This window comes from Vanessa atalanta, chromosome 12, assembly GCF_905147765.1.
Source record: "Vanessa atalanta chromosome 12, ilVanAtal1.2, whole genome shotgun sequence".
Taxonomy (NCBI): Eukaryota; Metazoa; Arthropoda; class Insecta; order Lepidoptera; family Nymphalidae; genus Vanessa; species Vanessa atalanta.
Window position 1 is genome coordinate 1,891,817 of NC_061882.1, and position 142,226 is coordinate 2,034,042.

The following is a 142,226-nucleotide window of genomic DNA, read 5'->3' on the forward strand; positions in this document are numbered from 1 at the left end:
CCATTCTATAAGGAGAAGATGCATTGGCTAAATGTCATTCAGGCTCCTGGTTGGCACTTCTTAGTAAAATGGCTAGGCTGTTTATTAAAAGGCTAATTAAATTAACTGACTGCGGCATACATAACGAAAAAATAAAAACATCTACTTTATTAATTTATAATATTGTTTTTTTGGAAAGATACCTTGCAATGATGAATGTGTAATGAGTACATCACAGAAGCCGCTTCAATGTAGTAATACACTTTTATTTCGGCGGCGTGACTAATCAATTGCGTGTCACTTTCGAACCGGTCACTGCAGAAAACCCCATTTTGCAGAACTTGATGTCCTTGGCACGGGCCCTCTCAAACGAGACTCATTATAAGGTTAAAAATTAATATGTATTATTATTTTAACCGACTTCAAAATTAAGAAGTTTTTTATATTTGTAACCTCAGATCTTCGTCATTTATGAACCGAATACAATTAAGTGTAATTCAATGTAATTCAATGAATACTAAGCCTACTTTATCCTACTACACTTTATCATCCATATCTGTCCATAGTTTCGTTGGTATTGTGTTACACAATAATCAATGGACACTATGTCAATAGAAACTCTTGTGATGGTAGCTTAACAGCAAATAACTATGTAAACAGAGAGCAATTCGCTTTTATATCTATTACTTGTAATTGTATTATTATTTTTAAACGATTAGCTAATGCTAAAAATGTTGTAAATTTTTAGCAAAAAACGATTAACAAGAAAAATGTTTTTACATAAGGCTTAAACATAAATAACGAATATGGATCAACGAATAACTTCATGTTTCAAACAAAATAAAATGCAAATTATAAACAAATGAGTGAACAAAATATGACGTTCCGTATTCTATCCTTGCAGAGGTCGTTATCCTTGCCCGATTCGGATTCATAGCAGAGGTGCGTATAACGAAAACAATCATACACGTTCGACTTCCGTACTGTAATAGTAAGTTTATTTAAATTGATTTTGATGAGTGGTAAATAATAAATGAAGTCTTATTGGTTAAAAAAAAGATAATAAAGATATATTTCTTGGTCTAGGCCTTCAGGATTAAGGATCGTATTCAGCCAACAATTTTAAAAGTAGGGTACATGGTCTTGTTTGTATTTCTGCTTTCAAATCAAAGAATTGTGAACCTCTTCATTTTTATTAGGGTTATAGGGTTAAAAATTAATAATATATAGACGATTATATAACAGGTCGTTGATAATATTGTAACCAACGTTAGTTAATTATAAACGAGATATTGAGCTGTTGATCAATCACTATCAAAACGTTCAAGTAGGCTTTTACAAGCACTTTTGAATCGTTATTTTACAAAACTATACTAAGTGAAGTTATCACCGGTTGGGAATGTAGATTCTACTGAGAAGCACTGGCAAGAAACTCAGTTAACTGAAAATGATCTTTGACATTTGAACCCAGTCAAATTATAAACAGCACAAATTTTTCTCCTTGCCATCAAAGGCTTATTTCAAATTATAAACATACCAATCAAACATATAGTAAGCTATATTATGAACTGAAAATCATGATTCTTAAATGCGGCTTGCATGTCGCAGATTTGACAGTATTTTATCTGACTCATAGTTTTCATCACGATGTTTTCCTTCTTCGCCGAGATTTGTTATCAATTTTATTTTAAATCTCATAATTTTGCTAGATGTATTATAATGTAACCGTATTTACAATTATCCTGTAAGTAATACGAATGACAAAAAAACACGTATCTACTTGTTAACATCAGTCGGTCATATTAAATTGTGTCAAGTTTTATAGAATACTAAACATAAAAGTTGAGAGTATATTTATTTTTAAATGTAGGAAAATAAAGAAAATTTAACTCACGGCTCCGGCGAATCGAAAACATGCCTTTACTGATGGAATTGCATTTTACTGACTAACTTTTTGTATAAATTAATATTTAAATAATGATACCACTATTTCAATATTCATAGGGATTAATATTTTTACACCAATAATGTACAACGAATGCCTCGCCAAAGAGTATCAAATATCGTCTAATTAGACACTTCCCTTCATAGATACGTTTCCTCAATTACCGGCCTCATTATTTACGTCATATTAGATTTTTCTTTAAAAAATACTCTGAGGCTGCGACATTTATGTCATACAAGCTTCTGTCCGCGACTTTAGCCACGTATTAGGCAGGAGGAGTTAGGATAGGGACCTTTTATCCTTGTCCTATCGGGTACTAATCTTCTATAATAGTTGTATAGCTGGATTTCACCCGAGCTATGACGTACCGTGTCTTTCTTACTAAATGGTCTATGTAACGCAATTTTTTTTTCAAATCTGACTTTTGATCCTGAGATTAAATCAATAAAACAAAATCTTCAGCTTACTCGTCAATGGAAAGGAAGAAGAGCTGAAGCGCCAAAATGGTGCTTTTGAGAAAAGGGATTTAATGTTATTATTTTAAAATCCATTTCCCTTGTGCGGTACTCTCCACTGACAACTGGTTATGACAATTACCGATTATTCTATCCTCAAAATTCAATACATTGTCTTGCTTTGATACAACAATACGCACAGTGACTTAACATCATAGATCCCATGATTGCCAACACCCTATTTGAAAATTCGTTTAGTGTATATATATATATATATATTTACTATATATAAAATGCAGATTATGACTACTATCATGTTTCTTGTCTGCCTTCATGCTTCATGTTATAAATAAAGAAAATGATTACGACAATTTTAAAGACTCCCTAATAGACGTTCCGAATACCTCATCAAACAAATTTACATATTTTAGCATTAACAAAAAGCAAGCAATCCATACCCGCAGTGAAATCATTAATTATTTAGTTCGTTATATTAAAACGCAACGAGAAATGTTTTATTGCAACATTTTGTTAAACTATTCCAACTAACTATTATAACTAAATTGTATATTCATACAATCGTACATTAAAATATTAATATTCCATTTCATAGAAACAAACAGACAAACAAACCCTTAGTTTTTTTTTATTTATTTAGCAATGTAATTATGCGTCGAGGTAGATACGTAAAAACCACACGGTCTTGAACAATATACACAAGCCTTATAAATGCGAACTTCTGATGACAAAACTTTAATATCATTCGTGCACTGATACGACGCGTACGGTATTGCCAAAACAAAAAAATAAAAATGTTCATTACGGTGAGTTTATGAATTATTCTGTATATTGTGAAGTGTTGTGAGTGGTTTCCATTTCAATTGTTTCTTTAGTTTAATAGGAACGAACTAGTTGCATTCATTCTTTTTAGGTTTTTTTTTTTATGATATTTAAGATATTGTTTTTAAACCACTTAAGGTCGTTGTTTAATTTTGTAGTTTAACGATCAAAGGTCAAATATAATTTTGGTAAGCCGCAATTTGTAGGTAATAATGATAATTTAAGGTAAAAGTTTTTTTTTTCATTTAAATGATAAAGATCAATTTTAATTGTTGTTGTTGTTGGGTTTGGGGTTTTCCTTTTGAAGGAGGAGGTTTGGAGTTTGTTTCACTACGCTGTGATACGATTTGGTGGATAAAAGCGACCCATTTTCGTTAGCCACAACAGGTTTCCTCTGAATGTTATGCTTTACCGCCGATCACGAAACGAATTATAAGCAAATTGAGTACATAAAAATTCACTGGACCTTGTCCAAGTTTGAACTTGGAATCATCAGTTAAGATTCTCGTCTTCTAACTACTGAACATTACGGCTCAAATAATAGTAATTATTCGAAATCTTAAAATACCCTTAAATATTCATGACCTTGTATTGAAAAAGTATTTAAAATCAAAGTGCATACGTACCATTCCATTGCTTTGTTTTTGAATAACGATAAATATTCGCTCTATTTATATCTGCGGCAAAAACGTGAGAAAAATATAGCCTTCGAAGACATTCTGAGATATATTCACCCATTACTTCGAACGCTTCGCAAATGTTCACACAATGCATTCCAGCGGAAGCTTGCGGACTATTAAAGCTTACTGCATTTACAAATCTTGCATTTGTATATTAGGGTAATAAATTTATATTATGACATTATAAAATATTATGACTTCAATTTTTGTAAATTTGTGTGTGAAAATTTCTTTAAATGTTGGTGTGTTTTTGATTATATAATACATAATTATTTACATTAGCAGGTAAAGACTTCATTAATAAGTATAAAAATATCAACTACACATGTTATGACCGTGTGTAAGAGTTGCAAGTAATTCACGTTGTCTGGGTAGGTACCGCCTACTCATCAGATATCCTATCGCCAAATAGTAACACTTATACTCTATTCCAACCATAACAGGAAAAAAGACAAATTAACAACATTTGACAGCAAATTGACACGATATCATTGGTCGAGAGCTTGATTAATCTATGATATTCACTATGGATTTGCGACAAATGGCGTTTTGAACGTCGACGAAACTGTTATCGGAATTTCGGAAGTAAAATTAAAGTGGAAATGAGTAGTTAAGTGTAATAGTATTGTATTATAATGTAAAGATATGTTAATCATAAACTCTTAGTAGCACAATATAGTCGAGTTATTAGCAAATCGCTTGAAATACGTATATCTAAGGTTTGTTTATCTTTTTTCCTGCTTAAATTGGACTAGGCTCTAGTACTGTTGTATTCCGCTTTGAAGGGTCTAACTATAAGCACAAGAGACATTTCATCTCAGTTCCCAAAATGGGTGGCACATCGGCGAAGTACGAAATGACGTTTCTACGGCGTCAATGTCTATTGCCAGGCTGCCAAACTGTTTTTATATTTAAAAGTATATATATTCTAATAATATTTTTTTTATAGAATATTACATTGTTGTTATGCTCTTTGGGCATAGCGACAAGTCAGCGCCTGCTGGAGTCGAGCGACTCTGGGTACTCAAGACGAGGCACGGGCGGTTACGGATTGTTAAGACCTGGTTATGATGGATATAATAGCGGATACGGCGGTAGTTATGGCAGTGGATATGGAAGTGGGTATGGCAGCGGATATGGCAGCGGATATGGCAGCGGTTACGGCAGCGGCTATGGCAGCGGATATGGTGGTGGCAGCTACCCTGGCCAGTTACCGGGCTATGGAGGTATTTTAAATCATTAATTATTTTATTTACCACCTATCCATAAGCTAGTGTATATATTATAATTAAATATATACATTTAAAAAACATGTTCAATACATAAATAATAATTGTTACAATTCATTAAATGAATATTTACTTGCTTTAAGCAAGTCTATCTGGGTAGCTACCACCCACACATCAGATATTCTACCGCCAAACAGCAGTACTCAGTATTGTTGTATTCCGGTTTGAAGGATGAGTGAGCCAGTGTAACTACAGGCACAAGGGACATAACATCTTAGTTCCCAAGGTTGGTGGCGCATTGGTGATGTAAGGAATGGCTAATATTTTTAACAGCGCCATTATCTATGGTCGGTGGTGACCACTTACCATGAGGTGGCCCATTTGTTAGTCCACCTATCTATATCATAAAAATATATCAGAGCCCGTTGCTATAAATTTTAATGATTCATAGACATTATTATACTTTAAAATAAAAATAAGCCAAATATACTTTAATTGAGTGGATTAAAACAAATAAATATACATGTTTGGTTAAAAGCATACGGCTAGATTTTGACGGCCGCTATCAGAAGTTTGTAATATGCCATTTTTTATCCCAGGCGGTTATAACGGGTATCCCGGGGGATATGGCGGTTATGGATCGGGGTACCAGGGTTATGGAGGTAGGTTTTAATTTCCATGGTTTAACATTTCATTTCCATGGGTACTATAGAGTACTAAACGTAAAAAGGGACGTGACGCACATTTTAAAGTAAAAAAACATTTTTACACACCTCAATAATTAAAGCATTGATTTTGCTACAATAACTTTACTTTCAGTCTTCCCAAAAATACTTTATGACAGGGTTTAATGCAAGCACGTCTGAGTAGGTACTACCCACTCAACAAATATTCTACCACCTAGCAATACTGAGTATTATTCTGTTCCGGTTTGAAGGGTGAATGAGCCAGTATTCACACAAGGGACATAACATTCCCAAGTTCGGTGGAGCCTTGGTAATTCATTCTCATTTTACCAATGTTACCAACTGTACTTCTTACAGTACTAATGTTCATAGACAGTGATGACCACTGAGCATGAGGTGACTTATTTGCGAGTCTTCATTAAACACGTTTAAAAAAACAGTCGAGTTCATTGAAGCTTTTAGAAATATGTACATAACATTTGACATTATTAACTCAATATTGTGATTTATATTTAAGTACTTAATATATTTTTTAATTACTAGTTCTGAATATACGTCTAATAAATTCTCTTGTTTGCTAAAGAACGACATTAACAAATCAATTGAAACCAAATCGAAAATCCAAACGATTTATTAAATTCATATAAAATGTTTTAGACATTAAAACTAAAATTTATAGTCATTCTAGCATGTATATATTTTTTTAATTTTAAATGTTTACTGTAAAATTATCTGAGCATTTCCATAAAAGTAACGCAAATGAATGCCTTACACTTACGATAATTTCCTTCAATTGCTTTTGAACTTATAACAAACCTTCTAGAAACTTTAAACAAAGCTTTAATTAAAAACGGTGGATATTCAGATAAAAATAACCAAATATTTTTACTGAATAAAAACTTATGAAATCTACACATTAAAAGCATTAAAGCAAAAATTATGTTTTCAGGATATCGTCCCGGCTACAGACCCGGTTCTGGCCATGACTACCGTCCCAGCTACAATTACCCCGGTGGCAGCACCGGTTACCCTGGCGGCAGCTCTGGTTACCCCGGCTACCGACCTAGCTACCAGTACCGACCAAGTTATGACCGTCCTTACTCCGGATACAACAGTAATTACCTCGGCGGTTATGAAGGTTACGACAATTTCAGAGTCTTAACACGAAGAGCGGGTGAAGTGAAAAAGGGTGATACTGTTTAAGAATATTAAGATATTTAGATATTATTTATGTATAAATTGACAATTAAATTGATTAAAAATTACTGTTATATTTTATTTCAATTTATCCCTAGATTTAACTAAAAATGTATCGACATATGTGTAATGTCTGTTTAAGATTTGCCTATGGTTTGCACCCTTTACGGTTAGAAAAAAGAATTCAATCCAGAATTGTATTTTTTTATCTGTATCGTATTAGTTATAACGACTCATTTTAAGATCTAAAGGTTGATGCAAAGTTCAATGTTACAAATTAGTTTTTAAAAACACGAATACAAAATATTCCAATATGCATGTTAAAAATTATATATTAAATTTATTCATATATTTTATCCTGTCCGTACTACCTCAGAAAATTAAAAAAAAAAAATTATTACCACGTGTTTTACACTTGGGCATGAAGGACATTTCTAGAAATACAATAAAATTCTGGGATTCATGAAACACGGATTCACCGTCCGAAAGTTATGAAATCACGGTTACTTTATAATCGTACAATTGGCAAATATGTTAGTACTTAATCTAGGGTATTTTACCAGCTTGTCTGTTCCATGGTAGTCATTACACATACGAAACAAATTTATAAGTGCAAGTAAAATTACATGGAATATAATTTGTTGTATCATCTCATATGTGAGAGATTTTTCTGTCACACTGTGACATATTTCAAGAAACACAATAAATTTCTGCTATCCATAAAACTAAATCCAACCATTTCGTATGGAAATAAGTAAAAATAAAATGTGATTATTAAAATTTTTATTTAAATATTTATTTACAAATAATATAACATTTTAAAATACAATTAAAGTTATTATTATTAAATATAATTTCATTTATAATAAAAATTTAGCCGCTGAACCAGTCAGAGGTCATGGAGTTGAAGAACGATGCAGCTCCCGATCTCGCGTTCGCGAAGTTTATTGGCAACGAACTGGACATCAGATCAGATATATCTGATCTGGATTTGTTTGGACTCGCTGAAACGGGTTTCTTCTTAACCTGCAAAGGGTAACAAAGTTATTACCTTTTTGAAATTTTCAAGGTCACATTTGAGTTTCTGTATGTCAAATTTGTCTGATACTCGTCAATCAAACACACATTGTATGCGTTCAACGGTATTTAATGTTATCGAGCAATGCCAAAATTCGACAGCGACATCATCAAACACAATTATTTACTAAAATTAACTGTTTTATATTAAAACATTTTTTATAATTATATAGATTATATTAGGCAGTGTCAATCAAAAAACAAAACAAAAACATACAAGTTTTTGTTAACCAAAGTAAAAAAATCGGGCAAGTTTGATATTTTTAGAGTTTGAGTTTGAAACGGGCGTCTTATATGGATGCAATAACGACCGAATTCTTAGAAGATCGCACAGAAGTTAGCCCATTGCTGAGCTAAGGCCTCCTCTCACTTTGAGGAGAAGGTTTGGAGCACCACCCAGCTCCAATGCGGGTTGATAGACGCTTGTGGCGGAATCTCATTCAAATTTGACACATCGTCGAAAATATTGAATTTTTTTTTCTTCTTATATCGATAGTATTTTTCTATATTTATCTAAATATTTACTTTACTTTACAGCCGAACACGAGATGAATTATAGCACAAATTAAAGACATGAAAATTCAGAAAAGGGTTTGACTCCAATCGTCGATTAACACGCACGTCTAACCACTGGGCCATCTGGGCTTGTCAAATGAGTAAAATCAAATTACATATACTTAATTCAACTAGGCTAAAGAATAGCACTTACGAATCGTCATCTAACAGTATCAAATGTAAATTTCATTATTGTCATTGTCATACTAATGTACATTACATTAGTAAACTTTTCGAATTCGAACAGAGTACTCGAATGTCGCAAAAGACTCATATATTAAGAACAATATCTGACTTTTAATATATACAGTAACGAAAATGAATCCCTCTCAAGGAAAAAGTCGACAATTATTCTACCATGACGTTTAACGGCGTAGTGGGCAAACATATCATGTTATATATATAAATATATAAAATACTAGTTGTCGGCTGCAGATTCGCTCGCGTTTTAGGGGTTGATCGTCAAATGTTAGGTATAAAAAGCCTATTTTTTTCCTTATGGTACAAGCTTGCTTAATAGCAAATTTCATCAAAACCGGTTCAGTGATTTGTAGAATAACAGATAGATAGAGTTACTTTCGCATTTATAATATTAGTATAGATATAAATCAGTCAACACATGCAGGTTTCCTCACGATGGTATCCAATAATAAAAAAATCAAAGTATTTACTAGAAATAGAGTAAGAAAACAAGTCGTTAAACAATGATATTGTTGTTTTGTTACATAATGTAAGTAAGGAAACTCATGCCATTAGATTATTTATTAACTTAAATTCAGCCAAAACTTCTAAAGATATTTTATGAAAAGCTGAGGCTTTACAAACAATTCTAAAACGTGTTCTACATACGTTCGTTAAATAATGTTATATACATATATATAAATATAATTACATAAATTACATACGTATTTATAACTAATTGTATACGGTTAGTACAATAATAACACGCTTTGCCAACAGCTGGACTTAAGGCTCATATTCTGTTAATGAAAAATGTCTGGAGCTAATTTTTTGATTGATTTTATTCTATAGGAATATTTTTAGTGAAAATCTAAATCTTTACACTGTCAGCAGGTCAAACCTATACTCACATTTACCATATATTCAGTGAATGTTGATACCAAACGAAGTATCGTTCTAAAACAGAGTTCAAGTATTAAAAATAATATTTTAATTGTAATATATTTATGTGAATTGTGATTATTTATATATTTATAATAATGTTATGTTCTGCTGATGAACTTCCACGACTCGACTATAATGTGATAAAATAAATAAATAATTTCGGTTTTGTTGCTAACGGTACTTGCAACAACGAATTGTAACAATATTTAGATAGAAAAATAATCAATCGAAGCGAATCACACTAAGTATTGAGCTTTCCTTGTATATAGTTCTAATTTGAAATCATCCTCCTGCCCTTATCCCAATTTTACTTGGGACTGCGCAGCATGTTCTCTTCTTCCATACTTCTCTGTCGGACGTCATCTCACAAGTAACATTCTTTCTAACCATATCGTCTTTCACACAATCCATCAATCTTTTCTTTGGTCGTCCCCTACCTCTATATCCATCCACAACCATACTCAAAACCTTTCTCACAACATGGTCCTCCCTCCTCCGCATAACATGCCCAGTTCTAATTTGAAAATGTAAACATATATATATATTATATATCAGTACTATACAGCTGATATGATGTAAATGACTGTGAATGCCACTAGAAAAATCCCTTGGGTTGAACTCAATCAGTTAATTTGACTACTCTCAAACCACTTAATAATGAAAATAATGAACTTGAGTTTTAAAACTTTTCTAACCACAAAAATATCTACATAGACCATTCAGACTGACCTAATTAATGATTCGGCTTTTGATAATACGTATATAAATTCTACGGTAATTAATTAATTACTAAAAAATCACGGCTAATTAGTGACGCAAAGGCTAATGATCCATATTACTATATAATGCCAGTCGACTCAATTGATAAAAAAGATAAGATTACTAAAATTACTTACGGTTTTCTCTTGTTTTTTATGCACGTTAGCGGGTGTCGCTACGGGTAGTATGGAGAACCAGTGCGTGTCCGCCGAGGCCAGCAGAGTGGCCGCCTTGTCTCCCGTACCCCCGGATAGAATCGGTTTAGTCCCGATTATACCGGTCAGTTGGCCATGATGGAGGATCAAACTGCCCAGAAGGGTCTGAAATTAAAACATAAGCTCATTTTACGTGATGTACTATGTGTTGTGTTCTAAAATAAATAAATAATAATATCTCAAAGAAGTTTAAATTTTTAATAATAAATATTAAAAAAGATCTGATGAACACTCGAGGTAGTTAATATTATACCGCAGACGCTTGCAAGCGTGCCTGTAATAGGCATTACAGCGACAGGAGTAAAAAAGACAAAGTTTTTATCAGTACCTAACGTCTATTTAAGTGTAATAATGTTTTATACATAAAGATTATTCAAGAACTTTTTGTAGTGTATAATATTGAAGCTACTAGCAAATAGCATGTACGCCTAAAGTTTAACTGAACTCTCTTTTATATTATAAATAAATAAATAAATAAATATTAGACAACATCACATACATAACTCTGATCCCAATGTAAGTAGCTAAAGCACTTGTGTTATGGAAAATCAGAAGTAACGACGGCACCACATACACCCAGACCCAAGACAACATAGAAAACTAATGAACTTTTCTATATCAACCCGGCCGGTAATCGAATCCGGTACCTCGGAGCGGCGTACCCATGTAAGCCGGTGTACACGCTACTCGACCACGGAGGTCATCACTCGACCACCGAGGTCGTGGATATTGGAATACTAATTTAACTAATTTACTAACCTGAACTCTCTGAACCGATCTCTTCAAATTAGTCTGTATATACGGATAAAATACATCATAATCGAACGGATCTATCTTCTGTCGCAAAAACTCACAAATATCATGCGACAGCTCCATTGCATTCTTATTCTCCCTCGGGACCATCAACAAAGTCAAATGCCTCACATCCATCAACAACTGAAGCGCACATCTCTGATTTATATCCGTCTCTTTCTCTCTTATGACTTTATTGTAATGCGCGAGAGTGATGGAAATAATGTTTTCTATGTACGCTGTGTGTATTTCCGATGGTAAAGTATGTGGGACAACTTCGTCCAGTATCCGACTGACCGCGTATAGATATTCTTGGAGTTTTAGCGAAGGACAAGCTGGCACTTTGATTGTGGATTCTATAGCATTCCCGTCTTCGTCCTTTTCCTCGATTTTAATTATATCCCATTGCTTAAACCAACCATTGCTGCTATTAAACTATTACATAACCTTATTATTCAAAATTAAATTTAAACCAAAACGCCTAAATATGACCAAAAAGAAAATTTAGGTATAATCTTTTAAGAATTTGATGTTTATTCTAAAGTAAAAGCCGAAATGCTCCGGTAGTTAAAACAAGCGATTCTTAACTGACATTTGTGGCTTTAAACCCAAGCAAGCAACACAGAATTTTCATGTGCATTTTTAGAATTCATTTTCGGAGTTGAAGGAAAACATTTTCGTTGAAAATCTACCACACGTTGACGGAATAAACTCCAAACCGTAATTTACAGGTTTTACTTAACTTTGTTACGTTACAAAATTTTTACGTTAAATTTTTCATGGTATTTCCAAAAATACAAAAAATCTACTTTTAGCATTAGCAGCCTGTAAATTTCCCACTGCTGGGCTAAAGGCCTCCTCTCCCTTTGAGGAGAAGGTTTGGAGCATATTCCACCACGCTGCTCCAATGCGAGTTGGTGGAATACACATGTGGCAGAATTTCGTTAAAATTAGACACATGCAGGTTTCCTCACGATGTTTTCCTTCACCGCCGAGCACGAGATGAATTATAAACACAAATTACGCACATGAAAATTCAGTGGTGCCTGCCTGGGTTTGAACCCGAAATCATCGGTTAAGATGCACGCGTTCTAACCACTGGGCCATCTCGGCTACTAAAAATCAACTTACCATCATTAAATAGTCAATATTAGCTTCCAAGGTAAATTCTTGGGGCAGGTCTTGAGTTAATTCTCTGACTTTTTCATCAACTATACGCAGCCATTTCCCCCAACAAAATAGACAATTCTGCTTCAGTACTCCACAAATATCATTCCAACTCTTAACTGCAGCTTCGTTCGCACTGAGACCAATTCCCTGCTCCTCGTTAATATAGCACTTGCGTAAGTTGTGCATAAGAGCGGTTATCGCTTGGACAAATCTCGCTGTATATATGGCGGTTGTTTTCCTTTGTAATTCAGTTGATTGAAGAGTTTGCTCTTCGAAACACGCCTTTATGTATTGCAACATGCTGTAAATAGTATATGATTGGATTTTGTTTATATTACATTGGTACAAATACAAGCTTCATTCAGAAATGCATTTTCTTGAATCTTTAGTAACATAACATCATTTTATTCTCCAGTATAACTATGCTAGGTGCCGATTGTGAGTCCCTCAATAATAATAGCACGATTATTAATATTCCCTCTGACTCATTTAAAAGGCTCCGAAGCAAATTATGCAAACCGTGATTTTTTTTAACTCATCACGAAGAATTTAGTAAAGAAGTTAGTCTTCTTGTTTCAACTTTTGTTTATTATTTTGACAATTATTTCACTTTAATATGTTTTAATATTGAATGCATGAGATGTTTACTTATAATTGACAATTTTGTATTCCTTATAATTGGTGTAAGTGGTTAGTGGACCGAATAAATAAATAAAATAAATAAATCCTCTTATTTGATTAGACAATATACACTTATAATAACTTTACTTAGTGGTAGGGCTTTGAGCAAGTCCATATCGGTAGAATATATAATAAGTGGGTGGTACCTACCCAGACAGGCTTGCACAAAGCCCTACTAAAGCAAAACGTAAATATTTAATTATATATAGTTCCCAAGTTCGCGACATTGGCGTTGTAAGAAATGGTCAATATTTCTAACATCAGAAAGAGCTATGGGCGATGGTGAGCACTTACGATCAGGTGGGCCTTTTGCTCGTCAGACTAACTATTTTATAAAAAAAATCTTTCTCAATTGATAAACATTTCTTGTCGGAATAACTCGAAGGCTTCATTAGATCACACAATATTTTAGAGCAAGGCGGTTAATACGATTAGTAAAATTTTTACTACCTTTTAATGTATTTATCTGATGTTTGTCTTAAATATTCTTCGATTTCCTCACTGTCTATATAGACTTGATCGATATCTTCTTCCTCGTCGTACACGTACAGCTTATCTTTCGTACCCTTTCTGTCTTTGTACAGATATTCTTTAAGATCTTCTAGAAGCTTCTGCAGTTCATCGTCTAAGCTTTGGCAGAGTTTCTCCAAGTTAGGCGTTAAGCCGCGATCTTGACGGGACATACCTTTGAACAATGTGTTTTAATTAACAAATTGAGATTTGATGTCGAAAATGGACAATTCGTTTGATTTTTTTTAAGAAATTCGGCACTGATGCACTGGGGATGGATCATCCATTTGGCACTGTAGGCAATAGCCTAAAAACCTCGTAATGGCTAAAGGACTCTAAGCACTCTTAAAATTGGGAAATAAAGCAATAAAATTCATTGTTAATGATATATTTAAAGCGAAATACTTCTCCTATTTGATTATTGCAATAGCATACATTCTTAGTATAGTTGAAAAATACATCCAAAATCACGAATAAAATTGCATTATGGTAAAATAAATATATCTAGGGGATAAAGCGAGTTTTAAATGGAGTGTTATTACTTATTACTAACCTTTCATCAAGCCATTCATAACTTTAACGACCTCATTTCTCGACTCGATAACCGTCTCTCCGATTAAGTCCTTCCAGACGAACCAATTTATATCCGCCTCCTTCTCCACCTCACTGTCTGAAGATACCTTAGTCAGATCGACCAACAGCTGAGTCTTGAATGTATCGTAGACTTTCTGCCATCGATTGTCTATGATCGCCTTAACACGGGATGTCAGGAGTGGTTGGAAGTAGTGACGCCACACGTGTACTTCCGGTATGTCTAATGACTGACATATTGAGCTCCAATTTGGTGGCGATTCTAGAACACAATTATGTTATAATTTATATAATTAAACATAATTATATGGCTTGGGATTATCCTAATCATAACTAACATAATAAAAACAGAACGTTGCCAAGAGAACAAGAAGATCAAAGGACTTATAAGGGACAAGGTTAATATTTCTTACAGCGCAATTGTCTATGGGCGATGGCGAACACTTACCATGAGGTGGTCCGGTTCCTTGTTCGCTTACCTATACTATAAAAAAAGTCTGTCTTATCTGTTTTAAATTAAGTAAAATGTCATAAATATTACATTTTTTAAGTCAAAATAACGGAACCAAGATGGCCCCGTGGTTAGAGCGCATGCATCTTAACCGATGATTTCTTGTGCTTAATTTGTGTTTATAATTCATCTCGTGCTCGGCGATGAACGAAAACATCGTGATGAAACCTGCATGTGTCTAATTTCAACAAAAAACTGCCACATGTGTATTCCACCAACCCGCATTGAAGCAGCGTGGTGGAATATGCTCCAAACCTTCTCCTCAAACGGGGAGGCCTTAGCCCAGCAGTGGGAAATTTACAGACTGTTAATGTTGTTAAGTGAAAAATATTCAATTTTTAAATTTAATTAGCTATGATTGTGCGTAGTGACGCCTAATGGTAATAGCTATGGCTACCCAAAATATTTCCCCATTTTTGAAGCAAGAAAAATAGTTTTCTACTTTTTGAACTCTACATTATATTTTAAGTATTTGTAAGAGCCCGAGCAATATAAGACTCATGATAGATTTTAATTAGAACAGAGAAATAAATTTACCAATTTTAAATGTCTCCTGTCTTATTTCCTGTAGTACTTTCACTCTCGTGATGTTCTGAAGCAATGCCTGAACATTTTCATTTATAAACGACTTCACCCAGACGCTCCATTTTTGTACGCAGCCGGTTATTTCATCCTTGGCTAATGGGTGTAATTCTTTATTTGAAGATAACCTAAAACAGTATAAAATAATTACATTTTTATTTAAGGGACAATAACGTGTGATAAAATGTCTCCGATTTTAATAGAAGCTCGGCGACAACGACAGCACAATTTAAAAGATTCAAAAAACTGAGTTAGTCGTGGTTCGATTTTCTGACGTTAATGAACTACGAAGCCACTTCGAATTAAAGGTGAGAAATATGAACAAGAGACAATAGTTTAAATCAAAGAAAAACTTTTTAAAATTGTTTGACATATAATCCGAATCAATTGCACCACACCATTTATAGTAGAGCTTTCTTCTGCAACAAAGGTTCGCCCCCCCTCTTCTTAGACGAATGAAATTGTAATAATCAAATTCATATCTATTTAAAATTGTATGCAAAACTTTAAACAATAAATATTACACAGTACCTGTAACTAGTTACAGCAGTCGGCAATAGTTTTAAAGCCGATGGGTCACTATACTGCACTAGCTCCAGCAAAGGTTGTGAGTTTGTTTGATAAAGTTCATTGAGTTTTTCTAATACCGCACCTCCTTCATTTTCTGTAACAATAAATATAAATAATGATGATGTCATAGCTATATAGCTACACTTTCTATAACCTCAATGTCTCTCTCACAATCTGATAAAACATTCCGACAGGTCCAAGAGTCCAAAGGTAAAACCATCATACCACTATGACCCGCTGTTGGAGATATATCATTTCTCAATAAAAACCTATAGGGTTTGGCCAGGGCTGTCGCTTTCACTAACCAGTAGACTGATGAGCCAGTCAACATAAATAATGAAAATAAAGAAACATCAATCTTCTTTACTTTAACTCACCGACAAAACAAGCATAGACAAGTTCCACTGTCTTCAAAACAATCTTGACACCATTGACAATTTTCTTTTTAATTTGTGCTTTGACATCTCCTTCAAGTATCTTTGCGAGGTCGAATTGTAATGTTGTTTTAAGACTATTGTTGCTATGGACTCCTATGAGCGTGTTCAGAAGTTGCACCATGGTTTGAGAGTCTAGCAAATAGAGACCCACAAGGCAGGAACAGGCAACCTGGAATAGTATTTCATATCTTTACCATCAATTAAATCAATAATCATTTTTGTGTGAGCATCTTAACAACTTTTCTGCTGTTATTATATGTATAATTATCAATATTGAGATCTATGTCTTATTTGGTTACTATTTATACTATATGCTAATTATTACTACAGAACCCTCAGCATAAACCCTACTCCAACATAGCCTTCTGGCCTACTGTTAAATAATAATCAGAGACAATGGGATTTAGACATAGACAATTTTACATCAAATCACAGTCATTACTGTATCGGATTCCTGCACTGTTGGACATGTTAGTTGAGCAATGAGTTTTTCCTAAATTCAGATGTAGCAGCAGCTTAACACTGATGATACATGAAGTATTTACTAACCATAGATTCTTGGTCTGGATTAAATTGATCTGAATTCGTATCCACTTTTAGTTAGCTGAACTAACTCTCATTAGTTATTCTAACACCAAACACAAATACCTAATTATCTGTGTTCATCTATAGACTGCAAGTAGTTAAAGACTATCTACAGAGTCAATATACCACAGACCATGTGCTTACTCAGGCTAACTCACTCATCAAACAGTACACACACAATATTCATGTTTAACAATTGAATGTTACACAGTACATAGTAATATATATTGTATAAGATATATCAGATGATCTTTATATGGTTTTTGAGTAACCAGAATGTATAGTATACATAACTTCTTTACAACCATTAAGGAGAACTTTAATCCAGGATCTTGGGATCTGCATATTAAATATAATTATATAAGATGGCCAGCAAGGCAGTTATGAATAAGTGTGTAAAAATATAAATAACTATCCAAGGTTAAACAAATAATAATACAATAGACATAAAAATATTATGTTCATAAAATTGTCTTCATACCGAAACACTAATATCAACATCTTGCAATGTTTGCCCGCACATATCAACTATAGTCCGACTCAGATTAGACACTGAATACCACTGTTGTTGAACTACCCGTTGTAGCGACTGCATTCCTGGCTTCACATTTTTACTACCAAAGTGAAGTTGTAACCCTGAAACACAATAGAAAATTAATATGCCAAATATATAAATAAAATAAGATAAATATGAATTAAAATTGTATTTTCATCAATTATTGCATAAAAATTATGAACATTATTTGTTAAAGAATGAGAATAATACCTGTATTAATATGTCTAGCCATAATGAAGAGTTGAGCAGCTTTAACAAAATCATTGACGTTGATACATTTCCAAATTCTTTCTGGTATTTCCATTAATAATTTTATTTGTACTGACAAAGTATGTACAGGGTCTACGGTTGCCTGATGACTGAAATATTAATTAACTGTGTAGACTGATTTTCATTCAATTCAATTAAAATTTATATAGCAAGAATGTTTAAGATGGAGAAATAATTATTATAGCATACAAATTCACAAATTCTATTGATATTTAATATTAAAGCTTACACATAGTGTGACATATTTCAACTTGGCAATGTTTGCATTAACAGCCAAACACAAGGAAAGTTATAAACACAAATTAATATAAGAGTGAATTCATTAATGTCTGTTTTGGTTTGAATTGAATTGGATTTTTAAATAATGATTAATTATTTTAAATAAAAATACCTTGGACTCTGAATTAAATTTTTGTCTATCTTAAAACCTACTAAATGTGTATCGTGCAGGCTCTTGCAAGCCACCATCATATCATTTATGTGATTCAAAGTACTACTAGATGTATCTTTCATTTCTTCTATTGTGTCAGCTGCATGAATTAGGTCTCTATATCTTTCTCTGTAATAAAAAAATAAGCAACTATTTATAACATAGCTTACCCTCTTACCACAATTATTCATACAATAAAAAAAAAAAAAATTACAAAATGTCTTTTTTACCATAATAATTATGATTATATTAAAAAACTTGCATTATACAAAAATAATAAGAATCAATTAACACTTTCGGTAGCGTTATGATTGAATTAAAATATAATTTTGCATTCAAAAAATTTGACCATCTTACACCTAACCTTATATCCTGATATACATTACATCAATAATTATTTTCTGTGTAATAAAAAGTATGTTTAATTAATTATTATACATATTTCTCACCCAACCATAGCCCGCAGCTCCTCTCTTTTCCTTTCAATTTCATATTGTAGTTTTTTTTGTACCTGATCTATATCATTAATGTAATACGTTTGGAATAGTTGATCTGGAACAATGTCCAACAAGTTGGGTTGGTCCATATTTATTACTCTATATGTCCATATAATATAAATAAAACTTTAACTTTAAAATCGTCTAACTATTTGCAACAAATAGTCCAATATAATCAACATTCAAGTATATCGTCAACAAATTAATGTCATGTGTCACTGTCCAGAGTGACAAATATGTCCAATGTTAGTTTTGAAATGTGTTGACTTGAAATTCAGTAATACCTGTCCTAGCACAGAAAACATTTGATATTAATTTTAAATCAAATATAAAAATAGTATATTATCTCTAAAATTAGATATAACTTTATTAAATTTTCGATATACCTTCTCAAAATCTAAAAACACTAAATTAAAAAAAAATCGTGTGTGCTTATAGTTTTAACAACAATCGCTTGGAAAGCAATTTTCTCTTCGAGCGCATCGACTTTGCTAACTACATCTCAAATAAATATTTCAACATAATTATTAACATCCTTTCTAAGATTTTGAACTAAAATGATAAAAAAATATTGAACAACATATTATTAAGACTTGTGTACATTCGTTTTTATAAAATTGGTAGTGTACATAATTAGGCAACTCTTTGCTAATCTAATTACGGTTGGAAGAGCGTTGTGGAATCAGCCCTACCTTCTCTTCGAAATGAGAGAATGCCTTACCCAGGCAGTGTGACATTTAGAAGGACTGTTACAATAGTTTTGAAATAAGGACTGATAATGAAACAAACATCAAACTCATATAAGTACTATCCGCTTAACGATAAATTTTGTAGAAATAACACGAAGCTGTTAAGCTTCACTTAACATTGTGCATAAAACATCGTTTTCCTTCCTTTTTTTTAAAAAAAAAAAACCATTTTAATTAATGCATTCTAGAGAAGGTAATCTAAACTTAACTAAACTTTCGTACGGTATTTTTTGTTTAACTGATGAATATTTGTCGGCTTAACTGGCATAAGTTAGCGGTCTTAATAAATATGTATTCCTGGTGAGTTTCTATGGATTTTGATTTATTGGGATATTTAGCATAACAGTATTGCTAGAAAATATTTTGTACTATAAATATATTCTTAAAGACCAGAAGTGAAAATTATTTTTTAAAAAGAATAGACAAATAACTATCTGACTTAAATTACTTTAAACGAATAATAATTCACAACAAAAACGAACTCCAAACCGAAAAATTTAATATAACTCAGAAATTGTGTATTCGAAACAAGAATTCCACTCCCAAGAGTATAGCTAGCCTTTGTGACAGACAATCACATGCCCTTTTTGTAAATTATTAATTTTACGTTACAAACTATCGATGCATTAGGTACTGCTGTGTTAGCTGTGTTAGTTCATATATGTTATGATTATTAATGAATAATGCAAAACCTTGCAATAAAAATGCTTTAATTGTGTTTTGACCTTTTATTTTGTTTCATTTAACGGACCCATTTAGCTTGAAGTTCCACTGGACCACAAGATACCCTTTGTTATTGCCTATTGAGATTATCACTTCTGTCTACTTCACTGCACTTCACTGTCTTAGTACATCACTTCGTACACTGTAGCCTTCTTGTCCCCAGATCCTGTCACTATAAATTTATCATCCGCTGATATATCACAACTGAGCACCGATGATGATTCTTTAGACTGTAAATAAAAATAATACTTTATATACTTATAACTACTAAAACTACAAAAAAATAGCATGTAACAATATTTCTTTACTTTTACTAAATAACATTGATTCAATGTCAGTTAAAAAATTGCAACATGGTTAAAATGAGTATGTATATTAATCAATAAAACAAAATCTTGCTTAGTAAATATATACAATACACATTAAAGAAAAAAAAAACTCAATTGACTGGTAAACGAAAAAAATTGTTTATTTTAGTTAATTCAATAATCTGACCTGAAATATACTAGCACCGTACGGCGTACGCCATGCGTTCAGCAGGTTATCCTTCCCTGTTGACACGAACCATTTGCCGCAAGCCGCGAAACGTAGCGACAGCACGCATGATTCGTGTAACACAAGCTGATAACGATCCGGCTTACCAGCGTGTAACACTTCCACGTGAGAGTTCTCCATACCCACAGCAAGCCATGAACCTGTTAAGAAAAAGGTTTTAAATTTAACTGTTTCCATATATTATGCTATTTTTGTATGGCAACATTAACAGTGATTTTTTTTTAATATATCAATAATGGTATATTTTTCCTAATACTTATAGCTATAATAATGTATAATAGTATCTTTAGAATATGTTTGTATAATAGTGTCACATGTAGCTCATTTGATTGAGTTGAAAACTTACACATCAGTTTTTATAATTTGTTTCTAAATTTCTGGAATAATACCATAAATAAACATTAGATAAAGACCATTAAATCTCATGCTATAAACACAACATGAAACTAAATGTTTCAAATAATATAGTACACTTTCAGTATGCAATTACTACAAAAAAATACTATAATTTAATTTTAAACATAATAAAACACTATTTACCTGTGGGACAGTACCCAAGAGAAAAGATCTGACTTGAAAAATCATGTTGATGCAACTGTCTTCCCTCTCTTAGATCCCAGGAACGAACTGTGTTATCAAGACCGCCCGTCCATAGCCTCGTGCCGTCTGGACTTATGTCTATACACGAAGCACCATCTGTATGACCTTTGGACAAAGTTGAATTGTTAAGACCTAGCCCATTGTCCTAGAAGTTTATCCTATTGGATTGAACATGCTTTCATCATTGGATTAATCTAAGCTTGATTACGTGTATTTGGCTATACTATACAGTATTAAATTTCTTTGTATGAGGTATTTTATATTTATTTTTAACAGCAAAACATTTTTATTAGCGGAGAATGGAGATGCTAATCCAAATATTTACCAATCTGATTATAATATTTATTTTTATAGACAGTCCATTTATTAAAGTGAGTTATTAGCTATCTATTTTTATTTTTTTTATTTAAATAGAGGAACTGTGACAATGAACGTCAACAAATATGGTAATTTAAGTTATACTGGTATTTAATGAGATGCACTCGACACATGAACCAATTAGCGGTATTATTAAATTAAACACAAATCTTACCTTGGAATTGCCTAACTAACGTTTGATTGTGTAGATCCCATACAGCTATATTTCCATCAGAGCAGCAACTAAAACACACCTGCAAGCACCAAAATTATGTAAAATTACATGCACCGATTTCTACTAACGGGCCGATCTCACTAATATTATGAACTGGCCACTAGAGTCGGCTTCGCATACTCTCAAATAAAGGATTAGCGTTTGGTTTCAATGAGTCACTACGTCGGGTGGTGTACCTTGGAGTCGGGGCTGATGGCGAGCGCGTAGCACGCGGGCGCGGACGACGTGAGCTCGGCGCGCATGCGCGGCGTGGGCGACGACAGGTCCCAGATGGACAGGTTGGACGCCTCGCCGCCCACCAACAGCGTGCGCCCGTCCGGCAGCAGCTTCACCGAGCGGATGTAGTTGTCTCTTTGCTGAGAGGAGGGCTTTATTATTTTTTTATGGCATCAGCTTCCGTCACGGCAAGAGATGATGTCGAAATATGTCACGAAGTGATCTCAAACGAGGGTCACGGGAGGGATATCTTCGATCGTTTGCAATTATCGAATTTAAATATCAGCCGTTATGAAAAAATTGTTCTAGTTTGACAAGTACTACATATTATAAATTTCGTTAAATTCCTCGGCCCACGCGACAGAGTAGTGATAACGATTAAAGCCGTATCAACTCTAGCACTACAGACGAAAATATCCTCCAACCGGGTCCCACGGCCGACGCCGCAACGAATAGAGAAAGTCACCAAGCAGTCCAGCTGCGAGAGCGGCTCGAGCGCGGCGGGCGAGCCGGGGTCGGTGATGTCCCACAGCTTGACGCAGCCCTTGCCGCCCGTGTAGGCGTGGCGCGCGGCGCCCAGCGACAGCGCCACGGCGCACACCACCTCGCCGTGCGGCAGCGCCGCCACCGCGCGCGCGCCGCGGGCCACGCCCGCGCCCAGCAGCGCGTCGGCCGGGAACGGCACGGCCTGCAGCGGCCCGCCGCACGAGTGGTACGCGTACGCGCTGCGGGCACACGTACACACACGCGCTACTGATGGCCCGACCCGAAATTGAATCCGTCGGCTCGAAGTCTGTGGCTCTCGAAGGAGACCGTAGAGGGGATTCTTACGCGTACATAGCATCAACGACTCACGAGAGTCCCCCTCCACGTTAAATTGTCATATTAATATTAGTATAATCTTTATTCGTATGTTAGTCGTCTCACGCGCTCTGACACGAGCGAGCACGAACGTCACGCGTACTGATACACGCTCGTGACGTAACGTGGAGGTGCGTGCCTTCATGAGTGAATTAGTCGATCAAACTTTCGCAGCGTTCAAAGATTGAAGTGTGGTAAATTAGTAAATTTCTACGAATGTAACCTCCATGGATACAGTGACGATGTAATAGTGAATTTAATTTTTGCAGTGTCAGTGTTTGTGGCCGAGAGGCGAGAGGCCAGAGGCCCGCGTTAAGTTTCCCGCATATACTCACGGCTTGGCGGGCGGCATGCCGTTGGTGCGCGTGTGTCCGTCGTAGGGCAGCGGCGGGCGGTAGGCGGCGTAGGCGGGGAAGGCGTAGCGCCCCGTGGGGGTGGGAGCGCGGTTCTTGGAACCGGGAGTTCCAGGCTTATCCTGGAACGGTATATATGTCTAGCTGTCTAACTCATACAAATCAGAAACAAAAAAAGAAAACAAAATATTATAATTCCATAATTTCAAATCAAACAAACAAACAAACTTAAAACAAATTTTGAGATAATCTAAAGAACAATTAAGCACATTGTCCACATTCCAAGTAGCCATAATTTGTTAACTAATTGTATAGATAATTTTACTATATATACAAATATTTAGTTAAGTTCACAGTCTAAATAAATTATCTGGCACGTTAAGCAAAAATTGCTACCTTTTAGGTGAAACACGCTATTAAACATGTTTTTATAACGGATATGTGTAATCAGTCATTATATAAAATTCCTAAATAGCGATCGCAAAAGTATCGAGCAAAGTTTTTCAAAATTTCCGATTCACGCATCGCGCTGTTGAAAGAACGATTTTATTGTGCTTTGGCCATCAATAAGGATTGGTAACTAGGAGAGCTAAAACATCACATGTGCTTAGAAATAAGTCGTTTTTGATTGTTTCTTATTTATTTTTATAGGAACATATATAATTCACATTTAATAATTATCTTTCACTTACGTCTTTTGAACTCTTGGGTGTCGATCTGCTGGAAGAAGATCCTGACCTTGAAGGAGGTCGTGGACCATTTTCTGTTCTCTCACCGCCCTCTGTGCGTACATTGGGAGATCCTCTTTCCTCCTTTAATCGAGATAAAATTTTCGTTTTAGATAAAAATATCTCTGTGCAGCTAATCTGATACGCAATTCCTATAGTTACTTTATATTTTTATACTACTTTTCCTTAAGTAATAAAATATTACAATTTTTTTTGTTAAAAATAAAAAGCAAAAACTATATCGTAAAGTAAACAGGCTAAGAATATACTTTTGTTTTTCATAAAAACTTTATAATACGGCAACATTAAACGTATTTTATTTCGTAGTAAGATTATTTCTCATGTAACGTGTACAATATAAATGATAAATAAATAATATACGTATCAATAATCAAACATTTTCTACTAAATAATTTATTTCAAAGAAAGTTCCAACCATTTAGTTAATTTATAATTCCACAGACATATTGACTTAAGCATCGAATATTTTGAAACTCGAATACAATTTATTATTGTAAGTAATTTCATTATCATTGTTATTATCAGTCATAAAGTCAATAGACAAAAAACAACAGTAATATCGGGACGTAATCTCACCTCGTTTGCCACATCAACAACAAGATCTTGATCACTTTTTTCAGCGTCGCTATCCTAGAATATGACGTTTCGTTTAAATATTTTAAAAAAAAATAAAGTTCCAACGTACAACTAGCAATTCAGTGAACAGCTATATAAATCGGAGCAACAATTTGAATTCGGAAAAAGCGTTTAAAAGCTGGAAATTAGATGACCGGCTGCTGTATTTAAAAGAATATATTTATTTAATCTTGCAACACTGAAATGTGAACGTCAACGATCAAACACACCAGCCGAGCCACCCGAACCAAAGAAACAAAAAGCTAGTATATACCAAGCGACACATACACTACATAGACTCACATGTCCGAGTACCTTCTCCTCCTTCCTGCGCTTGACGTCCAGCGCCTCGGGCTCCGCGGGCGAGCGCGGCCGGTACTTGTGCTCGCGCTCGTGGGGCGACACCGAGCGCCTTTGCTGTGTAGTAATATCGATAGTGTGGTTATTGCTTATATCGAAGAGACCGTACCCGTAAACCAGGAGATTTAGGGGTCAGTGACTTCCCAGTCAGTGCTAACATTTGTTAGACTTATTAATAAGTTTAAGCTTATGTATGTAAATAAATTAAGAGAAAAAAAATAAAAAATACGCTGAGTTAATGTGATAAGGAATTTTTTGTATATAATATAACAGGTATGCATGCATTTGTGTGTGTGTGTGTAATTTTATAGATATATTTATTATTATGTATGGATAAACTTCTAAATATATCCTAAATGTATACGTCAAATGTATACATAAAACCTATGATAGGCTTTTAAAAGTAATGACAACGAAAGGACTTATCCTTTAGTTGTCATTATTTTTAATAAATACCGTTCGCAAAATGCCGTATGCAACTTTATATAAATGTTATGTTATTGAGAGTGGGTTTATAGAGTGTATCTTTGTATGGAAGACAAGCCGAACCAACCAAAGTCGAGTGATTTGGACGCTTTAAATAGTTTGTCTTTATATCGAGTGACGTTATACGGAGTTTACACTGTATTTCATCCTGTTTAACTTTATTAAAGAGTGTTTCCTCACTCGGGTATATTATGTTTAGAACTAAAAGTTCTTAACACACTATGTACATGTATTAATAGATACTTATTACTATTTAATAGAATAATCTTTTAAATATTTAAACACAGAATAAAGTTATTATATACTTATTACTTCACAATATGTTTGCTTATAATTGCTTTTGTTTTTGCGATAATATGTGGAGAGTTAATGAGTTTTTGTCTTTCCCAGTAACAAATAATAAATGAACATACCTGTTGGCTATGACCTCGTGATGATATCCTATCGTCATCACGGGGCGGAGGTTGTCCGGACATGAGGGGTGGTGGGGCCGGCCCACCCGTTAAGGCTGGAGGTTTAATATCTGAGGGGGGCGGTAGTTCTACCTGGAAGATAGATTGTAAATTTCATAAGTTTACTTTTGTTATAATAAAATATAATTATTTTAAGTGTAACGAGAAACAAAGACACGGAACCCAAGAGTATTAATGATATGTAGGAGAACGAAGATAAGAATCGACTCAGTTCTCAGTTGTCATACTAAAGAGGCAATGGACAGAGATAAACATTCGAAAAATATAAAGACAGTGGGGAAGAAAATTCTAAGAATAGATATCACGAAAAAAAAAACAACCAAATGGAACGAAGTTGCTTTCGCTATACATTATGTATTAAATAACATTTACATAGCATTACATTAACAGCCAGTAAATTTCTCACTGCTGCGCTAAGGCCTCCTCTCCCTTTGAGGAGAAGGTGTGGAGCATTTCCACGCTGCTCCAATATGGGTTGGTGGAATACACATGTGGCAGAATTTCATTGAAATTAGACACATGCTGATTTCATCACGTTGTTTTCCTTCATCGCCGAGCACGAGATGAATTATAAACACAAATTAAGCACATGAAAATTCAGTGGTGCTTGCCTGGGTGTGAACCCGAAATCATCGGTAAAGATGCACGCGTTCTAACCACTGGGCCACCTCGGCTCTTTTAATATATTAATTAACGGACACAATGAAATAAATAACTAAGTTACAGCATAATTAAAATCCCGTGTGAATTAAAACAATAACAAAAAATAACTTTAAATAATATGAAATAAAAGCGAATATAATAAAAAGAGACTGAAAGGAGAGTCAGAGGTCGCCTGGAAAGGGCGTGACGCTTTTTCCTTTATTTTCTGCCAGTTCACACTACTGGAAGCCGCGTATGAGAAATCTCTACTATGGATGCTCCGGGACTGCAACCCCGGAAGGCCTGCCCTTAACCCGGCCTACATGTGAATTTTCTTCCGCACGATAAGCAAACATTGGACTGATCTTTTAAATAGCAATAAAACTTGGTCGGTTTTTTTAAATATTCAAAGGTTAGGCTTCGTTTGTTGAACTTAAAATAGAATATAATACATTCAAATATCAAAGACCTTGTGTGCGGGCGGCGGCAGATGTGGAGTTGGTGGAGGCCCCGCGCCGGGGAACAGAAGGCCTCCCGCCCCTAACAACGCCCCCGCTCCCCCCACACCATGCGGTAAGCCCGCTGAGGCGTGAATCTGTTGCTGCAAACAAATAGGCCATTATGGATAAAAAATATATATACATTAATTTAATGTAATGGTAATGTACTTCCTAATTGCTTGGAACCTTATTGTTTTGTGTTATAAGTAATCAAGAGCATAAATCTTAGTTAATAAAAGACATTTTTTTTATGGCAACAAATATGGAAGATATTTATTTTTATTTTTACATGGCAACTTCTTGCTACAATATCTCTAATCTTCAGATATTTACTCGTAGTCTTATGGTATGGTATATTAGTCTAAAATATTATAATTTTTTTTGCTTTCAAATATAACAGTAATATAAAAAATATATCATCCAAAGGTTTATATATATTTTTAGCATCAAAATGATTTATATGGTAGTCGATAGCGATCATAACACATATTAAGATTTCAAATAACATGACATAGCATTCCGTAACATCTAAGTAAATTTGACATTGTCAACATACAAAATCACCGTGCGGAAAAGCAACATTAACTACAAGTCAGCGGTGCTCAATTTAATTGAAATGTAAAGTTAAATACATTAAAAACTTTCATTAGTTCTTATCAAATAATGATGAAATAAAATGTTGATAGCTGATTTTATGAATGAATAAATTAAATTCGTTAATTTTATGAAATTCGTTGATAGTATGAGCAATTCAACTAAATTCCTTATATGTTATAATTAGTCTATAAAATTACTTCAAATATTTTTGTTATGAATTTAGTTATGAATTATACTGTTTAAGTCTGAAATTGTCAAAATTATGTGGCAAATACTTTTTAATAATAATTCTGAATAGGCTAAAATCTTCCTTAATAAAATGGATTAAAATCATCATCAAACACAGTATTACATTCAACTTGTAATACTCTTGATATTTGTGTGTAAATGTTGATTGTTATTATCTAATCTTAATAAGTCATAAGATTTGTCAACAGCTTAATAAAACGAATAAACTAAAAAGTACTTGTAACAATCTGCAAAATAAATCTGATAACAATTAATAAATGGTGTTAATCACAAACAACAAAAGAAACCAAGCACAACAATTGTTGTAACTTACAAGAAGTTGCTGGAGGCCTTGTTGTTGTTGTTGCTGCGGACAACATTAAATAAAAAATTGCTCAATTAAATTATTTTTTTGTAATTGTGTACTCGTATTTCTCTTTCATACATTTAATAGCTCTATAAATTTATAATCCAATTATTGATTTAAATAATACATTCCCCCCAAATTTTATTGTAAAAATCAAATTTCAAAACATGAACATTACAATTTATAATATTAAATATACAATTTTTAGTATATTTTCATAAAAGCAACATATTGCTTCTTTCAAATAACTAGTTAGATTTAGATAAAAGTCCATATTACAAATTGTAAGCCACATTGAGCTATAAACTTGACATTTATCTTAATCTTACCCCAATAATAGCATTAAGTTCGGACATAGTGACCTGCTTGGCTCTCTCAACGGCAGATGCAACTTGCTGCTGGTGTTCTTGCGCTAGAAATGGCAACACTTGTCCGATAATTGCACTAAGCCGTTTCGCTATTTCTGTCTAAAAAAATAAATTAATGTTATTTTTTAAGTCTTACAAATATTAAGTGATGACTGGTAATATTATTGTATACAAAACATAAGTTAATTTTTTTGGACAGTTTTTTAACTATACTTTGATACAAAAAAATATATATATATTTCGAAATTTAAGTCTAGATGTTTGAATAATTAAAATAAACAGAATATGCACTACATTCAACTGTATCTACAATACACAATAAAGAATAATTACTTCACGTTTAAAAAAGCAAATTGAAAATAAAACAAACATTAAAACACACCTGTTTATGCATTTCAACATTTAGGCCGTAAGACATTTCATAATACTGAAAGAAAAAAAAAAGAATATTATTACTTTTTATTTATCTGCAAATAAGTTACAATTACTTTAAGAATTAAAAAAAAAATTAAATACCATGACATAATGTCTCTGCATTTCAGTTTTCTCGCTTGCTAACTTTTCACATTCCAATTTCAACCTGAAGATTTTAAAATAATTTTGTATAAAAGTTATTAAATTTAATGAATAGAATATATTTACAAATAATAACATTAAATTAAATGAAATTGACCCATTATAGTTGGTTTATGTAATTTTATTGCTTTAATATTAAAATACTTACGTGTGGTACTGAGCTTGTAAAAAGTTAAATTCCTCTTTAATACGTTCTAAAGTATCTGCTACTGTAAATTTTATAGGTCCTGCCGTTGGCTGCGGCCCCTAAAAACAATTGTAAGCAATAATATCATCCATATATCTTTATTTATTAAGTCGAATAGTAAAGTTAAAATTTGGTGACGAAACGTCGTAAGAAAACACAATACAAACCCTTACAGCCCCCGCCGGGTGCCGCGTCGGCGTCGGATACATCCTGTCACTAAACTAAACAAAGTTTTTGTTTTTCTCACGAACAAATATAGTTTTCTTTTGATCCTATATAAACTAAAACTAACGGAACCATTTCCCCAATCTTCTCAGCCTTTGCTATAATGCATACAAAACGGGAAATCCGCGGCTAATCACTAAAGACAATGATATGCACAAACTTTGTCTTAAAACTTTTAAAATATCAGTCATTATCATGACATACACTACTTTAAACTTGATTACGAACTTTAGTATAATTTCTTGTAAATAGTTAAAGATAACATATACACCACTAAACAATCAACAGTTAGAATTCTCCAATTTTTAACCATAAATCCACGCCGCAATTTTTGTTGCTTGTCAAGTCACATCCATCCATCATTCGTTCACTCAACAAGACAGGTAAAATTATGTTTTATGATTTGTAATCCTAAAAAGTAATAAAATATATACTCAATATGTAATAATCATAACTAGTTATTTACGAAAAACCTGTGTGTAATTAAGTAACATTTGTTACAGTATTTAAAAAATATTTTATAAAATAGTAAACGAAAATAAAATAAGTAAAAATATAATAATGTAACGCAGAAAAATACTTTTTTTAAATAATAAAAAAAATATGTCATTTCTATTCTTTGTTTGTTAAAATAAATTTAACATACAATTCTATTTAAAAATACATATATGTAATTATCTTTGCTCTTTTCAATTCATTCTAATAACAATACAATGGTAACAATTTACTAATGTCACTTTGACATAATAAGGAATCTTTGACTATGATTCAAGGAAATCAAGAAATTTGCTTATGGTCGTTTTATTACGGCAGATTGTGATTGTCCTGCGTTTGCATCTGTTCGATAGCAAGCGAGAGTGCGGTGACGGAGTGTTTTGAAATAATATTTTGGTTGCTTTGTTAAATACGTGTGCATTTTCAATGATTATTCTTAGAAGAAAGTGCTGTTCTTAAAGTGATTTACGATAATTGTGAATTTCTACGTCGCAAGGAAAACCATTATGGATTTCAAAACAGCCGCTCATCACATTTTTACCGCTGCACGAAACGGAAATCTTACTCGATTAAAAGTAAGTAGAGCTTATTTTCTTTTAATCTATATTGAAGAAAGTTGCGACAAATTAGGTACTTAAATTTAAAATAACTTCTTAAAATTTGGCGTTTTTGCCGTTACGTAGAACTTCCGAGAACAGTTAATCCACGTTTGATAATTCATTAAACTCATAATAATTTTAGCCAGAGTCTACGTACCCCAATAAACCAATATTTAAATTTATTTCTAAATAACAATAATAATTATTTTATTAGCGATTAGAGAGCCAATGCGTAAAAACCCTTTTAAAAAATTGATTAATAACGATTTTCATCTAAACTTTAATATTAAAACAATTATTTACTTACTTCGATACTTGTAACAAAACATTTATAAAAAATTAAACATCGAAAGTTTAAAAAAAATAAGCGACTTTTGTAGGTTAAAAACTTGTTTGTTATCGTTTTAAAAAACGAACCTATGATTGTTAAATAACTAACAATTTTCGCAATGTGATTTCGAATTCGAAAGTGATATTAAGATGAGAAAATCATTATTGTTTTACAGAACATTAAATCGTAAATATATATATCCTTGGTGACGAATTTAAGACTTATAACCCAAAATCAATCTTAGCTAATGTGATGTTTAGGTAAGATAGAAAAAAGAGGTCTTATAAAAGTACTGCAATTTTATTAAAAAAAGTATTTCAAGGAGGTTGTACTAAATTATATTTCAATAAATCAAATAAATCATTTTATGAATGATAATGTAATCTAATTAATTACTAAATGACTATGAAGGTCAATAGTCTTATGTAAGTAGTATAGTATCAGTTAATTGTATTATTACTGACTTTGTATTCTAAAAATAGCACAATAGAATAAGCTAGTGTCTTAATAAATGCTTGCAAATTCTTTAATATATAGTTTTGAAATAAAAGCAACAGTTTTGTAAACAGCACACATATATTAATTACAATGTTTAATTTTTTTATCTATGATATATATTTGTATCATAGATAACAAAATATTAAAAATAGAAATGAAGATAATAATTTGAAGTATATATTTTTTTAATGCTTAGGATTGCATGTACACAGCCAACCTAAACCTAAGATTATCAAATATTTAATATGTAATGTAAGTGTTTTAAAAATATAAATGATATGTAAGTTGTGATTTAAATTGAAATTAGGAAGTTACAATTTTTTGTTGGTAATAAATAAGAATATAAATTATATATAAATTTCCATATAGAGCTTCCTATTGGAAAGCATTGGTTGGGGTAAAAAAAAAATAGATAATTTAAGTCACTACAACAATAAATTTGTTTAGTTTAATACAAAAAACAAAAAATTAAGACATAGGAAAGTTTAATATTTATATGACTATAATAGATAAAACTCTATGGTTAAATATTTCCCTGAAACAATAAATTGAATGTATGAAATATTCATTTTAATTTTATTAGTGTGCTCTATAGTTATAACAGACACAACTTTTTAAGTAGATATTATGCATTGCATGCATGCATTATTTTTATTTACTTCAATTGGCTGTTTTATTTTTATTATTAGACTTGCTTTACAAGTTTTAATCAACATTATTCAAAGTATTATGTTATAGTCTTACCTTTCTCACTCAATGAACAGGCTCTACCTCAAAATAATATTTCAAATTGGTCTGGTATATACAGAGATTGTCATATTTAAATAAATGTTAGGTTTATAATGTTGGTATTAGTATATTTATATACTGCCTGATTAGTCTAGCGGCTACCTGTTAGGCTGCAGTTCTGAAGTTTCTGGGTTCAAACCACCTCAACAACCCAGTTTGACCAATAACGAGTTATTGGATATTTCTGTCTAAATATTTTCAATATTAGCCCAGGGTCTGGAAATTGGAAGTGTGTACAATCCTGTGCCTCGGAAAGCATGTAAAAACCTACTCATAATACTTCGCCTAATCATGGTAGACTGAGTGTAAGGGAATAGACAGTACACCTGTTCGCACACAAAATGGTATTTATTATTATAATATAGTGGAAATATAATACTTAAAGCACATTCATGTCATTTTCCATCCAACAATATTCTTTGCTCATAGTAAATCTAGACTGTGTGATTAATAATTGCACTTGATTAATACTTCTATGATGTAATTGACTCATGTCTATCATATTTTACTTTAATAATATGTACACAGATTTTCCATACTGTGCATTGGATGAAAAGCGAATATTGTCTTATAGTTATTTATATAATGTTTTTGATTATTTTAAATTAAAATTATCTATAATATTGTTGGTCATTTATTATTATATTAGTATTATTTTTTTACTAACCTAAATGTACATTCAATTAATAGTATGTATTCAAACAATAATTTTAAATGTCATGAATATTTTTGTTCTTTTCATTCCAAACTAATCCAACCTGCATTGCTCCAAACCTTCTTTAAGGAACTTTGCATTGCTTTGCCATTAGTCTTATATTTATTTATTAATTGGTTAAATTGCAGTGCTGTGGAAATTTTAATTCTTTATTTTATGACTTTTTAAAATATTTATTTTGTAGTTATTTGTTGAAATTTTAACTGCTACATTATCTATAAAAGAAATGGTTTAGATAGTCGTGGTTTTTATTTCCGTTTCCTATCAATTTCGTTTATGAATATATGGATATTTGTTGGTATTTGGTATTTATGTTTTGCTAAGAAAAAATTGAGCAAATTAACATACTGACGGTAGTTACTTCCTTCCTTCGATAGAAGTGTAAATCGTTCTATAATTACAAGGAGAAAAGACCACTTACACCGTTAATACGCTAAGGTATATTTGATTATATTTTGTAAATACATATAATAATTTATTTTAACTCTATATAGTATATGTGCACTATACATATATATATAATAATAATTTGAGCAAACCATCTAATACATGTTTATATTTCTAAACATTGTTCTCATTTCTGAGATTTATTTGCGAAAATTAATGGCCTAATCATGAAAATGCTCAAAGCTGATTCATATAAGAATATTTAAGTTAACATTAAAAATATTAGGTATTTTCTCTTCTAAATATATTAAATAAATAGTTTTACAAAACACATAATAATAATGGTGAATTGAACTTGCATATCTAATTAAACAAGTTTCCGTTGACATGATAAACAAAACTAAATTACTCCTGGGGGGAAAGTAGGTGGGAGTGCATTGACCCCATTTGATTTGTTGTGTTCAAATGTATGCCTTAGCGTGGGCGGAATTCGTGGACGAGAGAAATCAGACCTACATACACTTATGAATCAACTTGAAAGTCAAAATAATGTTTGTGTTTAGGCAAATACTGCGAGTAATGCTTGTAAATGAATCACGGGATTAAGAGAAATATATATATTCATTATAAGGATTAAATTCTATTTGTTATGTTCAAATTCATGCTTAAAAAAATAACTTTTGAAATACTCCTAAAGGTAAATTAAATTAAAAACAAAATAACATTTAAAATCCGATCATAATTTTTTTTTTCTCGATTTAATGATCTTCACATTTAAGACAAAATATATTTTACGAAGCTATATGTTTTTCGACCTTGATTTCGAATCAATTTTGCTGAAAAAAAAAAAACAAAGATATAGGTAAGGATCGTGTTTTCGTGCAAAGTTGTAAGTTTAATGAATGACAATTTTCTGCTAAAATATGTATCGAATGCGTTAGAACAGCATTCCGTCTGTTCTCTTTAATCTTAAAATAATTTTCAATGCGTTTGCGCTGCGCCCTCATCCTCCAATATTATCGCAGATGTGCGGTAGCATTCACATTTAGCTTACTCGCAAAACGACGTGTTGAAATTAAATTACATCGAATGGTACAATTGCATTAGATATAGCGGACGTAATCCAATTCGTCTACTTTAAACCTTCTATAGTCAAACATTGTTTTTTTACTTACCCGTTGCAAGTTCCATATGAGTCTTACATTATTGAAAATACAAATATTTTAGTGGTAGGGTTTGTGCAAGCTCATTTGAGTAGGCACTCACTCATCAGATGTTCTACCGCAATACTATTTTTGGCCTATTTATTCCTTAAACGCCGGAAACGCAGGTGCGCAGGTGTCCATGGGCAGTGGTAGTCACTTTCCATCAGGTGAACTTCATGTTTGTTTGCCACTTATTCCATAAAAACTTAGTATTGTTGTGTTCTGGCTTGAAGGGTGAAACAGTGTAACTCCAAGCAGAAGAGATATAACGTCTCAGTTCTCACGGTTGGTAGCGTATTGGCGATGTAAGGAATGTTTAATATTTCTTATAGCGCCAATGTCTATGGGCGGTGTTGAGCACTTAGAAGCAGGTCGCCTATTTGTCCGTCCATCTAGAACATTTTACACATTAAAAAAAAAACGGTTTTTGACACTTTTTAATTTAACTTACACGTTTATAATTACATTGGTTCTAATTCATTAAGATAAATATAATCAATATTATCATGCAGAGTGGAAATTGCATAAAGGTTTAGCTCCGATGAAATTTATATTGTAGGAACATCTGATTCTGCACTCAGGATTGGCTTGAGAAAGGAACTCTTTAATTATTTAAACTCAATCGTCGACACGATATCTTGGTACATAAGTGTTTGTGTCCTAATTAACAGTTTATTTATTCTTAAATTAAATTTCAAAATTAAGATATACGAATAATGTATCCTTTTTAAATAACTACGAATAACCTCCACAATTTTTTATCGGCTTTATTTATTCTTGGATAGTATTTTAAGTCTTGTCTATTAATGTAGTTTTTATATTTACTAAAAGGCAAAGTTAAAAATAGCTTCACTAAAGTATATGCTTTTTCAAGCAAAAAATTTGAATATTTTAAGAATAGAAATATTTATTAAAATTTTTAATTAAAAACTGCAATGCATGTGCATTTCAAAGTTGTTTAAGATTCAAGTAATTTTCCTTAAGACAAACCTGAATATTTAAACATTGCTTGTTTGCTGTATCAGTTTAAAGTAAACCAAAGTCGTGAACAAGCATTTACTAATTTAACTTTGTATATTACGTTGGAACACGTTTACATGCATTTATTAATATCAAGACTTTATATAATATTATCAATATCACGACAATTAGAACAAATATACTTCAATGTTTATTTTCGATGAATTGTATGTAATCGTTTGTATAAAATTATTCGAATAGTTCTTTGTTTCGATGAACATTGCTTTTTTTTTATAATCACTTAGTTAATGAAATTAATATCATAATTATATCATTGCAGTGATTACGATTAATCGTATCGTCACGTAAAACACGAAGCACGGAAACAATATTGTTTTTATATTTTTTATTCTCTCGTTAATATTTAAGTTAAAAATTATAATTAGAAATTGTTGGTTATTTTTTTAAAGATTAATGATTTGTTTTGAAAAAAATTATAGTTAATAACTAGTGAATCGCTCCGGCTTCGGGTGCAATGCGGGTTCTAAGTATGCTACAGAATATCTTTACTCCTTACATGCAATGTTCACAGCTTTTTTGTCATTAGACAATACGAAACCCGCGGTTTGATAAAAAATGGTTAGTGTGGGTTATCCCTAAGAGATAGACATTTACCATCGCGGATTTATTGTAGACCTTTTTAAGGTGTATAATACTGTAATACATTATTTTGATCTATCTCGTAGGGTTCAGCCAGCGTTTGCAATGTAAGCGCAAAAATAATATGTTTATTTACGACATCACATTAGAAACCCCTAAAATTATCAGTGTTTCTACTATATTATGCATGTATTTATATACATAATCCTCTTGAATTACTCTTTGTTTTAAAATAAAACCGCATCAAAATACGTTGCGTAGTTTTAAAGATCTAAGCATACATAGGGACAGACATACAGGGGGAAGTGATTTTGTGTTATACTAAAGAAAATTTTAAAATATCTGTCTTATATGTAACATATCACGCACAACCTAAGCCGGTGGTTCTAATATAATAAAATTTTGCAAATAAATTCCTTTTATAAATATATACCTACCTGTATATCTTGCAACGTACGAAAGTATTAAATAGTGACTACATAACATCAGTCATCATAACATACATTGACATAATATTAGATATTTATATCTCACATAATATATAAAGTTTCCACAATGAACATGTATTATATCCTCTTTGTTTACGTTTTACTTATCTTATCTCTATATCTTAATGGAGCCGTATTCATGTAAAAAAAATGTTATTGCAAATAAAATAATGGCACATTTAGGGCGCAATGAATTGTTAGATATTTCTTACATAGCACTGTCCTTCTTAATATGTTACCATTATATGGTAAGAAGAAAAGGCTTATATCTTTTGGATACAATAAAATTTTATTAATAAATAAAACCTTTCCGAAATATGACATAGATTAGACTGATAATTATGTCACTGTCAAATATAATAATTTGTAGACTCAAGTCATGTACTGATTGCAATCGCGGAAGTTAAACTTGCTCGAGTATCGAAATTAGACCGTTCTTTTACACGCCGAGTCATCGTTTCGCTTCTATTTTTTTGTTTTGCCCCCAGTCGCTTTGTCCGACTGTGACTCAGTTTCTCTTGCTTGCGAGATGGAACAAGGAAGGATGGTTTTTGCCCGATATATTTCCTACTAAGGTCTTTGTTTGGAATCAAAACAAGAGCAAACGTTCTCATCTGTTCGCATCCTTGGATTTATGCCAAATCGCGTAAACTTTTGCGGACAATGGCAGACATTGAGACCCGTTTTTAAAATTTGTTTATCGGGTTACAATTTCCGTGTACAGTTTGAAGCGGTACTCATAACGTCATTGATGAACGTTGTCATTTTTTTCAGTTCGTATTTTATGTTGTATTAAAGTTAATAGTTTGTCGATCTCATTGGATGAAATACTACCATAATTATTGTTTAAACTGAAAAGAAAAAATATATATATAAATTTGTATGTTCTTAATATTTTGTTTGATAACACTTGAGTTCATTAATGGCTACCAAATTAAATAAAAAAAAAAAATGTCTATCAGGAGAAACGTATACTGGTTCTTTGCATATTTATTTAGATCGCCGTAAAATGAGAATTTATTTTTTTTCATACAGAAACGATTACGACAATTCCGTAAAATCTATGACACATAACGTGACGCATTGTGTCGAACGTTTACAATCTTAGGGCTGTCAGAAATGATATAGTTTTGTAGTTGCACCATCCTGATCTGTCCTGACTTATTGCTTTGTTAGACAGAATATGTATGTCATATATAAAATGACTAATATTTTTAAAACGAACGTCCATGTAAGCGTCGTTTTGTATCTTCGTGTAAATCAGCACTTCGAGTATCACATCATTCAACATTTATCTTTGAATAATCATTGTAATTGAAGCTGCTATATGCTTCATATATAACTTCGTCTTACTTATTCAGTTGTTTTGTTTTTCCAAATGATAAATAATGAATTTTATATATTCTGCAAGGAAATCAATGAAACCCAACTCAACGATTTTTATCACACATGTAATCAATTACCTACTTGACCTACCTGCCGATAGAAGCTACATCGCCTGATCCAGTACCGACGTTCATTACCATGTAACAAAAGCCAGTCACTGTCATGAGCATTATTACGGATCCGTTACAAAACGGAATATCGCTGCATGTTGAAATGTCTTATGTACATGTTGCTTAAATGCCATTCGTAGATTGAGTGCAAGATTGTTGAGCAAAGTCGGTTTTACATCACACGAACTAAAGCTCGTGAAAGTAGAGTTTTAGTAAATATTAGACTGCTCGACATTACCGACTATTCTGACGTCCGTCTACATTTTGACTGCGCATTAGTTAGCCGAGATGGCCCAGTGGTTAGAACGCGTGCATCTTAACCAATGATTTCGGGTTCAAACTCAGGCAAGCACCATTGAATTATTATGTGCTTAATTTGTGTTTATAATTCATCTCGTGCTGTGAAGGAAAACATCGTGAGGAAACCTGCATGTGTCTAATTTCAACGAAATTCAGCCACATGTGTATTCCACCAACCCTCATTGGAGCAGCGTTGTGGAATATGCTCCAAACCTTCTCCTCAAAGGGAGAGCAGGCCTTAGCCCAGCAGTGTAAAATTTACAGGCTGCTAATGTAATATGTAATTAGTTAGCCGTGGTCAAACACGATTGTTTTGTAGGTAAAATCAACAGCAGAGAACAAACACTGTTACTGTAATTATACATTTAACCATCTATGAATGCCATATATACATCTCTTGATTTTATACAAGTCAAATAAATATTTTTTTTTTTTTCGTTTTCTTTTAGAAAAAATATGTATCTTAAAAATGTCTAATTACTCCATATTTTGGCCGTGAAGGTTGCGTTAGGAATTTGTAGCTTTTAGTGTCAGGATCGAACCTGTGATTTCACATCAATATGTATTCTATTGAGTTATCGAGGCTTCAAATTGTATACTGCACGATGTTGATATAAAAACAATCACGATATAATACTCTTCTTGAATAACTTTGATAAATAAATATTGTGACGTATACAAAGACATCTCATTCCGATTGACCTTTGCGCGAGCAGAGATTTGCTCTGATATGTGAGAGTAGGTATTCTTTAATTTTTATAAAGACTTATAAAAACTGGTTTTATTTTAGTGACGCTGAACGTTGTGTATTTTTCTTCCGTAAAATTTTCAAGGAAAAGATGTCAAGTGAAATAATTATATATAGGGATAAATTATATTATTATTGGCATGTGAACGTCTTTTTATGAAAAGTAGATCGTTTAAATGGGTCGATCCGTTTTGTTATTTAGGTCGTAAGACGTAGCGTGTTGTTATTGTTTTCATTCATTGAATGTAAAGTTCTATATTTGGATACTTTAGTTGAATTTAAATATTTGTGAAAAATGTTGTAAAGTTTGTAGTTGATATACGGTTTCGCTCGTGCGTGTTTTCAGGAAAAGAGTATCTAGTCACTCGCCGGCCCGTAAACCACCTTTAAAGGAAAAACTTATTCAATTTTTTGTTATGAATGTTCTGTATATCCATGACGTGATTTTATCACTTATTTTATAAAGTGATAAAACCGCTTCAACTTTTGTTTTTTTTTAAAGAATATAATTAATACATACATACATACATAAATATGAATGAAAGTCACTTACCATGGCAATTAATCTGTTATCTATTTGTCCTACCATTGTCAGCAATTACACTGGCTTACCTTCAAAGTTTTACCAAAACTATTTTTAGCTTTGCCAATTATAAAATTTATATCTTATGTTAAAACATGAATATAATATTATGTCACTAGCGACCCGCCCCGTATGTGCATTGGTGAAATGGATTTAAAATATATAGGACATAGGTATTTATTTATGATGTAAATGTAAATACTCTTACATCTTTTTATAAAATGAAATTACGTTATTAACTATAATATATTATAATCGCAATAAACAGTTCTCTGACGGTTTTTCATTTGAATTAAATCAGAATATGCAACGTACAACATCATTTCAATGAATGGAATATTTAAAAAAAAATAGTTTTTTTTTTTTTAATTTATTTATTTGATGAATTTATCTTTGAATATGATAATTCGTCGAAGGTTTTCAAGTTTAAATGTCAATTAGAATAATATCGATTTAAATAACCTCTAAATAGGTGCCCTTGATGAGAGATGCAAATATTATCGTTGCGATGCGATCTTTTTTTTTCTTGAATAAATATTGTGATGCTTTGCGAATTTGTTCGTGGTCTTGATTATTTTTAATTTGCTTAGTTTTTACTACCATACGAGAGTTTCTTTATTAGGGTTCTTCTTTCTTTTACGTATCCCTACCCGTGTCCCAGTCTCTATGGGGTTGACGCAGCATTTGTATTCCTTCCATTCTCCTCTATGATTCTTCATCTAATTGTTTACATCCATCTTGCTCATGGATGTGTGAGTAACTCTCACAGTCTACATCCGAATAAGGTCTTCCGCTCCATTCCTCTGCGCTCATGCTCATCACTCAATTAAATATGAGTTCAATTAAGTTACTGATTTAATTTATTACTTTCTGTTACTAATTTTAAATAATCAATGCTCAGACAGATACGTCTCGATCGTTTTATCAATACGCGCCGTAAGACGTACAGCTTGAAGAAATAAAAGGATCCGCCGATAACGAACGTGATACATTCGCAAGTAAAATTAATCTATATACAAATAAAAAAATGATGTTTTTTCTTATTACTAAAATGAATATAAAAATTATATGATTTGTTTATAGTAAGTAGTAAATCTGAAGATATCTTAGGCATGTAAAGTCTGTACGTAGTTTTTTTTCCAATAAAAAAGGACAAAAGTCAAATACACGACATTTGACATCGAATTGACGCAACATCATTGGTAAAGAAAGTAGAGTAGAGCTTGGATAATATTTACCATTCATTAGGGATTTGCGAAAGTACAGCCTTTTGAAAGTCGAAGAAACTTATCGTAATTTTAGAAGTTAAATTATAGTTGATATAAATATGTAGTCAAATGGAATAGTCTTTTATAAATAAAGACATATATATCGAGGACGATTAATGTACAATATAGCAGAGCTATTAGAATGTCGTCTGGAATACGTAAACCTAAGGGTTGTTTACCTTTTTTTCTTCTTCGATTGGAATAAAATATACAGATAAATTAGAATACATAAACAGACATGACATGTACATAATAAAATAACGAAAAAAAGACTATATTTACCATTTAACATATAAAAAAAAATAGTATAATATTAATCAATAAATCTTTTTGTATTACTGCAAAAGCTAGTAAACTACAATAAACATAAAATATATATAATAAGATGAAGCTATATAGTAGTATAGGATTTAGTATGTAATGAGACGCGTGATTTTCATGTTTTTGTAATCTACAATATAAGATATATACTGAAGTAAACCAGATGTATGTATAATTATAAGTTCAATATAATATATTAAGTGGTATTATACGAAGCACTTTTGAAATTGCCCTTTTATAGATCTATTCACACATGAAAGCGTGGCCCTCGCTACGTGGCCATGTTAAATTATTAATACCGGCATGCATTAATATGAGTAAGGGACGTTCGTGCTTATATAATGTGTTAGTGTGCGTTAAACGACTAAGCGTAGGGACAGCAAAAAAAGTTTATTTTTATTTATAAAAAAATTAATTTTGTGAATGTCTTTCAATAACTTTGAATAGTTAATTTGTTCAAATAAATATTTATGTGTTTGTCGATTAATTAATAAATGTGGGTCACCTCCTCGTTCTGTTGCAATTTTGTAACGATAGTTTTTGGTTATAGTCGTGTCGTAATATCCGGACGGATAATTAATATTTGCTTCCGTATTTCAAACGAAAACAACAATATTAAATTTATTACTTGAGTATTGTTAACTTCTTCGATAATTTTTACTATTTACACTTGTTACATAGTAGAATTACGTTATGTCTAAAAATTTAATGCTGAAGGTTTCAAATATATTTATGAAGCAAAATAGCGTTTAATAAAAAAACATGTTTTATGTAATAATTTAATACGTATGTATGTCATTGAAATCTCTTATAAAATGATTTTACTTTTTAAACTTAAGCAATGAAAAGTATACATACGACATAATTCCTCTATATAATTTTAAGTAAATGTATTGAAAAAAAGGTGGAAATAGTAATAGTTGATTTTCATACACATTTCCAAGATGAAATTCTTTGAATAAATATACTCTTACCACTTTCATCGGTAAATGTAATATACACATTAAAAAACAGTGACTTCCCTTGTAAATTGATGCTTTGAACTGCAGCTCTGTGAACTTAGCATACGATTTTTTTAATGAATATGTTGTTGCTTGCTATGTAAACTAATAATTCGACGGCAAGCAGTGGAGCCAATGTTTTAACGAAATCCTTAATTTTAATATTACACACATTAAATAATGTATTATTTTGTAGAAAAAAATAAGTTTTACTGCCAATTGTTGAAACAAGATTCGTATCGCATGAGAATGAAGTCTATGCGAAATACTGAATAGTACTCTGCATGTGATATTTTCTCACGTCCGTCCTTGAACTGGCAGCTGTGTGATACTCCACAATTTTTAGAGCGAGGACGTATGGAAAAAGAATAATTACACGCCGAAGATAAGACCCGCTCGAAATTAGATTAGGATTTGTATTTTTTTATTTTATTTGTGCACACTTTTTTTCCTCATACGTTCGTACATAAGTATACTTATTCATGACGTTTATTAATTCGAATAGGGACCCCCCATTGGGTGGATATGGGTTAATGATTTGCGTTAAATATTAATGGAACGGCCTGAATGAATACGGAAGTAGTGTAGGTATATTATAGTTTTTGTAACTGTAGTCAAATCGTATACGCGCTCTCTTTTCCAACACGGTCACTGAAAACGAGCGTTGGTAATAATGATTACTAATGTCGTGGCTCAGAGAGTATGTTGAGTGATCAAATGCTTGTGACGTCACAGTACTTGTCCGACTTTATTTGGAACAATAGTTGGGTAGCCTGAGTATATGATATTTTTTGTACTTTTTTTTTTTTTTTTTTTGGTTATTTTGTCTATGTATATATTATACGTTGACTAAATAAAAGCTTACTATTAAGTTAACTATCTATTAAAAAAAATAATTTTGAAATGAAATAGGTAGTGTGTTTTTGCTACCAACAAGATGTTTGTCTGATCCAAAAAAACCTTGACAAATGAATCGCGGCGGATTTTTTATTTTTATAATGTATAAGATGATAATATATCAATGATCGTAAAAAATGTTAACTTTGTTTGGTAAATTTTAACTACAAATCAAACAACCGCGTAAACATGTATAGCAATAAATGCTTCGAGACGAAATTTTGAAAGTACCAAAAAACTCATGAAAATGACAAAGAATTCCTTTTGTCATAAAACGTATTAAATTTGATAAAAAACAGATAATGTTGTTTTTTAAACGATTTGCAAATTATACATTTGCTAATCGTAATTATAATCTATCACGTTTTTATGACAAGACTACGCCATTCGAAATACGTAAAATGTTTATTTATAATTGCGTGACGTTCGAAACTATTGGTTTAAGTGGATCCATTTTTATTCCTATTAATAAATAAGTAACTCCACTGTTACTACCAGTCGTGGCTTTGCCTGCGGAAAATTAAGTTACATATCCTTTGGTGAAGGTGAGAAGATCATTATAGTCCCAGTGAAAATTAATGTGGATTAATGGACGACTCGATGGTCTATTGGATAGCTATAAGGCAACAGATCCCAAAGTCCGAGGCCTAATCGAGATCGAGCAATTAAAGCAGCAAAAGTAATTGGGGTGTTTTGTCGAAAAATTACACACCCGTGCCTCGGATAGCACGTGAATTAGACCTCTTTCAGACCGTGACGGATTGTATACAGGAGTATATGGTATATAAGTAAATCATGACTTTGTAGCATGCACACATTACACAATGCAAATATATCGTTATAAATAAGTCCTTGATAAGTATGATGAACATTTAAACACTTAGGTTTTTTTTTACAAATTTGGACAAATATAAAAACCTGTTGGACTTCTGCCATTTATTAATACTCATGTTTGCTGGGTCTAGTCGTTCAACTGGTATACTGTAATCCAGTTTGTCACTATACCATACATTTTTTTTCTTCTTTTTATGTATGCATCATATGTAGGTATCTAAACAGTTATGATCTTTTGAAGCTTGGCTGGACGTAAAATTTGTTCAACTGCATCATATAATTTCTACGTTGTTAAAAGATTGATCTATTAAAACTATTTCATGTAAAAACTTTTTCGTGTTATGAGGATGCAGATCCTCGGTCTTAGAATTTAAATCCGGTTTTGTATTGGGCGTTTCTGTTGAGAGTTCGTCAGAAGTAACCCTGAGCTAGCGAATGTGTTTTACGTCCTTATGTCCAGGAAACACGTGACTAAAGGCGTTGGTCCTGCACGTCTTCGGTCTGGTATGGACTGTCAGACTGTTAGAGATAAAAAGACAGACAAATAGCGCTATGTTTTCGCCTTTACTTGCGCACTGCAAAAGCTCCTACGTAAAAGAGATGCATCTGCCAAATTATATTATTAGATTTTGTAGATAATAGTCTGAAATAAATAGTACAAGCACTTGCACATAGCCTCATCTTCGTATGGGTGCATTTTATATGGTATTGGTGTATCCTCTAGTAGTCGGAAACAATATAGCTTACTACCAGTCTCAAAAAATATCAGAATTGAATCATTAATTCAAGAGATTATTCTCTACATATAATTTTACCCCTATATAATATAAATATCGATTAAAAACTTTTTAAATGTATGGTTTTGATTTCGCGTTACTTAAGAATATAAATCTTTAAGTTTTATTGTTGTTTACTTTTACATTTAAAATGAAAACGTGACGTAGTCTCAATAATTAACAATGACAATGGATTATTTGTTCTTATTTTTTTATAATCTGTAGCGATAAATTATTATTTAATAAATTTCTAATACAATTCAATAGACATTTGAAGGTTAATTCAGACATTGTTTGTTACAGGTAAGTCACAGGCGCCTATGCAGCATTCTTTATGACGGTATTTATAATAATAATGCACATTAATTAAAATTAAAGTTGCGTTAATGTATTTATTAATAAATAAAGGTAGAAACACAGCTAAGCAACCAAGCTAAGCTGTGTCAGCATTCTATTTTTAATGTTATAAACACGTTTTACATGGATGACCAGTACTCGGCAATCTTGTCTATAGCTTTAAGGAATACCATTGATAAAAATGATGATTTGGGATTTTACGTCAGCACTATGACTGGTATATAAAAATGTTGTACGACAAAAGAAAACAAAAACCCTTAACCGGAAGATAATTTTAAATTTACAATATGAGGGATACAGAAACTAAAATAAACTTTTTACACTTGGAAATTTTACTCTCATGGTTTGAGAAAGAGTTTCATTTAAAAAAAAAAACACTTTTACTTCCAATCCATATAAGAACAGTTCAGCCCTAACTTACCTACCGCAACCGACTCCATCTTCGTTCCGTCTACTCATTAAATACGATACTTTATACATACCGATTAAACAATACACGAATATCAAAGAAACATTTAAATTAATTTAGGAGTGATCAGGAATGATATATTTTTTTAATATTTATCTACACTAAATTTTAAACCGAAAAAGTCCGTATTGAAATTTGAATATAACGAGAGTCACCCGAGCGATAATTGATCGAGGGATTGAACTACGTCAAGTTTTTTCTTCAGGCTTCGAATTACGAAAGCAAAACTTCGCGTTTCAATATAGTATTTTTAATAATTATAATGTTACACTATCTTCTCTTAATAGTGATATGGGAGGGGAAAAAGCTTCGAGGGTTTGGATTCATATTATACTTACTTATGCTATATATATTTATATGATTATGTTTGGTATGAATAAAGTATACTCAAGAGGAAGTATTATTTTATAGTGAACAGGAAGCCATAGAAGTCAATGGGCCACCTGATGGTAAGTGGTCGCCCTTGCTGACTGTGACATTGCTAGAGACATAAACCATGTCTTAGATTGAAAGTATATCGTATTGAACAACTAACTAAAATATGCCTACAGTCTTGTGCCTTATATAACAACTGGAACCAATAGGAAATTTGAATATTTTGTCAGTAGAATAAGTTAGGAATAATTTTAATATAATTGTAATAAATAACAAACTAGATGAAAAGTTATGCTGCACATCGTTGTAGCCTTGAGTACAAATTAAATATTTTCTGTCAAACAAATACCCAGCGGCAACGTAACCCACCGTTACTCGAAAAGCACTTAAAATCCTGAACTTGTTTTCCCTTCCTCGGATTTGCGACGGACTATTAGAGTCAGTAAGTATATTCCTGACCTAATCATCTAGTTCCCCTTTATAAGGGTTGTAGTATTTTAATAGGAGGAGAGATTTAAATAGGAGGCCAGAGATTAAATAGGAGGCCAGATTTGAATAGGAGGCCAGAGAGCCTGCTGCTATGAAGAGGAAGAGAAACTATCATGTCATACCATATGTAAATAATTGTAAAAATTCTTTGCCTTCAATTAATGGTAAGGTACAATAATGTCCATTAATTCCACATAAATACCGGCTTCGACCTTTTCTACTTACAATGAAGATTAGAAGGTCAACTCCATGTCAGACAAACTGAAACTGTGACGTAAATATCTACAATGTATTGATTGATTTATTGAATGCCTCCTGTATTCATTTTATAAATATTTTATGCATTCAATTTATTTTTATCTTATGATTTATATTTCAATTCCACGTCGTTTAAATATTATATTAGTTAAAGATTTATGATAATATGATTACAATTGTGGTGTTCCCATTAAACTTGAACTATTCTTAAATTTCTGGAATGTTAATGATAGACGGTACTTTTATTTAAATTGCAATGTTTGTTTGTTTGTTAAGGTCAAATCTTGCAAGCTGAGTTAGAATCACTCTCCCTTATACGGAGTTTTTATTTAGAATGTAGATTAGGTTAGGTACCATTATATGCATTTTTGTTAGTAAGTTCTGACAAAAATGAATATAATGGTATTTGTGATCTGACTCTATATCTAAGTTTGACCCCAGACTAAGGAATTCCTCATCGGCCAACAGCATTTTAAATATAAATATATTTTCTTTCACACATTCACTGTTTAAATATTTAGGAGAAACTGTATAGCTTACGTCATATTATGTGAAAAGCCATAAAGTTGATTTGACTTACCTTTAAGCAGACGCTTAGGAATTGATCGATATCAAAGTAAGTCCGAAGGCCGTGGGACCACGGAAGCATTCGCGGTCGCGCGTGCCATGACCTAAAGGGGACGACGAACACGAACGACTTGTGTACTAAGATGAGAATTAATTGGAAATGGCGTTAATATATATTGCACGCGAGTAAACTGCTTCAGCAGCGTTAATGTGACAACGGTGCACTTTCCTGGAGAGCGGGTTTCGAACCAATTCCAGCGACAACCAGAGAGCATACCCTGATAAGTTTGGTGACGTAGATCGATTGCTGTGTAGTGCATACATTGACAAATGAAGCCAATTAGATTAGACGTACAAAGCACGTTATTTAGATGACAATACAATACAAATACGCTTTATTGTACAGTACATTAAGAGGAAAAAACTTGGAAAGATGTACAAAAGCGAACTCATCTCTAAAAAGTGGTCTCTTCCTCTGGGCATAGGACTGAACGTAGTAGCTGTGGTTTGGAAGTGGACACTACGACAATACAGAGAAAGAATTGAATAAATAATTATAATATACTTAGTTTTAATACAATTTTTCTAACAAACTATAAATATTGCGATTTTTCTCTATTGGTTGAGAGCAGTAGTAATTATGTTTATTTTCAAAGGTTTTGACTAAACTAGGATAATGGATTTTTTTTTTGATGAGTTCATTATAATTTGTCTGACTTGACTTATTGCAACTGTTACACAAATGTCGACTTACGGTTAAGGCTCTGCAATTCAATGGTCAATATGGTACATAATTCAGTTTGCCTTTTTTTAGTGTTCTTACGTGGTATATGTTATATATTTATCGCTTCTAAGTATCTTTATGTTCTGAGGTTTTGTGATATGTGGTGTACGCGGATAAATCACTACAAAGCCTTATAAAGAAGCTTGAGGTTGTTTTGATACAAGTTGCGGACATATCATAAGAAAATTGAGAAATACGGCGACTGAAATCATTTTAAATTTATATAATATTTTATATTTTGTCAACCAGTATTTTGACATTGTTTTTTTTTAATATGTATATAATAATTTGTAATAAAAAGTAATATTAAAATTTTAAAAACTTCCCAACACAGAAAATAAAATCTAAAAACTAACAATTAATATTTTAAACCTATTATAATTATTATCGTCACATATATTATGTAAGCTCTTTAATAGTTGATGAGGGTAGGGTAGCTTCAAACGGCTGAACAGATTTTCATGAAACATAGCTAAGAACAATCGGGATAAAATTAGCTATGACACAAAAAAACCAAAACGAAAATCGGTTCATCCGTTAGGGAGTTGCGTCACCACAGACAGATACACAGACACGTTTAACTTATAACCCCTTGCTTTTTGCGTCGCGGGTTAAAAAAGAGACTTTGGAGTTTTTCTATAACGCGATGTATTATGTTTTAGTCCAGTGTAAATAAAGGCAAAATTTATAAAAGTAAAATGTAAAAAAGGCACGAGCAACTGTAAGCCCGTGGATGTTGTAAATTATATAAAAAAATAAAATTAAGGCAAAGGCTTTAATGACTAAGTCCACCTAAAACTTATTTGCTAGAGTTTATAAACTGGTACCATTTTATGCCGCATTTGTTGCTTGCTTGATAAAGTAAATTAAAATAATAATTACCCATGGTTTATGTACATATATTTAAGTCACTGGTAGGCGGACTGGCAAATTGGCTACCTGATGTTAATGGTTACCACTGTCCATAGATATTGCCACCGTGAGAATTAATATGCTACATCCCCTGTGTCTGCAGTTACACTGACTCTCTCACCCAAAAAGACGCAAGTTTGCGCGTTAACTGCTAAAAAAACACCATTTGTCGTATCTCCACGATTCGAGAACATTCCGTTAGCCGCTACAGCTAGTATCGGAATACTTGGCGTTGATGTTTCGAGTCTCGTTCAGTTCCGCGGTCAATTGGAAGGCAAAGCCAAATTGGCATCAAAAAAGCTTGGTGTGCTCAGCAAGGCAAGACGGTATTTCACGTCGGCCCATCGTCTAAGACTATACAAGGCGCAAATTCGGCCTCACATGGAATACTGCTCTCACCTCTGGGCGGGTGCTCCCCAGTACCAGCTCCTTCCATTTGACCGTATCCAACGTAGAGCGGCTCGAATTATCGACGATCAAGCCCTTTCCGATCTGCTTGATCCTTTGGCTTTGCGTAGAGATGTTGGATCGCTCTGCATCTTCTACAGAATTTATCACGGGGAATGTTCCGAGGAATTGTTCGAATTAATCCCGGCTGCTGAATTTCACCTTCGGACATCTCGTCAAAATTCCAAATATCACCCGCACCACCTAGATGTCCGAAAATCCACAACAGCGCGATTTTTAAGACATTTTCTGCCTCGCACAACCACTCTGTGGAACCAGCTTTCGCCGGCGGTTTTTCCGAACCGATACGACTTGGGAACCTTCAAGAAAAGAGCGTACTCTTTCCTGAAAGGCCGGCAACGCACCTGCAAGCCCGGTGTTGCAGATGTCCATGGGCGGTGGTAGTCACTTTCCATCAGGTGAGCCTCCTGCTCGTTTGCCACCTTATGACATAAAAAAAAAAAAAAAAAAAACCTTCAAACCGGAACACACAAATACTAAGTATATATTACGAGTAGGTGGAACCTATCCTGATGGCTTGCACAAAGCCCCTCTACCGAGTGAATTTTATATTTAAGTAATGAATATATCTTTATTTAACTTATTCAACAAACGTGTAATAATTTTGTTATTTATTATTTTTACGAGTGTGTAGTGAATGTCCTCGTGTCCTTATTATATAAAGTATTCAAAATATGTAACTTTTACGTTATAATAAAACAAAGAAATGTATATTATTTTTTAAACGTACGTGTGAGTTTTAATTTTGGCTTCGATTATTATCTTTCTTGCACTTTTAATTTCCTCGTTCCACGGCGGCTTGTTTATACTTCCATAAAGAGTTTTCTTGACGTAGCAAATTATCATCAGTACAAAATGACACTTTATTTCACCTTTGACAGTTTTTTTAAACATTGAATTCTTAATCAACATTTGATGTTTATTTTTGGATGGAAGCAAACAGGAAATTTATTATGGAATAAACATACTATGCGACAAGCTAGTTACAAATAAACCTAGACGAAAATAGTATTCATAAGGAAAATGGCGCATTAGTAATGAGAGGAATATTTCTTAAAGCACCAATGTATATGGGCGGTAATGACCACTTACCATCAAGTGGCCCATTTCCCCAACGCCTTTCTATATCACAAAAAAAGAACAGCCCGTCAACCAAATCCTGACTACGCTTTATCAGAACTTGTGTGTCATGTGAGTGTTTTTTTAGAAAAATACATGCGTGTATTCATTTATTGGACCTTGTAAATCAATGTTAGCTAGTACTACCATAGTGTATAATTTTATTATGTGTTCTTTGTGCTAGTATATATTTATAAACTTGTCAAGATAAAAATGTTCATATTAGTAGCCTATATTGATTTCTTAATATGAAACTTCCACTTTTATATTTTTCTTTGCTTTAATAACGATAATTATGTAGATAAAGAAACTTGGCGCTTTGCTTTTGTCATTTTGCACACGTATATCGTTGAGTATGCTTCACACACTCTTCGTGGTTCTCGGCTTTTTCACATACTTTAAATCCCTTTAATACGTTTTACGGTGAATTAAAGTTGTTATAATGTATAGTAAAGTAATTAAGGAACAATTTCGTGCATTCGAATACAGTACTTAATGGGGTTCTTTGCCATAAAAAAAATATTAACGTTAAAAGCACATGTCAATTTACTACGGATTTTCTTGCCGATTCTTCTAAGTGGAATCTACACTCCGAACCGCCGGTAGCTTTAAATATACAACAATTCTGTAAATTGGCAAATCAGGAGTCCAATGAATTTTGAAATGCCAATTGAATCAAAAGCCTAAACAAATGAACTATATTTTAACTAATGTTTTCTTAATAACACTATGTGAGAAGTCGTACTAATTAAGAAGCGTTTGAAAGCAATTTTGTCGATCGAATCGAAATGTACTTTTAACATTGCTAAATTTATTTCGACATTTAGCGATTGTTAGTTTTTTGCGGGTCATCGGTAAAGCGTGACACGATATAATGGGGTAACGGAGCGGTCGATTTGGATTGGAGATTTCTTATGTCGTGTTAGACTTTTTTTAACAGAAAACGTAGCTGTAAATTTAGACCGAAAGTGTCTGAAAATAAGATATAATTAGTTTTTTTTTTTCTAGGTTTCGTTTCACGCTTATGTTTTGTATCTCTACCGCACTGTTTTTAATTTTATTAAAAAAATAAATAGGTTTTTTTTACATTTTTCATTATATACTTTTTACTTGTGATAATTTACGGTTTGCTAGATTGTACAAGAACATATACAAGATAAGTTGTTTAAATAAAAGGCTGGGAAAAGTTTTATGTTAAAAGATCTGTCCCGGTTTATGATTCAATGTAATAATGATTAGTATGGATTACTGATATGTTTTTTATCCTGACATTTATTGTGACTTATTTCGTAAATTACTTGTCGATTTGGTAAGGCACCGACTTGATTGGTTATGTAAATTTTTCGATAACGTAAACGAATGAAATATAAATTTGGATATAATCAATTTCTTATAGCCATAATTGCGTGGTTGTAGTTTAATTTTCAAATGTTTGCTTTCTATCATAAATAGCGTTTCTTGTATATTGGTATATCTAAAGAGAATACAACCTAACACGCACAGAGATACACTTATAAATGATTAGTTTTCGCCCGCGCTATCGCACGTGTGTTAGGCGGTCCTAGGTTTTAGGAATAAAATGTAGCCCACGTCCTCTGAGGTTAAAGCTTGGTTCACACCAAATTACATCAAATTCGGTTCAATGGTTTAGCCGTAAGCGTAACAGACGGATATACAGAGTTACATTGATATATAATGTTAGTAAAGATTATTCACTTTATTTCTTGATGTTCTTGAAGTTTCTTATCGAGTAATGAGCCTAACTAAATTAGGTGTATTTTAATGTGATTATAAAATTATCGATACGAAAAGCTAATAATAGTTTATTTCCCATGTTGACTTTGTACTGTCATCCTGAAGACCGATTAAGATCCGAGATCTCTCGACCGAGTGGCCTTGAGCTAAAATTTAGATGAGATATCGATATGAAGATCACTCGTTCATTCTACGTTTAATTACTTGATTGCTATTCTGAATAAATATTGTTACTTCATAATTCATATAAAAATAAACTGTATCACCAACGAATAGAGTTTATTTTAGCTTGTGTATAAATTTGCATGTTCAGACCGCTATAACGAGAAATTGCTCTAATATTCCAATTGTTCTCCTAAATACTTATAGAAACGTGGAAGGTGATTGAATAGAAGCAAATTAATTGCATTTTTAATAATTTTCATGTTTATATAAATAATTTAATGTAGGACATGCTTCGTGCTAGGTTATTTTATGTTAAACTATGTTAGCCGAGATGGCCCAGTGGTTAGAACGCGTGCATCTTAACCGATGATTACGGGTTCAAACCCAGGGAAGCACTACTGAATTTCCATGTGCTTAAGTTGTGTTTATAATTAATTTTGTGCTCGGCGGTGAAGGAAAACATTGTAAAGAAACCTGCATGTGTCAAATTTCAACGAAATTCTGTCACATGTGTATTCCACCAACCCGCATTGGAGCAGCGTGGTGGAATGTGCTCCAAACATTCTCCTAAAAGGACGAGGAGGCCTTAGCCCAGCAGTGGGAAATTTACAGGCTGTTTTATTAATTCTAATTTCTTAATAAAATAAATTTTGCTTCTATTCTCTACCGTTATAAAAATATAAATATTGTTTGATTAAATTCATCATTAAAATCACAATTAAATTTTTACATAGTTCCGTACTCCTGAATAATTTGGAATTTTTGAACATGTCATAAGAACGTCATCGGTTTTTCCTATTTAGAAAATATAAAATAAGACTAAATACAAAAAGTAATAAATAATATATAATTAAATAGAACTTCAACTAACAACTAACGACTTATTAGGTAAGATATTTATTTGTCTTTGTCTTGATTTAATCCAGTCCATAGCGTCGTAATTATATTATCACGTGAAACGTTTAAAGTATTAATGATTTCGATTAGAAAACGTGAAATTACTAGAATAAATATTACAGTTGCCTACTTATTTAGTCCTTATCCTTGTGAAATTTGCTCTATTCTGTTCAGATCTCAATGAGATTGTATCAATGCCAGTTATAATCTTGATATCAAGGTTAATTAGTATTTATGATTTTTTAATTTCTAAATCTTAAAATAACTTCTCATCTATACTAATACTATAAAGAGGTGAAGGTAGAGCTTTTTTTTTTTTTAATTGGTATGTACTAAATTGCTGAGTGCTATGGATATTTATATCATTACATCTTCATTTTTTTAATTAATATTTACACCGAGCCGAGTCTCTACTATTAATACGAAATTCTTTATTGTATTGTAAAACTCAATTATTTTTCTGAATTTGTGGTATTTTAATATACATTATTAACAAAATTTGCATGAGGTGCAACAGGCGGCGTTATCGCTAAGCAGTTATCTAAACGGTTGGTAAAATAATAAGCTTAGCAGCTAAGACCCGTCAAAAAGTACGAAACAAGAAAATATTTTTATCGGTCATTTTTTGTCCAAACTCCAAACTATCACATATCTGACAACTTATACATATAAGTACATTAGTTGTGCCCGCGACTTCGTGGGCGCTTGAATTTAATAAGAAAAGTTATTGTAGTATAAGTTACTTCTTATTACATCAGTTTTCTGCCAGTGAAAGTCCCGTCAAAATCGGTCCAGCCTTTCCAGAGATTAGTCGGAACAAAAAGACAGACAGATAAAAATTAGTATTATGGTCAATGTACTGTGTATACATAGATATGCATTTAAAAAGGGCGTTGATTTTAATGTCACAAACAGACACTCCAATTTTATTATATGTATAAATATGAATAGATTATTATTCGACACATGGATACAGTGATCTTCAGACTATAGCCGTTGTCGTATGCCACCGTATTTAAAATAAGTTTGATGACTAAAATCTAAACTACATGAAAATCGCCATAAGACGTATTTTATAAGTATGAGCCATATATATACATGTTTATATACATAAGTCTAAGCTATGCTCGTTGCTTTGCTTGAATCAACTCGACCCGATAATACGGCAACTCAAAAAATTTTTTTTTTTCATTTAAGGACCTTATGACGTCTTGTCGATAACCAGCGGACAATCAAGACGCCTCTAACGATACGTTTTTCGTCTAATTGTACTGGTTTAGAAGATATGTGGAAATAGCTGAAAAGACTTACAGTCATACTTACCGACTGAAATCGTATACTGGGTAAAAATATATTATATGTACATTATTCCAAATAAAAAAATATTGTTAATAAAATCTGATTAGTCATCGTGACAGCAATTTATCTTAATAAACTTTGAAGTATACCTACCAGCTTTAATAACCCGTTTCGCTGGGAGTTTTTATGTCTATTTAAAATGTTCGTGTTATATATAGAATTGTTAAATAAGCTCTAATTCGTAGGTTTGCTCGATATCATAAGCCGTTATTCCTCTGACCACCACCTGTAACTTTATTGTTACTGTTTGTTTGGTGTGATCAACGTTTCTTTCATTAACAGATCAAAATCTAAGTCAAAAATCTTTATTTAAAAATGGAAGTGTTACACTTGCTTATTGATAGTCAAAAATCTACCACCGGTTCGAAAATTAACACCTCGTACCTGAAGAAAAGCAAAGGAAACTTAACGGTTTTTATTTTTTATTTTAACAAGTATTGATTTCATGTACAATAAAAATGAACATATTTTCGTTATATGAAACTGCTTGAAGGCGATCATCTCATTCCCAAGGTGTGCAATCAACTAAGTAGTCATTAGCGAGGTTGTTGTTCTGCTAGATTAATCCAAACTGTATCGTAGATACGATCATTAGTCCTCTTATATTTGATTTATATAGGCGCTACCTCATGTAGAAATACATACATTTTCAAATTCATTCATAAAACTTAAAAATACTTTGTTTTTTGTCATATTACTTTCAGACCAATTTTAATGACATATTTGTATGGATAACGATTGTGTAAAATTACAACCGGGTTATTGACCTCACGTTTGCAATCAATGATTTAAGTTGTTCCTTGGCAAATTATTTAAGAACATGAACTGCCGGAAAGATGAATCATTAATCATGCCTGTACCACAGATTATCTATTTTCATTTATAACGTTTAATGAAGCGAAATTAATGTTCATTGATCTTTTCTCAGAAAGTATTTATTTATAGTGTAAGTTTTATACCACTAGTTTACGCTACCGGCTTCGTACGGCTTTATGTGTGTGTTTAGTTCACCCTTACCTTATCTTTTTGACGACCTCCGTGGTCGAGTAGTGTGTACACCGGTTTTCATGGGTACACTAGTCAGAGGTCCCGGGTTCGATCCCCGGCCGAGTCGATGTAGATAAATTTCATTAATTTTCTATGTTGTCTTGGGTCTGGGTGTTTGTGGTACCGTCGTTACTTCTGATTTTCCATAACACAAGTGCTTTAGCTACTTACATTGGGATCAGAGTAATGTATGTGATGTTGTCCAATATTTATTTATTTATTTTTATGTAATAGCGTAAGCCGATTTTTGTCCCAGCGATTAAGGGACGATAGCCGCATGTAAAAAATTGGTTATGGTCTCATTTTGAAGAACTCCGGATAAATATGTGCAGAAAACTAAAGAAGATTCTTGATTGCAATTAACTAAAATGTTACGAATTAACAAATAACTAATTTTAGAGAGCGGAAATGTTACTGACCGGTTAGAGAGCGGTACTACGGCTCTATAAGAACTGAACTCATGTATACTATTTGATATTAATTTCATTTAAAAGAGGTTTCATAATTTTGGCGCTAAATTTAGATGAGAGATTTACAGTTTACAAAGTCTCTTGAATGAACACGATATTTCGCGGGAGACCCACTAGTTTACATTCATGTATAACACTTCTTATCATTGTTATTAATATCTTCGCCTCTGTGTCACGTGATAATCGCTTTTGTGTCAGGGACTGTCAAACTAAGGTATTGTATTCCAAATGGAAGGAGGAAAGATAAACAAACCTTAGATTTACATATTTCATGTGACTCGCTAATAGCTCGCCTATATTATACACTACAAACAGTTCTTGATTAATATATTATATTTATAAATAATTAAAAATCATTTCACTTAGCTATTTCAAAATTCCGATATAAACATTGCCACCTTAATAGTCATTTTTTTAAGTATTTTTTAATTTCCTTCTTCATTTTAACTACTATGAAGCAATTGCTTCCTAGGATACGCTTCCGATTTACGAGATGAGGTCGGAACGTGTTTTGTAAGCGATGTATTTATTGTTCGAATGTCATTGAAGCCTACGGGGCGATGTCCGGGTTTAATGGCGCGTACGTATCAAGTGACGAAATGTGCAAGGTAACGCGGCTTAAGGCGATCGGCTTGGGAATTTTAATTTTGGAACGAATCATTTTGGAAGTTATGAGCCTCCCCCCTCTCCAGGCGACCTTTCTATCTCTTTCTCTCTTCTCTGTCTCTTTCAGTTATATGTGGTTTGATATCGTATTTTTTTATTTTTTTTTGTTATTGTTTTAATTCACTCGAGATTTTTAATTACAATTTTATTTCTTGTCATTGAATCCTCCTCAAAATCAAAAAATCCTTTATCATACGTTCCATTCCATCCATACCATCCATTCCATCATACGTACATTATATGATACGTAGTAACAAGATTATATTTACGATATGTTAGGAATTTGGATTTAATTCGACCCGAGATCGACAATTGAAAAGACTTGGAAATTTACTACTTTTTTGATTATTCGACTGTTTTATTATTGTTGTGTAGTTATTGGTCTACAAATAATATTGCGAATTAAAACGTGGTAATATAAGACATAATTAAAACACCATGTATAAACATCGGTTCTAATGGTCGTCGAGTAGCATTTCAACTTGTCAGTATCATACCTATCTATTTAAAACGGTCAAGTGTTTTATAAAAGTCCCTTATTTTATCACACATCTAGTGAGTGGGTATTTTCCTCTCTACGTATTAATTGTGACGTCACATCTGTCAATCTGTTATATTGAAATATGACATGTGATGGTCTAAACGGAAATTAATTTCAGATTATTGTAATTAATGCAACGATATAAACAGTGTTTGGGTGTAAAGTTCTAGTGTCTAGAAAATTTGTAAAAATATAATATATCTTAGTAACAGTGATAGAAATTTAAAATTGGATCGTTAATTCCAAAAACAAATTTTACGCCATTATTAAACTAAGATGTCATGTCTCTCGTGCCTGTAGTTTCACTGGTTCACTCACCCTTTAAACCGGAACACGACATCAAACAAGTGTTGCTGTGTGGCGGTAGAATTTTGACAGTCAAATTAGTTAGTTTCCATGATTCAGCAAATTCGAAACTGGTTCGAGCAATAATCTCATCGAAAATATAAACATTAAGGTAATAACTTTTAAAGTTACTTATACCATTAAGTTTTAGGATTTTTGATTACTCTATGACATTATGATCCTGAGGATGATGATCCTCCTACCCTTATCCCAATTTTATTTGAGGTCGGTTCAGCATATCTTCTTCCGTACTTCTCTGTCTGACGTCATCTCACAAGTAACAATATTTCCAGCCATATCGTTTTTCACACCATCCATTTATCGTTTCTTTGGTCGTCCCCTTCCATCCACGTCCATGCTGAAGACCTTCCTCGCAACATGTTCCTCATTCCTCCGCATAACACGCCCATACAATGATAGCATGTTTTGATTTCTCCATGTATTAAATAAATAGAACGATAGTGAAGCCGCGAGCACAGCTAGTCTTAGTAGAGGGATATCAGCTGATCAGAGCCAGCCCCTCACTCTAATTACGCAAATGATTTCATGGCAACCTAATTTGATTTCCGGAGTTAGTATGTTGAATTGTTTGGTAAAACGGCTCTACATATTATTCCGTCAATGTACTTCTATATAAGTTCTAAACAATCTTTACAAATAAATGTGATGTAATATAAACAACTTATTGCAATTAAACCGGTCGTTTAATAATTATTTATTATTTGTGTCAGTAGAACGAGGGGGATTACACTTAAACCACGGTATTATACTTTACCTCATTTGGATTTGTTTTTACTTCTATAATGACGTGACAATTTTTATAATTAAAGATTATCTTATTTAGAGACATTCATTGGCAATAGTCAAAAATCGCTCGCCTTTTTAACGTTGATAGTATTATGCAAGAAACCCTATGGTAACTGTCAACTGTACAAAGTTTGACGTTATGACGTATGATTACAATTCAAACTCTAGTACTAAAATAATATCGATTTCGCACGTGACATTGGCGAAATAATCTGTGCCATCACGGCACAAAAAGCCAAATTAAAAAAAAAATCTATCGATTCTTATCTACATAAGTATATAATCTTAAATCCAATCATATCAAAATGATAGAAAATAACATATATCTGAAACATTAATAGATAATTAATTCGTATCGATATATTATTTATGTATTTTATTTAGATGTTTGTCGTGTGCCAGTGCTATTATTAAAGATAGCAGATGAAAGTGTGGGTTGAATAGTATCACGTCAGTAAATTCTAAATCAATCATTCAATCAATTTATAACAAGTAGACTCTTATAAGTACTTTCGTATCGTCTTCCTAGAAGTTCATTACAACATTTAGTACAACATGAGTTCAAATTAATTATAATTATTTAATAGTAAAATCTTTGTGATTATATCCAATTTATTCAAGAAAGTGATGTATGTTTTGTGGTTTCGCATACTACAATGTTATAAAAAACATACAATAACGATCCAATAAAATCACTATATCCGATACGATATTTATTTTGTATATAAATATGAAAATTGTTAAGTGTATGCTTAAATTTTTCGTTTCGATGTTTATGCATTGTAATCCATATCAATAATTTTATGGTAGGTTACCTGACTTAAAATAGAAGGACCTTCCTAATAATTACATCTCATTAGCAGCCTGTAAATTTCCCATTGCTGGGCTAAGGCCTCCTCTCCCATTTGAGGAGAAGGTGTTTCTCCCATTTGAGAGAACATATTCCACCACGCTGCTTCAATGCGGGTTGGTGGAATACACATGTGGCAGAATTTCGTTGAAATTAGACACATGCAGGTTTTCTCACGATGTTTTCCTTCACCATCGAGCACGAGATGAATTATAAACACAAATTAAGCACATGAAATTCAGCTGTGCCTGCCTGGGTTTGAACCCGAAATCATCGGTTAAGATGCACGCGTTCTAACCACTGGGCCATCTTTTGTTTTTTTTTTGTTTTGGACGTTGTTAAGTTTTTATTTGAACGTACATTTGGTTAAGTCTACGTCGTTTTTTTTATTGGAATACGTACTTTTATTACAATGTTTTTTTTTCTTTTTTAATGAGATGTGGCGTGATGTTTTTTAATGCAATTTTACAAATTCACCGTTGTGTGAAAAGTTTCAATATTATTCGCTAATTTTAATATTATATGTTAAGCGTCATACATATTTCGGTCAACCTCAAACATTTGCCAAACAAGTCTTCGTATGTTTAGATGAATGCTTAGTAGGTACCATTGAATTGTTGGCATGGGAAATGTTTACTAAAATTACGTTTTCATTTGAAATTCTATAATATTTTGTGACACTATATATGAATTTACTTACAAAGTCTGTGTAAACAAATTATTGTTAGGTATCATTCTTTGTCTTTTTCTGTTCCCCAGACATCGTGTATGTAAAAGTTTCATAATGATCGTTTCAATAAACGTAACAAATAAACTAATACAAATATATGCTCTGTTCCAACCATAAGGACGAAAGTCAAATAAATAACATTTGACAGCAAATTGACGCGATATCATTGGTCAAGAGCGTAATTAATCTATGATATTCACTATGGATCTGTGAATAAATGAAGCTTTGAACGTCGACGAAATTGTTATCGGAATTTTGAAAATAAAATTAAAGTGGATATAAGTAGTTAAGTATAATAGTGTAGTATTATAAATAAAGATACATTAATCATAAATTCTTTGTAGTGCAAAATATAGCTTAGTTATTACTAAATCGCATCGAATACGTAAATTTAACGTTTGTCTTTATTTCTACTTTGATTGGAATAAGCTATATTTATTATCTTTTGTATTTATAGACATAGGACAGTTGCAGGTATTTACACGATTTTTTGTGTTGCCATTCTCAAAGTTTTTTTATAAATGATTAAACTCTAACTAATCACTAAAGTATAATTTTATTTGTTTTAATAGTTTGTTATGGATACGTTTAAATCTGTTTATTAGCGGAAATTTAATCCTTTCAAAATTATACAGTTGAGTGGTTTGTGATAACGTCAATGACTATAAGAACTTATTGTATATTTGTTTATAATAAATTAATATCAGTCAATTATAATCATTCACTCGCTCTTATTAAAATTACTTTGTATCTGTACAGTGGCTTCTCATTCATTCGTTATCATCGCCGGCTCTAGTCATGTCATCAGCTATACCTGACAAAAAAAAATGTACGTTTTGCGCAACGCTATAGTTCGTATATATATTAGTTCTTTTTTTCGTTCATTCATCGCCATTTCTAGTCATATCGACAGCTACTAATGCAGCGTTACAAAGTTTACTATTTGACGATTAACGGCAACACGTCATCTTTAATGCCATGTTTATTCCATGGTGAATAATGATAAGTCGGTATATAGCGTGATACAGGGCGTTGTTGCGATCGTTGTCGCCTAGAAAGTACTGCATATAACGATATATAAAGATTCCATTTAATAAGGGCTTTGAAGACTAGTATGGATGTAAATGGCGCGTAAAGATATTTCTAGAAACACTTTCAGCGTAATGGAATTTCGTTAGAGCGTGAATTAATTTTGTTGGTATTATGGAAAATTGTATTTTGCATTTATGCAATTCAACTTTCGAACATGTCAATGGTGTTAAAGTACAAGTTATTCGGGCCGTTTCGTTTAAACGTAACTACTCGACAACCATGGGTCCGAGTGTTTCGTGATGATAATGAGTGTATTCCTAAGCTCCCCAATAAAAGTCGATCGAACGCGAGAGTTTTTATCAAATCGGACTTATGTCAATTCTACTAACAAATCGTCCCTTTATCACAATGAAATCGTCACGTAATCTTTTCATATTATCAAGTTTTATCTGTGAATAGAATAATTTTAAGGAGAAGCTTAATCATGTATTACGATAGATTATTAAAATCTATATGTTTACTTTGAATTTTCATTGAAGATCGTTACTAACTTTTGCTTAAATTTAAACGATTTATATGTTTTATTCTGTATGATATTAATAGTTATATTTTTATAACAGAAAAAGCTGCAACATTTTTTTTTTGTCATATATATTTTTGTCTAAATCATGAATAGTACAAATAAATAATTTGATATATATTATCTAAATTAAGATTCTAAATAATGGTAGTTAATAGAACGCTGGGCTATGCAATTCTCAACAGTAATTTTAATTTATTTTCTTGTACCCGTAAGAAATCGCATCTAAGTAATTGGACCTTAACCGTCCTTTGTGCTAAACATTTTTTATATTAAAAAAAAAAATAACTGTCTTCGTTTTCCGTACAAATCTAAATGTAAGAAGTTGAAGCTTCCCTTGATCAACGGGGCAATGCAAATACCTGTAATGACATTACATAATGGATATTCCTTTTTTTATATAAAATAGGCGGACAGGAAATTGGCAACCTGGGCCTATAGACATTGGCGTTGGTTAATGTTTTACCAATTTACCATCGCCAATGCGCCACCAACCTTGGGAGCTAATATATTATGTCCATTGTATGTACTCTGGCTCGCTCGCCTTTCAAACCAAACCTCTGCAATGCAAAGTATTGGTGTTTGGCGGTACCAACTATAGTACCTCCCCTATGCGTAAGCGGGCTTACACAAAGCCTGCTATAAATATCAGTGGAATGAATTAACACGAAACCCGGGAAGTACTTTGAAATGTCAAGGAAGCATATTATTAAATATTTAAATAATTTCAATCAAAGACAATTCCGTTCCAGACAACAATTGTTTTAAATATTAATTATAAAGAAAATTTAAATTAACACAAAGCGTGACTAATAAATTCACATCAGACGCCTTAATGTACGAGTACGTACTTCGTGATCGTATGAGTAATTGAAAAGATTATTATAATTAACGTATAAAATTTCCATGTGTACGATTCTAAGGTAATAAAGTATAAAGAGATTGATGTCCTTTCGTTCGCATTGTTGTGTTTTATGTAAAACATTGCTTGCACACTTTAACGCATGTAATTATTATGTAAATTCGTTCCCGACTATGTTCACACTTTGAAGCTTGAGCGGGTTTAATTATTTTATAATTAAGTACTGCATATTTGTAACAGGGACGGTTTCAGGTATTTAATTAATTTTGTTAATGGTTCTCTGTTTTTAAAGAACTGCAATGTTTTTGGTTACATCGTTTCTGCGATTTGATGAAATCGGATTGTTGAGACCGCGTCTCGGCAAACGTAGTGTAGGACGTCCTCAGGCACGGTGGAGTGACGATTTGCGCGAGACGGCTGGCAGGAGCTGGATGCGAGTTGCCGAAGAAAGACCACAGTGGCGTGCATTTGGAGAGGCCTATGTTCAGCAGTGGACGAATGCGGGCTGATGATGATGATGATGATGATGGAGGAGGATTGTTTTCTCTGCCGTCATGTAAAGTCAATACAGATAATTCAGAAGCACTTGGAAGGCAACATTCGAAGCGTCAAAATACAGCTACAGATTGACTGGGAAGAGAGTGAGATAATAGAGAACAATTCTACGATCTTATAACGGTAATCAAAAGTTGTTAACTAGACTTACATAATATGACGGATATCTGCCAGTAAATTCTAGCTACTTTGATCGTTGAAAAAAAAAATACTGGCGCGAAATTTAAACGATTAAAGAAATAAAAACTTTATCACTTTTAACTGTATAATTATTTTGTTTCAACTCTCATTAGTCATGCCAATCATTTATCTCGGTTGTATGTTTTTTTGATTAATAATATTGTGCAATATATTCACGTAAATATATTTCACAAGAACATTAAATTTACGCTTGTAACGTCAATGTTCTATATTTGAATTGGGTGAAATTATACGTCGTTACTTATATTTACTAAAACCTTCGGAAGGCGCTGCATAGGGAAGTTTTTCTAGTTGAGCATTACAAAAAGATCGTCTTTTTAAGTATAGAATTCTTAATACACTACAGAAACTATACTTCGCTCGCCGTAAATTAAATTAATACCTAATTCGAAATATCGTTTTTCCTTCCATTATCTCTAACATAAGGTACCCCTTCGTTAGCAAATTATTACAGCTATGTTTATTTTAATAGACTTAGGCATCTGCAATATAAGTAACATTATTTAAGTTACTACGTTTTTAGTCTAAGGTAGACTAAGCTTTAGCTTTGTTGAGCGGCTGTTTTGTACAATATTTTTTGATTAATGGATTTTTTTTGGACTATATTGATGTTTCTTTTCGTGTCAATCATATTAAATCATTATTTTAAAATATGGTACAGAATTGAGCTTCATTGAATTATCTTTACAAAAATATTGATAGCTGATTCCGTGAATAATAATGAAAATAGCTGCCGAATTAAATGGAAAAAAATTCAATCGTAACGTAGGTGAGTATTAATTAATAATAGTATTCGGCGGTTAAAAATGAACACCAAAGTCAATCAACAAAGTTTATAACTTAGTCAGTTTGTTTATTGGGTACTATAGTATCCAATAAACGATGGAATCAGTTGGTTCCTTTTTTTGTATCTTAACACGTCTAAACTAAAATTCCAAGCAAACCAAGATGACAAATCAATTCATTATTTAAGTAACGATGGTATAGATTATAGGATATTGGTATTTGCCATATATGTATATGTAATGTATGTAATCTTACGTTGACATATAAATATTGAGAGTGTATGAGTCTGATAGCACCTTAACACGAACTTATTTTTTGACATTTAATAAGTTGCAATGTATCGTTGGCTTTTTTACATATATATTTTTTTAGTATCGTTCATAATCGTAATTTATTGTTATACTGTCATACTTACTATATTTTTTTATATATTGGGCAACATCACATACATTACTCTGATTCCAAAGTAAGTAGCTAAAGCACTTGCGTTATGGAAAATCAGAAGTAGCGACGATACCACAAACATCTAGACCCAAGACAATACATAGGAAACTCGTGAACTTTTTCTACGTCGACTCGACCGGGAATCGAACCCGGGATCTCGGAGTGTGCCCATGAAAACCGATGTACTCACTACTCGACCACGGAGCTACGGAGGTCGTCATTTAAACGCAATTTAAGTTAATTAAAATCTTACAAGGAAGTTTCGATATACGCACGCGAATTCAAACGCAATTTTTTTTATACGGTTTCGTATATACAATAATATATCAAGATTTGTTATTTTTTTTGGCGTCACGATATTTTGCTCCTTTGCTTGTTGAGTTTAGGCGTTGATTACAAAGCCGCTGAGCATTAAAAAATTATAGTGCCTGAGTTTATTTATTGATTGTGATCATAAATATTATAGGGCGCTTTAAAAATAATGAATGTAAAATGACAAAAAAGTAAATAAAAAAAATGATAGGCTTCCTGTTTTTTTAGGCTTAATAAGTTGTAAGCAAGCAAATAATTTCATAGTAATAAAATATTTTTATATGATGAGTGGATGGTACCAACCCTTGCACAAAGCCCTACAACCAAGTAACTCTTTTTTGATGATTATATATACTTTAACGACTTCATATAATATAACGTTACAGTAACAATATTTTTACCCAGCAATCAAGTAACTAGAAACTACGGGTGGTTGGTATTCGATATATTATGTAAGACTCAAATATAAGAAATAAAAAAAAATGTAAATCAAACAAAAATATCATCATTTAAAATGCAGTTCAAGGTTAAATTCTTCTTTCAATGAAATAATACAAATAAAAAAGAAACAATATCTAAATATTCCAACTTACAACAATATGTACGTGTGAACGCGTCTTATGTAATAAATTTTTTTCTCATCCAATACACGCCAGATTTTATCTACGATATGAATTAATATTTATGAGTGACTGGCTATACCAGAAATGTTGAGTTTAATGTATGACGTTGTTTATGACGTCACTTTATCGATATACAGGAATTGTCCGCGAACGTATAGCGACGGGTAATGTGTCATAGTCAATGCTTCCGACATTTTTGTATTGTATTGTATATAGTTGATACAATATGTAATTGTACGGGTAACAGTAGATACCGAGTGCGGAGTTTCTTGTCGGTTCTCCTCGGTGGAATCGACATTCCGTAACGGTGGTAGCTTTAAATTAAATTTAATTATGTTAATTGATGCTTCAAAACATCGTCAGAAAACCTGCATTTGTCTAATTTCAACGAAATACTGCCACATGTGTATCAACCAACCCGCGTTGGAGCAGCGTGGTGGAATTCACTATGTTTTCCTTCACCGCCGAGCACGAGATGAATTATAAACACAAATTAAGCACATGAAAATTCAGTGGTGCCTGCCTGGGTTTGAACCCGAAATCATAGGTTAAGATGCACGCGTTCTAACCACTGGGCCATCTCGGCTCATATAAGTAATTATTAACGAGGAAATATATATAATTTATATTCATAAAAGAAATTAAACATATAAATACTTATCTCTCATTCCAAATCAAATATTTGTATAGTATACTTGTACCTTCGAGTAATAGTGCAATAAACTTTTCTAAAACAAATAATACCCTTTTATTGCCTCCGCTTGTGACAGGAGGGCTGGTTTTACGATCAGAGTATCGGAACTGCAATTCAAGAGTGAACCGCTGCTAGCATTCCTCCACCGTTCAAAGCATTTGTTATTTGTGAAGTAACTATTTTTAATGTTGATTTGTATATATAATTATTCTTATATGTAAGTAAATAATCTTTCATGATAAAAAATAGGATAACAATAAAGTACGTCACGTAATAATTTTCATTCGACAAAAATATAAAAGAAAGTCAATTTTTTATTTGTTGTTTTTCAATATATATATATATATATTCTGCATAATATGAATACTTTTGAAAGAGAATTTGATACACATAAAATTGGCACATAGAACAAACACAAACGAATTACTCATGTACCTCGACTGCTTCTGCTGCGCCAGCAACTCTATGTGGGACAATTTATACGATTTTACAACAGGATACAAGAAAGCGTTCAAGAAGCCAAATTAAAAATATATATATTGTATAGAAAAGCTTGTGAAAAAGGTTTTTATACAATTGCCTTCTGGCTATATCTTTGTTATATTGAGTATGGGTAAAAAAATCACAAAATGACAAAAAATAATCAGTCTTTTTCGTCGAATCTTGTCAGGTCAGTGTATTTTATTCTCCGAACTGATTAAACTGATTCGTATTTTCAAGAACGGAATATAGATAAAGAATAACGAAAAATTAAAGAAGACCTTACCTACAGTAGGTCCAGTACAAGAACATTGAAATGCTGAACGCTTAAAAAAAAATATAATATTTTTTTATCTAAATTAACTTTATTCAAGTAGGCTTTACACATATATGTATAATATATCATATCTGAAAGTTAACAAGTATTAGGTCCACGCTCTTTTCGTCTACGTAATCTTGTGTCGAATAATATGCTTTATTAACTAATGTCATTTTAACAAATTATTTAAATTTTTGAATCAGTTAAGTTAAAAATATCAGCGGTTTTTTTTTTTACAGAAACGAATACCTTTCCTCGAGAAGGACTGATTGACTTCGCAGAGTCGGAAACTTGTATAATCATCATTCAGTTCAAATAGTAAATATTTCTACCCGAAAATACATATAAAATATACATTTGATCGAATTGAGGCCTTAAAAGTACAAGTAAATTGTAGCAGACGTGACGGTAAAATATTTTAAAACATGCATCGATTAGTTCGTTTTAATACCCATTATTATTTGTATCCTGTTAAACTATTTTAATCTCTAAGATAAGGTAATAAAAGTTGAATTGGCGTATATTTGGTTACGTATCAGATTATACAATAAAACAAGTGACGTTCTGCGACTTGTTATGTAATGGACTAAGCTGTCAGTTCGCAAAGGTTTCCTTGTTACATGCTCCGCTAGACGATACGTTTTCCATTTGAGATGTAAATAAAATATATACTTATTAGACACTTATTTAATAGATACAATTTAATTCCAAATTTAAATTTTCTACACTATTCTAAAAGTCAAACTCACAGTAATAAAAATATGTTCTTTTGACGATTTTTTATTTAGAAATATAAAAAAATATTCGTAGATGTTTTTTATCCAAAGATAGCGGTTGTTATAAAAATAAATGCACAACGAAGTACCGATTATTATACGTGTTCCATATCCAAACTCTAATATTTGTCTCGATGCGAAATGTATGCAATGACAATTAAAGTATGCTTTATATGAGCCCGAGTGCTTATTACAATGCATTGATGTAACTTGACGTTTCATTTGTCGATGTAAGTATCGCTTGATACTTTTCTTATTTTCTGTTTCGAAGCGACATTGGTAAAACGGGTCCATAAACTAATTGAATAAATTTTTCTTTCTCTTATTTTGACTGCACTCACCTGTTCTCTTAACACATTTCCTTGTCCTATGATCTGAGAATACTTTTCTTTTTTTTTGACACGTTGTGCAATAAATTTTATTAATAAAAAATATTTATTTCGTATAGCGCGATGAGAGTCATGTTTCATGATCACTTTACTGCAACGTTTTTCAATGGAACGCTTCTAACGAAACGTGAAAGAGGAAGCGTTTCAATAATATGTAAATATTAAAATTTTATATTTAAGTCATTGACCTCTAGCAGTGGGGCAAGCGTTTGCGTTCATACTATAACCTACAATTAATTGCGAAAATGATTTTTTATTACAATTACTCTGAACAGTGAATACCGCAACAGTGGCATTTGTTAACCGTTATCAATAAAAATATATATTGATATATCACCGTTTGACTAATTACTATGAAAGTCGAAAGAGAGTGGGGTTTTTCCTGACTGATCTGTAGAAGTCAGTCCGGGTAAAGCCCTGGGAAGATTACCCACTTACCCGGGCTTTCCCTCACCCGTAACCACCAGGTCGATTGTTTTGACCTATAAGGTCAAGGACTCGTGGGCATATTGGTGGTCATTTAAGGTTCAGAAGGGTATAAATTCCTATATTGATGTTTTTCGCTACGAGATAGCGACACATGTCAACTTCTATATCGTTAAACTGATCGCAATTACAATGAGTATATAACTAGGACTACGTCACCCGGTTTTTTCTGGTACACTGTATAATGTTGTTTTTACATCATTTTATTATTGTTCGTTATTTTATCTGTTAACTAAGTATTTATATATAAGTGCTAGCTTATATACATTTACTTATTTTTTTAGAATATAGGAAGGTAGACTGGCAAACAGGCTACCTGATGGTGAGTGGTCACGACTGCCACTAGACAATGGTACAGTAAGAAATTGTAACCAACCCTTAATTCGCTAATCAATAACCTTTGGAACTAAGGTGTTTTTCTATCTGTGCTTGTAGTTGCACGCACTGAACCTTCAAACCGAATCATAACAATACTAATTATTGCTGTTTGGTGGTAGAATATATGGCGATGGGATGGTACCTACCGAAACCCGCTTGCGCAAAGCCCTACCACGAGACAAATTAATTAACAGAGTCTATAAATATATTGAACCATTTCTATTATACTTCTTGTTCTGAGTTACGTAATATAAATTGTCTATTAATTTGAATACAATAAATGATTACATTTTTATCGTTCGAATTAGAATAATTAACATGGATAATACTTAGCTAATATACATATATAAATTACATATTGATACATATTATAATAAATTAATAAAATTACCATGTCTATATGTAAAATATTATTAATTTATTTAAATTTAATATAAATTTATAAAGGAACGTCTGGAGGAATTCTTTGGATTAGTAAATATATCTATAGCTTAAAGTTGCCTCAAAGAAATCAAAAGTAACTTTCTTAAATTTTCAATAATCGTTTTTTTTTTTAAATATAGTAATTTCAATTGTTACTATAATTATGTTTTATCGCGCCATATATTTTACTACGTTGATGGATCAATCTCAAAAACTTTATTTGGTGGTCAGGCTTTGTGCAAGACCTTCTGGATGACACCAATCTACTCAGCATATTCTACCGCAAAACAGCACTGTTGTGTTCTTATTTGAAGTGAGCCAGTGTGAGTTTGTGTGTGTCTGAATGTCTATGGGCGCTTGTGACCATGCCATGTTCAGTTCCGGAAATATATGTCGCTGAAACTCCTCATGCATGTGAATCATTCAAGTCTCCTCAGGTAAAAGAAAAAAAAATCTCCTCATTTTATAATATACCTAGTTTCACAATATCGACCGCCCAACGGAAAAGATAAAAAAATATCATTAACATATATTTATAGAGTGACACGTTAGTCTAATAGCAAAAATTAACTTTACTTATTTGAAGATGAAGATTTCGAATTTATTGGTTACTATATATTAAAAAATTGTCCTTTGCCGTATAAAAAAATTGTCTACGAGGTGTAATTCAAGACATAGGTATACAATAAAATAAATACTGTTGAATTAGCACGTAGATTTATAGCTTGTTTAAAATATAACCAGTAGGTACGTACTTACCACTGAAGTTCGATGAACCCCAATGTAATCCAGACTAGTTTTAATCGTAGGATTATATTTGAATCACAAATTGTATTAATCAGTATTAAAGGTCATTGACCCATTTATGCTGGTCATATGTTATCAAATAATCTTGAGTTATATACATGTATGTAAATTATATTTTTTTGTACTTTTTTATTGCTTGGCATTTGTTGTTGTTTATAATAGTGTTAATTTAGTAAGTCATGTTTATGAATATATAATTTCTCTAATATTATTCGTTCAAAATGAAAAAAACTCATAGATAACTTATATTGGTCTTAGTTGAAACAATTTTTTTAAAATAAACTATAGAACTATTTTTATTTGTATATTTGTTCACAATAATTAATGATTGAATTTTATGATATAATTATATAGCCGCTTGACTAAGCTATGACTTTTCATATTGATCGACCTCTTCACGTCTTACGCGAGGCACACCACGAAAGCTAGAAAGTGTTCTGGTCCGACACAGCATGGCTTCATTTCCTGTCTTTTATAGTTATACGATACGGACTAACTCTTACGAAACTTACTCACTTTTAAGAAATTTGGTGAAATAACAGTGTCAGATGTCTGACGGAAAGCACGTATAGCCGATCCTGCGCCTGATCTCTCACCTGTCTTACTGCGTACTTGTTTAAACTCCGCTGGAAATCGCCGCTTAGCAGAAATCCAGTCAATAGTCTCAAAATGTTATCGAATCGATGAAACTGTGATACTATAACTTATGATGAATAATTTAACTTCTGCGTGAAAGTATTATTTCTGTAGACAATTTAAATCTCTAACTTTTGCATTAAAATCTTAAGGATGTAATAGTAATTGTGCGGTCGCTACGTTTTGAAGCAAACTTCAACGTCTCGCCAAGTTTCATTAGGGTTGCGGGACTATCGTTAAATTCATTTGTATGTCTAGATAGACTTGACAAAAATCAAAACTAGCTGAGTACGCAATAAGTAGTATGACTCGCACGTGACATTGGCGAAATAATCTTGGCACAAATAAAAAAAAAAGGAAAAAAGTAGTATGACGTTTGGTGAGTGTCGAGCGTCACTGTCACACACACCAAGATAATAAAATTGGCTTGTTTGTTTTAGTTCTTCTGTAGTGCGACACTCTAGATCTAAAAATAATATAATTAATTTACATTTATTAAAAATATTTTTTTAATACTAGTAAACATCTTTCTACCTTGTACCCGTCTACTGTGGTGACAATAAGTTGCAAACCTTGTGTTTAAACTGTAAGTAGATTAAAAAAATATTTTCAGAGTAACTTACGTAGATTACATTTCTTTGAGTGGGTACCATCGGTGTTCTATTCTGAAGTTTCTCTGGCGATATACTCATAGAAATGAATGTCGCAGGATTATTAAGTCATTAATTTCACTAGTGACATTAGAATTGGGATTTTGTAATTATTTTTTGTTAAAGGAATTTCCGCGGGCTCTCCACAAAATAAAATAATATTAATAATAAAATTTAACATGAAATTTTAATGAATAGTTACAAAATTCTGTGCTATTAAAATGTATCTATACTCTATTCCTACTATAACAGGAGAAAAGCCAAATAAATAACATTTGACAGTAAATTGACGCGATATCATTAGTAGTTAGCTTGATTAATCTGTGATATTTACTATGGATTTGCGAAAAAATGTTTTTAACTATTATCGGAATTTTGGAATTAAAATATGTAGTTAAGTGTAATAGTTGTATTACAAATAATTATATATTAATCAAAAACTGTAAGTAGTGCACAATATAGCTGAGTTATTTGCTAATAAGTCTAAAAAAACTATTAATAAAATTAAAACATACATATGAAAAAAATAATAATATAAAAACTCTTTAAACTATAAAACCTTAAAGATATAAATTAATATAAATTAATTAAGGAAGAAAAAAATATAAATTAATTTTAATTTATTATAAGTGGTCAATAACAACTTAGCAAGTCATCGTCTTACTGATAATATTTAAAGTGACATACATCATGATATCTATAATATTTTTATAATTTGCCAACCCTAATTCGAGCAATTAGATAGAGTAGTTCCGTGCGACCTATTTACATTTTGTGGGCTAAGATTTGCTTTCTTCTGATCTAGAAACGTGTAACGATACAAAACACTCGCTACATTGTAATAAGCTCTTTTGTGATAATTAATTTGGGATGCCTATGCTTAAAATAGCTATTTTTAAAGCATATTTAGCTGATGATGGTAGGTCGTCCATCGCCCATAGAAAATTGTGCTGTAAATTATATCGCTAATGCACCACCAACCTTGTGAACTGAGATGTTCTATCCCTTGTGACTGTAGTTACTGGTTAACTGATTCTTTAAACCAGTACCCAACAATATGAAGTATTAGTTCTTGGCGGTAGAATGCCACAGAGGCAAATGGCGTTATAAGAAAGCGTCATGCCGTTACCGCTACGGTATACGACACGACAATACGTCACTCTTAACATTGAGACAAGCCATTCGTTCAAATAAATAAAAATAAATAAATTGAAATGCGTATTCGAAGTATGTTAGTCTTGATTTAATTCATACAAATAGTCAATAAATGCCATAAATAATTTCGTGTTAATTAAAGGACAGCAAATAAATTTTAATTTATTTAATATATTACTTTTGTATTCGTTCGATCTTACGAACGAACGAATCTTAATGCGTTAAGATTCGTTCGGGCTTGTTTTGACGTAAATGACGAAATAAAATAAGTCCATTATAATACAATGTATTCGCACGCGTAACGTTACGATTTTTTTGTACGTAATTTATCTTGTGTCATGCGAAATTGTCTTGCAGAAGAAATCATGTTATGTATACAACAATAAATAAAATTACAAATACGATCCGAAATCGAAATGCAAATTTAAAGTTTTTTCTATCCGTCCGTAGAGCAACTTATAGGGTCTCATTCTCACTCGAACTCGAATCAAGCGATCGCATGCTAGATTCGAGTTTGAATGACCGCGTTTTTGAGCTATTTTTATTGGTGAGGGTTATAATTTTAGAAATATTTTATCGATCTTAAATTAAAACTTGTTTCAAATTAGTATAACGTTGAATGAACTTTGAATATATTTCGCGAGTTATTTATGTCTAGCCTGTCGTTTACTATTGCAATTTCTAACGATCAATAGTAATTAGCTTTATTTGCATAGAAGATTTGCAAGCGGTAAGCCCACGTGCCGATTTTCCATTGTCTTCGGTACATTCATTACTTTCACGCGTTAGTCATCTTGGTTATTCCAGTCTATACTCGCTAGTATAAATTGTATTGACTCGAATACGTTTTCTTTAATCTACCAATATTCCAATGTTCTCTTCCAATTAAGTATTACACTTATTACTAAAGTTATTGGTTGAGATTTGACGCCAACGCGTAGATAAGGTCTGTCCAGATTAACTCACTCTCCTTTTAGCTAAATTCAACTAACTGAGCCGTAAGGCATCAGTCGTCTGAAAACGTGCCGAATCTCCCTCCTCGCCTGCATTCCGTGGCGAGTATGTTTGTCGTCAGGTGTTATGAATGGATAGAAATCCTATCCTAAGTCCGAGCCCTCATAGACCAACTATCTTTAAAAAAAAAATTCTCAGTGGTATTTCGAATTCGAAAAAAAGTCGAAGATCACACCTAATCACTAGTCCCGTATATCGTTTAGCAAATAGGACTTCGGTTTTTCGTTTATAAAATGTTGTTATCGTAATAAAATGTATTAAATAATATTACCTTTTGAAAATACCAATAGCTTCGGTGTATTCGTAATTATGTAATTATGCTCGAACATCGAAATGTTTCAACGAATGCACAGGTTTATCGAACTGCAGCGTGAATATACAGTTGGCACATCATTGTTACATGTCTAATGTTTTAGCAACATTTATAAAAGCGAGAGTCGAATTACGTAGTATCATTACGTTGCCATCACAAAACGAATACCAATGCATCAGCCATCAATGTTTTGTATTGTCGCAATCGAGAAGCGAACGAGAATCGCGAAAGTTGACCGCCAAAGGGGGCCACTGGGTAAGGAGAATTTGGTCCAAACTTGGTTCCAATTACCTAGTTTAGAATCGTACACGTCTTATCGACTTTCGAAATATTCTTAGATGAATACCGGTTACGTTGCGGATGGATGCTAAGATCTTCGTTTTGTACGATTACATCTGATATTATTACAATTTTGTTTGATATGATAATTTGGACGAGGTTAATATAAAGCTATTTCTTTGTTGTTAAAAGTTAATGATTTTTTAGGATGTATTGCTATTTAAATGTACATAGACCTTAGTTAGCCCAAAGGAGTTTGACTCATTATGACTCATATGAAGAGCTCAAGAATCAGATCAGATAGACGGTATCAACTATTAATCCTAATTACTAAAAAAATAGTGTGTTCGCAGCATATAATAAAATAAAATAAATATATGTTAGATAAATTGAAGTATGAATGTTTAATTATTGTGCAAAGGCCTGGTCTGATTCATTTATATCTAAGTTTAATATTTCATTATAAGACGTTGTTGACAAATATCGTTGATAAGGCTTCTGCGAGCCCGTCGGGATAGTAACTAAATAAGTAACCTCTCAGATATTATACCTGTTATTGGAATACTTATTATTGTTGTGTTCCGGTGTAAAAGCTGTTTGAGCCAATAAAAGTACAGGCGCAAGGCTCAACAATTTGGTATTCAAGGTTACCTTCAGGTCATTTGTCAGTCGGTCTACCTAATTTTAAATTTAAAAAAGTAACGATTGCAATGTAATTGTTTAATTAAAACTTAATTAACTCGAATTATACATCGATTAGTATCAATTAGTTATTAGTATGTAGTCTTTTTTTTCGTACGTAAGTCCAATGGCTTGACTCTCGATGTTGTTTTGACAGGCATTAATAATACTTTTCACTTCGTGTTGCTAATAATCTGCTCACCGATGTCACCCACACGCGTTGAATACAAAATATAATTATAAATAATTAGTCGAAACTCGAGATGGCCTGATGGATAGAATTCATACTGATGGATTGTATTTTAGTACGGTTTTCCAAATGAAATATCGCAAGTCCGAATTAAGATAATCTGTGCTGTATATTTTTGTGTTAAATTCGTATAATTTATTTTGGCGTTGGAGAAAATTTCGTATGGAAACCTGTCTTAGGCACAACAAGCGAAAAGGTGCAAGCAGAAAGGGTGTATTGGTGATCTCTTCCCTCTCTCCCAAAAAAAAATTGAATGGTGCATGACCATCGTCGGCGAGGCGTCACTCAATAGGCGGTGCCTGATATTTTTTTGCACCCCTTGCACCCTGGCAAATTAAATTACATGCTTATTAACCAATCCGCGATGCAAAGCAGCGTCGTGGAATAAACTTCAAACCCCGGAATTTTACAGTCCTTTTATATTTCCATTAAAAAATAATTTAAACAGTATTGGCCTTACTTAAAACTTGTTTGGTTCGATCTCTCTTTTTGTCATCATTAATTTGACATTAGAAAGAAGAAGACAACATTTTTTTTAAATAATAAAAAACAATTCTTTAAAAAACATTTACAATATAAGCAAAACTCGTATACTTTTATTGAAACAAAACGCTTTCGAGCTTATAAACTGCATGTCCACGTTATCCTGCTTTAGTTTAGAGAAAGCTGGTGTTCAACTAGTTTCGAAACATGATGATAGTGGACTCTAAGACACCACTATAAGAGTACCTATCCGTATTTATAACAACTTTCAATGATAATATCAATGTATTATTTTATAAGTTATGGTACAGGAAATTAAACGGCTTCGTGCGGTTCACGGAATAGATTTCCCTTCGACTACAAAAACGCCTATACTTTTTAAATAGCTATATAACACTGAAATGTGTATTTACATTTAGTTTCTTTAAAGGTAATTTAATTATTTATAGATTGTTTTGTCAAAAGTCTGGATTTAAAGGTGAGCCTGTGAAGCGTAGCTGCTTCACGTAACAATTTGGTATACTAAAATCTTCTCCATAAGGCATAAGGTTGCATGCTTTGGTATAAGTTTTATGTATATTGGTGGTTTAGATTTTTCAGTAAGACATTACAACAAAATGTTTTTAGTATAAAGGAGATTGGGCAAATTACTATGGCGCTCGGTTGCGTTACTTTTAACACAGTATAGCAGCGAGAATTGGAAGTAAATAAGGAGGATTTATCTACTTTAAAACAAGGTCAATTACAGCTTAATATTTTGTGGGGTTTTTGAAAAAAACAAAATTGAAAAAAAGTATGAAGGTTATGTTATATGTCAAAACAATGACGTTTTATTTTAAAATAGGCTATTTGACAATGCGAAAAATAAAGTGTTAATTACTGCCATTAGTATATATTATGAGTTTAAAAATGGTTTTTTAATCACAAAAGTTAAAAATAATACTTCATTTATTCATAAATCCGGAAATAAAAATGAATATTTTTAAGCGTTTGTCACGTGACAGAAAACGCTCCTGATCGGTCGGGCTTAGGATGACGTCAGTTGCTCGTAAATCTCGTTTGCTTGCATGTGTTTACTTGTGTTATATATTAGTTTTCGAAACTGTTTTTGTAAGATTTACTTATATTAACCATTATATTACAAATTCTGTAAATTACTTTTATCATGGACAACGATTTCGTAAAAGCAGACAAGAAAGTGACGTCACTTTCTTGTGTTGCAGCGCCATATATCAAAATAGCGTTTTGGCGCGCTATTTTAATATTGATTTTTGAATTTGATATTTTTCAGCAAATATGTATCAGAATTAAAATAAAATACTTTTATTAGGTTCCTCAAGCCCCGCTCAATCATATAAAATTGATTTCAAAAATTGTCAAATAGCCTATTGTTTTATTATTTATTATTAATAGCCGCTTTTGAAATGATAAAGTTATAGTAGGTATATATTTTTTTGTATAGTTTCTTTTGTCGGTTAGTCGATCGATTCTTTTCAAGATAAAAGATCTTCACTATAGTGGCAAGCGACATAGTTAATTAATTATATTACAAATACAATACTAATTAGATTGCAAATATAAACCCCACAATTGATTTTAATGAATTTCATTTATAAAACATTTAAAATAATAAACATGAATTATACATTTACTTAAATGGCTATACGCGTATAAAAGTGAAACCAAAAATGCCCAATCTCCTTTATTTATCCATTTCACCTGAAGAAAAGGGAAAAAAATATTTTTAGTAATTTTATCATAGACAGTAGTCGAAGTTTAAGGCGAAGTTAAATAGGCACTCTGTGAATGGGCAGTTTAAAAGTATGTCACAATAGGCTGGGCTAAATCTAAATGTTTAAGGTGCATCGGCGGTGTAGGGAGTAATTAAAATTTCTTACAGCGCTAATGTCTATGGGAGCTTACCATCGGGTGGCCCATTTGTCTGTCCGAGTATATTATACAAAAAAAAGCTTTCTGTCGTTTTGTTATGGTCAGTCGACCTTTACAAGTAAAAAAAAAACGATAAACACAAATATACTTTACTCGTACGTCATGTCATAAAGTAAGTATAATAGAATGATAAAAATAACACAAAAGTTATTAATATGATAATTAGAATCAAAGAAAATGCATTAAAGTCTATTTAGTTCATACTTAGTTACGGTACGTTCATATTTAGTAAAATCTGTAGCCATGGAAAAAATTATTGGCCTTTGAAAATTTCCTTATTTTAGAGACCCACCACTGACTATATTGTCTGTGAGCGTCCTAAGAGCCGATTGCTTGTGCTTCCATCAACATTATGCGTTTGAATAAACTGACGTACTGGTTGTAACTTACTTGTAAAACATTCTTAAAAGAAAGAAGAAGGCATATTATTCGATACAAGATTATATAGATGATAAAAAAGCGTGGAGCTAATACTTGTTGACTTCCAGGCAGGAGACATAACGTACATATTATATAATTGTATTTAACTAACATGGCTGTATTTTTAGATTTTGAAATGTAACTACTGAGTTTCTTGCCAGTCCTTCTCGGTAAAATCAACATTCCGAACCGGTGGTAGCTTTACTTAAAATAGTTTGTTGACGATACAAAAGTGCTTCTAAAAGCCTAATTGAATAAAATAGATTTTGATTTCGATAATAGGCTGCCTGCTGTTGTCAAAAACTTTCCATGTAGTTTAAACATATTTTCATCACTGGAATATACAGTTTCTCACCCCAGCCACGTTATTAAGCAGCGGGGTTCGTCAAACTCATAGCTGATTGCCAAAGAGGTCCTCCGTGTCACGCCACGGGATCGCTTACGTATGCTGTCGTGACAGTAGTTTACACACGCCGATCCCAAATAAATAGGGTAAGTTGTTCGTGTAATAATTAACTTACGTAATGAACTACGTGGCTGGTTTTAATAGTTAGTGTTCAAGAAATAGAACTTTCCTTTTAATAGTAGATATTTCATAATAGCAATATACTCTTATTATCTGGCATAGAATTAAACTTGCAGTCCATATAGACTATGTTTTATATAATAACTAACTTAAGTGAATGTATAAAATTTACAATAATATTTATATAATCACAACGATTGCAAGGTTGTTGGTGTAGTGGCTATAAGGTTTCAGATCCCGCGGTCCTAGGTTTGATTACCGGTTATGGCCAATAGTTTTATTAGGTTTTCAGCAGCAGCAGCAGTCGATAATTTGGATCTTAATAGCGTTTGCAATCCCTTCTCTCGGAAACCGTTCCTGCGATTGAACTCCCTCTGGTCGTGTCGGATTCGCCGTAAAATTGGATCATGAGAGAGGGTACATATATATGTATAATGTATACTTAATACTTGTGTTGCTTCGTCAAAGTATACATTTTCTTCTTCCTCAAATTGACATATTGATAAAAACGGTGAAAATATTTTCCTTTAAACCCGACTTTATAATGAATATTTTTGAGACAAATTTGTGTACGTATTTTAGATCGATTAAAATGCTTTTAATCGTTCTACAATAATTGTTGGTATTGGTTTAAAGGAAAGTTTTATTTGTGACTATCCAAAAATATGTTCTGCCGTATTAGAAATAAATATTGGGGGCGGTCCATTATCGGGAACAGACCTAGGTAAGGTAACAATCTAAGATTCCTTTTGAAGCTTTTGCCTGCTCTCAATTCATTTGATTTTCAAAGGTCAAGAAGTGATAACCTGGTCTAGGTTATCACTTCTTGATATTATGTAGCAAATATAACTTATATAAAACTAGGATAATTAAAAAGAGGCCAGAACAAATTGTTTAACCTTAAGACAGTGTATATTATTGTTTTAATTGGTAGTTATTTTCTATCACCCCTTATTAAATATATTATTATACATCTAACGTATAGTTTAGTTCAAATAATAATGATAATTATATACTATTTATGTCCAGCGTTTGTGTCTTAAACGTTTCGTGACTGATTTTCGCTTGCACGCATGCGCGTGATGGAATTTCATTTTGATGGCCGTCGATCACTATCGCGTTAAACGCAAAACGATATGAAACAATATTGTTTTAATACCTACTCTAATGGAATATCGATCGAGAAAATTGTATGAATTTGTGTCATTATCACGATTAACGAATTATATGAATTGTGTTTATTTTCGTAAAAACAATCGATTAAGATTTAATGTGATTATCATTTGAAGCAGTCATTAGGTAATATTTTGAAATAGTGGAAATTGCAATTTGTTTTTTTTTTTTTAAAGTTTGAAGTGTGTGCTCTTTGCCCTAATGGCCTCGACTGCGTCACCGGGCGGTAGGGCGAGCCGACAATGGCGTAGCCAGGGTGACAATTCTACTACCATATCGTCACTTTTTAAGAGCCGTGATGGCCCAGTGGTTAGAACGCATCTTAACCGATGATTGCAGGTGCAAACCCAGGTGAGCACCACTGAATTTTCATGTGCTTTTATAATTATTTTCGTGCTCGGCGGTGAAGGAAAATATCGTGAGGAAACCTGCATGTGTCTAATTTCGACGAAATTCTGCCACATGTGTATCCACCAACCCGCATTGGAGCAACGTGGTGGAATATGCTCCAAATCTTCCCCTTAAAGTAGGCCTTAGCCTTTGGAAATTTACGGGCTGTTTATGTTATTGTAATTTTATCGCAATCCAATCCTTTCCTATTCTATTAACGGTGAAAGTTTAATTGGAATATAATTGGGATCATGTTATTAATATAAATAAATTATATGAATTAATATGAATGAACGAATAAAATGAATTGTCCCTCAATTACGATTAAGCTGAGTTTTATCTTTGTGTAGAATAGCTAAAGTTCGATCGGCATACAATCGGGGACGTATCAAAACCGTTATATGTTAGTAGAATTGTCCCCCGGTTTTTGTAATCGGTCCTTGGAAATCAAACCGACGACCCCAAGTTTATACGAATTTCGGTTTTTAAAGTATTTTACATAGCACCAAGTTTACTAAGAGTGCCTCATAATCCTGTACCTGGGTACGCCAATGTGAGTCATGAATACGTCACGCGCCCTCTTATACGAAAGAATACGCACGTCAGCCTCCTTCTGCCAGAATTAAGAAATATTTAAATACAAACACATATAGATATATCCGTATATGTAACATCTGAAATCGGATGTTTAACATTTGTGCTTCCAAAAATCGGTCGGTTAGTCATAACATCTCGTCGTATTGATAAATAAAAAAGATTTTAATCATCATCCAAATATTACTACCTCATGGAAATTCCGTAAGGTTGTATGTGTGAAATTTTACGAAGAACTCGTGCGAATCGCATCCTTTATGAGAACAAATTAAAAATGTATACGTGAAAAGGCTAACCAAACACTATTTTTCGTGTTTTGCGACACACATTATATTAAAACATTTTTTTATTTAATTTTATGTCGATATTATTGTTAAAGTAAGGCGTCCATTTCTATGATATTATATATTAAAAAGGAATAAAAACATTTTTTGTTTACCTATAACTAATGATGATACTATCAGTTTAAACAATGGAATCACACTTATAAATCAAACAGACGTTTACAATATTATCATAATCGATATTCTCGTAATACCCACAAAGGCGGAACGAATTAATTCTTCCGATGAATATTAAACCTCAGCTAGTTGGTCAAAAGTTGCTACACGCTCAACTGCAGTTGGAAAGGCAAAAGTTTAATTACGTAATAAATCTTGTGTAACCGCAGTGAAAGATCTCCCCACTTGCAGTGGTGCAGTCGGTCTGACCGCGGCAAGTCGTGCGCGTGCGCCGGTATCACCTAGAGCCTGCGTTTCGGTATTAAACACGATAGTTGCGAAATAGTGTTATGTGGCGTCCCGTATAGCTTTTGTGTTATTATTTTTATATTAAACAGGTTCATATCGAAAATATTATAAATATTTGAATTCCTAAAATACATTTTGTAAAATTGTGTATTTATCACAAGAGCACTGTTTGTTTATGCTTTATCAACACCCTAGCGTCCTTTATCACAAATTTATTATTGTTTACAATAGAAATGAAAATATAGTGTTTGTGTAAGATTAAATCGTCGTTAAAGTGTTAGTCAAAGCTTCGGGCAGACGTTTACTGACTGATTTTAATTCTATCTTTAGTTAAAGACGTTAAAGAAAGAAAAAGGTAAACTAAGAAATGTCTGTAACTAGAACAAGTAATTTAATGCGTAAGAGTGAGAGGTATATATTAAACCGGCTCGTATTGATCATAACAAAACGAAGAGTTAAACGATGACTTATCAGAACGTTATACGGAAATAAACAGTTTGTTTGATCTACTGTTGTTGCAATCAAATCTTTTGTTGCAATTACTTAAGTTATTCAAATCGAGGTCAACTAAAGATGTACTAATAATGTAATAAATCTGATTTGAAGCACGAATCGACTGATATTTCTGTTGCTTTAAATGCGTGGCATTTTGCTTCTAAATTGAAATTATGTTTTTTTTTTTTTTTAAATGATTTATTAGTGGGCTGCGTTTGGAAGTCGTGTAAATTCTTATATTTGTATAAATACTATGCTTTATCTATTTACTGCATAGGTACTTAGTGATTCTTGTGGTTTCTTTCGCGTGTGACCTTCACGTGTGGTCGAACACAGAAATTATAATTAAATTATAAATGATACATTGAATAAACAATAAGGTGCTTGTGGTTTTGGGTTTCGGTGCAAGCCCGTCTGAGTGGCGCTCGCATACCTCACCAAGTATTGTAATAACATTGGTATCAGTGTAATTTAATCAATGGTAGAGAGTAACTGCTGGGTTTCTTGCCGGTTTTTCTAAACAGAAACGTACATGCCAAACCGGTGCTTATATTGAATTTAATTTAGTCTCGTAAAGTTGCAGCCACAAGAGACATCGTTTGAGGCGTGACCGCTTACCATTAGGTTTATTTTCATGTCGAACTTTATATTTAAAATGCCATTAATATAATATGATTATATACAAGTTGCTTGTTTAAAATGAATTCGAAAACGCAACTAATGTTAAATGTTTCATATTCAGATATAAATTATATTTCAGTTATATTTTATAGTTTGACCCGTGCCCCGTGCGAATTTTATATAACACAAATTTTCAACTCCCGTTCTACCCTCTTAGGGGTGAAGTTTCATAAAATCCGTAAATTCATAGCGGATGTCTACACCCTATAAGGAACCTACCTGCCAAATTTCAAATTTGTAGGTGTTATCGTTTCTGAGATTTCGTGATTAATAAGTGAGTGGTATTTCGCTTATATATATATATAGATTATAATCGTCATCCGCTTCGATTGAACCAAATATTAATTTAAATTATAGCAAAATTTACGTAAATTTTAAGATCTTATAAATTAATGAATATTTTAAATTATTCTTAATTTTAATTGCCCTCCAAACAAACGGAAATAACTGGTAATATTGACACGGATTTCTTACATAACAATGTTATGTATGAGATGGCATTCGTAAGCGTTGATATAACCGGTCATTTGTATATTATATATAGGTACTAAAGCCCGTCATACGTTGCAATGCCTCTTTAATTTGTTTTTTGTAAACAATTTTATGTCTTCACGCCGTGTCTAGTGTTGCATATCGATAGTCCACTATCGATAGACTATCGATAGACTATCGATAGTTAAGGTGTAAGCGATACTATCAATAGTCTATCGAAAGTATTGTCACGTGTCAATACTATCGATAGTATCGATACTATCGATAGCTTTACATGAGCAATACTATTGATACTATCGATAGTTTTGCAAAAACCATTACTTTTAACATGAACTATCGATAGTATCGATAGTATTGCCACTATCGATAGTATTGCTCACGGAGAGCTATCGATACTATCGATAGTATTGATCAATACGATACTATCGATAGTACTATCGATATCCTAAATAGTTTTCGAGGTCAACTATCGATAGTCAAACTATCGATAGTTCTGCAACGCTGGTGTCAACAACTATGTCTATTTCAATAGCAGAACGAGTAAAGATAAACTAACCTTATATATAAATCTAATAAATTAATATATTCATGTTATATTTATATGACATGTTACGGATTATAAACGGCTTTGATTATTGTAATCTTTAAATAAAATATAATAGTGGTAAAGTAAAGTGAAACTTATATCCAGTTTAATTTTACGCAACCGGAAACGTTTGGATCGGATTGAATACAAGAATTTGAGGCAGTTTATGAAGTGTCAATTTATTTTAATGTCAGGTAATTTTTTGTAACAATAATCAAAAAAACCCTGTACTTCGATAAAACTAAAATAAATGAACACACTTGTTTTGCAAATGACGTCTGTGTGTGAATTCCTTATGATTATTTATTTGATTAATCCCTGCATTGTGTACAAAAATTTTTCGACTGATCCACTGATAATGGTCATTCTCAACGAAGACCATCCAACTTTGAAGATATATTTGTACAGATTTTCGCGCAAATATAGATAAAATCTCAGAGTAAGAGGATACTCACTTTTGTGGTTCGGTGGTACGAAGAATAGGCTGATAGATTCTTTCCGAAGCGACGCGGTGTAATACCTTATTTCCAACTTTGGGCTTCTGAAAACTTTAGTCGGACTCGGGATTCCAATCCCATGATCATGAATCCCTCGAAACGACTAGACTAACGAAGGCGTTATTTACTCCAATAACAAAGTATCGACTGCATAATCGAATATTTATATGAGCCGAGATGGCCCATTGGCTAGAACGCGTGCATCTTAACCGATGATTTCGGGTTCAAACCCAGACAGGCACCACTGAATTTTCATGTGCTTAATTTGTGTTTATAATTCATCTCGTGCTCGGCGGTGAAGGAAAACATCGTGAGGAAACCTGCATGTGTCTAATTTCAACGAAATTCTGCCACATGTGTATTCCGACAAGCCGCATTGGAGCAGCGTGGTGGAATATGCTCCAAACCTTCTCCTCAAAGGGAGAGGAGGCCTTTAGCCCAGCAGTGGGAAAATTTACAGGCTGATAAAATGCTAAATTGAATATTTAAAGATTTTTATCACTAACAATTTAGTTAAGTACCAATCCAAAGAGGAATTTAACATGAACGAAAATACAGATTCAAAGGATACCTAAAAGAAATTTCTTTCAGACACCCTAGTGGTATAGGTATTTTACTGCCAAACATCAATACCTACTATGCTTGTGATCTTGTTGTGGCACAATGAACTCAGCATCATAGAACTACATATGTCTAATGGGAACCAAAAGTGGGTAACGCATGGACGTTATAAAGGATGGTCTAGGTACGGACGGTGCTAACTACTTACCATTGGATGGCTCAATAAACAAACTGCCTAACATTTAAAAAAAAAAATATTACCTGATCGTGAAGGGCGTACGACGCCTTTGAATCCGATTGTACAGTAGCTTGTTTAAGATAAATATTAAAAGTAAACTTGTATTTCGTGTCTTCGTAACATTGAAGTGAAAAATAAACATGACATTCTGCTTTAAAGTAAATACATTTTATTATATTGTATGTTCGTTTTTATTTAATTAATATTTACGTAAGTTAGCGAAGATCGTACGTATTATGGTTATTAATTTGTTTTTGTACGCAAATATATTATATTAATTTTATAATATGACTAGTATTTAATGTTCTCAGCCATTCAGAGCTTATTCTGTTTTTATTTTTTTAATTAAATTTTTACAGAATTGGATCCCTTGTCCTTGCTCAATTAATAATAAAAATTGTACATTACAAGGATAGGCTTGAAGCATAAATACTATATAGTTTAAAGTTTGACCAGTGGCTTTATCTATAAATATTGTGCAAGGAATGATTAGTTTAAACAATGTTGTGTCTTCTTCCTTCGAATGTTAAAGGAATGATGTCAAAAAGAGAGAAATCGGTCTTTATTTAAACAAAGTTTATAAATAAGAACGCAGGTGATATTTAATAAATTATGATGTACATATAAAAGATTGAGTTCGCTTAACGGTAGCCACTCATTATATTTAGTATTATTGTGTTCCAATATGAAGGGTGAGTGACCCAGTGTAACTATAGGCACAAGGGAAATAACATCTCAGTGCCCAATGTTGGTGGCGCATTGGTTATGAAGGAATTGGTTAAAAATAAATACGGCGCCAATGTCTAAGGGTCGTGGTGGCCACTTGCCATCACAGAGTTTCCAAAAAAAAGAGATATTTATATATGCTCATCTTAACTATCAATTATTTCATAAATTAAATATGTTTTTATTTTAGCGTTTCCGCCATTAAGATGTTATCATACTTTTAATTGTATAATATATAATATTATATATGTCTATTGTATCTCAGCAACGACAGACAAAATTAATACGACATTGATATGGTCTCGGTTATAATGAAGCCTTATAAAGGTAGGCTTTGTCAATCGTAAATACAAGTACTTGAAACGGATCAACTTAATGAATACAATAATTAATCAGCTCGGAAAAGTATATCTATTCAACAATATTTTCGTAATGACGTTTCTTTGAAGATTGTAAAATAACACAACGAAAATTAGATTCAACAAAATTATTACTAGTCAGTATTGTCTAGTTGAAGCTTCGAATCTTATTCTCTTGAGTTTTTCTATTCTATTATAATTTTTATTCATATAACAAGCCGCACTTTGGAATGTTAATTCTGTATTAAAAAAAAAAAGTATTATATTTATCAATAAATAAATGACATTCGTTGTATGTCAAGATGGATGGATGTAGTTGATATTGACGATTGGGTGATATACGCAAACAGGAAAACGTCTGCCGGGTTTTGCTAATATAATACTATTACTATAAACGTAGCAAGTGTTTAAACAAAACAATTTGTTAACAGAAACAAATTATAAATCGAAAACGATTTATGGGACGGCATACGCAAAGAGTGTAGTCGTTGATAAAACTCAAATATTTACAAGAAGTTTAATGCTTTCTCAGCTCAACTGACTTGCCATTCATAGTTCGAAAAACTAATTAGTGTAAAGTGCGTACGTTAATGAAATGTGATATGAAAATGTCAGCGGGCGTCTGGGATCTGATTGACTTGGTGCCCGTGAGGTGCCAGTGGATCGAAAGACTACGTCACTGCGGGAAGACTCTCCTGAGGAGACAAAGACGACTGATAAGAAGACTTAAAAAGGTAACCCTCGTTACGATTGTAAGTGGATTTAGACGCCGGTCGGCGAATACGACGATCTTTTGAGCTATTCTATGAAAATAAAAATAAAAAAACAATCTTGAAAACGATCTTGAAGTGATATTGACAATTATAATTATAACATTTAAAGTACCTATACAGGAATCAAAAAAGCGTATCCGTAAGTCGGTTTTTCACATCGCACGAGTTGTACGGAACTGAGTTCTTAGAGTGCAGCTATACTATATACGCTTTGAAAGAGAAATTAAAATAAATATATGTCAACTTTTGAAAGATGATTTCAATTTTGCAGACATGATTTTTTTCTATTTACGTTAGTAAGTTATTGAACGTAAAAACAATGTTTTAAGTTTGTGTTTATTATAGTATATGTATTATTATATATTTGTATACGGTAATTCTATTGTATATATATTAGTTTATTGTTTAAATAAGCCATGCACACTGGATTTAAAAAAAAATGTCATGTTCGTAATATATTTTTATTCGTTTACAATAAAATCAAATGTGTATATTAATATAATTTTATTTTTACTTTTTTATTGTGTAAGATTTTTCCTATACAAAAAAATTTACGCATTTACGCAGCAGGATGAAGTTTCAAAAATGTCACCGATTTACATTTAGAGGCCGTTCGACTACGTCACTTGTTGGTTCATTGACACGATTTGCTCTTAACAACAATCGTATGTTTCACGATCTATTGCAGTCTTCGAATTTAATGCTGGTCATACACGCAACTAAAAAAAAACAAGCAATAATATTGTTACAATGAAAATGTTACAATTTTTCTATTACTGCCTGTCGCTATTCTAAATTTAAAAAAAGTAGTGGTCATTACAAAAGATTTACTATATTATAAAAATATAAATAAGTAATCTTGTTTTTTTTTTTTTTACTTTTATCATTCATACACAAATGATCTTTAACAGTAAGCAATATAAAATTACAATGAAAATGTTACAATTCTGTGTTTTATGTTTAACTTTTACCCGTTGCTTTGTCTTTTTATTATAAATTTTTAAAAAAAGTCTTCATGATCAATATGTTTTTAAATTTCAAAAAACCAATCTACGATTTTTTGTCAACACCAGTTTTTTTTTTTTTTATTTCTGTCATAATCATACATTATATCTACGTAAATTAAGTTACTTAAAAATAATGAATACAAAAAAGTATTTAACCATTGCCTGTCGCTGAATAAGGCTCTACCATGGCATTATAAATTTTAAAAAAAATGTGCGTTGTAATTTTCTAGCCCCACTAAACGGTATTAATGTTTGAAACGAGTAAATAAATAAATATATATGTGTTTTATTTATAAAAACGTTTTCTTGAGTATATTCTAACAAGAATTAATTTTAGTTTTTTTTTATTCTGTTGCATATTTTCATTGAACCTGTTACAACAGTTGGCACAGTTACGAAACTTATATATTGCGTTTGTTAAACATGCCCAACGTTTGCCCTACATGACCATACCCATTGTGAAACAGTTCCCGAGGACTCATTGTCTTAAACATTTTAATGTCCATAATTCTGGAGTTTTTGATTAGTATCGCTAGAACGTCGACAGGAGGAACTAATACGTGTTGTGATTTATTTTAGGTAGTATCTGTGTTTTTTTTTTAATTTATCTCTCTTGCAACGATCGTTAATTTGAAATAATTTGAAATACAAATACATGAACATTGTTTTTTTTTTTTTTTAATTTATCTAACGATGTCTTTGTTTGTAAAATTTACAAATTATACTTTAGATATTTTGTTAATTAAATTTGACGTTTTTGATTATAAGATTTTTTTAATATCTCAATATAAAATTTATTTTTCATCTATGTGTTCTCAGATCTCAGTCAAATTTACAAACGACATTGTATAGGGATTCGTACATCCAATATAAGAAGTTCGTTCGTTATTAGTACTCTACTTTTTGATTGGAGGAAAAATGTTACAATATGGTATACGGAATTATATTATCCAATCACGAACGTGTATTATCAATAAATATGTTGTGATGTCGTTAGGATTGCGGATCAATACATAATTAAAAATAATATTTTCAAGTGAAACAAGTTAAAAAAACGACCATCGAAATATCTCTCTGATACGACTGCAACATTAATACATATATATATATATATATAGTCATAAAGTTTACGGGAAACCTAAATAAAATTCTAATTCTGTACGGAATCCTCTTAACTCAAGTTCGATCCGCAAATGAACGATTTTTAATTATCTATAAACAATACATTATGATAAATGACTCGATCACACTGATAGAGCAACAAACGAGTACTTTCGATCATCGGAAAATTTTAAACATTGAGGTTAATGGAATATCTAGATAGATAGGTACTTGCGTCAAACAATGCCGTTGGCTGTTTCGTCTAGCGAGTAATTAGCTGTTTGCTTCCGTTATGACAGTGACCTGGATAACGGTTTCCAGACGTCTTTTAGTTCGGAAACGCGATTGTTTCGTTTTCTAATTAGTGTATTGTTAGCCGAGTCGTTGAATTGACGACGTGTTCTTGAACTTGGCGTGTATTGAGTTAATCGACCTTCGTATGGAGCACCTCGTGATTTCCGATATATTTCGAAAATTATATATTAGCTGCGAATGAAAAATTTAAATTGTTAATTTGACCTAAAATCGTTTTGGAACAAGGTTTGGAACTACATGGTAATAGACGGCGCGTAACAGTTACATACATATATAAATTTTATGTCATACATTTTGGCGCATTAAGACAAAAATATGGTCGAACAGAGATCAGACGCACCGCGCACTACGCTGACGTCTCTGGTTAGTAGAGGATCCGAGTAAGACACGACCTTCACACGTCTATTTAATAAATGACAAGTATTCTATACCAAATTCGAATTTTTATTCGAAATCATATATTTCCAGTCAAGATATTATTAATTAAAAAAATGGAAAATTTTTTTTTTTTAAAACACTGCTCTAAAAATTTAATAAAGAAATTACGTACCAATCGAAAGTATGAAGATTTTTCCAGTCATAACTGTTGATTGGGCAGGTGTATAGGAAACTAATAATAATAATTTGAACTCTTCTATTTACTTAAAAAAAACGTTTGTGAAAATATTATATATAATTAAATTGCAAATACGGTGTTATGTGTCTGCGATGAATCTGTTTTGAATTCCGGTTTTCGAGTTTTAAGTGAAATATTGTTGTGAATGTTACGTGCGACACCGAGGTCTCAGCAACAATCCGGTGAAAAAGCCTCTGACGCCGTTGTTTTGATGATTTTGCCTAGAAATGCACAACATTTCAAAATCTGATTCCTCAACAATGAAGATCTCATTGATCTTCATAACATTAAGTGCACCGAGTTAGCGTCTAAGTAGGGTTATCATACCTGGTTTCTATTACAAGACGATATTTTTACACGTGTGCCTTCTAATTATTTGATTTTTTTTTTTAACCGTTTACGTAAAATGAAGAGGTTTTAATTAATTAATTATGCTGATTTTAATCCACTTCGAGGAAAAGGAGGTCATCAATCCGGATTGTCCCTCGATAGCTTCACTCATCCAAAATTGATTTCAATGATAATAATTTGTAGATCTATTTTATTATATTTGTTAGTTATAAAATGTGTTATGAAGTTAAAAATGTTACGTAATGTCTTTAAAGTCGTAGTTGTATCGAATTACAAGTAGGACAATATATTTTATTTAGTGAAAGTATTCAATCTTCGGCGTAACAGTAATATCGTTGTGAGTCACTCTGTTATTGGTTAGGGGAATATCCAACTTTATGCGGGTTTACAGAAACGCGGTATGGTTTAGTTTGGTACTCACAAATTATACCCTATAGTCTTAGATTCATTAAACCTGTGTTAATAAGTTACTACCTATATGTTTTACGCGTGATTATTATATATATCTATACATATAATAAAATTGGTATGTCTGTTTGAAATATTAAAATAATCGCATTTTTACTAAATGCATATGTATTATGTATTTATACACGGTACATATACCAAAATAACATTTTTCTCAAATTTGTGTCTGTCTGTTTCTTTCGACTAATCTCAGGAAAGGCTGGACCGATTTTCACTGGCAGATAGCTGATGTAATAAGGCGTAACTTAGACTACAACAATAACTTTTTTGTTTCAATTCAAACGCACACGAAGTAGCGGGCGCAGCTAGTTATTTATATAAACAAAATAACACAAAAGGAAGACCTAACGTATTCTCTACCGGGTTTCTCTTAGCCTACACTAAAGAAAAGAAAAAAAATAAGTTATTAAAAATAGTCGTATGATTGTGACATAAAAAATAAACTATATTCAATTAAATAAATACGTTTAGATTCTATCCACACAAATTTTTGAGTTACAATTGAAATAAATAAAAATCTATTTATTATACGCAAAAATTGACTTCTACGAAATGATGTAAATGAGTGTTGTTATTACTAATAACGTAAAAAATCGTAATTTCAAAGTCAATCTTGACTATGAAATAGACACGAATAAACTCAACAAATTTAAAATATATCATATTATTTATTGATATGCTATATTGATTATTATTAATGTCCAAGGTACGTAATAGCGTAATGTTTTTTTTTTTTGGAACTATTAAATAAAACAAGTTATTTCACAATCTTGTCAGAATGTTACGATTCCACGTGTGTTTGTACAAGAGGTACATGTAAAAATTACCTCGTGGGTATTATACGGCTGTAAGGCTGCTAAAATTCAAAGCCAATCAAAATTCATAGGGATTTCCGTTCAAGCAATTCTCAGTCACACAGTTTTGGAAGCTGGCTGTGTTTACATGGTTTGGAAAGTAAGTGAAGTCGTTGCGACTGCGCCTGAACTCTTTTCTATTATGTGAGATTGCGGCCTCTTGAATTATGACGTTTGCGCACACATAGACACACGATAAGAGGTCGCTCGCAGTCGTGCTTGAGAGTGTCCGCCGTGGACCGACATCGTAACATATCGGAAACTTAAATATTTATACATATTGCACGTGTAAAAATATATATAGCTGTTTTGAATGGATTTATTGTTAGAATGTCCAGTTTCGATAGACCGGAGTGTATATGTGTTGCAACCGTTACGCCACAACACGGCTAGCGCACCGAACGACCGCTGTTACATTACCGATTTCACTTTTAAACATCTATCGATGTGTCATTAGTTTTGTTAATATAACTGCGGGTTTTTTTTGTCGACTAATGTGTATCAAATAATAAATATTCATTAATCTGTTTTTTTTTTATTATTTCATATATAGACGTATCGGCCATTTGATAGTAAGCAGTCACCACTGCCTATGGATATTGGTACTGGATTTTTTTTATCATTCCTCGTATCAACAATAAGCCACCACCCTTGGGAACTCAGATGTTATGTCCCGTATGAGTGTAGTTACACTAGCTCACTCACCCTTCAAACCGGCACACAACAACTGAGTATTGATGGTTTACGAGATAAGCTTGCACAACGCCTTACCACCAAAGAAAATACTACCAAGTCTATTAAGAGATGTAGCTATAACCTCAAACTCCAATAGTATATTAGGTTGAAGGATGAGCGAGCCTTAAGGAATAGTTGATATTAACAGTGTCAATATCTAATCAAGTGGCCAGAACTTACCATACGCTGATACATTTGCGTATCTGTGGGGTGTAACGTCCTCTAAGTTTCGCAAAATCACTAACGCGCATAAACATTTTTTGTTTATTTTAATCTTTTTTTATATTATTACTTTTCCAATTTTCAAGAGTTTAGGTATAGTTTAGCTTGTGCGTTGTAAAGTTGCACAACATTTTGACGTTGATAGCGCTTAATTAGTTTTCAGCGTATGTATCCAAATAAATTAAAATCCGTGAATTTGAAAAGAATTGTAGTGGAGGCAATCCAGACACACAAACACAGTTATAAAAATGTTGTCCTTTTGTTCATTACAAATGTTGTTTCTAAAGGTTATCCAGGCTTAATGCCGAACCGAAAGGAACCGCTGTCTATCTGTTTCATTAATAAGAAGCAAACTTAAACCCCTCAAGGACGGACATGGCTACTTTTTACCCTATGATGGATGATGTTGGGAAGGAGATGAGTGTTAGTTCTTAAAGCGTTATCGTCACATAATAAATTCCAAGCAGATAAAGCCGCGGGTTAATCTAATGTCATTCATTATAAAGTAAGACGCAAATTTTTGAAATATATATTCTCAATATTATAAAATAATTGACAAAAATATTTTTATTTAACAGAATCTAATCTAATCATTTATTATAATGTATACAGCTGGAATCACTGAGCACGCACACTATCACGAGTTACATTGTACTTATATAAAGCAATATGAGTTACAGATACTTATGTGCGTTCTACTCACACACGAATCTAAAATTTGGCCTGTTTCTTTTGTTGCAATTGAAGCGCAACACTCTGTCTAGACGAATGAATAAAATCAAAGCGTAATTGTATTTATTAATATTAATGGGCAGCAAAGAAACATGTTCGCGCAACATCTCATTTATACGTATTTTTCGTAAACAAAGTTTGATTGTGTTTTGTTTTAAAAAAAAAATATTAACTTGTTTTTAATTAATTATTATATATATTAGTTCTTGAGTCGTTAACCATTCAATGTCTAAGAATTGCGGTGGAGGTGAGAGCCGAGCTCAGGTCTAAAGTAAGGCAAGTGAGACAGATCTGCGATAATCTTCCCTTTGAATCACCTTTACAGCTCACACGTACTAATTTATTAGTTAAACGTTCCGTTTCCGCTTTTTAATGGTTTTATTTTTTTTTACTTTTAATTTCACCGTTAGTAGTTTCAGTTAGCGGTTAATGAACTCGAAGGGTCAAGGTTCTGGGAGCGGGCATGCGTTGCTACCGGATAGTGTTATCATTTTTAACGTTGGCGACGTTTGGTAACGTGTTACACGATGCATATCTCGTAGTTTCTAGGTAGCAGTTGCGATAGTGTTGCGGTTTACCGATTCGGAAAGTCCATCGATGAAATTGGTACAAGTAATAACTTTAATACGCTTGGAACGTTTCCAAATTGTAATGGTTATTACGGTATTTTTTTTTGGGTTGATGACTTTTATGGGTTTTTACATTTTCGAAATAGAAATATTTCGAATAACATTATTTAAATTAAACCCAAAATAGCTGGCATTTGTTTTTTTTTTTTTTAACAATAGAACTCATTTGTTCCAGATGTACCTACACAGTTGGCGCTCTGATGAGCTAAGCATGTTAGTGGGTGCTAAGACGACGGGAGCGACGCCGCTTGTCATTGCCTGCAGGAACGGCCACTACGATGTCGCGGAATATCTTATAGAGCGTTGTAAAGCGGACATCGAACAGCCCGGATCAGGTAATTCTTTTTTTATATATGGCAGAAATACAATTCGATTTTCAAAAATTCAAAAGATAACATGAAATATTATTATAAACTAGCAATGACCGTTTGAATTTGACAAAAAGTTATTGTTGTAGCCTCCTTAGTTACTCCTTATTGCTTCGGCTATCTGCCAGTGAAAGTCCCGTCAAAATCGGTCCAGCCATTCCAGATAACAAGAATAAACAAACAGATAGACGAGAATTGTAAAAAAAATCTGTTATTTTGGTACATGTACTGTGTATTAATATTACAAAACAAAGCGGTTATTTTAATATTACAAAGACACTCCAATTTTATTATATGTATAGGTCTTTTCTTGTTTTAATAATGAGTAAATTAAAATATTACTACATATATGTATGGTATTATATTATAGAGATTAGAATAGGGTTGGGTTATTTTTTTACTAATACTATTTATTATTTTTACCACATAAGAACATGCTAAAATATAATTTATATAGAACGAAGCAGGCCGCTCGACGTAACCTCATCAGCGAGACCATGTAGATCACACAATCGGTACCACTGACAATGTCGATTCAAATTCTAATAATATGAAAAATCTTCTACTCGAATCTTTAACTTTTTGTCTGTCTAATTCAAATCGATGTCTAAACGGGCGTACGATCTAATAATCGAAATTATATGCTACCGTCGTATCATGATGGTTTATAGATCGTCCGTTCGACTAATTTATTTATGCGTTGAATGTTCTTTGAAATAAATGCATTACAAGTACCAATTATGTCAACGTTGAGAGTTGAGATGTAACTGTCGGTCCGGCTTTTTAAACGAACGCTGCCAAAATATGACGGATACCAGTCGTACGAAAAATATACAATTCTGCATATCATCTATCACTAGGTCCGCAACTGTGCACATCCAGCTGTTGTACATATAAAAAAAACAATATCGGTTCTAGTTGCTCGCCGGTTCTTCTCGTACATAGTAGAAATAAAGAATTTGTTTTTTTGCTTTTGGAGTGCATCATAACTACTACGATACCAATATACATAAAACTTATACCGGAAGATGCAGCACGTTTTGTAGTAGGTTATATAATGTTACTTGTACGTCATAAATAATTATAAAACGATAAGTTAAATGTATTTCATAGCTTTACCTGTTTTAATTTTAACTATTGACGTGACAACCGTAGTTCCGATTATTCTTGCACGGCTTCCTACTCAATATGTGTTGAAAAGACGGGGAAATAAAGTTCGTCTTCTATACATACTAAAATATATATATATAATGAAATTGGAGTGTATATTACAAACAATATTAAAATAACCGCTTTTTACTAAATGCATATGTATGTATACAGGATACATATATCAAAATATTTTTATAATTTTTTTCAACTTTTGACTATCTGTCTGTTTTTTTCGGCTAATCTCTGGAACCAAAATATTTTTTTTTTTTCAATTCTCGTCTATCTGTTTGTTTGTTCTTATTATCTGGAATGGCTGAACCGGATTTTGGCGAGACCTTCACTAGCAAATAGCCGATGTAATAAGGAGTAACTTAGGCCACAACAAAAACTTTTTGAATAGTTCTTTACGTAATAAACGAATAGGCAATATAGTCTAATTATAATTTTAAATTAACCTTTCCTTCCCGATTGGCAGCTGAATGAACGGACGGAGCGTATTTTCTCGGAGATCGTTGTTGTAATTGTTTTTAACGTCCGCATTCACTTTCCCATTGCGTCAACGTATTGGCCCGATGCCAGGCTACCTGCGTTTTAAATTTACCTACGCCGATAAATATATATTCTCTTTGTAATTTGTTTTTTTCTCTAATCAGTACAGATTCTTTTGTAACATTACATTACATTAACAGCCTGTAAATTTCCCACTGCTGGGCTAAGTCCTCCACTTCCTTCGAGGAGAAGGTATTGAGCATATTCCACCACGCTGAAGCGATGCTGGTTGGTGGAATAAATATGTGGCAGAATTTCGTTGAAATTAGACACATGCAGGTTTCCTTACGATGTTTTCCTTCAGCGCCGAGCACGAGATGAATTATAAACACAGATTAAGCACATGAAAATTCAGTGGTGCTTGCCTGGTTGTGAATCCGAAATCATCATTGAATGAATGAATCGTTGAAGATGCACGTGTTCTAACCACTATTGCCCACTAACACTTTTGTAAACAATCTCAAAATTAATCTTTTCTGACAGGTCTGTAAATAATTCTTTCTCGTGTATTAAATGCTCATGTTAAATAGCTTGTTAAGGATAGATTGTATTTTTGGTCATGTTTATAATTCGTGTACAGTTGGCATCATTAAACATCAAAACTGTTCGTTCGGTGTATAATAAATTCGAGTAATGCTATTAGTCGTTAAATGGTACTTATGTTACGTTATATTATACGTTTTATTTCGAGACATAATCAATTTCTATGCCAAATTTTATTGGGTTCGGTTGATTGAGTGTAATTGAAATACGAACAAACTTTCACATATTTAATTTAAAATGCATTAAGATATTTAGTTATTGATGTCGTATAAGCTTTTTTTTAAATATACGGATAATCCTTTTAATTCCCTATTGATGTCCACAGTCACTAGCTTCACCTATAGTTATACTTGTTTTTGCCTAAACCGCGGCTTAATCCGCTCGTTGTTTGGTTTACATAGAGTAAACAATTGTTTTTTTTTCTGTATTCCTGACAATGTGTATGTATAATTCTATCATAATCGGTTGAATAATTACGACGTAGAAGCGTTACAATCGAACTGACTTTCGAATTTATAAAATTAATTAGGGCGAATTAAAGTTAGTGCGTAATTAAAAATGTTGTTTTTTTTTTCTAGTAACATTCGACGGTGAGACAATAGAGGGCGCTCCCCCACTTTGGTGTGCGGCCGCGGCGGGACACCTCCCGCTAGTGCGGTTGCTGGTTCGCGCTGGCGCGAATGTCAACTCCACGACGCGCACGCACAGCACGCCGCTCCGAGCAGCATGCTTTGACGGACACTTTGTTATTGTTAAGTTCCTAGTTGAGAATGGCGCAGGTAAGCGAAGTATTATAAGTCGTTTATATTTATATAATAAATCTTTATTAGTTTCAAAAGACTTGATTTAAATTACAATAAATATCTCCCCAAATACAAACAAATTGGGTTTTCTTTAATATGAATATAATGAGGAAACAGCTTTCTTAAGAAAAAGATTACCTTTAAAATGATCTAAATACAGTTACACCTAAAAGTAAATAAACACGCAAGAACACTCTTTACTTTATGCTATTGGTTACAAGTTTCGACGAAAAGAGACAAGAGATAACACCTTACTCTAATTGATGTTGATAAATCAGCTGTCTTTAGCTTCATATAAAGTCTTATATATTAATAATGTAATAATGGCAAAAGACACTGTTAATGACCAACAGCCAAGCGAAAGCCTCTCCTCTTCTTGAGGATTAGGATTCCTTCACTGCTGAAAAATTATTGTGGCGTTGCTGGCGGGAACCCGCAGTTGTCGATTCAGAATGTCAAGTTCTAGCCATTGGGATTTATTTAATAATTAAGTTTATAGTATTTATCAATACTTTACTTAGTAATTGCTTTATTTCTTTCAGACATAGAAATAGCGAATCGACACGGCCACACGTGTCTCATGATAGCTTGTTATAAGGGCCATATTCACATAGCGAAGTATCTTCTCTCCCTGAACGCCGATGTTAATAGAAAGAGCGTGAAAGGCAACACAGCCTTACACGACTGCGCCGAGAGCGGATCTCTACATATACTTAAAATGCTCTTAGGTCACGGTGCAACAATGGATGTCGATTCTTATGGTGAGATTTACTAAGTTATTAAATTAATGAATCGATAAACTTTGAAGTTTTTTCGCGATGCTATAGAAATATAAACGTACAGTCATGTTATAAAGTATTATAAAAAAAATACATCAATAATTCTATAAAAAAAAATTGTATATAAAATTCGAGCCAATAACAATCCGTATTATACAAAATTACTCACCCTTAGAAGACGGATTTTTCATCAAATTTTAATTTGTCTAAGCGGGAACACTTTCAAACAATAAAGATTTTTTTAAATCAATTAAAAATAATACACCGAATTGATAACCTCCTTCTTTTTTGAAGTCGGTTAAAAATATAGACGGAGAATACGTATGTGGAGATTTGTTTATTTAAGAAAAATAATAATGAAAATAAAATGACACGACACAATTAAAATAAATAAACGGAATGATAATCAAATACAAATAAAGCATTTATATATACATACATATGCGTTTAAAGACAAAACACACTATAGTTCTACAATTATTTCGATTCCATTTGGCAAATATCTGAAGGGTAAAGTACGATAAGCAAATACGTTCCATAAATAGGAAACCGTCATTTGCTAGCCTTTGTTCCAAGGTGATAATATTTGGGATCGGCGTATCGTGTCTTGCAAGAAAGAAGATTTCGGCACATCACGGCCGACTACTTGATGGAAATTCTTTATACGGCGTTTATGACACCGACGGCCTTAGATTAAAGTGCATGTATTCATCTTTTTCGGAATCCCCAGCGCATAATCGGACCGCGTTTTGCAGATATGTTTCAATCCACAAAAACATTAAAACCAATGTCATGAATTGTCTGACTTTCTGATACGCTTGCACGGCTAAACCAATGTTGATTAATTATTTTTTTTTATGGTATCGGTAGGCGGACGAGCAAATGAGCCACCTGATGATTTGTGGTCACCACCGCCCATAGACAAACGCGCTGTAAGAAATATTAACCATTCCTTACATCACCAATGCGCCACCAACCTTGGGAACTAAGATATTATGCCCCTTATGCCTGTAGTTACACTAATTCACTCACCATTCAAACCGGAACACAACAATACTGAGTACTGCCGTTTGGCGGTAGAATATCCGATAAATGGGTGGTACCCACTCACACGGGCTTGCAAAAAGCCCTACCTCCAATTTCTTACAAAGTACCTTGAACCTCAAGAACGAACTACTTTTTTTGCCCTTCATGGTTGTAGATAAGGTGTTCTATGCAAGTTCTTGAAGGATTTTTGTCTCGAAGAGAATTTCACGCGGGCGTATTCGTGGGTTCAGCTAGTCCATATATTTAGTTTATTATCTGTGGGTTGGAATATTTTTGCACAACACGGTCCGTTTGCTATGATATTGTTTTTAATTCTTCTCCTTTTATAAATTAATATATACGTTAAAATTTACATAATACTTCCTAAAGATTATAGAAAATATGTAATTTATGTTTGTTGTTTTAGGCATGACTCCTTTACTAGCGGCATCTGTAACCGGTCACACGCACATAGTGGAACACCTCATCAATGCAGAACACGGACTAGTGTCGAGACAGCAACGCATCGATGCGTTGGAGTTGTTAGGCGCGACGTATGTCGACAAAAGACGCGATATGGTCGGTGCGCTTGCGCTATGGAAACGCGCGATGGATGACAGGTATTATATTATAGTTAAGGCTGTTTATAAAACCATGTATCCGATGTAGTGATGTACATGCGACGCGTTGCAAGTAGGTTCTTACAAGCATATTGAATCGTTATCTATACTATTATTATAAACGTGAAAGTAACTGTCCAAACCACTGAGCCGATTTCGATGAAGTTTGGTATGAAGCTACCTTGAACCACAAGTACGGTTAAAGGCTTTTTTAATGGCTTACACCCGACGATCAACCTCTTGAAGGCGATCAAAGCCGCAGATGAATATTGTCAAATATAATGATCCATAATCATACATATTAAAAAGAAAAATTGACAGTTGACATGCAACAGCAGCCGTACTACCAAATAATATACAAATGTATTTTTTTTATTACAGATTTCCAACAGACGACAGTGAACCAATACACAAGCCAAAAGACATTCCTCGAATAGAGGCGTATGACTACGCGGTGGAACCTAGCAACGCGCAACAATTAGAAGAACTGCTAGCCGACCCGGATGCCATGAGAATGCAAGCCCTCGTCATCAGAGAAAGGATATTAGGTATTGAAATGTGTTAGTTAGTGTCGGGAGTTAGTTTGGTAATACAAATTTCAGGAGTCATGACCATTTGCTCCGTAAAGTAAATGTCCCACTGCTAGGCTAAGGCCTGCTCTAAAAGGTTTGGAGCTTATTCCACCATGCTGGTCTAATGCGGGTTAGGTGGATACATATGTGATAGAAACTTTTTAAATAAGATACATTCAGGTTTTCTCATGATGTTTCACTTCACCATCAAGCACATGCAAATTCAGTGGTGCTTATCTGGGTTTGAACCTGCATCATGGGTTAAGAAGCACGCGTTCCAACAATTGGGACATCTCGGCTCCAACGGGAGGCGAGAACTGAGATATCTGATTTGTATATTGGGAATCCATTTAAGGCTACAGATTCCATCCACACTGATTCTCGACACAATGTACATGCATACATGCTCGCATGCAAGAAGAGTCTTGGGTGGTACCGACCGAGTAGCACTTATCTAAAAGATACCACATATTTATTAGATACTTCATTCGGGTAGCAATAGCGATGATACGTCTTTCCATCGGCCAGGGCCGGCGCACCCCGACACGTCGTACTACGTGCGCTACCGCGGCGCCGTGTACGCGGACGCGGGCCGCTTCGCGCGCTGCCGCCAGCTGTGGCACCACGCGCTCGACATGCAGCGCGCCGTGCTGCCGCCGCTGTCGCCGCTCACGCAGTCCAGTCTCTACAGCTTCGCCGAGCTCTTCTCCTACATGCTGGCCGAGCGCGCGCGCCCGCCGCTCAGAGGTCGGTCCGCCGCACGCGCACGCGCACACGCACACGCACACGCACACGCACACGCACACAGAGACACGCGGGGTGGACTCGATATTTGAACCTTATCGGCTCGACAAGCCGATAGCTAGCAGCTAGCTAGCAAAGTTGTAAAGGCAGTCTACAAACATCGGCTGTTAAATTATAAATTCAGTGATAACTAGGAACTCTACAACTATGCCAGTAACGACTATCTAATTGACAGCTTTCGATATGAAGTAGTTTGTGAGGTATATATATATATATTATGTATATATACGTGAAGCAAAAACTGACGGAAGAGTATGAAATTTCGTCACGGTAGCATGCGAAAGCGATCCTGTAGCGCCCGGCGAAAAGTCGGAGAGGGTACCGCTGGTTTTTTTAATGGGTATTCCGGTATATTAGAGCGCACTTGGCGTCTTGGGCACCGGTAAGTCCCACATCCCCAAGTATATGACGAGTGGTTGATACCTACCCAGACGGGCTAGCACAAAGCTCTACAACAAGTAAATTATTCTGCACTTAGCAACTGAATAGAAGCCAACACTTCTTTTGTCAACTGTCGATTCCTTAAATTACTTTGCTAACCTTACTTTATCAAACTAACATTATTTATTTGTTTTCAATGTAATATCTGTGAGGTAGATACATGAATTTATGTTTGAAATAAGACTCGGTACGCTATTTGTAACAAATTCGTAAAATTCACTTGAATTTATTTTTCAGGTCGCATCGTTCCACCAGTGACGTTCGAAGACATAGACCCAGTATTCAGGAAAGCATTATCAGAAATAGAGAGAGGGATGGCGTTACTTGAATCAAAACTAAGTATCGATAGAGAAAACACATTGACGACACTACAGAGGGTGCTCGTTATATCGCTCCATTTGGCGTCGCTAATGGCGAAGCTGCTCGAGGAACCAGAGTGCACGGAGGAAGTTTCCAAGATGATCCATAAGGCTGTCTACTCACTTGTCAAGTTAGATATTAAGGTTAGTTTTATTTTGAATCAATATTTCTGTTGGTTGATTTCAATTACGATTACCGTTCTCTAGAATGAATAGCCAACTGTCCAGGACATATAGTGCACAAATATGAGAATAAAGATAAGTGCACTCTCTATTTCCTATATATTATTTTGATTAGATGGGAAGTTAATTCAGGCCTTTATATTTAGGCCTCTAGGCCTTTATATACCTATTTTGATTTTATGTTATTCATAAATTCATTTTTTTTGTTTTTATCTGTATTTTAAACTTCGAATCTGCGTTACAAGCCAGCTAGTAAAAGTCACTTAACATGAATTATAGTTTACTTAATTCGACTATACTAATATGAATACGTTACAGTTGACTGCCTCGTTGGGTTTACTTGCTCGATGTAGGCTGGCAAATTCTAAGATTTTCGATTCGAGCTCCCAAGTCAGTCAGTCCAAGGGGAGATGAAAAGTTATTCGGTTTTTCTGTTTAAACAGTAACAGTCCGATGTGAAGGTTGGAAGTGTGTACACTGCCGTGCCTCGGAATACACATAAATCCTGCGACGGAACTCTTCCCGGTCGTGTCGGAGTATACTCAAAGGGTGTCGAGAGATATTTGCTTATAATGTCTGTTTTTTTCTATTTCGATTCATATAGCCCAACAAAAAATTTCAGAGAAATTTTATTTTTATTTTACTAAATGACCAAGTTTTTTTTTATTCAGATCATATTTTTTAGTAATAACGAGACGAAAGTTTTTTTACTTACCTACCCCACCCCCCTACTTAGAACCCCATATTCTCCCTATGCTACACACATAGGGACTAGAGACACTGCCACTGCCGGCACGAGGTGGCTTCGAAGGTAGCACGGTTCATGGCATGGCATGGCTCGGCAGGTGCGGCAGGGGCGCTCGGCGCTGCACGCGGCGTGCTCGGCGGAGGGCGGGCGCGCGCGCGGCGCGTGGGGCGAGGCGGCGTGCCCCGCGCTCGTGGCGCTCATGCTGCGCCTCGGCGCCGACACGCACGCGCGCGACGCCGACGGGAACACGCCGCTGCACCTCATCTGCAAGGTCGGTCCCGCCCGTCACCTGTGTCCGCCTCGATTAACGCGACAGACGTGGTAGCTTCGTTCCCACACTTGTGGTGCATGGAGATCTAAGTGATGATTACAATATTTTACGGCGACAATGTCTATGGGCGGTGGTGACCTCTTACCGTTGTCCCGGTCGCCTGCCATTTAATATCAACAAAAATTTCGACTCTTCATACTTCAGATTGCCGCTTACGTATTGACGTTTTTCCTATTCAACATCCATTAATCTTTCGTCTGTACCAATTCTTAGTGTGCATCCAGACACGAGCGGACTATTATTCGCTCTAAATTATGTTAGTGATGTTATGACCTTTTGAAGTAGAGCACTGTAATGGCGTCAACTAGTGAACGTCTCTACTTGAAGTCTTGCTCGGGAAATGTATTAAGGAGTAAAATGGTGTATATAAGAATTATGTTCCTTATCAATTGTTTCTGAAACGCTAGTCATAAACGCACCTTTTAAGCATTTGACAACTTTTTATAGGTTCTTGTTTAGTTAGTATTATTTTTTGAAGATAGATAACCATATTTTCTTTTTCATTAGGTTTTATCTATATATTCTAACTATTTATAACCTATAGACAAATATTCTCAAACGAATAGTCATGCATACTGACACGACAATTCATAATCGACGCTATACGCACAGAATCAAGCACCGGAGCAAACTGAATATTTTTGCCAAGAATGTCTACAGTTAATAGTTCGTCTGATGTGATTGCACTAGATTATCGTTCGTTAAATGTGCGTGTAACGTCCTTCCTGAGGGTGTCTCTTAAGAGACCGCGTCTCGGTTCAGGATTTGGCTAATGGGGCCAACTTAGCATAAAACGTATCCTTCACTTTTTAAATCCAAGGGATAATTGTAAATGTTATTATTCCATTCCAGCTGAACCCGTGTCCCGGGGAAGTGGTACGAGAACTCCTATCCTACGGAGCACACATCGACACGGTCAACTACGAAGGGGAAACGCCCGAGGAAATCCTCAAAGCGTCCCAACAGAGCCTCGCTGCCATAGTGAATCCGTTGAAATTCACGACATTAAAATGCCTCGCAGCGCGCACGGTGAAGAACTATAGACTGCCTTATAGACATGTCGTACCACAGTGTTTGCATTCGACTATCATTACTCATTGAAATTGCTCTGTGTTTCGCCTACTCTGTGCATTGCGTTGCATTATTGTGTCAAGTTGAAACTTTCGTCACTTAGTGTCTAGTTGTCTATGTTACAGGACTCATCTTCGCGATGTGTTCTAGACGCCATTCATATAGACTATATTAATAGATGCTTAGATCGAGAAACGTATGTCGAATAATAAAATTTATTTTTTCACCAGACTTATCAATTAAATTGGACACTCGTTTTTATAGTGAATCCGCGTAGTTAAAGTTTACTCGTTTTTTGCCGTTGCAATTTTTAGATATAGACGGCCATTTGATGTTACTATTTGAATTAAGAACTGCTTGACAGCTGTCAGACTGACGGATCTCATAACTGTCTATGACGTGTAGTTTTTATCTGTATTAGGGCTTCAACCATTTATTTCGGAAAATCTCGTTCAACGTGTAATTTGAACTTGGAAACTTAAAAAATATGCTATATTGAATATTTCAGTTGTATTTGGTGTTAAAGTAAATGTTAAGATAATTCTGTCTTGTTAACATTTAGAGTTCGAACACAGCCTTTGGAACACAAAATAGCCTTCTTGTAGAACTTGTCTTGTTTGCACATATTGTACTAAATATATACACATTGTTTTGTATGGTGTTTCTATGAACAATATAATTTAATTTTCTTTTAAAATAGTTTTTATATGTATTTACAAAACAGACATTATTTGAATATTAAAGCAAAATTGTGATGTGACAGTTTATCCAAACGAAACATCACCTTGAACCTTACACAAAAAATATTTCATTTTAATATATATTAACTTATCTATATTTTATATAATACATTAAGGCAGCTTCAAAAATTATAGTAATTATAATATAAAAAATAAATGAACAACTTAGTTCAAAGACATCTTTATGAAAGATTGTAGTTTAGGCTTTAGCAATAAATAATTGAGCCTTTTGATATATATTCCCCTTAGTGTGACATTAATTATATTAAAATCATGTCGAATTTATTAAGAAGGATACACTGTTGTTTGTTTAAATTCGATTTTCACAAACGTCAGAATATTTCAAAAATTATTCATGTAAAAAGGTTACATATTCAAATAATTGTTTTATATAATATTAAATAAAAAATCTAATGATATTTTCATTATATCTTCGTTTGATGAAAAATATTATTACAATTAATTCATAATTGAAAAAAGAAAGAAATATATTGACTGTTCTATAAATTAATATTTTATTATGTGTGTTTAAATTTACCTGTATATAGTATGTAGAATAATTATGTATGAATATTTGTTTACCCTTGATAATGTCATTGGTTTGAAATTATCCCACATCTTTAAACTAGTTCGTGAAACGCTGATCAGTCAGATTAACTAAAGTCATTTTAATCTGAATGGTCATTGGTATGACATAAGTGATATTACTTTAAATATATAGAATGAAATTTAAGATAAAAATGCAATTAGAGTCCGTTTTTCTTTTTTAAATAATATTTTTCACCCTAAATTTTGTGCTATTTTAATGTATAAAATATCAAATAAATGTGTCACGTAAACCAAAAACGCACCAAAATAAAACGTCCGAAGTATTAAAATCAGCAAATGACTTAACAATTATGCCTTAATGTTTAATCGTCAACCTTCAAAGAAAGAAGGTTCTATTGTTCGACTATGTATATTTTTATGTATGATGAATTTTTTCACCAAATATATATGTGTAAAAATGTTGACACCTAAAGTAATATAAGTTTTATTTTATCATATAAATGTTAACCTATTATGTTGTTATGTTGTCACATTACCGTGTCATAACTCATATGATGTTTACGATCTGTAATCTCTATTTTTCTGTTTAGCGAAACCCGACAATATAATCATGTTATTTATCAGGATTCTTGTATAATTCTTGGAATTCAAACAAAACACATAAAGAAATAATAAATGTCAATCAAATGTGTTAAATTTGTAAGAATAAAGAGAATATAATTTTCCAGTCTCTGGTAAAATTTCTGTGATGGTAATGCAAATAGGGGTCTTTGGTCCATTGGTCCAGTACAGCGTGTCAAGAGAATTGCATAAACTTTTTTATTTAAGATTTTATCATTTATAATAATAGCATGGTATTAACTAGTCTTTTATTTAGGGCAACCGTGATATATTTTTTTATACCAATTAATTAATCTTCATAGCATGTTACTCTGTACCACAGAGTAAAAAAGCACTCTGCCTGTTACACAGTACATAAGTTTGGTGTGTTTAAATTGCATTTTTATTTACATGTATCGCGTGTGAAATATATTATATTTTTTTTCAACTGTTGTATGCTTATGTACGGTGTGAGTGGAGACATTTCTTGGAGAAATTTATCACTGTAAAAACGTAGTATTTAAGTAGGTAGATTATAAAAAACTAAAAGATAAATTACTGTGTATATTATGACAAAATGGATTATCAGAACTGAATTATAACAACAAAAATGTTTAGTATAGTTTTGTAATTATCAAAAGCAGTTTGTTAATGTGCGTATTGTCTCATAGTATATTTTGAATTGGTAGTACTGCGTGATTATGTACTAGTTATTTTTGAAATTAAATAAATTGCTTAATAATTTTGTTTTTTTTTTCATGATCATGTCTTTAAATGTCATTTCTATGTATTTTTCCACGGGTTAAGAATAAAACAATGCTTGTGTATAGATCCTATATCTTATTCTGAGAATGTTTGCCATCCTTACTGCTAGATTTTAATGCCAGCATCGTACGTCTGATGATAGGAGCAACTTTGACCTTGGATCGATATAACACTGGTTGGTATTATAAAATATTTATAGTATTCTTTTTTTTAGCATTAGCAGCCCGTAAATGTCCCACTGCTGGGATAAAGGCCTCCTCTCCTTTGAGGAGGTTTGGAGCATATTCCACCACGCTGCTCCAATGCGGGTTGGCGGAATACACATGTGGCAGAATTTCGTTGAAATTAGACACATGAAGGTTTCCTCACGATGTTTTCCTTCACCGCCGAGCACGAGATGAATTATAAACACAAATTAAGCACATGAAATTTCAGTGGTGCCTGCCTGGGTTTGAACCCGAAATCATCGGTTAAGATGCACGCGTTCTAACCACTGGGCCATCTCGACTCGTATTCTTTTTGGATTCTTAAAAAATGTTTTGAATATCAGCGAAGTGGTTTTTGGAACTTGGAAAATAAAATTAGAGTTGATACCATAAAAATATATAAATCAAGAATTATTTTTAGTACGAATCGTATGGAATAAGAAAATCTCAGGTTTGTTTATCTTTACTTTTCCTGATTTTATAATACTGTATCTAAATACAGATCGTTACATAGGCGCGATTTTAGTTAGCCGTTCTCAAGTTGGCTCCTGCGACGTCCGTACATTTTTATTAAGCAATACGAGTTAGAAATAGCACTTGATTTTATAGTCGCAAGTTTTCTGGGTTCTGAATATATGATATGGTTATGGACATGTGTCGTATGCGAGTTGTCTGCGTTGATAGAGACAGATAAATAGCAATGCAGTATAAACTAAGCTCATAAAGGAAGTTATATAAGCCCATCACTGACACATCATTGATACCAAATTTACATAGAAAGTATTTAATTAAACAGCCATGTAACACCTATGTCTCGGTGATCTGAGATTATATTGATGGTATGATGTATTATATTTTTAATCTTGTGATGAATATTTGGTAATAGTAGTAAATTTTCTCATGGGTATAATAGGGATCAACTTCGACTTAAATATGCTACTGAATAAACATTTTTTGGGGCAAAATACATATGTATCGTGGAAAATGTGATTCTTTCAAAAATATCTCTGCTTTATACAGTATAACAAGTACGGATATGTTACCATGAGATTACAAACATCGTTAGATTACAATCTATTTCGTAAGTTTGTAAACTGTCGAAATATTGTGAACCGAGAAATATGATTGCAATCTATCTATACTTCGATATAGCGAAAAATAATGCGTTAAATTAATTAATCTTACGGTGACAGATGTAACTAGCTTAATACCTAATATCACAAGTTTAAATTTATTTTGTGAAATATGTGAAACTAAATAACTAAGAAAGTTAACGATTTTTAACCTTTAAACCATACAAAGTAATTTTTTTTTATAAATCAGATTTACTATTTAAGTCTTTTAGTTTGTACCACTCTCAAGTGACAAGCCTTATAATGTCACAAAAATCACTACATTACAAATAAGTACCGCTCAATTTAATAGATGGCATTACAAACATTCATAATATTTTAGGCTTACAGTTCATTAATCAATAACATAAATAGATTACTGTTAATTTAAAAATAATTAATAAAAGATCATTTGTGACTAACACTCGACCTTATTTATTAATAGGATAAGTGATCAAATTATAGGAGTTCAATTATAGGAGTTATTTCTTTCACACAAATGTATCTAATAAAAAATCATAAAATATGTATTTATTTTATTTTTAATATAATACTATCAATATCAAGTAAATAATAATACACAAGTAATAATACACAAGTAATAATACATTCAGAAAAAAATTCAAGAATTTGTTCAATTCACTGTGAATATTTGTTTTAAAATTGCTGGTGCTGATTGAAGGAAATCATTTAAATCCTGAACTGTAGCACCGGGAAAATAAAGCCAAAGCTTTTTCACAGTAGAAAGATTATCCATAAATTCTTTAGCCATTTGTACTCCCTGGGGATTCTTTATTTTTGCCATTTTAACAACTGGCTCCAAAGTTATTTTCTTTAAATGGAGTTTTCTCAAAGCACACAACAGTGGGTAATAACCAAACTGTTCATAGAAATGCTCGGACCCAGATACAGATGATAAGAACAGGCAACATTTTATTTTATTTTTATTGTACCATGTAAGCCCTAAAGCGATTGCTTCACTAGATGCAAGGGCCGGGAATTTTGATCGGTTATCAAATGCATAGGCTGCCACCAACCCACTGAGTCTGTTCAATGTGAATTCATAATTTTCAATGATCACCTTAGGTCCAGTCTTTCTTATTAATAGTGGTTTGCTGCAAAATATATTATATTTTATCATTTATATTGTGTATAAACATTATTCTGGTGGGACTAGCTACATACCAGTAACAATCTATATAATAAAAATGTTCACATTTTTTTTTAACAAGCATTATTGACATCATTTAACGCTATCATGATTTATACAGTAAATATTTTTAATTGTTATTTGTACATAGTTAGGGACTTAATGCTAATAATTCTTATGTAAATAAAATAGTAGAATTAATATTTATATATGAATCTGTATGTCAATTTCAAATTACCTACTAGTAACACACAGTGCCTATAATTATCAATTTGTAGTAATAAAATTGTCATACTTACATATATTCTATAAAATACAAAAAAATAAATATTATACAGTCATTTCGGGTAACTTTGAATTTGAGTGCAACTTTAAATGAAATGAAATACTGTTTAATAATTTTTTTCTAAGCATTTTTTGGAATTTTCCCTCCTTGAATGCGTAAAATGGAACGACCAATAATATGTTTACAAGTAGACCAATAAGTAAGACCAATAATATGGTAAAAAAAAAAATTATGTCAGATTTATATAACAGAAATATATAGCAGCTTATAAGATGATATATGACAGCTTATACATTTATTATCGTATTAAATGTGTCTAACACAGCAAAAATCTACCTTAAAGATATAAAAATAAGGTTTTTCGTCTCCAAAAATTTATGATTCAAAGTTACCCAAAATTCGTGATAATTTGGAACGCCTATTGGAGATTAATTTTTCGGAAGTTAAACATTCTTTTTTATGATTTTTTCTATTGTGTGTGATAAACAAGCTAATGAGAACACTAATTAAACCATAAAATTGCTGTGTACACATACAACTCTTTCTGATAAATATAAAATAACTCACAAAAAGTATTCAATGTTACCCTAATTGACTGTATTTAATTTATTATAAATTCTAATAAATTAGGTGTAGTTGGGTTCATAATAATCATATTACTTACTTTTTTTCAAGAAACATTCCATCGATTTTAATTACTTCGCCTGGTGCGGTATCTTTTAACGATGCACGCAATTCATAGCCTTTAACCAATATAGCATCTATGTTTTCGCTGTGACGTAAAAAATCTGCATCTTTATAAACTGCGTAAAACACTTGGCCAGAGAAAATTTGGTAAATTTCAACCTTTTTTGACGAAAATTTGAACTTACTCATTTTTTTTTGTTCTTTGTGCTGTAAAATTAAACAATAATATCATTGACAAAGTGCAAAATTTTAATTTATTTAATTTTATACTAAACAATACTTGATCGAACCTCACTCTTCACTGTTTTTATACTGGTTCACTTTATTTTTTATATGTAAATCAAGATGTAATCGACTATATATAAACAATGCCTAATGAGTTGGGTTGTTAATTTGTTATTGTTACTAATGACTAAAGAATATGGCGCTTGGTAGTAAAATTACAGACGGGACTTCCCAGTTCTCAGTTACTTTGGATTTCATGTTGCCAGACATTTTAAATTGGCGGTCGTTATTACGATGATTAAATAAAAAGTCGTATGGCTATTTATAATAAATAGTAGGTTCATGTTTATCAATAATAACCTTTATATTATTTATTGATTTGGTTTTGGTTTTTGTCATTTGCGAAAATGTATGATTCATGTACGGTTTTTTATTTAGAACTTAAAAACATCATACGTTTAAGAAAACGTATGATTACGACTTAAATCGTACATATGGCAGCACTGCAAATTGCAACATACAGTCAGAAACCTCGGAAAAATATATGCATTATACACCGACCAATCAGAAACTAAGCGATACCAACATTAGAAAACTTAAATAATATTAATGGCCAATGGGTCAACGAGAGTCTGGCGATGGCGTTTTCTTTTTCACCAGTACAATAACGCACCCAAAAATATTTAAATTTGTAATGAATTAATTGCCGCGTCTCAGTTGCTTTCATTTTTAAGCTTGTGTGCGTGTAACTACGTATGCGCGTATAAGCACACTACTACAGTCAAATTAAGATATAAAGAATCGTGATGGTATTACATTATTTCGTATATATATTCTATGATTTTTATTTTCAATAGCACAGAAAATAGAATGACATAGGAATCGTATATTACTGCAATAATTATAATATATTGGATTTACACAGTTAATATATAAAACAATAAAAATGTTGAGTAAAATATTAAAGTCGATTTATTGAGTAATTTTATTATCAAATTTTCCGTCAAAACTTGTAGACCAACTGTTGCATGATACGCAAATTCTACACTAAACATATTACCCTAACCTATAAGGACATTGGTAGGGCTGATAGGGCTTTGTGCAAAAGCGTCTGGGTAGGTACCCACTCGTCAGATATTCTACCTCCAAACAGCAGTACTTTTGTGTTCCGGTTTGAAGGGTGAGTCAGCCATTGTAACTACAGGCACAAGGCATAGGCAAAAGGGACCTAACATCTTAGTTCCCAAGGTTGGTTTGGCATTGGAGATGCATGGAGAGAGAGAAGAAATATTAACCATTCCTTATGGTTAATATTTCTTACAGCACCATTGTCTATGGGCAGTGGTGGCCACTTACTTAGGTGTACGAGCAAATGGGCCAACGAATCCATTTGCTCGTACACCTAAATCATAATAAAAGACTTGTCCATTATGTTAGAGCATTTATTTTTTTCATTCAGAATACGGTTTTCGCAAAGTGATTTATAGCGATATGTGCGATGTTGTCTATCGTTATTGGTTATAACGTATTCATTCTCTTTGGATCATCCTCACGCTCGCTTCGCCGTTGGCCTTTATTTGTTTGTTCTCATATTATTTTGGTTTTCTTATGAGCTTCTCCAAGTATAAAGGCTTCCGTTCGGACACTTCGAAATTTATTAAGTATCATCAAAACATGCTTATGTTTACTAATTCTAGTAAAATTGTATTGTTATATTATTTAAAATATAAAATATACGATTTAAAACACCAGAGGTGATGTCTTAAAAGAATAAATTGTTTTATTTGATCAATGAGCGTATTATGAGGACGTCAATAAATTTCACGGGAGTACGCTTTATTTTCTAATGAATATTATTGAAATATTAAAATTAAAAAAATTGCAGATATTGAAAAATAATGTTAATTCTCTTGCGATAGGAATAAAACCAAATTGTTTTAATTTTTGTCTTTTATTTTCACTCTTCGACTTCTCGGAGAGTGCATATTTTAAAAATCGTCAAAAATTTGATCTTTACCGTAATGTCTTCAACTACACGATACCTCTCAATCCAATTAACAAAACTAGAAACTCTAGTGTAGACTCCGAGCAGGTTGGGTCGAGCGCATCCAATGCCGAATGACGTCACACCGATCACAATGTGCATTGACCCTACCATAGAGTCAGAGGTATTGTCATTTGAAGAGTTCCGCAATATAATTAATCAGCGGGCTTAACATAGTAAATTTTAGTTTATAAATGATTTTATAACTAACAATAATTTGTAAATTGTAGTTAATTGTGTTTAATAAGTGAATTGTAATTAAATTAATTGCTTTATTATATTATTGTCTATAATGGAATTAAATCTCTCTGTACATTATAATTTGACATAAATTAAAATTTAATTTAAAAGCTAACGCAAAAATCCAATACTTATTATTATAAGTATCTATTTATTAAATTTTAAAATGTTTGACTGGCATACAAAGCATAGTCTAAGCCTGTAGGTCTAACAGGATAAGAATATGCACAGGAATTCTTTTTGTAACGTAATTGAAAATAAAGGATGACATTTTTATGAAAAATCTTCACCTGAGAGGAAAGAATGCAGCAATGTAATCGTTATTGACAGGAATAACTAAGGAATTCGGTGTTTAAATTCAAGTTATAATTTTATTCCATACGTGGAAAAAATAGGGGATGAAAGTTCATAGCAGTTTCTCGTTTTTGACGTTATAAATATTATGGGGATCCGTGTTAAGACTTCTATTTTTGACTAAAAGATAGTCAGTATTGTTTGTAAAAATTCACCCTCCTAGAGGATGAAATTGGGGATGAAACCTCTTATGTACTTTTGCCATTTCTGATATTATAAATATTAAAATATTATATGGGTTTCTGCTTTTATATATTATAAGACAGTTTTTACAGCAAAAACGCTAACATAGATGGATCGCTTCTTAAGTGATGAAATCGTAGAGGATGATTGGGTACCATCCACGCACACAGATTAAACAGTCTTTTACACTATATAATTCGAATAAACACTAGAAGATATAACCGATTCTAAATTATGTAAATCGGAAAATAAAATGTTGTTCATGCTAATATATATATATATATATATACTAGCTTGAACTTGTATATATATATATATATATATATATATATACAAGTTCTTGACTGTTTCACAATACAATTACTCTCAAACCCATTCTTATATTTTTCATTAAGAGTCGAAATGGCCCCGTGGATAGTATAGTATAGTAGATCGTCGTATATTGCGGGTTCAAACCCAGGCAAGAGCCACTGAATTTTCATGTGTTTAATTTGTGTTTATAATTCATCTCGTGCTCGGCGATGAAGGAAAACATCGTGAGGAAACTTTCATGTGTGTCTAATTTCAATAAAATTGGTCTTTATGTGTATCCACCAACCCGCATTAACAGCGTGGTAGAATATGCTCCATACCTTCTCCTCAAAGGGAGAGGAGACCTTCGCCCAGCAGTGGAAAATTTACAGCCCGTTACTGTGATATAATAATTATATAATAAACTTAGAGTTTACTTCCTAAACGCACTTCTTATTATCTTTATTAATTAATCACCCGAAGCCGGGGTGGGTCGTTATTATATAGGTCCTATTATTATATGAGTAGCAAAGCCTCACTTTTTATTTATTCTAACTATTAATATTAACTTGACAATCGTGAATTTAACGTTCTTTTTTAAATAATAGTAGTAAGTACACTCTATAAATACTCTACTCTCCAACAAGAAAAGTTATACATTATGTAGTTATTTATTGTACGTCCAGTAGTCCTCCCCAATCGTTACCGCAACAAGAGCCCAGAATCGTAAATAAAATACATTCATTTATCAAAATTACCGTTCTAGCGGAATAACTGGGGCCGGTGGAACAAAGTGATACAAATAATACCTCTTGTTAGCTGCCCATCTTGTGACTTCATACATTTTTATGAGCGTTTCCATTTTATCTACCCATGACGACGGCCCTGCTGTTTGTAACAGTTCACGTCTTATCGCGTTGTTTGTTTTATGCTGTCGGAATTCTTAGTCTAGTTTTATTTTTATGCATTCATTGATATATATATATAATATGTATGTCTTCCAATGTTGGAAAAGAGTATCTACTGAGTTTCTTGATGCTTCTCGTTAGATTCTACCTTCTGAACCGGTGGTAGATTTACTTTTAATATAGTTCCTTAAAATGACGATACGAAAATGTTTGTAAAAGTGTTCTTAGAGACTGAGGGTTCTTCGAGCTTGGCCTATTTTTTTTTGATAAGCGGCCCCATTAGCGTAATCACAAAGGAAAAATAAACTATATAATTTAATATCCTGTCTGGGTAGGTATCATCCATTCATCAGATATTCTACCGCCAAAAACAATACTTAGAATTGTTATAGGGTATAAAGGTTTGAAAAGTGAGTAAGCCAACGTAACTACAGGCACAAGGGACATAACACCTTAGATTTCAAGGATGGTGATGCATTGGCGATGTAAGGAATGTTGATATTTTTGATTATTCTGACCACTTACCGTCCGCCTTTGTACCGAAAAGATTTAATAACATATGACAGCAATCGATCTAATTACCCGCTACTCAAACCTAACCTACTTATTTTTTAATATGATGATAAAACATAAATAATTAAACTCTAAACTTGCATAATATATATAACATAATATGACAGAAAGGAGTAACTACTTTGTTTCTGGTCGATTCTACTCGAATCGTACATTCTGAACATATATAGGTACATACATACCTATAATAAAATTGGAGTTTCTATTTGTTATATTAAAAAACCCCTTTTGACTAAATACTTATGTATGTATACACGGTACATGTACCAAAATAATATTTTTTACAATTGTTGTCTGTCTGTCTGGCTGTCTGTTTGTTCCGGCTGATCTTTGGAACGGCTGGACCGATTATATAATTTTTGATGGGACTTTCACTGGAAGACAGCTGATGCAATAAGGAGTAACTCAAATTACAATAATAACTTTTTTGTTGTAATGTAAAAAAAATGTAAAATATAAATTATATATAGCTCTACTTATGTGTACCTTTACTTTAAATTTCTTATATTCACATATATAGATATATAATTAGCCTTGTAATTTTAAATGTATTTGTTAAAGATCAAATATGTATACATATACCTACAGTGGTAAGTTATTTGTCTTATATAAAACGTTATATTCGACTATGAAGTTACCTAGAGCATAATATACCAATGGAACTAGGAAAAAAGATAAACTAAACTTAGATTTACGTTTTGATAATAATTCAGGTATATAGTGAACTACTAAGAGAACTATCTTTATTTATAATACAACACAATTGCACTTAACTACTTATTTTCACTTTAATTTTACTTCCAAAATTCTGATAACAGTTTCGTCGACGTTCAAATTGACATTTTTTCTCAAATCCATAGTGAATATGATAGATTAATCAAGCTCTCGACCAATGATATCGCGTCAATTTCCTGTCAATTGTTGTTTATTGGGCTTTTTTCCTGTTATGGTTCGAATGGTGTGTACACATTTTAATTTTATAAAAGTCCTATTTTCATCTCCTATATTAAAGTCGGAATAAATCACGCCTCGTGTTAATATAACTCGTACTGTATACTCTGTATTTTCTGATACGGAAATAGGGCTTAATAAAAAAATAAGGTAAACATAATTCAAACCTAAAAAAAAATAGTGTATTTATGTAGATAATAAAATAATATACATTATATTTATTTAATTAGATTAACAAATTAAACCAGAATTTGTACAAACGTAACTTTTGCAATGAATTTAATCTACCGTGCACAATCCATGTTAACCCTAAATTGGTATACACAGACGTAACTCGAAAACTGCGCTCGTGGGTCGAATAGGCCCCATTGAAAAAACTCGGCACGCGCCATAGAAAAACGTCGTTAAACAAAGAGACCATTGTGCAGAGAACGTTCCCGGGCGGGCAGTTATTGTACAAATATGGCTGATTCGTGGAATTCAGAGGGAGACGCTTAAAATTTGCGGAAAAAATGACGCGCTTCAGCGGACCTGATCGTTTCGTGATAGGGTTGACGAGATTTCGTGATAAGAAATTGATGTTATGAGTTTCAACAATATGAGGTAATTGAATCAATGGATGTGAATAAGCATTAAAATATTTTTTATTGCTTACACGTTAAAATATATTTGAAATAAGATCTTAAGGTGATAAATTTCAATGTTTCCATAGAAAAAATACCCCGATGTCACTCGAATGTAATTCACTGTTAGACAGACATACGTATAAACATACAAATTAATGATACTAAAACAAAGTAATATGTATTCGAACAAACACAATTTATCATATAATTAGAACAGAACGAATAATTTCATCATTATTGAACGTAGGAGATAATTTGATTTATTTCGTAAACAATAATTTGCAAATTCCTCCAACCCTGAAACCGGCTTCTGTTATTAATAACGGCATATTACAATTCAATTTGAGAGCCCGACGGGCGTCCATAATCTCCGAACGTAATCCTGTACGAGATAAACTCAACAATTACGGGTACGTTCAATGTAGACATGAATTTTGCGAAACATACAATACATGTTAAATTGTGGTCTAAACGCATTGTCAGCTTGTTGTGTAATGAAGATTATATTCGATGAGTAAAGCTCTTTTCATCTGATTTAGAAATTGTGTCTCGTTATTTTAAAAGTCACTACGTATAGCATAATATGACTTACAATCATATTCAAATATATTTTAAGTCAGTGTATGAAAGCTTGTAAATCAGATTATAAAACAAAAGGTAGTCTTTTTTTTGTTTTGGCCTTTTTTGTGCCAACGGGGCACAGATTATTTCACCAATATCACGCGCGAAAAAGGTAGTCGACGCGCTCGGAACATTATAGCGAAGTGTTGTGAAAGTGCTGTCACAGACGTTGTCTTGCCTTTACTATGAATATTCAATTTTAATTGGTGTAATTAATAAAAAAGAAGATTTATATCAAAAACTTATTGTTTAATATGATGATGGTTTCTGATACTAAATTCTTCAGTCTTAGTTTCTGCCCTGTGATTTATTTATCAACATTGCAAATGCTAACCAACTATGAAATTGCATCTTTTTTAAGCGACATTTGCAGTGCGCATTCTGTATACTGCATCAACTGTCAAACAACTGACAGTTACATCAAACGGTTATATAAGAGGTAGTTAATTGGGTATCGTTAAGTTTTCTTGAATTTTCTAATGTTCCGAGCAATTTTTTTAATTTTTTTCTTTTAAAATAACCCTTTCCTCACAATAATAAAATTAACAAAAAAAATAATAATTAGCGAAAGTGGTCGAGCTGTAAACGCGTGCCGTGGCCAATAAGATTCATTGTGTGTTCCATCAGAATTTTGTTTATAAAATCTGAGCTTCGTTACTTTATCATACTCGTATGTCAAGAAGATCCTGGCATATTTAAACTTAATTTAATATTGCCAAGAAGTTCATTTTTTTTTGACGGAAAACATGGAGGAATGTTTTTGAGAATGGACGTGGATGGATATAGAGGAAGGGGACGACCAAAGAAACGATAGATGGATTGTGTGAAAAACGATATGGCTAGAAAGAATGTTACTTGTGAGATGACGTCCGACAGAGATGTATAGAAGAAGAAGATATGCTGCGCCGACCAAGTAAAATTGGGATAAGGGCAGGAGGATGATTGTCAAAAATTTCAATTCAAAAATGTGCAATACAAGAATCTCAATTATTTTTTATCTACTTAAGCCAATAACCATGATTTTTTGATAATATATCATCCGTTAAGATATCTACATTCGTAGATAATGTCGAAATATCATTTTAAATACTGTTAATAAAATCATAGAATGTACGATATTTATTTGCAAACTATCTGTGCCCGCGACTTTGTGCGCGTTTGAATTTAAGCCATTTGGACATTGCAGCGTGACTTTATTATTATTTTTTATAAAATTCTAAAATAAAAGTAGAGTTATTTACTCTCTATTACATCAGCTATCTGCCAGTGAAAGTACCGTCAAAATCGGTCCGGCTGGACCGATTTTAATTTTCCTGAGATTAGCCGGAACAAAAAGACAGACTGACAAAAATAGTAAAATATGTTGATTTGGTATATGTAGTGTATACACATACACACATACATATATGCATTTAGTAAAAAGCGGTTACTTTAATATTACAAACAGACACTCCAATTTTATTATATGTATATACATAAAATAATATGAATCCATAAACGCATGTTCTTGTGCAACGAGTAAAGGATTTAAACCATACTATATAACGTGATCTATTTGTTTGCACCGCAGTCCAATATTGAATTGTTTTGGTACTGTAATCGGTTTAACACGAGTAATGCTATTTGCCGGTCCACTAGACCCCCAAATCTGAGTCTTGCGAGTAATTACAGGCGTGATTTGTATTTGTCTATCTAAATACATTAAATACGTATTTAGATATAATTTATGCAGGATATTAATTTAAATACTTTCACAACTACCTTAATGTTACATACATTAAGGTAGTTGTGAAAGTATTTTGTTTACTCTTTTTTTCGAGTACGACTTCGAGGGGACCTTCAAGAAAAGACCCCTACACGTTTCTTAAATACCGGTAACGCACCTGAAAATGACATGGTGTTGTAGATGTCCATGGGTGGTGGTAGTCATTTCCATCAGGTAAGCCTCCTGCTGATCGTTTGTCAATTATTAAAAAAGAAAAAAAAAATTGTACGTTATTCTCGATGTCTAGGCGGATTCGGATAAGCCTAGACTTAGATTATGACTATCCCTGTACTTTGTGTAGGCCCCTTTGCGTGGGTACCGTCCACCGTATCAATATTGTTATTTCTATCTGTGTGTTGTCAAATAAAAAGTCGAATATTAGTCAATACCAGAAAGCTAAAATTAATATAAAATATGTGTTCACAATAATAAATCATTATTTATGTAATATCAATATGTTCTTAATGATACAATAAAAAGGGCTCTTGCCACCATCGACATTCCTGCTCTTACAAACCCTCGTGGAATTAGTCATGATGATGGTAAGAGACCTGATGGATTAACATTGGTTCCCTGAGAACGAGAACGGGCCTTTGTGTGGGACGCTACATGCGTTGACACGTTGGCCCCGACTCATATTCGAGAAACATTGTTAAGAGCCGGTGCCGCTGCGGAAAAAGCTGAAGCAAAAAAAAGATCTAAATGTTCGTGTCTTATGTTAAATTACTTTTTTGTCACATTTGCTTTCGGAACAATTGGAGTAATGGTGCAAAAAGCTTCATCAAAAGTATAACAATTCGCCTTATTGCCTCCACTGGTGACAGGAGGGCTGGTTCGTTTTTAGCCCAGAGGATCGGAATAGCGATTCAACGAGGAAATGCTGCTAGCATTCTTGCCACCATTCCACGCGGTTATAGATTTATACAGTAATTATTTTTAATTCATATTTGTATATATATTTAAGCACTTAATGTTATCAATTCTTATAATAATAACTATGCCTAATTTGTTACTCGATCTTGTTTAGCTCACATGATAAGACTCTTAGAGTATAATGTACATTACCTAATATGTTATATTAATATTGAACCGTATATAATAAGCATAGAGGAAGAGGGGGAAAGGGCGCTTGGAAACGCTTACGTTATGATATCTGTCAGTCCACTCTACTGGAAGGCGTGTAAAAGAACTTCTTTCGTCGTATAAGGCACCGTGTCCTTACAGCGCGGTTTGGCTTAAGCAATTCTCAGTTTAAATTTTGTATCTACCACAAACAGATATATATCTGCAATACATATAGTATAAATCCAATATTTTTTATGGCATCGAAGGCGGATAGTCGAATGGGGCATTTCATGTAAATCTACACTGCCTATAGTAGGCGGCTTGTGAAATGTTAAACATTTACTTCATAACTAATACGCAACCAGCCTTGAGAACTGAGACGTTATGTGCCTCGTGTCTGTAGTTGTGGTCTCAACCCGGGCTTGCACAAAGCCTTACCAACAAGTAAATTAAATATTATTAATATATTTCAAAATCAAAATCTACTTTATTCAAGACTTTTACAAGCACTTTTGAATCGTCATTTAACAAACTATATTAAGTGTAGCTACTACCGGTTCGGAATGCTGATTCTACTGAGAAGAACCGGCACTAGACTCAGTTTCTTTCAGATTCAACTATGTTCGTAAATAAAAATAAAGCGTATTATAGGTAAATTTTGTAAGACAATAATTGAAAATTGTGTTCTATTTCCAAGTTTAAAAAAGAATGGTACGTTAATTAATTCCAACATTTTCAGCGGGCGCTGTCCGGGGGGAGAGGAAGGGGGTGCCTCTCGTTTTAACTTTCCGCTCCGATGCCGTTATTGCTACCATTGTTTACAATACGTCTAGAATATAAAATAATATAATAAATGATAAAATATAGGTACATAAAATTGCAAAATTGATAACTACCGCTCTCTAGTTTATTATAATACACATCTATGTATAAATTAATAAAGACAAAATATTTCGGTACCTTTTTTTTCTCTGTCTGTGAACCGAATTTCTTTTTTTTTATTTGGTAACTGTTGACGATGTTTGGTTTTAATGAAATCTACCATGTGTCAAAGAATATAACTTTAACGTATTAAATATACTCAAAACAACTACAAATATAATTTTTTAAATTATTAATATATTATAATTAAATCATCGATCATTTATTAATGTGTATATTAAACACAATAAAGGTTCCGACGAGTTAAATTTTTTAATGTAATATATGTTTTAAAAGATACTAATACTATAAATATAAATAAATTATTGACAAATTTTACTGATAGAAATAATTAGGGACCTCCACTCCGACGGCATTCTATCTGAAACCAATAAACAATTAAACGGCACATTTAAGGCACAGATAACACATTTTGAAAATACAGAAGTTTCGTTTGTATAAAAATTTATAGTGTGGATTGCATTCTTGTTCTGTGTAAACCTGTAACAGTAAAAAACGTCCTTATTAATACCGTTAAGCTGCTTCTGTAATGTATATTCGATAAGTTATTGGAATTTTTAAAAGTTTACGTAAGCCCAAGTTTCCTTAGCCGTCTTTATCTTTTGTTAAAAAAATCTCTCCAATTTCGTACAAGGTACTACTAGGCACTAGGACCCGCCCGGGTGAATTCGAGTTACATTAGTAGGGGGGGAGTATTCAATTAAGCTGAGCCTCGTTGTTACAGGGCCTTCCCACTTTTAGTTATGTCTGACTACGTTAGCCCATCAGAGACTCGCTCGGATAAGTATATTGTTTTAAATGAAGCAATTTGTTTGTTTAATTCGTTAACGGAATAATCAAAGACTGGCTGAGCCATTCTTATTACATGTCAATGTTGTTTTTCCGTTTAGGATATATAGTGTTATTTTTGGATGTTTATAATGTTACGGACTTTAGATATTTAGTATTTGATACATTGTTTAATAGAGCGGAAGTATACGATACTTTAATAAATTACAAACTATATCCTACATATATTTTAGTATTTCAATTTATTCTTTCCGTTTATATTAAAATATTTATTTGATTAAATGGTTTTTATTTTGACTAAAACTTAAGCTTATTATTAAAGTCGGACAACCAGCCATTCGTTTGGCTAGATACGAACAAGAAAGGTGTGCTGACAAATAATATTTATATCATAAAAGTAGTAAGTGTTTTTAATTATAATTAAAATCCTAACGTCGAAATGTAAAGTGTATTAGCGAAAAATAAAGTGCTGTGCATTGAAATAAAACTAGTTTTTAACGGATTTAATCGCGTATATTAATTATTTTAACATCCCGACGTTTCGAGCACTTTGCAGTGTTCGTGGTCACGGGCAGACCAGGGCAGGATGTTAAAATAATTAATATACGCGATTAAATCCGTTAAAAACTAGTTTTATTTCAATGTGTAATAATCGCGAAAATCTAAGACAACATTAAGTGCTGTGCAGTTTGAGTGATTAAAATAATAAGGCCGTAACAATAAATTGTGAACAAAGGACAGTTTTAACGAAGATCGCGTTTTAATCTATGTTACCAATATCGAGTTTCCATCAAATCATGCTGAGCGGTGAAGGGAAATATCTAAAGGAAGGATTTATGCTTCGAATGGTATTCTGCCTCATTACCAATATGCCGACTAGACTAGAACAGCACGATACAACAACATAGAAGAAAGTATTTGGGAGTTGTTACTGTATTTGTAGTTGTTACGTGTTTATAAAAAGTCGTATTCAGTAACTGCTGAGTTTCTTGCCGGTTCCACTAGAATCTACTTCCCCAACCAATCAGTGGCGTAGCTATCGTAGGGCCAGGTGGTGCAGTGCACCAGGGCCCCGGAGCTCAGGGGGTCCTCTAACCTAAGCTTTGAATAGAGATGACATATTGATTTAGCCTACTAATGATAAGTTCATCTCAATGTATCCTGTATCCTATTTTTATTCGTATCTATAATTTTGAAGTGCAATATAAGTTAAAGAGGGGGGTGAGGGCCCGTTTCTTTTTCTATACACCAGGGCCCTTGTCCACCTAGCTACGCCACTGCAACCAATAGTAGCTTTACATTTAATTCAACACTGTAACATGACGATACAAATGTGCTTTTACATTCCTAATTGAATAAGGAATATGTTGATTTTGAGTATGACCTTTGTTGTTACAGCCGAGTAGAATATAGTGGAAATACTCAGAGATAGAGTAGTATATACTTACCCTAATATGACATCTAAGTGTCAACCGTACCCCGTCGTGAGAGACGACTAAAGTGTCTCTTGATATTCATATCCGGTAGTAAATACCGCCTGAGCCACACTGTTGGGTCATAATCATAGTGATGAGTTCTGAGTTCGGCTGTGAGGGCTGTTCTGAAGGCAGACTGTGCAAATCTGTGCAAATAAAAACACTCGATATATTATAATCTGATAAGAAAGATAACTTGAAACAACCGGCAAGAGTTCAAACATATAATTGTTACTTGCATTTTGAGGGTACGCGTTGCTATCTTCCAGGCTGCTGGTAGTTACTGAGAATTTTCTAGAATTTTCTTGAGAAGAAAAGCAAAAAATAAAATCATAATATATTTTACAGCTAAACAATAAATTTGTATACCAATTATAATAATATTGACAATGTAAGAGATATCTAATATTTCAGATACATTTAATACCTTAACGGTGGTCACCAATAAGCATCGGCGGGCAACCCTACCAATTTAAATAAATAAAAAAGAAACTCCTTTGGTGATATGATTATCGAATGTTAATAAATTCTAAGTAAAAGGTCAAAAGCTCGGGTTATTAAGGTTAATATATTTACTAAGTCATAAATATGATGGGTTTCTTAATTACGAGGGCTGTGACATGTTTACTGGAACCCGAAACCGGGGTTAGGCTAGTTCATTAACTAATCTGTTGTTTTACCGTATTAGCTTAATATTATTATACATTGCTTCGTAACTAGATAATATAAATAATATTTTAGTCGCGTCTATGTTTCGGTCTTTGTCTAGTCGATTAATTCTCACTGTAAAAAAAAAAAACTTTGCTTCGTTCGTGCGTGACCAAACCAACAAATATATTACACACAGTATATTTAAATACACTGTCTTAGCTAAAAGGTTAGTTTATCTGATCTATCAACTTATTCTTTATTCAAAATAAAACATGCAGAAAAATCCTTATTTAATTGGTACCTACCTTATTTGTTAAGGCAGATTAATGTTCATACCTTGATCATTGTAGCGAAAGAAAAAAAAATGTTTGAAAAGATCTTAACATCATATGATACGTGTAATGTAATTTAGACCATATATCTCTGTATTAAAGTTTAAAATTAAATGATCACGAATAAATAGGGTCTATCAATGATTACTGAGTAGACTTATTGCGGTAAATATAATGTACACGTGCTTATTGTATCATTAAAAGCGCGTGTAGCGGTTGTCTAATGATAATCTGTTATTTTGAAAAAATAAAGGTGAGCGTGTGAAGTTCTAGTTCTTGGGCGGTTTTAAAAATAGTTTTTAATTGCATGCAAATAGTTAATTTAACTAAAATAGTAATAATCTTCTTACTAATAATAAAAAAAAAAATACTACACTCACTACACAAAACGTTCAAAATTTTAATTTGGATTAAAATAAATATTGTAAAATAAGATTAGATATAAAGTTGTATATTTCGAGCGAATTATCATGTTATATTAATGGCACCCTGTGCGCGCGCATTATAAATATCCATTGAAATCAATTTTTCATAACGCACCAAAGGAAATATTACGTCAAATAGATACAGATTGGTTTGAAGTAAAGCGTGCACAGAAATTTAAAAATAGAATATTGTTTTCTTTTTTATAATCAGTGAACGGTTAATAAGAAGCAGAAGTAATAACAGATTTTAAGTGAAGTTGCACTTTGCATTCTTTAAAGTATATCTAATGTTCGGGTTAAACATTTCGACGCACGCATTTATCATCATGACATATACCATCGATATTCAATACTGGAACGTGGTTTATTTAAAAAAAAAACCAAGCCTATGTTTTCTTTGTTTAATTTAACATAATTATTATTATTAATATTAAGTTTTTAAATATATATAGAAAGTATTAAGCATCCTTGTCATTCTACGAGGTCATACTTTATACAGTAACAATTTTATTTCATATTTCCAATAAAAAAAAGGAACATTATATATTTTTATATATGGCAACTCACTCCACTTCGCTGAGTAAACCCTTAATGAATAGAACTTTAAGATATATCTTTCTAACGGCATTTAAGAAGCAAAACATTCAAAGAAGTTCAATTAGATTTTAAAGACCATCCCAGCAATGCTTTACGGAGTATTTTATATAAATAATTATTAAGATTCTATCTCAAATATCTATTTAAGGCTTTTGTATTGTAGTGTATAATTTGATTTGCAATTATTTTATACAATAGATATATTCCAATCGCATTAAATTATTTTATCAAAGGATTTATTTATTTTGAAAAAATCGTGAGGAGACCTACACGTGTTAGATAAAATTCTGCCGCGTTGGAGAAGTCTTAGTGAGAGTTTGATATACATTTTTTAACTTTATTATAAAGGTAAGATTTATAAAAATAATATTTCAAATCGATAAATTATAAAATTTGCGTTAATTGAAATGACCTAAAAAAATATTAACAAGAAAAAAATCCCAATATATTTTAATGACAACAAAATAACTTGATGACAGAATAGAGAGGCGTATAATGAGTTAACGATACACCGTAGAGGGTGAGTGGTGAAGATATCGACAGTTGATAAAGTGGGATTGCAGCGTGACAACACTGTGTTATGTTGGCATGGTCGAGAGGACGAGTGATGGGACTTTTATCGATATTCAATTAGATTTTTTAAATTATTTATTGTAAATAAGTTTTGATTTGTATCCAAGTATAATTATGAAATATACCAATACTTTTTTAAAGAAGTTTATTTAAAATTATTATCAAGTGCGCGTAACTCTAGGAATTTATGTACTTGTGTCATATTTGAAAATATTACCTATAGGTGCTTTATCATTATACATTCCGTTTCTGGGTTGTTCTTTTTTTTATTTGTGCTGAGAGAGCACAGAAATCATGGTAAGGATAATTAACCTATATTTTAAATTATAAATGTAATAAAAGACAAATATTACCCACATATAAGATGAAATAGAGAGAAAATATTCTCGAGATTGAATGTTTTCATTATACCTAATAGATAGATAATTATTAGGCAGTCGCAGATCTTGAGAATTTTTAAATATAATTTGAAAAGCCTTTATCTGTCTGTCCAGTTCTAAATTGTTTATGTATTAAATTGTACCTATGTACCTACTTTATAATGATGTGTTCATAATCTGATAGTCTATATTTAAATAATATATATATATATAGAGTGTATCACTGGTATGTAGATATGTGTTTCTTGTGATAGGTCATTATGTAGATTTACTTGTTTTTTTACTAAAATTCTTTCACCAAAGGTTGTCTGTGAGAGAACGTTATAAGTGACAATACCGACTTTGCGCACCATTACTTTTTTAATACTTTTATATTATAATTCATAAATCTTTATAATTGAGTATTTAAATAAATAAATCAAAATTTAAAACATACTTTAGTCATGTAGACATTTTCAAGTACTTTCGGATCGTAATTTTACAGAATTGTGTTAAACTGAATGCTTCTATAAAAAAAATTACTAAATGTAAATATAATATCGACATGTGTCCCATCACTGTGACTTCACAACGGGAGATCCCAACCCTTCAACGCGGCTTAATTTCATAATTGAGGGTTAAATCAGTACTGACGGGTGGCTCAATTATTATCACACGTAACTTGCCGTCTGTTCTGATGTCCTTATGTTATCGCGATGGCATTTGTAAGGAAAATTGTTATTTTTATAGCTATGATCGTAGATTATATGAAAAATCATCAACATTAAAACATTATTGTTGATTTTTATGCAGTATTTTATTTTTAATTACCATTTCTAGACAAGCATTCTTGACTGTCATTGTCTGTCAACTGTCAACTGTCTGTCAAATGTCATTTTACAACTATTAGGTATATTAAATATTAGGCGACCACCGGCCTAATATTTAATATACCTAATAATGTAATGTAGATAATAATGAGAAGAACCGGATATAATCTTAGTAGTTATCTATTAATTATGTGAATAATTGAGGTATTTTAAAAATTATTAAAATATAATTAAATTATGTAATTTCATATAATAAAACAAATCAAACTTACTTACTTTTAGGCAATTAATTAATTAATAAAAATTAACATAGCCTCTTTGGTTCATTTTAATGGTACTTTTTATTAGTTTAATTAATTTATATTTTTGATGGTATTTTAATTAATTTTATTTTGTTTCATTTACGAGTAAGATAATTATGTGTAAGTTTCTTTATTATTGAATAAGCTATAGGTATTAAGCATTTTTAAACAATAAAAATAATCCATCGATGAAATATTGTACCTAAATATAGGAATATTTTGTATATAGTTTGAATGTGTAAGTATACCAAGTTATATAAATAGGAGTCAGCTTACTCGTCTTATGTCGTAATTATATTTTGTACCTAGTCCAAAACTATTTAAAAATCGAACATATTACAAAAACGTAACGTCTTGTATAATAAGGAATGGTTTAAAAGCAGTTTGATCATAGCGACATTCAAGTTAACCTAACGTACCTATGTAGCACACGGTTTAAGAAAGCTCTACTTTACTGTACTGCAGTTATATTCTGTAAGAGCTTCGATTCTCACCCGAGAAATGCTTAAAACCGACTTAATCATACGCTATTCTGATACGCTTCAAATTTAAACCTTATAATTATTAAAGTCAATACAATATATCATCTTGATATTTCACGTATGTCTGCTGCGGTGATTTTCGAGTTGCTCTTCGGAATACTTGACCAGTTTTGCTTCTAAAATTTCATAGAAAAACTAGCATGTTTCCCTAGTCAATGAACTCTACAATACTTACCTACTAATACAATTTTATTTTGTCTAACTTAACTAGTTATATGTACGTAGGTAGATATATATCTATATATTTACTCTCCATTACCCACATTATAATCGGCACGCATTAGTAAGAGTAAATAACGCTGCTTATTATGTCGACTATGAGTAGAGTCAGCAAAAAATAAAAAATTAACGTAACGCGCCTTCGTTAGTTAATAGATGTGTATCTAATACCTACTTGTATATCTAATATGATTTTGAAAGAGAACAACGGGAGTCCGCAATGCTTCGCTTTGCTAGTTAGCTGCATCTATATAACATTTATGATGATGGCAATATATATGGCTCAATTGAAATCACGTAGATCACAAAACAAGATCGCGGATCAAATTGATTCATCTCAAGATGTCGATTAATAGATACAATGTGGTTTTAAAATCTGCAATCAACAAAACCCACTGCAGTGTGGTGGAAAAGACTCCGATCCGATCGTAAGAAGAGATGAGCGAAAGCCCAACAGTGGGATATTTAGTTGTCACAATATTTCTACCTACTAGGTCTATTGTAAGTAATATCACCAATATGTGACTGTGTTCATTTATGACTGACTTGGCGAACAATAGTTATAAGTACCTACTTATAATTTATTTCAAGCGTATAATTCCAAATGTCGATTAAACACTGGAAAAGTCATGTCGACCATTATACTAACCTTTTCTTTTAAATAAATACTTTCTACCCATTGTTATATTTTATTCATCTCCTATATATTCTTAGTATAATACCTATGTTAAAAACTAGTTGTCGCACGTAGCTTTACTCGTCTTATGGGGTCGTCAGATATTCAGCATAAAGGAGCCTATATTTCTTCCTTATAGTTGTAGTTGTAGCTTCATAGCAAATTTCATCAAATTCGGTTCAGTGGCTTGGCCGTGAAAGAGCAACAAACAGACAGACAGAATTACTTTCGAATTAGTACATATTTGTTATAAAATAATTTTAACTACCAAAACTCTTTAACTCTCTTGTTCAAATCCACAATTAAATTATTTTTTATAGTCAAACACGTTTTTAATCAGCTAGCGGCCCGCCCTGGCTTCGCACGGACCAATTATATATTAATAGAGAAAATTAAATGATATAATATATAATTTTTAAATAAAAGCACACAGCAATAATGTAGGTTTCTACCAGTAAAAGAAGAAATAGAATCGTGTCATTAGTTCTGGAGATTACCCACTACATACAAACAAACACTTTTTAAGATATTTTTGAACATTTTACTCACTACTCGACTAACTACTTTGAGTTTCCTTGAAGTTAAGATTATTTATTACCGATTATAAGTTTTACTAAAACTTCTACCTAGGTTACATAACATGTAGTTTGATACATATAAATGATTAGGTACGTATCGTTTTAAAGGTTCCGTACCCAAAGGGTAAACCCTATTACTAAGACTCCCCTGGACGTCCGTTTGTTTGTCCGTCTGTTAACAGTTGAAATTTTCACAGGTGATGTATTTCTTTTGCCGCTATACCTAATAACAAATACTATTAAAAACAGAATAAAATAAATATTTAAGAGGCCTTTTTTGCCGTTTGTATAGAAAATGGTACTCGTGCGTGTACAAGTCGGAAAGTTTTACGAATAAATATGTCCAATAATTGATTAGAATATTAATGTTATTTTAATCAAGCATTTGAATGTCCAGAACATTAAGTATCGATGATATAGAATATATCGCAATCGATAAAACTCATAATCGATAAATTACAAAGCAAATCATAACCGCAGTGAACGTATTAATCGAACGAATACAATAAATGAATGGGAATGTTATTTCAATCACAGTATTAATTCAGCCCGCCTTAAACAAGTGCTCGGTTTGTCCAATCGATAAGTTTGGGCGGCGAGGGCGGGCGATCGTTACCGGTAAATAACGGTATACGAGTCACGTCACTGGCCGGCTCGTTCTGCCAGAGGTGGGGCGTTATTGTAGGGCGGTGCTCGGATTGGTTGGCACGGTTCGTCCAAGTTCCGACTCGGCAGTGCCGGTTCGTCAGCCATATCGGAGTGTTGATACTGACTTGTCATTTTAAATTATGTTTTGATGTTTTGATTTGTCTTGTTGTTCCGTGTTTTCAGGTGAGTTGAATTTGTGATTTGTAGTGATTTAATTTTTTATTTATATAATCATGTTTTTGAGAATGGTGAGTTTTCGTTTATTACGGTATGATTTAATCATTAAATTAAATTTTTAAAATTGTGAACATTTAATAAAATATATAGAAATGTATTTAGGCGGTAGTACTCATAGTAAGTTGCTCTAATGAGTATTTAAAAAAATATTGTTTATAAAATGTTCCCCATGTTTTTAAAAGAGAATCATAATTTAATTAAATAATCTTAAAATGGTAACTGAACGAAAAGTGTCAAATTCGTTGTATGAATATTATAAAATTCGTTGGTGAAATGGTTTATAATAAATAAATATATAATAAAAAATAATTAATTAATTAAATTTTATGGAAATAATTATGACAGGTAAAATAGTTATAAAGGCTTTCGTCTTTTTAGTTCATAATTGTCAGTCATTTTAATAAAACTTCAAAATCGGAAGGTTTTTAACGTGTTTATAGTAAATTTTTTTATAGAAATAATCAACTAAGTAGGTACGAATAATTGTTAATTATTTTTTTCTCTTACTGTAGTATAAAATTTGATTAAAGATTCAAATGAACGCAGACGATAGCTAGTAAAAATGTTAAAGTATTTTTGAATCGCCAGAATTTGACCATTTTTAACCGTTTTGACAGTTTTTAACGTAAAAACATAACGTTTGACGTAAAAGTTTTTGTAAAGTGTTTAAAAAAACGATCGTTCAATGAATAAATATCAAACATGTGTTAGAAAAACCAAATATTAAAATGGTTAAGAGATTCGATGAGTTTGGGTTCGGTCTTAATATCGAGGTCGGATATCGGGACTCTTTATATAAGGATAGGCAGGCTAGATAGGCGGGCTAGTTTTTCCCATTGAACTTATTTTCTTATGCATTTATTCATTTTGTATAGTGTTATTACATTTGTATTACGTATGATATTTTAATACTGACTCGTCATATAGGTTTATGAAGGACTTAGATTATTTTTGTTTTTATATAACTGTCTGACGTTTTAAAAATTAATAATATACGCTTTTGTCTAAGTCTTTGATTTTTCTCTGGATGGCGTTTTTTTTTGAAGAAAATGAGTAAGGGAATTGAAATATAATTAATTGGAAAACTATGAACCAAAAATTTTAATTCATTAAAAAAAAAAATTTTTAATTAAGTATTTTGCGCTACTTAGTAACTATGAGGTTTAATGATGACTTCTTAAAGTTCACATAATACGTTTATGACAAACATCAAAACCTACCAAGTTTCGTCACAATCGGTTGAATGGGTACGAATACAGAGTATAAACACAATTTATTTTTATATATTATTTATTTAAGAAAGGGAGGTCAGTAAATGTCCTAATTACTCATAAATAATCGCACTTCAAAAATATTTATACTTTGTGGTAGAGCTTTGCCCGTCTAGGTAGGTACCACATACTCATCACATATTTTACCGTCAAACAGCAGTAGGTACCTCGTTTTGTTGTGTTCCGGTTTAAAGTTTGAGTAAGCCAGTGTGGACATAACATCTCAGTTCCAAGGTTGGTGGCTCATTAGCGACGTAAAGCATGGTTAATATTTCTTACATCACCAATGTCTATGGTCACTTGCCATCAGGTGTCTGCCAGTTGCTGATGTGTGGGTGGTGCATAAGTAACCAGACATTCTTGCACAAAGCGCTACTACCAAGTAATGGTATATTTTTATTAACTTTGACTGCCTAGCAAAATGCTTCTCAAGATCCTTGGATCTAACCAAGGTTCATTAAATTGTGCTGGGTTTTTCTGCAAAGCAATTCTCAATGGCTGTTCAAAGTTTGGAAATTAGTTATAACTCAGGAATCGGACAGCACGTAGAGCCGTCGGTCCTGCGCCTGAAGTTTCTTCGATTGTTTCCAGTTATCGGATAAGTGATGAAATAAAATTGCACCTGTCTTTGCGTAAACACTAGACCAATATAATATGACCTGCGTGGTGATTCTTTAAAATGTCAGCTTTGAACGAAATCTACCAGGTGGATATCATGATATTGGTTATTTGTGTTTTTAAAAGTGATTATTGTTTCATTTGACGATCAATCGATTAATCAAAATATACTGTAGTCTGTGTAGTCTTGCGAGTAGTTTTAAGCCAGTATTAAATTAAATTTAAAACTACCATCGGTTCGGAATGTAGATTCCGAAAAGTACAGGAGACAAGCTCAGTTATTATTCTTTTCCGACAGTTATCTACATAGAGTATTAAATATAATTGAATTATTATCTATTCCGCGTATAAATCAAAGAATACTAAGTGCATATACTAACCACATCTTTCTTTTTTGCTTATAGAGTTATTACCTACCTATAGAATTACTTTGCCCATGATACAAGTATTGCTTCTGATGTTGAATAAATTGTACAAAAGGTTATTAATTTAAATAGAATAATAATATAATATACTATATATATGTATAATGAAATGTATTATAGGAAATTTTAAAGTTGAACTCTGGAGCCTTTTAGAGTAAAGTGAGCAGGTTTCTTTTGGATGGGCGAGTACCACCTTCGTCTTCATCTACACTTTCCATCAGGTGAGATGGAAGACAGACGCCTATTCCATTATAAATACATAAAAAAAATGGAGTGCAAAATATTTTTATACAATTAGCCGTGTAGGTGCCGTCCAATCGGAAAACACTACAAACGCCGGTCTTTTACTTATGAACAGAGGCCTTAACATAAACTTTAACTTTTATTACTCACAAATTGCGAAACTGCATTTTTTTGCGTCCTTATATAACGAATTTTCATAAGCGCTTCGACTGATCTTTATTTATAATCGCAATTCGAAAGTATCAAAAATTGAAAAAAAACGGAATTTTGCCCTCATGGTTGATGAATTTTCAAAAACGTTTTTAAGGCTGTCTTTTACTCATAAATAGATGTATTCCGATTATCATATTTTTAACTTTTTAAAATGGCTAACTTCGATACATAAATTCATCCTAAGTTTCACCGTCTTATGGGATGAATTTAAAAAAAAATCTCGCATCAGTTTTTGTCTCGTAAACATAAATCTATAGCATCAGATATAACTTTCATCACATCTAAAAGAATTAAATTCATTTATTATAAAATTTATAATACATACATATAAGTAGGTATAAAATAAGTATAAAATTAAACAATAGATCAGATTAAAATAATTCGTCTTCTTTTTGTAATATTTTTTTTTTAAAAAAACAACTACAATTATTGAAATTTATTGAATACTTGCTTTCGCCTAGTAAAAGTAATAGTGTGGTTCCAGCCTGTACAAAATTTCATCAAATTCGTTTCCGTGGTTTAGCCGTACGTACCAAACGGATAGACAGACAGACGGACAGAGTTACTTTTGCATTCATAATAATAAATATCACATTATAAATGTAATTCTACCGTGAAACAGCAGTAACTACTTAGTAGGTATTGTTAACAAAGGGTGAGTGAGCCAGTGTACAGGCACAAGGGACATAACATCTTAGTTTCCTAGGTTGGGGGCGCATTGGTGATGGTAAGTGGTCACCACCGTCCTTTGTCTATGGACGGTGGTGACCACTTACCATCAGGTGGAACATGTGCTCGTCTGCCTACCTTTATCACAAACATATATAGGTATATAAATTCAACCGATTTAAAATGTTAGAATAATGAATTCTCTGCGATTCGGTCCATGTTTGTTTTTCAATCACAAACCCCCGAGAGGCCGTATTTAAGCAACGTTATGTATATTTAACGAGGTACAGAAATTAAATCTCGCTTTCTCTCATCTCGTGGAATTCGTTGTCTTTGTCTTTATTACGCTTAATCTTTGTAACGTTCTATATAGATATATATAATTTTGTTTATTTGTAAATTTAGCTACGAGTAGTTAACATAGCATTTTTGTTTTTTTTTTAATTTTCACTTATATGCCTCGTTGGTCTAGTAGCTAAATTTATGGCTGCAGGTCCTAAGGTCCAGGGCTTGGAACCCAGTTCGATCCGCTTAAAAATTATTGGGTATTTTCGTTGAATATTCTCAGAAGCAGATTGGAAACTGGAAAGAAATAGTGTTTACATTTCCGTGCCTCGGAAAGCACGTTAAGACGTTGTTCCGTTACCTGAACTCTTTCCAAACACATCGGATTTTGATCCCATTGGCATTGGGTTTGCACAGACAATTGTGCAATATAATTTTTAGCTATCTAGTCCCTTGAGATTGGTAGCTATGGGCGAAATCAGATAGGAAGACACTATCATTATCATAGCATCTAGTAAAAATTTGTAATTTATAACGATTATTACATTTCATCAAACTAGAGTCCCTGATTCTTCTCAAATCTGGCTGTGTAAAGGGCTCGGAGCCAATTCGGCACCTAGGCATCCTATACTTGCTTAAAAATATTCCGGTCCTGCATATACCTAGTAGTTTTTGTAGTCAATTTAACTTAGTTTTAAGATAGTGTCAAGCGCCTATGTGCGCTTTAATAGGCGGCTACATAATTGTGGCCGTTTTTTATTTATCGCTTTGATAGGCGATAAATTCGCAACAAAAAGCAAAATTCCATCCAAAGAAAACATTTCGCTCGCGCCGTGTGAGTATTTTTTTATTATATTATTCCGTAATAACCAATTCCAAGTTTCGGGGGCTGCTAATAAAAGCTACACGAAATAATTCGACGTCAAATTAAGTTGCCAGATGTCATTCCGGAGACGCGTTCATTGAATGACTTTTGTAAGTAAATTGTGAGCGGATTTGCATCTTTATGATTTTTATAACATTTCCTCACACTGCTTAGTTAAACTTTCTCGTTATAAAGAGAAAAGACGACGATTTCATCAGTTTATTTAAATTATATGGGTCAATTTTCGATGGTTGATGATTTTTAGGGCGGGGGTCTCGAAGTGCTTTTATTGGTAATGAAATCTCGGTGATTTGTTCATTTTATTTTTATATGTTGTATTTGTGTTTTTGAAAGTCTGTATGGGTCAGGTGAAATTAAAACATCTGTATTAAATTTAATACCGACCTGCATAGGAGTAATGGCCCCTCCATTAAGCTTCAATTTTCAGCTCTGACTACCCCGAAGCTCTTAAGGAGAATTAAGAGCTAGCCAGGGGAATAGTTGGGCACGTAAAGTACCTTGCTGCTCCTAGAAAAAGACTAGTATGCCATAATGTTAACCTTCCCCAAATTTGAAGAGGCTTGGACCCCCTAACAAAACCTTGGCACGCAACTGCTTAAGAGTAAAAGAAGGATGGTGTAGCCTAACAGAGTGATATACATTCAAAATATTTCGTATAGAAATAAATGATATTAAGAATAAAGTTGAAAACCTTTGACACATAAAATAAACTTTGAATAAAAAAAACAACTTCATTACTACGTATTTAAATAAAATTGATTTGAATGTTAGTACGAGTACGAAACGAATTAATTCATGAAACCAACAATAGATACGGGATTAGTTAAAAATTCAATTGTGCGAAAAATTCACTGATAGACACCGTCTGTCATCCGTGGGGGGTGACACGCGCTACTTTATAGGGATACATATACAACGGATAATTCAAGTTACATGTAGATTATAATATTCTTTTTTAATTATGTTTTATTTTTACTTGGTTTTACTTGGCGGTAGAGCGGGTATCACGCACGCTCATAATATTATATTCTGACTCCAAACAGCAGTACTTCATATAGTTGTTTTATGGTTTAAAGAATGAGTGAGTGCAACTATAGGCACAAGTAACATCACATCTAAGTTACCAAGTTTGGTGGCACATTACTACTTACTCACCATCGGTGATTACAATCGGGTGGTCCACGAAAATATATTATAAAAAAAGTTAGTCAGGCTGGCATTTTCATACATAGATACATTAAGGCTCAAATTAAAAAAAAAACTTTGATTTTTGACTTAATTTTTTTTTTATTCAAAACATAACGACGTAATTTCACAATTAACCAAGTTAACAAAACCTTTACATTCATCTTAACAAACTAAGACGAAAATGTTTCGTCGTGAAGCGTAGACGATTAAATATTAACCGACGAATTAACTCCGTCTTCGCTCGTCGACACCAATTAAGCGAACAAAGTAACAAAGTAAATAACCGGTTCGAATTAATTTTGTAGCTCAATGCTTTCGGTTTGCAGTTTGCTTAAGGATTCTCGTATTCTACGACGTCTATAGAACGTATGATTTATTTATTAACCCGGAGCAATACCGTTATACGTTCGTATTTAAATATGGGGGGAATATGTATGGCAGTTATATTTTATGACCTATAATAGCGTTAAAACAATAAACGAATTTATACAGACAAAGGAATATGACAATAATGCCATAACTAATCATCATCATGATAGCCTGTATTATTCCAATGCTGGACGTAGGCCTCCCCCAAGATCTTCGGCCTTTCTCATCTACGTTCTACAAGCCACCTGTACATCATCGCTCTACCGTGCCACAGGGCGTCCCTCGCTTGCCGATTCGCGGTCTCCATTCTAGAGCCTTCTTGGCCCAACGGCTATCAGATATTCTACAAATGTGACCGGCCTACAGCCACTTCAGCTAGCTAATCCTCTGAGCTATGTAGACCACCTTCGTTCTCTCACCATTACCAATGGCATTATATATGTATATAGTATATTCCAATCGAAGATGAAATAAAGATAAACAAACTTAATAATAATTTACGTTTGTCATGCGATTTTCTATTCCACTTAACTACTTATATCTACTTTTATTTTACTTCCAAAGCTATGATAACAGATTCGTCGACCAAAATCCAATGACCAATGATATCACGGAGAATCAACGTCAAATATTGTTTATATTTCTTTTGTCCTCTTGTGGTTGAAATAAACTATAGTTAGGTAAACGTTTATTTATAAAAAGCATAGAGTTCAGAAATTTAATTAAATTAAATGAAACGATTTATCATGTGTATAATATGTGCTTACTTATTTATGACGTACAAGTAGACGCACTGTCAAGTTATTGTAAGTGATCCACTCCCCTTAGACTTTGGTAATGGAAGAAATATTAATCATATCACACATCACTAATGCGTTACCTTGGGAACTAAAATGTTTTGTCCCGCTTGCAAGTTTCCTCACAACGTAATGATATAAAAATAAATTAAGTACTGTATGTAGGTAATTCTCGTTTTAAAATCGGCTATGTTACACGCTTTCTGAATGCTGAGCCATAAGGCTCAACGAAAATCTAAAGTAATTTAATTTGTCAATTAATTTTTACTGAAATTTGAACTGTAATAAAGTTTACTTAGTCTCTTTATTCTTATGTTAAACTAGTGAAACTATTTTCCATATTTATTTTTTAATAACATGTTATCATTTGAAGCGTGTAAAATATCTTCAAAGCGTGTTCAGATATAATAAAAAAAATCTCAAAAATCTGAACCCTAAACTATGTAACATACAACGAAGCGTAACAATTGAAGTAGAAGAGCCAACTGGTATCTTAGAGATTAAATAGTATTTCGGTATGTTAGAGTTCTCAAAGGAGCACTTCTATTGAATGTTTGTATCGGATTTTGTAGGGCGACCATTATGTGTAAAGTAGTACTGTGCCGTTTTGTTAAAATACCTTTTGACAATTTTTTGGCCTATTTTATGTCTATTTACAGTTCATCGTTTTAATGGTTGATTGGTGTCTTTGATAGAGGTAAGTAACGGCCTGTTGATGTTTCACTGTTGGGCTAAGGCCTCCCCTTCTCTTTGAGTATAAGGTTTAGAGTTTTTCCACCACACTGTCTTTGATTTACTAAAACGGGATTCGGCTTCTGAGGTGAATCAATTAGTTTTAATCACCACTTTGGGAACTTTTTTTATGTATTCTCAGCTTTGACAGTCTATCTAGACATATAGACAATCCAAGCTATTCCTATACTTGTTTTTAAGTCTACGTGTCTTTTGGCTAGTATCTGAATTTAATAATTTCAAAGTGAAGGTCTATTCAAATTATACGACCATTCGACGACCGACGATCGTATTACAAAGGCACTAAAATATACAAATAAAAATCTACATCTATTTTTTAAATAAAATCATTAAAAATTGTAAGAACATTAAAATTATTATTTTCCTTGTCATATCGAAAACCGCAGTTACCCTACACTTGACAGACGGACTGGAGTGTCCCCTTAGTTACGGATTATCCGCAGAAATGCGCAGTGTGTTGTCAATGCGGTCGTATTTGTTTGTTATTGGCGGACACCGTTCAAATAGATGTTCACACAAATACCGTTTGAATCAATAAAACGACAAACCTGTGACTATTAGCTTTAAATTATACAAATTTATTTATTACATAAAAATATTATTAACATTACAGACTTATTTAAAATTATTAATTTCGGCTTTTGATGTTTAAAGTTTAGATTTTAGTTATTTGCATTCTTAAATAACCTTAGGCATAATAATATGATACACTAGTCTTGCCGTCAATTTAAAAAAAGAACAAATAATGTAAGATTTAAACTTTTAAATTTTTTAATATTGAAAATAAAACGTGCGTAACTAAACATGTTTCTTGTATTAATAGTACAACAAACATGAAATGAAAATCATAATAATCCGAGACGCGTATAATATCTGAGCACCCTCCAAAACGATTAGTTCCGATACAAGTGTTGCACATGTTCCTTGGCCCTTGGCTTGAATCCCGCACATCCCAAAGCAACATATGGCTTACGGAGATTTAGGATTATAACTATCTATTTATTGTCAGTTGTACCGTGAAATATAGTTTATTGTTTGAAAATGTGGCAACACTGTGTTTTTTTTTAATTCACTTTGAATAGTTATCTGTGCAACATAGGGAATGTTCGAATAATTAAATCATTTTAACGCATCGGTTTTCAAGTATTTGATTAAATATAAAGAATAATATGACTATTTAAATACAGATATAAGCCGTTTACTTATTTAACATTATTAATTCGAAAGTGATTTTGTTTTTTTATTAAGCGTTTATGTTTTAACATACATATATACTATAATCAAATATTTTGACAACGTGTCAGGGGTATAAAAAAAATAGGATATCTAACAGATAACTCCTGCGGTAACACACGCGGTAACTAATAAAAAATAAATTTAAATCAATTGCACAATTTCCTAACGCAATGCTGTTTTTTTTTCGATAAATTGTCTTATTCAGTTGTCAGGAAGAAATTGTTATTAAAAATATTATTAAGATTGTCTAACTACACGGTTATTTTCATAGTTCAGCACTTTTCGTTGCTGTATTTATTTTGTAAATATTTAAATCAATTTATTAATGAAGTAAGTATATTATCATAATTTATATAATAAATTTGTCTTTCGTCTGGTCGCTTGTTATAAGGTTACATATTATTCGGTTCCGTAGAAAAATTCCCAGTAACAGTACGAAGTCTGGAAGTTGGAAGTATGTAAACTGTGCCTCGGAAAGCACGTTTAGTCCTGCGCCTGGATTCTTTCCGGTCGCGTCGGACTTGCCCTTCCATCGGATTATACGAGTGCACCTGTGCTTGTGCACAGGCTTGTGCACTATTTCCCGCGTTAGCTGGTCTCATTTGAGATTGCAGTGACCAAAATATGTCAATCGAGGATGATAATAAAGTACATATATTTTATTGAACTTAATCGGCTGTACTTCATTTTGTCTTATGCGACATCTCCGACAATCTTTAAGCGATTATGGTTATAAATTTTACAAGCGACTGACTACGCATGAGTCCAAAACTGATACTAAATATACTACAGAATATAATTATATACAAAGTTCATAGCTTTTTGTCATTAGACAATACAACCCGCTATGTCCCTGCGTTAAATCTGTAATATCTTCGAAAACATTCATTTAAATTACATGCTGTAAAGGGTCATTTTAATCTATATTAAATGCATTATGTATTTAATTTACTTAATTGAATATATTCCTTAAAATACCTTTTTAAGGAATACAATTATTACTGTTATTAATTTTATTGATTATTTGATTATTTATTATTTTGATCTATCTCGTAGGGTTCAGCCAGCGTTAACAACGAAAGCGCAAAAATGTGTTCATTTACGACATCACATTAGAAACCCCTAAAATTATCAGTTTCTCTACTGTATTATGCATGTATTACACATATAAACCTTCCTCTTGAATCACTCTATCTATTTAAAATACCCGAATCAAAATCCATTGTATAATTTTAAACATCTAAGCATACACAGGTATAGACAGACAGCGGTAAGCGACTTTACTTTATACTATGTAATAATAAGGATCAAATAAGTCAATTCGATATATTGATAATGAAAGTTTCGTGTTATCTATGGAAATTGTCTATCGAAAATGTAAACGATAAAAACAGTGTCTGACATATATATAAAAGACATAACATCGAACAGAAACAGTGCATCGTGTCTAATTTGAATTCACGAAATCACCACAGAGAAGACACGAAAAGCAACATATGCAAGCATTACTATAATGTGATGCCATTTAACGTAATCAATTTCGACCTCTCCGTTGGTTGGGGTGGCGCAAATTAACTAGTCACACCCCTAATGATCGCCGACTCGATTTCTTAGGGTTGTTAATTTTGAAATTCAGTCGATGAAAATTTACATAAATATTAATATGATTATTTGAAAACTTATTTAAATTTTTTATTTTAATATTTTTATTGTATCTGTTTCGGTATTAACACTGGCTGTTTGATAATTATAGGTATGAAAAAAAATAAAAAAATATGCTATAATAACCCACGCCGGCTTAACACGGATGCAATTTAATAATAAAAATAATATATAAATATTATTATATTAAGTACATTGTTTGTTATTATTATATTGTATTCAGAAATAATGTAGATTTCTACCAATTAAAAAAAAATTGATTTCGATCATTAGTTCCGGATATTATCCCCTACATATAGACCAACTAATTTTACCTTTTCAATTTTAGTATAGATTCATTGTTCAGTTAAATATTTTTTAACAAATATTTCACAAATAGTGTTGAACTTATACTTAGATAAATAATTAATAGATATGTAGGTAGGTAGGTTATCTTTTTGGATAAAAAATAATGTTACTTTTTTTTATGAAATACGTAGGCGTATGGGCCATTAGACCAAATGATGGTATTACTGGACACCACCTCATAAAGACATTGGAGCCGTAAGAAAGTTTAATTATTCCTTACATC

The 142,226-nt window shown here is 32.6% G+C and overlaps 5 protein-coding genes across 20 annotated transcripts; 2 read left to right on the plus strand and 3 right to left on the minus strand.

The window, feature by feature from the left end:
- Window positions 1-3,154: 3,154 nt before the first annotated feature.
- On the plus strand, window positions 3,155-7,056 carry LOC125067775 (keratin-associated protein 21-1-like). 2 transcript variants are annotated; one of them, XM_047676533.1, is made up of 4 exons: window positions 3,155-3,203; window positions 4,849-5,125; window positions 5,728-5,790; window positions 6,764-7,056. In XM_047676533.1, exons 1-4 carry the CDS (start codon window positions 3,192-3,194, stop codon window positions 7,015-7,017), a joined length of 606 nt encoding a protein of 201 aa, XP_047532489.1. In that variant the 5' UTR covers window positions 3,155-3,191; the 3' UTR covers window positions 7,018-7,056. The 2 variants fall into 2 exon arrangements, with proteins under 2 accessions (XP_047532489.1, XP_047532490.1); XM_047676534.1 differs by lacking the exon at window positions 5,728-5,790.
- A 794-nt stretch (window positions 7,057-7,850) lies between these two features.
- LOC125067840 (conserved oligomeric Golgi complex subunit 1) lies at window positions 7,851-19,133 on the minus strand. Of its 2 annotated transcripts, XM_047676639.1 has the most exons (14): window positions 18,877-19,133; window positions 18,389-18,556; window positions 17,938-18,086; window positions 17,653-17,807; window positions 16,527-16,755; window positions 16,111-16,243; window positions 15,535-15,707; window positions 14,449-14,748; window positions 13,836-14,070; window positions 12,666-13,005; window positions 11,502-11,942; window positions 10,665-10,847; window positions 9,735-9,780; window positions 7,922-8,037 (listed from the first exon to the last, which is right to left on the minus strand). In XM_047676639.1, exons 1-13 carry the CDS (start codon window positions 19,011-19,013, stop codon window positions 9,748-9,750), a joined length of 2,676 nt encoding a protein of 891 aa, XP_047532595.1. In that variant the 5' UTR covers window positions 19,014-19,133; the 3' UTR covers window positions 7,922-8,037; window positions 9,735-9,747. The 2 variants fall into 2 exon arrangements, with proteins under 2 accessions (XP_047532593.1, XP_047532595.1); XM_047676637.1 differs by lacking the exon at window positions 9,735-9,780 and having other exon boundaries at window positions 7,851-8,037.
- Window positions 19,134-20,386: 1,253 nt separating this feature from the next.
- Window positions 20,387-30,302, minus strand: LOC125067939 (protein groucho-like). Of its 12 annotated transcripts, none has more exons than XM_047676851.1 (18): window positions 29,889-30,302; window positions 29,683-29,780; window positions 29,475-29,538; window positions 29,341-29,385; window positions 28,953-29,057; window positions 28,558-28,590; window positions 27,368-27,493; window positions 26,197-26,328; window positions 25,226-25,354; window positions 24,899-24,952; window positions 24,266-24,385; window positions 23,556-23,695; window positions 22,826-23,084; window positions 22,320-22,511; window positions 22,084-22,162; window positions 21,492-21,656; window positions 20,892-21,091; window positions 20,387-20,626 (listed from the first exon to the last, which is right to left on the minus strand). In XM_047676851.1, exons 1-18 carry the CDS (start codon window positions 29,928-29,930, stop codon window positions 20,519-20,521), a joined length of 2,091 nt encoding a protein of 696 aa, XP_047532807.1. In that variant the 5' UTR covers window positions 29,931-30,302; the 3' UTR covers window positions 20,387-20,518. The 12 variants fall into 12 exon arrangements, with proteins under 12 accessions (XP_047532807.1, XP_047532806.1, XP_047532801.1 ...); XM_047676850.1 differs by having other exon boundaries at window positions 27,368-27,499; XM_047676845.1 differs by having other exon boundaries at window positions 28,920-29,057.
- A 466-nt stretch (window positions 30,303-30,768) lies between these two features.
- On the plus strand, window positions 30,769-106,853 carry LOC125067941 (protein fem-1 homolog CG6966). 3 transcript variants are annotated; one of them, XM_047676858.1, is made up of 10 exons: window positions 30,769-31,016; window positions 94,751-94,910; window positions 97,766-97,966; window positions 98,533-98,751; window positions 100,223-100,415; window positions 100,797-100,963; window positions 101,516-101,734; window positions 102,470-102,735; window positions 103,620-103,793; window positions 104,706-106,853. In XM_047676858.1, the coding sequence occupies exons 1-10, from the start codon at window positions 30,948-30,950 to the stop codon at window positions 104,952-104,954; spliced, it is 1,917 nt and encodes a 638-aa protein (XP_047532814.1). In that variant the 5' UTR covers window positions 30,769-30,947; the 3' UTR covers window positions 104,955-106,853. The 3 variants fall into 3 exon arrangements, with proteins under 3 accessions (XP_047532814.1, XP_047532815.1, XP_047532812.1); XM_047676859.1 differs by lacking the exon at window positions 30,769-31,016 and adding an exon at window positions 45,617-45,637; XM_047676856.1 differs by lacking the exon at window positions 30,769-31,016 and adding an exon at window positions 87,222-87,506.
- A 2,626-nt stretch (window positions 106,854-109,479) lies between these two features.
- On the minus strand, window positions 109,480-111,466 carry LOC125067942. Its single transcript, XM_047676860.1, has 3 exons — window positions 111,310-111,466; window positions 110,997-111,226; window positions 109,480-110,011 (listed from the first exon to the last, which is right to left on the minus strand). Exons 2-3 carry the CDS (start codon window positions 111,206-111,208, stop codon window positions 109,531-109,533), a joined length of 693 nt encoding a protein of 230 aa, XP_047532816.1. The 5' UTR covers window positions 111,209-111,226; window positions 111,310-111,466; the 3' UTR covers window positions 109,480-109,530.
- Between the last annotated feature and the right edge of the window lie 30,760 nt (window positions 111,467-142,226).

What these genes read in the sequence shown, in the direction of transcription:
- LOC125067939 (XM_047676844.1), bottom strand. Translation starts at nt 29,930, where the DNA reads ATGTATCCGACGCCGACGCGGCACCCGGCGGGGGCTGTAAGG. An exon ending in CCATCAGCCCCGACTCCAAG is followed by an intron (nt 22,163 to 22,319) that starts GTACACCACCCG and finishes TGGTGCTTGCAG; the next exon opens with GTGTGTTTTAGTTGCTGCTC. An exon ending in GTTAGTTAGGCAATTCCAAG is followed by an intron (nt 21,657 to 22,083) that starts GTAAGATTTGTG and finishes CTTTGTCCAAAG; the next exon opens with GTCATACAGATGGTGCTTCG.
- LOC125067775 (XM_047676533.1), top strand. An exon ending in CCAGTTACCGGGCTATGGAG is followed by an intron (nt 5,126 to 5,727) that starts GTATTTTAAATC and finishes TTTTTATCCCAG; the next exon opens with GCGGTTATAACGGGTATCCC. An exon ending in GGGGTACCAGGGTTATGGAG is followed by an intron (nt 5,791 to 6,763) that starts GTAGGTTTTAAT and finishes TTATGTTTTCAG; the next exon opens with GATATCGTCCCGGCTACAGA.
- LOC125067941 (XM_047676856.1), top strand. Translation starts at nt 87,363, where the DNA reads ATGAAATGTGATATGAAAATGTCAGCGGGCGTCTGGGATCTGATTGAC. An exon ending in CATCGAACAGCCCGGATCAG is followed by an intron (nt 94,911 to 97,765) that starts GTAATTCTTTTT and finishes TTTTTTTTCTAG; the next exon opens with TAACATTCGACGGTGAGACA. An exon ending in CCTAGTTGAGAATGGCGCAG is followed by an intron (nt 97,967 to 98,532) that starts GTAAGCGAAGTA and finishes TATTTCTTTCAG; the next exon opens with ACATAGAAATAGCGAATCGA.
- LOC125067840 (XM_047676637.1), bottom strand. Translation starts at nt 19,013, where the DNA reads ATGGACCAACCCAACTTGTTGGACATTGTTCCAGATCAACTATTCCAA. An exon ending in ATGTTGATATTAGTGTTTCG is followed by an intron (nt 16,756 to 17,652) that starts GTATGAAGACAA and finishes ATACTATTCCAG; the next exon opens with GTTGCCTGTTCCTGCCTTGT. An exon ending in ATAAAAAACAAGAGAAAACC is followed by an intron (nt 8,038 to 10,664) that starts GTAAGTAATTTT and finishes TACCCTTTGCAG; the next exon opens with GTTAAGAAGAAACCCGTTTC.
- LOC125067942 (XM_047676860.1), bottom strand. Translation starts at nt 111,208, where the DNA reads ATGAGTAAGTTCAAATTTTCGTCAAAAAAGGTTGAAATTTACCAAATT. An exon ending in GGAATGTTTCTTGAAAAAAA is followed by an intron (nt 110,012 to 110,996) that starts GTAAGTAATATG and finishes TATATTTTGCAG; the next exon opens with CAAACCACTATTAATAAGAA.